We start from the raw sequence: 144179 nt of genomic DNA, 5'->3' as shown, positions 1-144179 counted from the left end.
CCTATTTGTGCAGTAAAATCTTCCAGCTTCACAGATATAGATCATAATACCATTTACTATAAGCACAGAAAACTTTGCAGTTTATACTAAGAATAATACCCACCTGAACCCCTCCAAATCCTTTGGGAGCTAAGTATCGCTCACATTCAAGAGCAATGTCAGCCCAGCGCCACTCAAACAGATGGACAATAGATGTCCGTCCAGGCTTGGTATTTGGGTTATACTGAGCCCAGCAGAACCCAATGACTGAAAGCAACAGAAAGAACTTCATTTTGCTTTGAAGTTGTCAGTGTTCTTTGCAGCAACTATTTATCTTCCTGTAAGAAAAATATTTTACTAGGTAAATATTAACATGAATAAATACATAGAGCATAAAGTGTTTAATCATGATCTGAAAAGAATTATCAACAATGATAATATTAACAGGTGAAGAATATCTGTAAACAATATACCAGGCAAACCATCTAAATGACCTTTTAGAACTTAATGCTTTGTTTACTGAGGGAATATTAACGTTTTTCAACATCTGGAATTTTATATAGAGAGAATCCTCAATCATAGATTATTTAATCAGAATTAGATTTTCTTTCTGAAGTCCTTCACAAATAGAAGGAAAATCACAATCAAAGCCAGTTGAATTTATAATCAAAACATTGCCTTAACTATCTATTTGCAAACATTATAATGTTTCAATTTCAAAAAGAAACAAGATATTTAATTCAGTTCTTTTCTTATACCACCAACCCTAATTTTTAGTTATTTAACTTTCTACATTAAGATTTAAGAAACTATTTGGAAGTTGAAATAAAGATAGAGACACTTTTCTCCACTCCATCAAATCATATGCTTAATGCAGTGGCTGTAGCAGCAGAGCGTTTTGTTTTTTTCCCCTTATAGCCAAATATTTCATACCTGATAGGACACTAAATTAATAAATTCACACCTCATTTTCTTCTTAACGTAAGTAAAAACCTATGAAAGAGAATAATAGTACAGGTGGAAAACACTTAATCCTTTAATCCAACAAGCATTAACTGAATATTGTTTTTTGTTTAAGCATGTGGATGATATTTGGGATATAGTAATAAATAAGATAGATAGGATTCTTGTTCTTGTTACATTCTAGTGTGGAAAGAAAATATATGAGTAAATGATGATGATGATACATTGAAGATATCAATAAGAACTAGTATGAATTAATAGTAATAAAATAGAAAGTGACTTTGCCATTAAGGTATTTTAAACTAAATATTCAGGAAAGATTTCTTTGTGGAAATGATTTTCAGCTAGTATTTGAAGGATTAGAAGCACCCAGTGATTTGAAGATCAGAGAAAGAGCAATCTAGAGGAAAGTACAACAGAAAAAACCCAAGGAAAGAAAAACTTCAAGCAATATTAAATAAGTAAATAAATAAATAAATAAATAAATAAATAAATAAAAGTCAGTGTAGCTAAACAATATGTAATAAAGGGAAGGGCAAAATGATATGAGGTCTGAGAATTAGGCCAGATCATGTAGGATCTTGTAGAATATAATGAAAGAGAGAGGCATTGTGTCTGTAAGAAAGGGAGCTAAGAAACTCTGGTGTACTTTAAAAGAAAATCACTCTTGTTACTCTGAAGAAATTGGATTATAGGAAAACAAGAGTAGGGGTAAGGAGATCTGTTAGACTTTTTTAGTGGTTTAAGAAAGAGGTGAGTGGCTCAGACTAAGGGCATTAACAGGATATATTTCATAGGCAGAGAGGTAATAGGTTTATGGATAGATTAGAGCTGAAGAATGAGGGAAAGAGAGGGGCGCCTGAGTGGCTCTGTAGGTTAAACGGCCAACTTTGGCTCAGGTCATGATCTCTCAGTTCATGAGTTTGGCTCAGGTCATGGTCTCTCAGTTCATGAGTTTGAGCCCCACGTTGGGCTCTGTTCCAACAGCTTAGAGCCTGGAGCCTGCTTAGGATTCTGTGTCTCTCTCTGTCTCTGCCCCTCCCCTGCTTGCACTCTGTCTCTGTCTCTCAAAAATAAATAAGCATTAAAAAATTTTTTTTTTTTTTTTTTTAAAGAATGAGGGAAAGAGAAAAACTAAAGAACTAGGTATCTGGTAATGATACCATTCATTAAGATAAGGAAAAATAAGGAAGTACCAGCTTTGGGGAAGGGTTACATAGAGCACTATGGTCCATAATTATTTCTCTAGCAACCCTAATGCTCTCCTTTGGTCCTTCTTCCAACTCACCATGTAAACACTATGTGTCCTACTTTCTTAGTCAGTTCAAGTTACTATAACAAGATTATCACAGACTGGGTGATAATCAACAAATATTTATTTCTCATAGTTCTGGAGGCTAGGAAGCCTGAAATCAAAATGTCAGTAGGTTCAGTGTCTGGTGAGAGCCCCCTTCCAGGTTCATAGATGGCCATCTTCTCCCTGTATCTTTACATGATGGAGAACAGAGTAGAGCTCTAGTCTCTTTTCTTACAAGGACACTAATGCCATCATGGGGCTCACTCTCATGACTTCATCTAAACCTAATTACTTCCCAAAGACCCCACAACCTTATACCACCCATGGGGAGCTAGGGTTTCAATATGTAAAGTTGGTGGGGGGGAGACGCAAACGTTTAGTCCCTAATGCTTACCCATTGCAAAACTAAAATTTCCTCATATTTCACAAGTAATTTCACTGCTCCATAATTTTTGAAGTGTTTTCCTTTCTATAATCACCTTCCATCATCCTTGTATACTTCATAAGCAACATCTTTTAAAGCCTTTCCTGTTATTCCCAGGCATAGTTAATAACTGATCTATATGATAGCTTTTTAACATATATCACAATATTAAGCTGTATTTGATTTATATTGTAAATATATTATAAATAATTAAGTACTTATGTGTCCATCATTCTGGACAAAACTTCTTAAAGGTAGACTTCCTATCTAATATTCCTAGAAACTAGCAAAACAAATAGCTAGTAATGGCTTATGTAATCAACAAATTGTAACATAAGATTCTAAATTCTAGGCACTGTGCAAGGCATTGGCATAACTTGGGTTATGTCTTCAATGATTTTTAAAAATAAACAAACACTGTCAGAAATTATGTGATACAATTTAATCTTTGCAAAAACTTTTTACACATAAAGGAACTATAGCCCAGATAAACAGTAAATTGTCCAGGCTCAGACAGTATATAACAAGCCAGAATTTGATAATAGGTCCTACCACAAATCAACATTCTCTGTATTATACCAATATTCCTCATAGTATTCTAGAGGTGTGATATCCAACATGGTAGCTACAACATTTGGTTACTGATAACTTAAAATATTAGTCTGTACAGAAATGTGCTATAAGTGTAAAATATACTCCACATTTTGAAGAAATAGTGTGAAAAATTAATGTAAAAAATTAATAATTTTATGTCATTTATATGTTGAAATGATATTTTGTGATGCATTAGGTTAAATAAAATTTATTATTAACCTTAATTTCCCCAGCTTCTTTTGGCATCTTTTAATATTTGGCTATCAAAAATTGTTAAATTATATATGTAGTTTTCATTAAATTTCTAATGGGCAGTACCATTCTAGAGATAATGTTAAATCAGAGAAAGGACACAACTGTACACAAACATAAGTAACAATAATAAAATAAAGAATATGATTACTACTTTAAGAAAGATACAAGTAAAGTGTTTCATGATTTCATTGATAGAAAAAATAATTTGTGCTGGATGAGAACAGAGGAAGATACAGTCAATTCAAAGAACAGGTTTGACTTTAACCTTTAAATAAAACAGAGAAGGTGAAATAGCTCTGACTAAAAAAAATAAATAAAAACAAAAACAAAAATGAAAACAAATTTAGGAAATGAGAAAGAAGAATATCAAGAAACCAATATAGTTTTGTAGAACACTAAGTAAGGTGCAGGGGAGCCATAGGAATTAAGGTAGGAGAGTCATATTGAGATCTCTTAAAGTCAAGGAGGAGAAAGTAGAATTTCTTCCTAAAGCTATAAGAAGCTACATAGAAGGGTGTTGTTCATTTGTTTGTTTGTTTGTTTGTTTTGAAAAACAACAGTAACATGATTAGAGCTTTTAAAGTATATCAGATGGATTGGGAAGCAAAGAGAACTGAGATAGAAACAATTGAAAATAGCAGTAGGAGTGAAATTGAGTGTATAATAAATTGTTACAATCAGTGTCACCCAGTGAATGACACTTGCTTGTATCCAATTTGGGGTCTCTTCCTTCATAGGCTATGGAATTGGCTTATAAATCGTTTTGCCCAGTGGGATGTCAGCAAATAAGACACAAACAAAAGTTTGACTATCATTTACCCAATGGATCTTGATCTCTTGAAAAATCTAAGACCATTGTGTTGTTTGGATAACTAGGATAAATTACCACATGAAGAGATCTAATTGTTTCTACCCATTCCAACCATCTGAGTTGATCTACCAACTAACTGTAGTCGAATGGTTATTCCAGGGCAAAAGCAGCAGAAGAACCACCTAGCCACCCATAAAATTGTGAGGCATAATACATTATTATTGTTATTCGGCAATAATTCACTAATACAGAAAGGAAAGATAAAATAGATTTGGTGGAGACCAAGTCTACATGAAATGGTAAGTAACTGGATGTAGGAAAATAAAGAAAAGGAAGAGTCAAAGGGGACTCTGATTTAAAGGTTAATGAATCGAAGAATGACAATGCAATTACCATTCTTGAGCAATCTAGAAGCAGACTTGGTTAGGGAAACTGAAGAACTAATACTGGGATATACTGAGATTGAAGTATAAAAAAGTATTAGATATGAAGAAAGAAGCAGATAGATTTGGGAACTTTCAACAAAGCAATGATAGTTTCAGAAATGGCATACAAAATATTTAACAACTGGATTTGGTCACAGACACTGACCAATCAGAATAGATACCATCTATAAACAACTAGTATATATAAGTCAATGAACATGGATGAATTATCAGGCCTGGAGAGCTGGACCCTTGAGAGTAGACAAAGAGAGTTGACAAGACAGCTGTTGAGTCCAAATTTACAACTTTGTTTGGGTAAAGCCCAGCAGTGTATATGATAAGGGAGATTGGTGGGAGCATATAAAGAGGTGCCTTCATAATAGGGAAAGGACTTTTATTACCAGAGAAAGGCTTTCAAAAACAAATAGGAAGGAAAATTTGCAAGGAGGACAAGAGACCAACTGGATGTAGATGAGTATTAGAATAAGAATAGGAGAGAAGACTGATGAGACTGTGGATGATATAGGGCTGATGGTGATAAAGAGGCGGGAATTAGATAAGAGGAGCATGGTTTGAACTTTATACATGACTTAAGGTTCCAAATGTTAAAATGTAATGGTTAAGAACATGACCTTAGGAGTTAGACAAACTACAGTTTAAATTCTGACCCTGTCATTTATCATCTGTGTGACCGTGGAAAATAATCTCTTTAAGTTTATCTATGAACTAGAAAAAGCAATATGTACCTCATAAAGCTGTCATGATGATTAAGTGAATTAACACCAATAAAGCTGTTATCCTGGTGTATAAATACAATAAAAACTCAATATATTTGGCTGCTGTAATGTTATTATTGTTTTGTTATTTTTACTGCTGGTACTGTTCAAACTGCTCTAAACTCGGGCTCTCTTTCTACTTCTACTTATTATCACTTGGACATTCTCTCTTTCCATTCCACTCTTGCCAAATTCTAATAATACTTTCTATTTCTCAGAACTATTTGCACACACACCCCCCACACACACACACACAAACACACGGAAGAATAGATAGTGATAAGAAGGAACTGGCAATGTTTTCTACCTATTTTTTCCACTCTTCTTTTTCTCTCTTTTAGTTTTAACCTCTTTAGAACTTCTAGCAGACACACATTGATTTTGAGATAACTTCTCATCACTGCCTCATTAGTTAACTCTGAACTGTTCTTTTAATAGCAAGTGTTTTTCACATGTATGTTAAGATGTTATTAAAATAAGGGATAACATATTAAAATTATGCAGACATAATTCGGGAAATTTTACCGGCACCCCAGCATAGGTGGATATATACAATCATACAATAATCTTTATCAAGGGTCAGTCACTGTCCTATATTTTCTCATTTAATCTTAATTTTCCTCTCAATCTAAAGAGCTATAAACTCCATAAACATTAAAACAACTAAAGCATATTTTTATATCTTGTGAAGTAAAATCTGCAAACAAATCCTTGACATCTTTGACATCAATAACAAATTAAAAAAATAAGAACTTGAGATAGTTATTATGGCTACTTCTCATTATAGATTTCCTAAAATTGTTCCCCTCAGAGAAGCTATTCACAGTTATTAATACTAATATCAATGCTCTGCTGCCCACATCTCATATTTCTTCTTTAAAAGAAGAAATTTCCTTTTCAAGTTTTAAGGGTTACTATAATAAGTCATATGAGATGTCTTGGGAGTTCCTTAAAAATATGAGCTAGAACATTTGATAATATCCTACCGATAAAGCAATACTCCTTAAGAAGTATTTATATTTGAAGTGCCAATAAAACATATCCGATGTTAAAAAGAAAAAAAAAATTCTATTAACTCAGACTCCTCCATAAGTTTTCTAGTTTCTGATGTTCTCAAGTATTTTTTTTCTCAATCAGTATTATATAAAAGATACTTGTTATTTTATTTAATGTCTACAATATAAATGACATCATAAGGGAAAGGCTCTAGAAAAAATTCAGGACTTGTCTTAACACATGAAATACCATAAATTTGGTCATTTAGCTTAAGTCTACCTAAATCATACCATGGCTTAAATAGCATAAAGGAGCTCTATTAAAATGTTAAGCAAAAAGTAATAGTCAAAAAACCACTATTTCTATAGCTTCCTTTCTACCTATATAAATGTCAGTTACCTATATAAGTATTAGTTATTTATAATGTTCTTTTCCCCTTTCCAAAACAACCTCTCATCTCAGGCATATACTAATATATTTTTTAACATGTAGATAAATTAACATTAACCTAAAATAAACAAGTTATCTACTCTTGTCATTTGTAGTTATTAGCCTAGATACTTCATATCTATATAAATATCTTTAGAGTAAGTTGTTTAAAGTATTATTAAAAATTTTAACAGAAATACCTTAAATGTCACATCTATGCTTGTTATTTTGTCACTTTTATTTATCTCCAAATGTTTTCTTTTTCTATTTTTCTAGTTTTCAATATTCTAGAACTTTAATTAGTATTATCAATACAGTAGTTGTTCAAGTTAGTGGTTTCTCTTACTGAAAAAAAGTCTTAATTCCTCTAAATTTTACACTGAATCATGTACAATTTTCTCAAAACAGTATCCTGTCTCCTATGAGCTACCTACCTCCATAAAACAAAAAGAAAAACAAAAACAAAAAACTTAAAGGAAAAACAGGAAAATGAACCCTGAGCTCAGGATAATAAATCACCTATGAAGTTAAAGAAGGCAAATATAATCAAGTTTACCTACCAGATTCTTTAAATGAGAGAAACGTTTTGAGCCAAGACTCAGACACACTTCAAACAGAAACAGTACATTTTGTGCTGCTGGAAACTGAAACTTGAGTTGTCAACAAACCTAAAATAGCTTGTAAAACTTTGACCCGTATCAAATCATATGACAGAAACCACTTATTTCAAGACAAAAAACGGGGGGTAGGGACTACAATACTCACAAAACATTAAGATAACTTACCACATCAACTTCTTTACATCAGCAAACTCTCAAATTGACAGGTCAGTCTTTTCAATCATACAATAACAAAAATCATATAGTTCTTGTTTTGCTTTCTCTTCAATGAGGAAAAAAATGCTGAATTTAAAGCTTTATAGATTTCCTATAATCCTCTTCTTCTCCATAGGTGCTCTTACAATGCTGTTCCAACTCTCCAAACCAAATCTGTGAAAAAAAGTCTAATGTGAGCTCCACAGTGATACTTGATTAGCTACTATCACTCCCAATTCCCAGGAAAACCAACTGTCTTCCCTCGGCTCAATTTGCCTCCCTGACACTTCTAATTACACTGTACCTTTTCAGTTGTTTGCTTTCTCTTTTGGTCTTCCTTTCTCTTTCTCAGTATTATCTCCCAATCTCAATTAGTCTTTTTATTTCCTAAATCATTTATATCAATCTATGAATTTTTTTAAATAAAATAACCTTTAAAGACACAGATTAAAATGATTGTGTTACATTATATAAAAAAGTGTGAGTAGGATGTAAACAAAGTCTCTAAACCAAAATCTAATTTTGCATCTGAGCTTTGCGACCTACTTTGTGAACCTTAGGGAAAAGAGAAGCCTATAGATTGCATTTAGATCTTAGTTGGAAAATGGGGATAATAGTATTGTTGATAAATATGATAAAAATACAAAAATAAGTAAAACCAACTAACAATATACATTGAATGTTACTATTACCACTTTGATTCCTTACACAAACATAAATGCAAGCTAGAACTATGATTATACCCAGTTTTAAAAAAGGAAACTGAAGCACTAATATTAAGTAAGACAACTATTCCATGGTCAAATTTCCATAAACACTGCAACTGAAATTCAAAACCAAGCAGTTTAACTCCATAGTGAGCTCTTAGCCATTACTCAGTCTTATCAGTCCCCATCACTGAGTCAAGTGATAAAAGTCAAGTAAAATACTTTATGTGAAGATATTTTAGAATCTGGAAATTTCTGTTTAGCTAACATTAATAAGTTTATAAAATTGCAAAAGTAGTAAGGGTTATTAGTCTCATATTTCCTGTTTTTCAAATTTTCACACTGAACAAAATTAATCTTTCTCTGTTACAGTTTTTATACCTGATTTCATACCCACAGAAGGTATTACTATTCATAAATATTCAGTGCTCCTCCCTGCAGGTTACATATACCTTGTCCTGTTGAATTTGGGAATTTTCATGTCATTTGCTTTGGCAATAAAATACAAGCAGAAGTAATATGTTTTGTTCTGGGGCCTCTGTATTAAAATAAAGTTTCAGTGGCAGATTGTAAAGTGACTAATATGAAGAGTCCCCTTGTTGATCTAAGATAAACACAAGAAATAAATTTGGCTACATAAGCTACTGAGTATTCAGCTTTTTGTTACTGCAGCATAACCTAGTCTATCCTGATTGACACAACCATTAAGTTCCTGTAAGCTCTTTGATTCCTAAGACATTCTATATGCCATTTCAGTTTTCTTGGGATGTAGGAAGAAAAAATAAATAAGATCAGAGAATATTTATATTGAAAGAGACTACTGGAATAGTCCAATGGTTTCTAGATTTTGAGCTCTAAATAATAGAATTTTAAAAGAAATTGTATAAAAAATATATTTTCAGACAAAAGTCATGAAATTCAGTTTTACAAAAATATCTACCATTAATATATTGTTCTTATCTTTCTCTTCTTAAATTTGAAACCACTTATCTAAATCTAATATTATTTTATTGATATAAAAAACAAGACCTAGGATTAAGACAAGTAGCATTTATATTAAACCAATAACAATTTAAAAAAATTGACATGTGATGTCAGCATCATGGTGGTATGAGTCATTCCTCTTTCATCTCCTCTTTGATTACAATTAATTAGTCACCTATACATGAATAAAAGTGCCTCTGTACATTACAACAGGACACCTGTGAAATTTCTATCTACTCGTGCACCCGAGAGAAAGTGGATAGATCTCAGAGTGAACTGTGGATTCAGCGGAATTGGTGAACCTGCTCCACCCACATTGCCATGATTAGATAAGGGGAAGCTGGAGGGTATACCACTGGACAGATACACATGGAAGCATCAGCCTGATAGGAGAGCCTGGCACACCATCAGACTGGTACAGAGGTGAGTTTAGAGGCAGAGGTAAGAGAGGAACCCACTGAGGCAGGCTCCCTCTCCAGGACATCAGTGCAACACTCTGGGCTTTTGGCAACAGAAGGAGTTACCTCTCTGGCAGAGGATGTGAAAAGCACAAGAAGTGACAGACTGCCCAGCTGCACGTGGGCTGCAGCTGGAGAGCTTGTTTCTCTCCTGCAGCACCAGAGTTCTAAGGAATGACCTCCCTGACTTGGAGGAGGGAAGGGAAATGGAAGGAGGCAGACAAGGAATATCAAATGGCGTTTAAGGAACTCATTTCCTTCTGTATGCTTCAGGGTTTCAGCTGTAGATCCACTCATGGACCTTTTGAAGTTCCCTACACTAAGATTCACCTAATGGGCTGTAGGCACGCCCAAAGTCCCAGGTGCTAAACCCACATCTCTCCCAAATCTGCTGCCAGCTCTTTTTGCACACTTCATCCTAACAGCCATCTCCCACAGGAAAAACCAAAAACTTGAGGTATAGTGCCATCTTCTGGACTACAAAAGAAAATTTTCTAACTGCTAACCTGTTGAACTACTGTAACAAGCCAAATTACACAAATCCTTAAGTAGGAAAAGTGTTTGCTGCTTCAAATGTAAAATCAGAGGCATATATTGTTAAACACAATGAAAATCAAGATAATATTATATAATGGAAATAAGATAATTCTCCATATACTGAACTCAAAGGCACAAAATATTGAGACACAACTGTTAAAGAATTCAAAATAAATTTTATGAAGAAATTCAGTGAGCTACAAGAAAACTGAGAAAGGCAATTCAATGAACCTGGGAATAAAATTAATGAACAGAAGGAGTTCCCTACCAAAGAGACTGAAATTTTTAAAAAAGAACCAAACAAGCACCTGGGTGGCTCATCAGTAGACTCTTGCTTTCTGCTCAGGTCATTATCCCAGGGTCACAGAATCAAGCCCTGCATCAGGCTCCATGCAGAACACACAGCCTGCTTAAGATTCTCTTTCTCTCTCCCTCTGCCCCTCTCCCTAGCTTGTGCTCTCTCTCTCTCTAAAATAAATAAAGTGAAAAAAGTAAAAATAAACAAATTCTAGAGCTGAAGAAGTAAAACAATGAAATGAAGAATGCATTAAAAAACTTAACAGAAGACCATGGGGGAGGGGAAGGAAAAAAACAGAGAGGGAGGGAGCCAAACCATAAGAGACTCTTGAAAACTGAGAATAAACTGAGGGTTGATGAGGGGGGGGAGGGAGGGGAAGGTGGGTGATGGGCATTGAGGAGGGCACCTGTTGGGATAAGCATTGGGTGTTGTATGGAAACTAATTTGACAATAAATTTCATATTAAAAAAAAAGCACAGATAACAGGGCAGATAGAATGGAAGAAAGGATAAGTGACTTGAAGGACAGGAATTTAGAAATGAATCAGTGAGAAGGGAGAGAAAATTAAGATTTTATATTAAAAGCAAAGAGGGGTGCCTGGGTGGCTCAGTTGATTAAGCATCCGACTTCAGCTCAGATCATGATCTCATGGTTTACAAGCTGGAGCCCCATGTCAGACTCTGTGCTGACAGATAAGAGCCTGGAGCCTGCTTTGGATTCTGTGTCTCTCTCTCTCTCTCTCTGCCATCCCCTCCTTGCACTGTGTCTCTTACTCTCTCAAAATAAATGAACATTGGGGCGCCTGGGTGGCGCAGTCGGTTAAGCGTCCGACTTCAGCCAGGTCACGATCTCGCGGTCCGGGAGTTCGAGCCCCGCGTCAGGCTCTGGGCTGATGGCTCAGAGCCTGGAGCCTGTTTCCGATTCTGTGTCTCCCTCTCTCTCTGCCCCTCGCCCGTTCACGCTCTGTCTCTCTCTGTCCCAAAAATAAATAAACGTTGAAAAAAAAATTAAAAAAAAAAAAATGAACATTTAAACAGTAAAAAAACCCTATGAGTACTATAAGATTCTATCAGAAAAGCAAATAGAATAATTAATTTACCAGAAAAAGAGAAAGGGAAGGGGCAAAGAGTTATTTAAAAATACAATAGGGGCACCTGGGTGGCTTAGCTGGTTAAGCTTCTGACTTCAGTTCAGGTAACGATCTCATGGTTCACGAATTCAAGCCCTGCATTGGGCTCTGCGCTGAAAGTGTGGAGCCTGCTTGGGGTTCATTCTCTCTACCTCACTCTCTGCAAACCATCCCCCGCCCTCCCGACTCATGCTTTATCTCTCTCTCAAAAATAAATAAATAAAACTTTATCTCTCTCTCTCAAAAATATAGCTGAGAACTGCCCAAACCTGAGGAAGAAACCGAATGTACAAGTCCACAAAACTAGAACACTCTATTATTTCAATGGAAAAAGACCATGTCCAAGACACTTTATTAAAAGCTGTTAAAAATCAGTTATAAAGAATCTTAAAGGCAGCCAGGGATATCAAAGAAAGCAATCTACAAAAATACTCCCATTAAACTATCTGTGGACTTTTAACTTGAAACTCTATAGGGCAGGTGAGAATGTAATGAAATATTCAAAACGTTAAAAGATAAAAACTGACATCATTTGTTTAATGAAAAAACAATCTAATTTAAAAATGGGCATAACTAAATAGATATTTTCCCAAAGAAGACATCCAAAATGTCAACAGGCACATGAAAAGATGGTCAAAATCACGAACCAACATGGAAATGTAAATCAAAACCACAATGAGATGTTACCTCACAATTGTTAGAATAGTTATCATCAAGAAGGCAAAAGATACTAAGTGATGGCAAAAATGTGCAGAAAAGGGTACCCTTGATTCAACCACTGTGGAAAACAATATGGAGCTTTCTCAAAGTTAAAAATAGATCTACAATATGACCCATCAATTCCATTTCTGGGTATATACCCAAAGGAAACAAAACCAGGATTTCCAAGATACATATCTGTACTCCCATGTTTACTGTAAGCATTATTCACAATAGCCAAAATATGGAAATGAGCTAAGAGTCCCTCAATGAATGAATGGAGAAGGTGTTGTATAAATGTTATGGAGTATTAGTCAGCCAAAATGTCTTTGTTTTATCTTTATTCCTCAAAACTACTTTCTCTGGGTAAAATTATAGAAGCTATTTTCTTTCACTACTTTGAGTATATTCTACAGACATCTGGCTTCCTTTGATGCTATAGAGAAGTCAGATGTCAGTCTAATTGATATTCCATGGAGGAAATCCTTTTTTTCTCCTTCTTAAAAATTTTTCTGCTTTAAAAATATTGTCTCTGTGTTATGTCTAAATATGGGTTTTAAAAAATTTATCCTGTATTCTTGGAAATGTGTGTGTGTGTGTGTGTGTGTGTGTGTGTGTGTGTGTGTATCTTACCAGATCTAGAAAATTCTAAGGGCATACTTTATATAGCCATGCTCTCCACAATCCATTTATTTATTTTGCTTCTTTTGGACTACAAGTGAATATATGATAGTTTTCACTCTATCCATTCTGTCTCTTAGTCTCCTATATTGTTCATATCTTATAATTAGCAGCCCCTCAAAATGAAATACTTAGGTAAAAACCTAACAAGATATATGCAATATCTATATGAAGAAAATTACAAAACTCTGATGAACAAAATCAAGGAAGAACTACATAAATGAAGAGATATTCCATATCCATAGGTAAAAAGACTCAATATTGTCAAGATACTAGTTCTTCCCAATTTTATTATAGAATCAATACAATCCCACTAAAAATACTAACAAGTGATTTTGTGGATATCTACAGATTCTAACATTTATATGGAGATTAAAGAGACAGAAAAACACAATATTTAAGAACAACAGTCAGAAGATTGACATTACCTGACTTTAAGACACTATAAATCTATAGTATTCAGAATGGTATTGGCAAAAAAAAAAAACAAAACAGACAAATCAATGGAACAGAATAAAGATCCTAAAAATAGAGCCACAGCTATAGTCAACTGATCTTTAACAAAATAGGAAAGGCAATACAATGGACAAAAGACCATCTTTTCAACAATAAAGGGGGCAGGGGCGGGTTTCTGGACACAGACTTTACATACTTCTACAAAAATTAACTCAAAATTAACTATAGACATACATTTAAAATGCATACTATAAAACTTCCAAAAGATAATATAGGAGAAAATCTAGATAGTCTTGGATTTGATGATCACTTTTTAGATACAACACCAAAGGCACAATGCATGGATGAAATAATTGATAAGCTTGATTTCATTAAAATTTAAAACTTCTATGTCAAGAGGATCAGAAGAAAAGCCACAGACTGGGAGAAAATATATACATGAGACATATCTGATAAGGATTATTACACAAAATATACAAAGAACTTTCAAAAATCAACAAAAAAATGAACAATGCAATTGAAGAATGAGCAAAATATCTAAACAAACACCAAAGAAGATATACAGATGGCAGGTAAGCATATGAAAAGATGCTCAATATCATATGTCATTAGGGAATTGCATATTAAAACAATAAGATATCATTACACACTGATTAGAGTGACAAAAATCCAGAACACCTACAACAACAAATGTGAAGGAGGATGTGCAGCAACAGGAATTCTCATTCATTGCTGGAGCAAATGCAAAATGGTACAAACACCTTGGGAGGCAATTTGGCAGATTCTTACAAAACTAAACACACTCTCACCATATAATCCAGCAATCATGCTCCTTGATATTTACCCAAATGAGTGGAAAACTTATATCCACAAAAAAACATACATACAGATGCTTATAGCAGCTTTATTTATAATTGTCAAAACTTCAAAGCAACAACATGTCCTTCAGTAGGTGAGTGGATAAATAAACCATGTTACATCCAGACAAGGCAAATTTATTCTGTGCTAAAAAGAAATGAGCTATCAAGCCATGAAAAGATATGGAGGAGCCTGTATGCATATTACAAAGTGAAAAAAAAAACAATATGAAAAAGCTACATTTGACAAATATAACTTGACATTCTGGAAAAGGCAACAGTTTGGAAACAGTAAAAAGATTAGTAGTTGTCAGAAGTTAGGGGGAAGGAGGAATAAATAGGTGGAACTCAAGAGAATTTTCAGAGCAGTGGATTTATTCTGTATAATGGCGGATATATATTATGCATTTGTAAAACCACATAAAATGTACAATGCCAAGAATAACCCTTAATGTAAACTTTGAGTGATAATAATGCGTCAATGTAGGTACATTAATTATAATTAATGTACCATTCTAATGCAGGATGTTGATAGTAGGGGAAGTTTTACATGTGTGAGGGCAGGGATTATATGTGAACTCTGTAGTTTCTCTCAATTTTGCTTTGAAGCTAAAACTGCTTTTAAAAAAATAAAGACTATTGAAACTTTTTAAATAAATAAACACTTTTTAAAAAAGGTACCAGGCCCTATTCCCTAGAACCTGTAAATGTTTCCTTGTTTGGAAAAAGTCTTTGCAGATGTAATTAAGTTAAGGATCTTGAGATGAATAGAGTAACCTGAATTATCCCAGTGGGTTCTGAAAACCATATGTATCTTATAAGAAAGAGGAAGAAAGAGAGTCAATACCATGGAGGCGTAGATTGGAGTGATGCAGTCACAAGTCAGGGAATGCTGGCAGCCACCAAAGCTGGAAGAAAGAAGGCTCGCTTTTTCCTTAGAGCCTCTAGAGGTTGCATGGCCCCCTGCCAACACCTTGATCAGTGAAAAGATTTTGGATTTCTGGCCCCCGGAACTGTAAAAGTGTAAATTTCTGTTGTTTTAAGCCATGAAGATTATGGTAATTTGTTATAATAGCCATAGGAAACGAATACAAGTATGTGCTCTTTTGTGTATCAGTAGTTGTTTATATCATATTATTGTGGATTTGGTATAGTGAGGTCTGACTCAGATCAAGAGAGAGAAACCAGGAGGTTTTACAGTTTGTTATGCTCACAGTACCCTGAGGAGAAACAGGACATCACACAGGGCCACTCAGGGGAAGTACCAGAGTTGGTCACCAAGCAGAAGGAAAGGAAACTATGAGCAAGTTCCTTTTTTATGGTTTCTACAGGAAGAAATGGGTGAAGGAGGGTAGGCAAGCTTAGGATGTCTACTTTTAATAATTTCAGTGGGTTCCAGGGTAGAAAGATACTCCTGGTTGTCTAGTACCTGGCCCTTGGGTGATTAGGGAAGGTATACAGTGACGTGACCCAGAGTGTGAAAGTCTGATAAGGAAGTTGTTTGGGATGTGGACTTAATCAGATGCCCAAGAAAGTCTGATTGACCTGTAGTCAGGGCCTCAAAATTGGATCAGACAGCATTTATAAAAAATATATTACAGTAGTCCATTTCTTTATATTGCTGGGTGGTAGTCTATTATATACATGTACCATCATTTGTTTATCTAATGTGTTGATGGCCATTTAGATTTACATGTTTTGGCAATGATGTATAAAGCTGCTGTGAACAAGGATAAACAAGACTTTTTATAGACATGTATTTTCATATCACATGGATTAATACCTAGATGTAAAAGTGTTCATTCTTATTATAAGTATGTGTAAAGTGGGGGCACCTGCGTGGCTCAGTCAGTTGAGCATCCGGCTTCAGTTCAGGTCATGATCTCACAGTTTGTGGGTTCGAGCCCCACATTGGGCTCTGTGCTGACAGCTCAGAGCCTGGAGCCTGCTTCGAATTCTGTGTCTCCCTCTCTCCCTGCTCCTCCCCCACTCATGCTCTGTCTCTCTCTCTCTCTCTCCTTCAAAAATAAAAACATCTAAAAAAATTTAAAAACTAAGTATATGTAAAGTTTATAAAGATAGTCAAATTATTTCCAAAATGATTGTATCACTTTATACTCCCACTAGCAACCTATAAGTAATCCAGTAAAGTTCTTTTTTTCTAATGTATAAATCTGAGTTTTAATAAATGTGTACATATACCCATCTCAACCACAATATGCAATATTCCATCATACCCCAAAATACCTTCATCCCTTTGTAGTCAATTCATCCACCCACACCTAGCCTCTGGCTCATCAGGTCTCTGTACTATAGTTTTATCTTTATATGATTTCATGAAAATGGAGCCACACACTGTGTGACTTTCTGAGTCTGGCTTCTTTTACTGAACATGATGCACTTGAGATATATCCATACCGTCACATGTATCAGTCATTAGTATTTCATATAGAGGTACGATACTTGAAGAACATTTTGGGTTGTTTTCACTTTGGAGAATGATGAATAAGGCCACTCTAAATGTTCACATACAGGTTATTTTTTTTTATTAAAATTTTTATATTGTGGTAAAATACATATAAAAAGTTTACCATCTTAATTTTTGTTAAATGTACAGTTCAGTGTAGTATATTCACAATGTTGTGCAACCATCACCACCATCAATCTCTATAGCTCTTTTCATTTTGAAGAACTGAAACCCTTTACCCATTAAACAGAAACTTGAGGGGCACTTGGGTGGCTCAGGCTGTTAAAGGTCCACCTCTTGATTTTAGCTCAGGTCATGATCTCATGCTTTGTGAGATCAAGCCCTGCATTGTCTTTCTCTGCCCCTCCTTGGCTCATGCTCTCTCAAAATAAATAAACACTTGAAACACACAAACAAACAAAAAAACAAACAAGCTGCTAGAAACTCTCCATTGCTCCTTCTCTCCGGCCCCTGGCAACTTCTATTCAGCTTTCTCTCTGTGATTTTGACTACTCCAAGTACCCCATATTGTGAAACCATACAACATTTGTCTTTTTGTGAGTGGCTTAGTTTATTTATTATAATTTCACCAAAGTTTATCTCCACTATAGCATATGGCAAAATTTCATTCTTATTAAAGACTGAATAATATTCCTTTGTATGGATAGACCACATGCAACTTATCATCTACTGATGTACTCTTGTGTTGCTTCCACCTTTTTGGCTATTATAAATAATGCTGTTATGAACATGGGTGCACAAATATCACTTTGAGAACTTGCTTTCAATTCTCTTGGGTATATATTCCAGAAGTGGAACGGCTGAATCATATGGTAATTCTATTTTAAATTTACTAAAAACTGCCACACCATTTTCCACAGCAGCTATACCATTTTACATTCCCACCAACAATGCACAGGGTTCAATTTTGCCACATCCTCATAAACATTTGTTTCCTGTTTTTGTTTTGATAGACATCCTGAATGTGAGGTGGTACCTATGTGCATATTAAACATTTATACATATTCTTTGGAGAAAACTCTACTCAAATTATTTGTCCATTTTTTTAATAATTTTTTAAATGTGTTTATTTAATTTTTGAGAGAGAGACAGAGCATGAGTAGGGGAAGAACACAGAGAGAGGGAGACACAGAATCTGAAGTAGGCTCCAGGCTCTGAGCTGTCAGCACAGAGCCTGACGCGGGGCTCTAAGTCATGAACCACAAGATCATGACCTGAGCTGTAGTCAGATGCTTAACCGACTGAGCCACCCAGGCACCCCAAATTCTTTGCCCATTTTAAAATTAGGTTGACTTTTTTGTTGTTGAATTTTGGGTGTTCTCTATGTTTTCTGGATATGAATCCTATATCAGATTTATGATTTGCAAATATTTTCTCTCATTGTGTACATCTTTTGATATACACATTTTTAAAAATTTTGTGAAGTCCAATTTTCTATTTTTTCTTGTTACCTATGCCTTTGGCATTGTATCTAATGCATCACTGTCAAATCAAATGTTGTGAGCATTTGCTTTATTTTAGGAGGTTTTTTAGTTCTTAAATTTATGTATTTTGATCCATTTTGATTTAATTTTTATATACAGTCTTAGGTAAAGGTCCATATTCAATCTTTTGCATGTGGGTACCCAGTTCTCTCACCACCATTTGTTGAAAAGACAGACCTTTCCCACTGAATGGTCTTGGCATCACCCTTGTCAAGACCATTTGAACATGTATGTAAGGATACATGGATTTTTCCTATTTCTGGATTTTATTCTATTCCATGGGTTTATATGTCTGCCTTTATGCCAGTACCACAATGTTTTGATTACTATAGGCTTGTAGTAGCTTTTTAAAAAATGTTTATTTATTTTGAGAGAGAGAGAGCATGAACACACAAGTGAGGAGGCACAGAGAGACAGACAGAATCCCAAGGAGGCCCCGTGCTGTCAGCACAGAGCCTGATGTGGGCTCAATCCCATGAACTGTAAGATCATGACCTGAGCCGAAATCAAGAGTTGGAAACTTAACTGACTGAGCCACTCAGGTACTCCTTGTTGTAGGTTTTGAAACCAGAAGTGAGTCCTCCAGTTTTGTTCTACTTTCTCAAGATTGTTTTGGCTACTCAGGGTCCCTTAAGATATGAATTTTAGGATAGGATTTTCTATGAAAAATGAAAAGCCAGTGGGATTTTTATAGAGATTGTATTGAATCTGTAGATCACATTTGGATGTATTGACATTTTAATACTATTAAGTATTCCATTCCATGAAAATAGGAAGTGTTTCAATTTATGTCTTCTTTAACTTTTTTCAGCAATGTTTTATAGTTTCCATCATATGAGTTTTCACCTCTTTGGTTAATTCCTAAGTATTTTATTCTTTTTCATGCTATTACAAATGTAATTTTTTCCATAATTTCCTTTTCAGATTGTTCATTAGTATACAGAAATGCAACTGATTTTTTTTAAGTTTAGTTGTTTATTTGCCTATTTATTTATTTGTTTACCTATTATTTATTTATTTATTTATTTATTTATTTATTTATTTAGAGAACATGTGGGAGGGATGGCGGTGGGGGGGGGCAGGAGAGAGAAAAAATCCCAAGCAGGGCTTGGATTGGGCTTGGAAAAAATCCCAATACAGGGCTCAAACTAATGAACTGTGGGATCATGACATGAGTTAAAATTAAGAGTCAGATGTTTGACTGAGCCATCCAGGCACCCCAAAATGCAACTGATTTTTGCATGTTGATTGTGTATCCTACTACTTTACTGAATTTATTAATTCTGACAAGTTTTGTAATGGAATCTTTATGATTTTCTAATATAAGATATTTACAACTTGATAAAACTCAATAAAAAAAAAAAGTGGAAATAGGGCCTAAATAGACATTTTTCCAAAAAAGACATACAAAAAGGAAACTGGTACATGAAAAGATGCTCAACATCATTAATCATCAGGAAAATGCAAATCAAAACCACAGAGAACTAATACCTCACACCTGTTAGAATGATTATCATAAAAAAGATAAGAGATAATAAATGCTGGCAAGGATGTGAAAAAAAGAGAACCCCTCTACATTGTAGATGACAGTGTAAAGGAGTACAACCACTATGGAAAACAGTGTGGAGGTTCCTCAAAAAACTAAAAATAGAATTACTATATGATCCACCAATCCCAGTCATTTGTGACAACATGGATGAACGTGAAGGGCATTATGCTAAGTGAAATAAGCCAGACACAGAAAGAAAAATACGGCACAGTATCACTTGTAAGTGGAATCTAAAAAAAAGGGGAAAAAAAAAGTCAAAACTATAGTCAGAGAGTAGAAAAGTGGTTAACAGGAACTGGAGGATGGCAGAAATACAAAAACGGTCGGTAGAGTATAAACTTGCAGTTATAAAATGAACAAATAAAGTCTGAGGACCTAATGTATAACATGGTGACTATACTTGGTAACACACTCTGTAATTGAAATTTGTGGACAGAACTTAAAGGTAAATATGTCAGATGATGGATGTATTAATTAACTCAATGGGGGGGGTAGATTTTTTTCCACAACGTATATTAAATCATCACACTGTACACTTTAACTATCTTAAAAATTTATTTCTCAATTATAACTCAGTCATGCTGAAGACCATATCAACTGTGAACAGAGATAATTTCACTTCTTCCTTTTCAATTTGAATGCTTTCCCCGCCTCCATCCCCACGCCCCTGGCTAGAATTTCCAGCACTATGTTGAAGAGAAATGGTGAAAGTGAGAATCCTTAACTTGTTCCTGATTGTAGAGGAAAATTTTTCCCTGCTTTTCAGCATGGAGTATGATGTTCACTGTGGGTTTTTCATATATGGCTTTCATTACACTGAGGCAGTTTCCTTCTATTCCCAGTTTGTTGAATGTTTTTATCATGAGAAAGTATTAAAGTTTGTGAAATGCTTTTTCTATATAATTTGAGATGACCATGTGGTTTGTCCTTTATTGATTGATTGATTGATTGATTGGGAGAGTACACACATGCCTGCAAGCAGGGGAGGGGCAGAAAGAAAGGGTGAGAGAGAATCCCAAAAAGGCTCCACCCTGACTGCATGGAGCCTGACGTGGGGCTTGAACTCATGAACTACGAGATCATGGCCTGAGCAGAAATCAAGAGTTAAATGCTTAGACTAGTGAACCACTCAGGCACCCTAGTCCTTCATTTTTTTAATGAGCTGTATTTAATGAACATTGATACATTTTCATATGTGGAACCATCCTTGCACTCCAGGAAAGATCCCACTTGGTCATGATGTGTAATTCTTTTAATATGCTGCTGAATTTAGTTTGCTAGTATTTTGATGAAAAAAAATTTTTTTTCACATCAATGTACTCACTTTTGAAGAATGGTTTTGCTAGATATAGGATATCTGTTGATATTTGTTGAGCTCTTGGATCTCTATATTCATAATTTTCATCGGATTTAGGAAGTTTTCAGCCATTATTTTTCAAATATTCTGTCATTTTCTCTTCTTTTCTGGGACTCCCATAGCGTATATACATCTGTTTGCTGGTGTTCCACAGATCCCTTATGCTCCGTTCATTTTTCTTCAATCTTTTTTGCTTCTGTTCTTCAGACTTAATCATTGTCCTCTCATCTGGGTTGTTGATTCTTCCTTCTGCCTACTCACATCTTCCTTGGAATTCCTCTAGAGACTTTTTCATTTCATTTATTGTCCTTTTCAGTCAGGTTTGTTTGTTTTTTTCCTAGCTTTCTGTGCATCTTCCTTTAATCTTTTGAGCATCCTTATAGGTTGTTTTAAAGTCTTTCTCTTGTAAATGCCATCAGGTCTACTTCAGGGACAGTTTCTGTTTTTTGTTTCCCTTTTGAATAGGTCATACTTTCCTGATTTTTATTCTGTCTTCTGGTTTTCTGTTGAAAATGACATTTTAACCTAACAATCTTAATTCTGAAAATCAGATTCTTTTCTTTCCCTAGGATTTACTGAGGGGTTTTTTGGTTGTTGTTGTTGTTGTTGTTACTGTTTTAGTTTTTTGTTTTTTGCTGTCTCTGTGCTAAGGATCAGCCTGAGGTATAAAACCTAAGGTCTTCTCAGATCTTGTTTGAGTCTTCCCTTGGGTATTTGTGGTCAATTTCTAATTTTTCCCATATATGCATTTTTTTCTTAATTTTTTTTTAACATTTATTCATTTTTGAGAGACAGAGACAGAGTGTCAGCAGGGGAGGGGCAGAGAGAGAGGGAGACACAGAATCCAAAGCAGGCTACAGGCTCTGAGCTGTTAGCACAGAGCCTGAGGCGGGCTCAAACTCACAAACCACAAGATCATGACCTGAAGTCAGACACTTAACCGACTGAGTCATTCAGGCGCCCCGATATATGCGGTTTTTGAATATCTAGTCTTTAATGTCTAGCTCTCTAAAGGGGAAAAAAAAAAAAGACAAACAGAAAGAAAAAGAAAAAAGAAAGGAAAAGAAACAGGAACAGAAAGGAAAACAAAGAAAAACAGGGGGAATATAGGAGGATCAGTCCTTTTATACCCTTGGAAGTCACTTCATAAGGGGTTGGGGGGTTGCTTACAATGGAAAGAGGTAGAACAAACATGGTTTCTCAATTCTTTATCTCCATGATCAAAAACAGAAATCAGCCATCAGCACTGATACCCAATATTTGGAGGTGAAGGTTCTTTTTGTCTTCTCTGGCTCCCACTAGCTGTGCACAAGCTGCTCCAGGAATACACGCAGAGCTGCCGGCTGTATGGCTGGGGTTGGTTAATAGGTAACTGCTACTCTGTTAAGAGCTAAATTTGAATGAAATTAACTTGTTATTTACTGTGAGAGCTTTCCCTTGTTAAGTTGCAAGGCTTCAATAGACTGGAGTTCCAAAATAGTTACATCAAATAAATACTACCAGTGCAATTGTCATCTAGTTGGGGAGATGGATTCCTGGTGCTTCCTACTCTACCATGTTTCCAGAATCCTTTCACATACAAGTTTTTTGTGTGAGAACGCAGTTTTTTGTTCCTTTTAAGTACTCTGAAGTGTGAAAGCTAGATCACATATAAGTGTACATTTAACTTTATAACAAACTTCTTCAAAATATGGCAAAGCAGCTGTACCATCTTGTACTTCCATCAGCAATGTATGAAAGCTATAGTGCTCCATTCTTGGCAATTGTTGCTACTGTTGGAATTCGTTTTAAGCCATTCTAATAGGTGTACAGTGCTATATTACTGCAGCTGTTTTACATTTATCTAAGGACTAATGATGTGCATCTTTTCACGTGCTTATTTGCCATCTATCTTTGGTAAAGGATCTTCAGATTTATTATCCTTTGGGGGGGGCTATTTTTTTCTTAGTTTTGAAAGTCCTTTATATATTCTGGATAAAACTCAAATATATGTTTTGCAAAACTTTTTCAGTCTGTGGCTTGCCTTTTCATTTTCTTAGCAGTGTCTTCTGAAAAATACAAGATTTTTATTTAACAAAAACCAATTCTTTCTTCCTTTCCTTCCTTCCTTCTTAGCATGTTGTACTTAAGAACTTGTCTAAGCAAGGTCATACAGACTTCATCCTATTGTTTTCCCCCTAGGAGTTCTATAGTTTTACACTTTATGTTTAGGGCTATGATTCATTTTTGAAGAGATTTTTGTGTAAAGTGAAAGGAACGTACAGAGGTTTTTATTTTTTAGCTTATGGATGTGCAATTATTCTAGCATCATGTTGAAATGACCATACTTTCTCCACTGAATTGTTTTCTCACCTTTGTAAAAAATTACTGTACATGTGAGTCTATTTCTGGACTTTTCTGTTCCAATGATATGTGTGTCCATCTTTTTGCCAATACCACACTAACTTGTTTGTAGTAAGTCTTAGAATTAGGTAGTCTAAGTTATGCAATTTAAAAGAATTTTTTTTTTTTTTCAAAATTGCACTGGCTATTCTAGTTCTATTCCTTTTCTAAAGAAATTTAAATCAGGTTGGAAATATCACAAAATATACTGCTAGGATTTTTGAGTAGTAATAAATCAACTGGGGAAGAGTTGATACTCTTAAGAATCATGAGTCTTTTGACTCATGTACACAGTATCTATCTCTCCCCATTTATTTAGATAGTCACTTTTCATTATCAAAGTTGGTGAAGGGTTGTAGGTTTAGTACATATTATGTAGACTGATTATTTGATACTATTGCAAATGGTATTTTTAGAAAAAAATTCAATATCCAGTTGTTCATTGACTTTTAACCTTGCAAACTTGCTTACCTCACGTATTAGTTGTAGGCTTTTTAAGTCTTTGGGATTTTCTACAATCAAGTCATCTCTGAATGGGGACTTTATAGATTTCCAATTTGTATGGTTTTTGTTTTATGCACTGGCTATCAGTAGATATTGAAGTGGGGAGATTAGTGTGCACTTTCTCATTTTGTTCTCAATCTTGGGGGGAAAAATTAGTTTTTTTTTTAAAAAAAATTTTTTTTTCAACGTTTATTTATTTTTGGGACAGAGAGAGACAGAGCATGAACGGGGGAGGGGCAGAGAGAGAGGGAGACACAGAATCGGAAACGGGCTCCAGGCTCCGAGCCATCAGCCCAGAGCCCGACGCGGGGCTCGAACTCACGGACCGCGAGATCGTGACCTGGCTGAAGTCGGACGCTTAACCGACTGCGCCACCCAGGCGCCCCGAAAAAATTAGTTTTTAACTACCATCAGGACATCTGTAGGTTTTGTAAACACTATTTACCAGATTTAGGAAGCTCTTTTCTAGTCCTATTATTACTGAGATTTTATTAAGAATGAATGTCTATCAAATGCTTTCCTTTCATTTATTAAGATAATCATGTTTTTTTTTTTTTTCCCCCTTAGCCTCTTGATATGGATTACTTTTACTGATTTTCAAAGGTTGGGCTAGCCTGTATTTCCCAAGAAAAACTGCATTTGGTCATGATTTATAAAACTCTTTACACATTACTTGATTCAACTTAATATTTTGCATCTACACTCATGTGAAATATTGATATGTAGTTTTCTTGTATCCTGTCTTGTTTTAGCATCAGGGTAATACAGGACTCATAAAACGAATTTGGAAGTATTCTCTTGTATAGAATTGTTGGTTTCCTCATTAATATTTAGCAAATTTCACCAGTGAAGCTACCTATCTAGGCCTTTAGTTTTCTTTGCAGAAAGATTTTTAACTACAAAGTAAATTTATTAAGTAGCTATAGGATTGTTCAGGTTACCTACTTCTTGAACAGGCTTTGATATTTTGTCACTTTTATGACGTTGGCCTATTTCATCAAAGTTGTAAATTTATGGAAACACATTTTCAAAATATTCTAAATATTTTCTTACAACTTTGGGGGTATTTTTTCTTTGCAATTTGGCTAGAACTTTCTCAGTGTTATTGATATTTTAGGCATTAGTTTTGTTTACAATACTTTCCACTGTTCTGCTTACAATTTCACTGATTTATTTATTATTTCCTCTTTCTGATTGTTCTGGGTTTTACTTGCTCTTCTTTTTCTAGTTACTTAAGGTGGAAAACTGAATCATAAATCTGATTTTTCTTCTTTTCTAATATAAGCAAATTCTCACTAAACACTCTTTTGGCATATTCCACAATTTTTTTTATGAATTTTCACTTTCATTCAGTTCAAATACTTTTTAATTTCCATTAAGAATTGTCTTGATCCACGTTATTTAGAAATATTAATATCCAGAAATTTGAACATTTTTCACATTTTTTCTGTTACTGATACCTAATTTAGTTCAACTAAGGTCAGACAATATACTTTATATGATCTGTTAAGGTTTTGAACTTAGTGTTTTATCAGTACCAAATCATGTGTCTTCCAAATGAATCACTGTTGTTTAGTTCTTGGGATGGAAAGGAAGAAAAATCTTACTATTTATCCATAACAGATAAACATACAGTTCAAAAACAAAAAGTATACTGTGATATTAAAATTTCATGTAGAGTGATTAGTGAAAAAAATTCTAAAAATGTTCCTTTGGGGAGGGCATATGAAAACATAGCTGCAAAACACTGGATTAGAGGTGTTCCACTATTTTATTTTAAGTTGTGATATAGGTCATACAGAAAGATGCAAAACAACAACAACAAAAAATTACAGACCCCATGTCCCAAGACCCAGATTTAACAGATGTTAATATTTTACCAAAATATTCTTCAAATAACTTTTTAAAAGAAATGTACAATATATAGAGCTATCCAAACCCCAATCTTTCCTTCCATCCTTTTCTCCCACAGCAAGATATTAAATGCCTCCATAAATATTATTTAATGGTATTTTATGCATCTTTTTCTAAGCTCTGAAGTTTCATACAATAAATTACCTCTTGCTCAGACTTGCTTCTTGAATTCTTAAGATTTTCAAATATCCTAGTGTATCAGTACTATATCATAATTTAAAAAAATTAACATTTCTTGTATAGTCAAATACCCCTTTTCTCATTTTCAGTTGATATAGTTTCTAATAGATGTAACCCCTTTTAATCACAGATGTTCTAACATGTTGATTCATCTCCTAATTTCACCCCAAGGCATTAAAGCTTATGCTTGTTGCATACAGGTTCTCCCTTTCCCAGTATTTTTTCAATATTTAGTGAGTTTGAGCCGTTTACTTTAGATTTCTTACTGGCCTTTATGTGAATCCAATACCTCTATAACAGCTTCCTTTCAGAAAATGTCAGAGTAGGATATATAGTAACTTCAGTTCTTGGAAAGAACTGAATAGAGTGAGAACACTATTCCTCCTGAGATCATCAGTTCTCTTATGTACCTAACATATGTGGTTGGCTATCACCTCTCCTGAGCAATCATATTGAGGTCAATATTCTTTGTTTTATATGTATTAGTGAGTTATAAATAAAACAAATATCTTATTAACTTACAGCTAAAGTTTGTTAAAAAAAAAAAAAAAAAACAAAACTCCTCCATTGCTCACAATGGGAAATGTTCTCTTCTTATAGGGTGATGAAGATCAAATAATTACTGTAAGTACAGGTGCTCAATAAATATTATTTTCCCTTACTTCTTTTAAAAGCCTTGATATAGGGGCGCCTGGGTGGCGCAGTCGGTTAAGCGTCCGACTTCAGCCAGGTCACGATCTCGCGGTCCGTGAGTTCGAGCCCCGCGTCGGGCTCTGGGCTGATGGCTCAGAGCCTGGAGCCTGTTTCCGATTCTGTGTCTCCCTCTCTCTCTGCCCCTCCCCCGTTCATGCTCTGTCTCTCTCTGTCCCAAAAATAAATAAACGTTGAAAAAAAAAATTTAAAAAAAAATAAAAGCCTTGATATATCTTGATATTGATTTTAAAGGAGTCTTATTTGTATAGCATATACTTTCCAAATCATCTAAAGCAGAAACCTGAATGCTACTGCCTTTTGATTTACCTAATCAGGATTATGCTGATTCCATTTATGTTACTATAGTAGGAGGCAGAGCCATGCTAGGTTGGGATGAGGAGCACCTGCATTATTCTGTGCCTGACTACTTAAATTTTATACCCTATAGGTCTCACTTCCCTCCTACTAATCCCAGCCTTTGTAGAAGGCATAAATGGAAAATCACATGGAAATAAAAGTATATATTGTAGTAAAACATTTGATTTTGGCTGTCAAGTACCTACTTTCTTAATTTCATAGCACTGTGCTTTTCCTCTGAAGAACAAACCCTTTCTAACTCTCACTTTATGTGGTTTATATGAAACTTCACTCCTTATGCTTTAAGGGTAACATATATGACCCATAGTCAGCCCATAAGGGTGCCAAATCCCTCCAGCAAAAGGAAAAAGTACTTATTTAAAGTTTGCTTTGTTTATAGTAACTAAAAAATTCAATGACAGACTAGCTGTTAGGGTTTTTAGTATAGGCTTAAATTATTAGTACTTCTCCATGATGATTTTTTTTAAAAACTCACTGATAACAAACAATTATCACAATTACCAGGATAATGCTTAGCAGCTCCAGGTATAGCTCTATCCAGTTGAAAGAAAAGAAAGAAAAGAAAGAAAGAAAGAAAGAAAGAAAAGGAAGGAAGGAAGGAAGGAAGGAAGGAAGGAAGGAAGGAAGGAAGGAAGGAAAGAAAAGAAAAAAAGAAAGAAAAGAAAGAAAGAAAAGAAAGAAAAAGATAGCAAGCAAGCAAGAAAGAAGGAAAGAAAGAAAGAAAATTAAGAAGGAAAGGAAGGAAGGAAGGAAGGAAGGAAGGTCTGTACAAGCCCTGGAAATCCTTCTAATTGGACCTATTCGGGTCATATGCTCAATTTATGAAATAGACACAGTGGTGGGATGGTTGTGCATTATCCATAAACAGGTTAATAATTCCTGGACACCAAAGTTCTTAAACTTGCCAAGAAGTCTCATCATCCAAGTGTGGCAAGGAAGTGTGAAGGCCAAGGACAGGCTGTCCCCAAAATGTGCCACCTTGGCATACTAATTATTAAGAATGCTCTCCCCCTCCCCACCTTGTCTCCAGAAAGCAGGAAATAAATGAAAGGCACTCTCCCTGAGGTATCTTTATCACCAGAGATAGGAAATTCAGAGCTATGAAGGTTGTGTGAACATGTCTTGTTAGTTTTAGTAATTTACAACCATAGCCTAAATTCTGTTTAGAATCCTTCACTATTTGAAGCTCCCAAATTAAGTTTTCTTTATCTTGTCAATTCCTCATTGATTTATGTCTGTGTTGGAGTAAGCAGTTAGGTTCTAACAGGATACCTGGAGGCCAGCAACAAGGAAGTCATGGCCAGCTATCAGAAATGTCAGAGAGAGGCCTGTCCTGGTAGCAGTCCACAAGAATCTGGATCAAACCAGACAGGCCCAAGATGGCAGATGCCATGACAGGAAACCCCTGACCAAATTAGTAAGAAAAAGTATGAAAGCCTGCTTCCTGCCCCAAGTAATAAATATTCCACCCCCTAGTTAACAACTGTCAATAAAAGTTAGAAACCCAACCCCTAAGGCACACAGCTCTCTCTTGAGCTCACTTGCTCTCATATCTCCAGAGTATACTTTTCAGTTTAATAAACTTTCCTGCTTATGTCGCTCATCCACTGTGTTGTGTGCCTGTCCTTGAGTTTTTTCAAGACAAGACAGAGAGCTCTTGACAACTCCTTCAGCTAAGTTGAGGCCCCCTGGCCTGGAATCTCCCTGGGTCTCCCCAGTTCACCTGGCAACATCCGCATAAAATGTACAGAAGCATATAACTTGAATATTTAAGACTTCATGTTATTATTGGGCCTCCATTAATTAAAATGTTTTTTTCCTACTATGAATTTGTTTCATGTCAGCTTAATTCTTAGACCAGTTAGAAGAATCTTGAAGGAAATTTTTTCCTCCCCAACAGTTGGCTAGTTGGCAGGATAAACTTTAACTGGCTAAATATTGCTCACCCTGAGATTGTTGTAGTTGAGAAATCCTGGCACATCTGAGACAGCTGGCAAAAGGTAAGATTTCTTACCATGTCAACCTCCTGCAATCTGTCTGCAAGGTCTGGTGGAACAAGCAGCATGAGTCCTTTTTCTTTCTAAATTTAGAGGAGCGAGAGAAAATATTTTTGGAAATAGTTGCTTGGGCTTAGCAATTCGAATTAATTTGGTAGAGAGTACTCTTGGTTTTTACTGACTGATTTCCTCCCAGAGATCGTCACTCCATTGTTATAAAAAGGAATTACTACAGGTTAAGAATATCAGCAAAGGCCCTTACAAGTCTGCTGTTCAAACTAGTATTACAGACTTCTGAGTTCACAATTCTCATCAGACTGGCATATGTTTTGACAAACTTTGCTGTGTGGGTCTCCCACGTAAAAACTGGATGAGGTTTTTCCTTTTGTCTTGCTTTATGTCTTGAGAACTTGGATTTGTGATCTGTGAATATATTCTCTCTGGTCTCCACCACTCTGGAGGGTGTACTTACTGGGGTGCACCTTGGTAGCCACAGAGAGTGGGGTTGTGAGATACGAAGTTGAAAGCAGCACTCTCTTTGTCCAGCCAAGCCAGCTCTCAGAAAGGTAAGTCATAAAAGGTCCCAGTCTAGAAGGGACTTTTGTGGTTTGCTGATTACTGCCGAAAAGTCCCATTCCAGTAGCATCTGCCTGGTATCACAGATTAGTGGGTCTATGACTGGAGGTATCTCAGGTTTCTGTGTGCTATCAAAGACACCGTTTTCACTAAACTCATCCACACTGCCTATGTAACAAAGGTTTTTGCTTCCTTAGACTATTTCTGGGAGTTAACTTTGGGATCATGAGAACTGTATCTATCATCCATGCCCTCTAGATATGCCTCTCACATTCATGGCCTAAGCCTAGAAAGTCACCTAGGAGTCTTTCCATAAAAAGGCTTATCGGTTTGAGTTGCTATTAAAATCAGTAAGATCTTGGGGTGCCTGGGTGGCTCAGCGGTTATGCATCTGACTTTGGCTCAGGTCATCATTTTTCAGTTCATGAGTTCGAGTCCTGCATTGGGCTCAGTGCCGACAGTTTGGAGCCTGGAGCTTGCTTCAGATTCTACATCTCCTGCCCTTTCTGCCCCTCACCCACCCATGCTCTGTCTCTATCTCTCTCAAAAAATAAACATTAAAAAATAAGTTTTTTTAAATAAATAAATAAAGTTAATAAAATCTTACTCATCAATGGTGAGACAATAAATCCTTCACATTGGCTGTTTAAAAGAAATTTCTTTATATAGAGCTCTCAATTGTCTTAATAGTATAATAATTGCGAGCCTTAGGGATTTCCTTGACAAAATGAAAGAGAAATTAGACCTAAGACAAATACTGATGTCTACATTCAAAGTAAATTCCCCTTCTTAAAATCTGGCCCCATCTGCCTATTTTAACTTCCCTTTCCCTACAAAAAGTACTCCAGCCTAAACTCTAGATTCAAAGTATATAAGTTACTTATGTCAATGCTAAATAAAACCCATGAAGTGGAATTTAACAAAAGCACTGAAGCAAGTGATACGGCTCACTTTCCTGTTTCATAACAACTCCTACTTTCCAGAGCTCTGTAATCAGGCTCTGCCAGCTGTAGGCATTCCTATGCAATATCATTTGTAGATATATCCTGAACCACCCCACCCAGGGGGAAAAAAATTTCATGTCCCTAGGAGAGCAGTAAATCTTAAAAATTACAAAGCCCGTTTTTACCTCCACTTTCAGAAGATCCCACCAAATTTAGAAAGAAATTAGAAGATTGGTAGCCACTCACAACCTCCCCACTACAGAATAAACAGATGACCATAATTTCTTCTGGCCTTCCTACAAATGAACAGCAGAAGGCTGATATTCAGGGGCTAACAGAAGCCAACATTGAATTGTGAAGGCTTCTGTTAAAATAATTTTTACAGAATTTTTTACAAAGATATAAATCTTCTGATTCCCACTTTAGTTGAAATCTCCCTGATCTAAAGAGGCAAGTTTTAGATGGCTGATCAATCCTGATATTCTAGCTGTAATTCAGTTCTTTGTGGGAATTAGAAACAAGTTTGCCTGCCAAATTTCTACAAAACGAAAAATGCAACTCTAGAAGCAAATCAACCCCCCCCCCCCGCCCCGCCGCAGTCTCTACCAATTCCAAAACCTCACCTATTCCTCTTGACACGTTTATAGATACTATAAAGATCAGGATATTGAAGCAAAATTGTGCTGTATTTTAAAAAAGGTAAATTCTAAACAGCAATTATCCTGTAACTCCTAGAAAACACACACACACACACAATTTACATTCTTTTTCTGTCCCTTAAAGTCATAAATCTTGTATCTCTGAAGTGTAAATACAGCCCACAACTACCAAGGCAAAGGAAAAAAAGAAGGAAGCAGGTATTTTTTTTTTTTTTTTTTAATTCTTATTTATTTTCGAGAGAAAGAAACAGAGCACAAGTTGGGGAGATGCAGAGAGGGAGACAAAGAATCCGAAGCAGGCTCCAGGCTCTGAGCTGTCAGTACAGAGCCCTATGTGGAACTTGAACTCATGAATCAGGAGATCATGACCTGAGTCAAAGTTGGACGGTCAACCAAATGAGCCACCTGGGCACCCCCTGAAAGCAGCTCTTTTTAAAAAGTACACTGCAAAAGGGCTCTCTTGCCCCTTTTTCTCTTCAAATATTGCTAACTGTAAGGCTTCTGCCTTTGTCAGTATATGTATCTATTGTAGATATATGGCTTTTTCTACCTCCAGTTGGTATTGCTAAAATTAATTTGTAAAAGACCTCTGTTCAATTTGCTTAAAGAAAATTAAGCACATAATAATTTTGAATTCCTAAAATTTCTCAAAATAAAAAAGAAAATCCAAATGAATTTCAACTTCATGTGATCTGGGAAAGTATTTGGTATTAAAACTAACTGAAGGTTTTGGTTTAATTAAAATAGACATGTCTTTAGAGTTATCAGCATTAAAATAATACTTTTATTCCACCTGGGTTTACTGAAAGTCAAATAAGTTCATGTAATCTCTACTGCAAAACTTGTCAGCCCAAAACAATATAAACTGAGAATAATGCCAGATTCTGCAGACAGAGTTGTTTTTGTGGGCAACCTACACATAATTGTTAAGAACAAGTAAGTTAGATAGATATAGGTAAGATAAAAAGGTTTTAGGTAAACTTTTAAAATATTGTCCCCAAATCTTTTTGGTAATCTGAAACCTAAAAGTTTTGCTAACTGAGGAGTTAAGGTAAATTTAAGGAATATCTAATAAATCATTTCCAAATATGATAAAATAATGAAACAATTACTGAACATAGATTTATCTACTTTTGGCTTCCTTATTACAGAGAAACTAAAGATAAGCTTGAGTCTGATACTGAACATTTTCTTATGTTTTACTGAAAGATTATATTTTGAAGAAGCACATTTCTTGAAATTATGAATTATGTCTCATGTCAATTTAATTCTTAGATCAGCTAGAAGAAACTTGAATAATAGAGGAAATTTTCCTGCTGAACAGAGGCAATAGAAGTTCTGGTCATCACAGTGGAGAAATGACTGTCTGTCTAAGATCTCAGAATGTTTATGTCACCTTTGGAATCGGTGTGAGTTGAGAACCACCACAACTACTACTACAAGAGTTAATATTTATGGAGAATTTGAATATTATATAGATATACATATATCAGACTCGTTAAGTATTTTATATTCATCACACATCTTTACAACAACCCTAAGTATTATGATTATGCCCAGGGAAACTGATAGAGAAGGTAATAACTTGACCAAGGCCATAAAGCAATTAAGCCTTAGAAACAAGATGTGATGTTAGAATATACATCTATAAAACCACTGCAGTATACCACTTTTCAGTAAATTAACCTGAACTTCCTGTCACTGTAGAAAAGTTTTATGATTAATTTTTAAAAACTGTTTTTTGCATACCTAATACAATTACATGTTCTAAGGAATAATTTTATTTAGCTCTTAGCTCACTGCTCCTGTCATAAATCTTAATAATCTCAAAATCCACTTATATATTTCTTTTAATACCCAAGTTTCTCAATATCTTTAATTAATCTCTTTCCATGACTCTGCTTTCACTCAACTACCATGTCCACATCCTGGAACTTGCAGTCACTAATTACCGTCTTCTCTCTACCATTGTCAATTGCCGTCACTTTATTCTCTTATTTCAACCTCCCAAATTTGTACTTCTTACTCTAGTATATAACTCCAACATATCTTTAATCATACTGCAATCTGTAATTGATCATACCATTTCTCCATTGTGTCTTAACCTTCATTTTCTCACTTTGCTCTTTACCCAGATCTCTTTCTACACCACTTCTTTATACTCATTCCCTTGAGTGTATCAACACTTTTTCATTTCTCCCACTTGGCTGTATTCACCTAGGAATATTTCAATTCTAATTAAATTCAATTCTGTCTACTTAGTGATAGCACCAATTCTAGAATACTTGGAAATGAACACAGAACTATTTGACTAGTGTCACTTAAATTAACAACAGACTTCAAAACACCACTTAAGTACCTTCTAGCCATCCTTCTAAGTCTATTCACTCTGCCATTCAAGTGTCTATTTTACACCTTCCTTTTTGCCCCTGGATCCAACACTCTTTTCCTCTTTATGATCTTGCTTCCTTCCTATTTCACTGAAAAAAATAGAACACAACTTCTACATGCTCCTACTATGTATCTACCAAACTATAACCATTTAGACTTACACAATCTGTCCCTTCTGTTGCTATTAGTGAGATGTTTCATGCCCATCTTTAAAACTAACTCTTCTATTTGTACACCATATCTGTACCTCCAGCAATATCCCTTTCCCTCCTATATCATACTTGGTTTTGCTTTTTCCTCTACTGAATTAGTCCATACAAACATGCTATATCCTCAATCTTTCTAAAACAAAACAAAATCAAAAACCTTTTTAATACTGTATCTCCCTAGATTAAGAGTACATTTTTCTATTCAACTTGAGAGCAAGACTCTTCTAACAGTCATCTTCATTTCTCACTATATTAAATTTACCTCCTCTCATTTCTTCCATCCATCAAATCAGTTTGTCAGGAGAGAGGTGTGTTAAGAACAGGTATGATGTAGTTGACCACCCCTTCCTACTTGAAGATACCTTCTTCATTTGGCTTCTGCCTATTCCTTAGTCTTCTTTACATATTTGACATCTAAACACGAGCATGTTCCCGGATTCACTTCACCATACTTCTAATGCTTACCTTTAAAATTTCTATTTTCTTTATTTCACAATGCTGTGAAGAATAAACTGTGATTCACAACAGCTTTCTAACAAAGACCCAAGTCTTTGGGCAGTGATTCTAAGATGAAGCTACTATTACATATTCACAGGACACTTTTAATAAACAAATTAAATATATCAAAGTTTTATATTAACACATAGCTGAAACTAATTTCACTAAGACAACAGGATACTTTTGTATGGGAAACATTTACACCTTTAAGGTTTGGGGGCACCAAAATAAAAGACAATTAAGAACAAGAATACAAATCCCCTGAAGTGGGAAAAATCTTCCACTACTAAAACAAAACAAGCAACAACAAAAAACAGCAAAACTCATAGCCAAACAAACCACTCCTAAAATAATTACAAGAAATAAGCAGTAACATTATTAAAAAAAAAAAAAAAAAAAAAAAAGTATGTGAGTGCAGTGGTATCCAGGTAAGAATGAAAAAAGAGCTGTATCCATAATCATAAAAGAAAATTTCTATTTAGTATTTGTAAAATTACCTGAAAAAAAATTTTTTTTACCTGGAAAATTTTTTATGTGATTATCAAATTACACTTTCCAAATGTATTAAACATAAAGAAAAATAAAGAACATTTATTGGAAAGAAAATAATTTATTATATATGAGGAAGATGATTAAAATACATGTAATATATCCCCAATAAACAGATTTAAATGCATATAGATTTAATTTTTAAATATACTTTAAAAGCTGTTACGCACAGTTCCATAGTCCAGGTGTCAATTTCTTCTCCTCAAAGTTGGAAAGCAGTTGGAAGACATGGAAGCAAAAGGAACCTAAAACACCGTAAGAATTCATTAAAAATAATGATTATAAAACATTTCAATTGTTTTAAAATAACTAAAAGCTAAAACATTTATATTTAGAAAATTAGTGAATCATGTCAGTACTACAAATTTTTGATTGTCAACATAAACAGCTTATATGGAAACGGATTTATAACATTAGAAAATAAAACATTTTAACTGTCTCTATTAAAAAATAGCAATTTCAACATCTGCAAATTTTCGTACTCTTAGAGTGATAATTTATTAACAGAATTTTGAATTATTTTCATAGTACTAGTAATAGAATTTGCAAGAAATGTAGAGGCTCTAATTCTTGATTTTCCTACTTGTAGAAGGTTGGATGGCTAGGCATCTAACTATTTTAATCTAAGTAGTATCTAAACTGGTCAGCCCTTGTAACTACTGAAGGAAACTTTTCGAATTAGATTCTTGGTCTCATTCACAGAAATTCTGATTTATTGGTTTTAGGAGAAAGCCCAGGAATCTTTATATGTAAAAATCCTTCCTCAGTGGTTCTCAACCTTGGTCACACATTAGGAGGGTTGAAAAATTCCAGTATCTATGTTGTACGCCAGACCAATTAAATCAAAACGGAGAGAAACCTAAGCAATAGTGTTATTTTTCAGGGTTTTTTTTCTTTTTTCTTTATCAGTATTTTTGAAGTTTCTCAGGTGATTCCAAAATGTGGCCAGGATTAAAAACCACTGTTTTGGGTAATACCGGTCATCAACTAGTCTGGAAACCATTGTTATTATGTATACCTACCAGTATTGTTTCTTTTCACTTAATGTGCTACCCTGAGTCAACATTATGTCTTCTCCTCTCTGTTCCTCTTTTCTTATTCCTTTTGTTTTGTTTAGAAAAAGAAAGAGGAAAAAAGATACTTCTGCTTGCTATCTATGTCAAAAGACATATCAATATTAAAACCTGAGATGTGAGATCAAGATTAAAACCTGCTCCTCTTATTTGGAACTGACAAGGAAATCCAGTTATTTTAATTTTCATTATGTGTACTTTTTTAAATGAAAAAAATCCTTTCCCCAAACAAAATTTACAACACATTATATAGAACACCTAAACCAGATACATCATAAAACAGAAGGCATGTTACTGAATTAGGTTTAGGAAATACATAAATATAAGAAACAAGACTAATTTCTGTGTTAAAGCAAATGCATACATTCTCCAAGTAAATACGTTGACCTGATTCACTAACTTTCCCTGGAAAAATTACATAACCTCAAGAACGGCATAGAAAATTCAGCAACAAAGCAAAAAAACCAAAAAAACAAAAACAACAAAAAAAACCCAAAACAACAAAAAAACAAACAACAAAAAAACTTCCCAAAAAACAAAAAAAAACACCACATAAATGATTTGTCCAATCAATGTTGATAATTTTAAAAATAACTCATTTGAATAAAATTATAAAAAACTATTGCTTATTCTGAATCCATGAGTGGGAAAGTGACAAAACATTTCTAGGAAGAACAAAAAACACTGCCCCAAAAAGGATACAACAAGAAAGGATACACTTTGTATGACAGTATTACAGCAGTATTTACGCAGGAATGCTTCTAAAGAAGAACAGCAGAATGCAGTTTAATTTTTTTCTCAGTTTTCACATTATATTTACAAATAAATTACTTTTTTAAACACACACTGAAAATTGTTTATTTTTAACTGGTCCATTAAGGTATTTGTAAGAATTCTGACTACATCAGGATATATACTTCACAAAATTCAAATTATCATGGCATTTCACAAAAGAAATAAACATTTTGCAAAATTTTCCCTAATTATATTTTTTTCAGCTTAACACCAGTGAAGTTGACCAAGTTATTTCATGTTCCTCCAGTTTATAAAGGCAGGAAGATTTAAAATAAAACAAAATGAATGTATTTCTACTCATTTGATTTCCTAAAATCAAACAATGTAACACAAACTTTGAAGCTTAAAATGGTTAATTCTACCACTTCTAATCATTAAATTACTTAAGTACGCATTAAAATTACTTATTGGAAAGGCAAAAAATTTCTTGCCTCAAAAAATATGTAAATAGTTCTGTGACATATATAATTAGTAATGCAAATTCTTAGGCCCATTAAGAGTGACCAATTTGTCTTGGCTTGGTAGACACTTTCCCAGTCTCAGCACAGGAAAACTGGGATGACTGACTACCCAAGACCCCTACTCCAGACCTACTGAGTTAGGAAATGGGTGAGGGTGAGGGGAAGCCTAGCAAACTGTTTTATCAGACCTTCAGAATACCATAGTACATATTAAAGTTTAAGAAGCATTGCTTTCCTCTAGCTAGAAAAAAGATTTAACAAAGACTCATTTCTCTCATAAATTCATTCTCCAAACTAAATTTTTACATACATATGGGCTTTATTCTTAAGGTAGTTATAATTTTGAAATTCACTGAGAATTAACTGCACAGTGACACAGAGAGATAGAGACATGGGTGGATCGATCAATTGATTCACATCCTTTAAAAACCTTAGGAGATACCTGAATTTATCACTATCAGGCTTTTATCTTTCCTTAATTTTATCTCAAGACAGTTTGTTCTTTTATTATGTTATATCCACACTTACCTTTATTAATTTTTAACACTTTCTTTTTCCTTCTTTAGAATCTTGTTTTGGTCTAGCAGATCGAGCAAATTGCTAATATTTAAAAATTAAGGTTTCCTTCACAAACATGACAGTAATCCTCTCTAAATAATTATTAAGAACATTCTAATATAGGGTAGAAGTACAGTTTTTAAATTTTTTTAATGTTTATTTATTTTTGAGAGATGCAGAGCGTGAGCAGGGGAGGAGCAGATAGGAGACACAGAATCCGAAGCAGGTTCCAGGCTCTGAGCTGTCAGCACAGAGCCTGATGTGGGGCTTGAACCCACGAACCTTAAGATCATGATCTGAGCCGAAGTCGGATGTTCAACCGACTGAGCTACCCAGGCGCTCCAGAAGTACAGTTTTTAAAATGTATCTCTTATACTTGTCTTCCTACTCTCAGACATTTGTCAAATATTTTTTTGAGTGCCTATCTGCTGCTCATGATTTGCAAAAGTAAAAAATTCACCTTTTCTTTATAGTCATTTTTTTTACACCTGGACCTTCACTACATATATCCCTCTGATTTCTATCTTGCAAACTGCATTAACTACTAAAAGCAGAATGTTTAATCAATAATATATTTTGGTAAATTTTCAAATAGAAATATGAATTACAAAATAAAACAGTAAAACTGCAGTGAATCATATCTTTTTTAAATGACTCCTAGTGGATTTGTGAATACGACAGTCTTTTAAGCTTAGCATAAAAATGTACTACTGAGCTGTAGAAATGAAATGTTTAAACATGGCTAAATTTTAATAACCCCATGCTGCTGAGGTTCCTCTATTCTCCAATAAAAATCTAAACAACCACCTGATTCAGCTAAGTATGTTTGTAACTGAGCATCTGGAGCTAGAATGCCAAGTGTTGAGACTTTTTAACAATAACATAAAAATTAGTTGCAAGTATACCCTTCTGCTTAAAAGACACATTGTCTTTGGAAAAGACTGTTTAAAGGATACAACCACCATAGGTTTTCCAAAAAGAACATATCCATTAGCTTCCTTTAAGGCTTTTGCTGCTGCTTTTTCATTTGGAAGTCCAATGAAAGCTTGTCCTTTCATGCGACCTTCTGTCATCAAACGTATATCAAACCTAGAAGTCAAGGAAGAAAAAGAGGTTTTGATTTAAAGAATGTCAAACAATTTTGATGAGGGGAATAGAAATGTGTCAAACATCTAAAATTTTTTCTATTTCAGAGTATAAATGACTACAGTGTCTGATTAGAACATTACTCAAGACTTCTTAAAATTATGTTTTGTATTCTGTTCTAAAATTGATTCTACATAATATAAGTTTGATAATCTAGCTTTTTAAAGCTATGTTAAATGTATTTAGGTAGTTTATTTTTATTTATTTTTTGGGGGTACAAAATTACTTTGTTTGAAGGAATGTTACAAATGAAGGAAGTTAAGTAGATGTTTTGGTACAACTTATAGAAAAGGGAAAATGTCACCCCAACATACATGCACTGCCTCGGTGACCAGGGAAGTCACCCATGTGGCGATGGGAAGACAGCCTAAGGCTTAGCTCTCATTATCACTGTTTCCCAACATGTGCTTGTCAAAGAGATACTCTGCCATGCTGTATTTACATAGTTTAAAAATTATATTGCTAGAAACTATGAAAGCAAATTTAAATTTTTATTTTGTAGCTCTATTTTTAAAAAATTTCATACAGCCAACTCAATACTAACTACCCAAGTGACAAAAAAAAAACTACATAACCAAGAACAGAAAGGCTGAGAGGTACCACAGAAAAGTAACATAGAATTTCAAAGTAGAAACAGACTTTATTATCTAGTCAAAATCATTTTTACAAGTGACACCTACAGAGAATGAGTGACTTCTTCAAGGTCATACAGATAAAGTTAGAGTGAAACAGATACCAGATTTTTTTTATTCTAAGTGTAGTGTTCTATTATTTTATAGCATATTCATTTTTCAACATTTTTTGGAAAACTATATTAGAAAATCGGAAAAACCAAACTGTAATTTACAACTAAAGTACTGCCTACAACTGTGATAGTCCATACAAAGCATTTTAAACATGCAGTGATTTTTTTTTAATTCACATGACGAGTCCCATGGAAAACAATTAATTGATCATTTTGACGTATACAGCTTTCTCCATATAGAATTATCTTTCCTCTCAAATTCTAAATGCAGCAATACAAAAAAACAGAGGAAATGGATAGACACACACACACATATGTATTTATGTACACTAAACATTTCATACATATATTCTTCTGTTTCTTATAATGATTCAAAAGTAGAAACAAGAAAAAGGACCAGTATTTTGCATGCCTAGCAACAGAAACTATTGGTATAGTATAAGAAGAGATATTTGCCACTGACAAGTATAAACAAGCCAGACAGACTTTAAAAGATTAAAACAAGACTAACTAGTTCCAGTTACTCTTTTATCTCCACTCTTTTACCTCTACTCAAGTCTCTCTCTTTTCCTTTTCTACTTTTCCCTACTTCTAATTTATGTGGTTGAGGGTCTTAAATACTTGAGTTAACTAATGATGGCATTTTAAAGAATGATATTCTAACTCTAAACATTAGCTTTTAACTCATTTACAAATCACATCCATTTCTTTTGCTCTCACAAAAAGTGGGAGACTTGCTTAACGCAGACTAATTAAAAGAAGGGAAGTTACTACCAATGTTAAGAATCTGAAAATTAGGCCTGACTGCTATATATTCCTGCATGAGTTATTAAAGCAGTAGTTTCCAAAGTGTAGTCTTTGGACCAGCAGCTTTGGCATCATCCATGAGCTTTTTAGAAATACAAATTCATGGGTCTTACCTCAACCCAGATGGACTGAAGAAACTGTTTTTACCAAGCTCTCCAGGTGATTTTCACTCAGGGTAAAGTTTGAGAACCACTGCTTTACAACTGGGGACTAACACTGGAATTTATGCTACTTGTATAAATAAAGTTTTATTGGAACTCAGCCATAAATAATAGTTTATGTATTGTTTATGCCTGCTTTCATACTACAAAAGTAGAACTGAGTAGCTCCAACAGACACTTTATGGCCTGTAATAAATTAAAAATAGAAAATGTCTGCTACCTGCCCATTTACAAAGAAGTTTGCTGACTACTGCTTTAGATATCTAAAACTTATGCAACAGGGAAAATGCTAGGATAAAAAGGGGTTAATTTGTAACAGATAAAATAAAAAAATTTAAGAATATGCTTCCACTTACATTATCCGTTGTGTTTCTGAAGAAAAGTCAACGTATCTCCCAAAAATAAACTTAAGGTCCTAGAATTTTAATAAGAAAAAGAAAAATAAGAAGGTTCAGGGGAAAAAAAAGGTAAAATAAAAAGCCAATTTATAAATTTCAACTTACCTTTTCTTGAACATGTTTAGCTAAATTCTTTACGTAAATTCTACAGTTTGGTTCACCAGGTTCGTAACTTCTGAAAACTGAAAGTGTTTCCATTTCTTATTTAAAAGGAAAACAAAACAATATAAAATTAGTATTTTTTCATTAATTATTTTCAAAGAAAAACCATAATAACAAATACAAATGTTAAATAGATGAAAAAAGCATATGAAATTGTCAAAACTACAGCCATTAATAGCAGTATTATTAACAAAAATACCCACTAAAAATATGAGTTGATAATATGAAAATAAATTTAAGAACTTAAGGCATCTAGGGGCACTGGGTGGCTCAGTCAGTTAAGCATGTGACTTTGGCTCAGGTCATGATCTCACAGTTTGTGAGTTCGAGCCCCATGTGGGGCTCTATGCTGACAGCTTTGAGCCTGGAGCCTGCTTCAGATTCTGGGTCTTCCTCCCTCTCTGCCCCTCCCCCCACTCATGCTCTATCTCTCTCTGTCTCTCAAAAATAAATCAACATTAAAAAAAAAAAAAAAAAGAATTTCAGGCATCTAGAATAACCAAAACTTATCCAATAAAATATCTATTATTGAGGCTCCTTTATGATGTTACTTTATTAAAAAGACTGAAGCAATTTAATGTTATCAACCATTTGTGTCACTGTTTTGCTTAAAGTCAATTTCCCAAACCACCAGGCACAAACACAGTCAAATGTAAGTATTAATTTAGTCAAACCTGATAATCAAGTATTTCATACAAACTGTGGCTTCTGAATCCCTATACAGTTACTCCTATTAAGTGTCAATTATCAGTTCCTAACAACTGACATTCTATGCAAAAATGCTAGTTGGAGGGTTATTTCCCATTATTATGGAAAAAATTATAACATGCTACATGTCAATTAAAACCCCTAATTTCCTAAAATGTAGTAAAACAGGAAAAATTCTTTAGAAATAAAAAACTATCATGTTAGGAAATAAAATCCATAAACATTGACTTTAATCACTACAAAATTGAAACTTTTTTTTTAAAACAAACAACTGCTTTGCATGCATCTCAGACACAATATTGTGATGATGTATCTACTGCATTTGGAATATAGAACTACAAATTATGGGCCACTTGATTTTTTTAAATGTCATATGAAAGTTTTAGGAATGAAAACAAAAATTTTTTCCAATTATATATAGACTGAAAACACTGTATTGAGAGACACTTTCCTCCCTACCGAATATGGGTATTAAAAATAAAAAAAAAAAGTGATTAAAAACATTAACTGGAAAGATGTTTTGAAGGATATGCCTTAAATATGGTAAAGAACATGACAAGTTTTGTTGTTTCTGAAGCATCAAAGAGATGGAATGAGCACTGGTTTATTTCACAAAATTACCTTCTCTAGAAATTCTGCCTTTTTCCAACTCCCTTCTAGAAATACACTCTGATGGCATTTCATCACAGTCTTCTTTAATCTCCTCTGTGATGTTCAAATTAGGTTTGGGGAAGATTTTTCCAAATCCTACATTGGGTGCATCACCTTCAGTAGCAGGTAAATCTAAAAGTTAATGTTAACATCAGCAATTAAAAATTCCCTCCCTTCAAAACAGGTTTTGTTTTCCATTTTAAGGTATCTTCTGGCACTAAAACTCTGTAGTGTTTTTCTCAATGCTTTAGAACTTTTCTGTAGGCAAACTTTTTCTGTAAATGTTCAAATAGCAAATATTTTAGGCTTTGCAGACCATATGGTTTTTATCATGGCTATTAAACTCTGTCACTGTAACATGAAACAGACACAGACAAAAGCTAAACAGCCAAATGGTTGCTTTGTGTTGCTACCTGTAAGAGCCTGCAAAGTGGAAAGAAAATGAATTTATTTTCAAGGAATTTAGTTCGAGGTGCCAGAGGGGATATCTGATTAAATGTGGTGAGCAAGATAAGCAGAAATGTGTGTTGGAGGGGAGGGGGTGTCAACAGTATTTTGTTTAACCCACCCACTCTGAACTATGAATAATTACATGAAAGAAATCTGCAATTCATTAAATAAATTACATAACTATCAAAGGCATTCTGTAATGGCATGTGGTCATTCAAGATTATACAATGCATTTGATGACTTCATAATGCTACATCAGAATATTAGAAAACAACCATCAAAGATTATTAAAAGATTAAGATCAGAACATTTGCTGAAATCATAAGACACTTTCATTCGAAGTTACCAAAAAAACTTCATTAAACCTCTCCCCACTCTCCCACCAAAAAAAAAGTCAATCCTACTCTTGGATCCTACAAGAAGTACAGAAAAACAAGTACTCATACTTAAGAGATTACTGACTAGGAAAATTCAAAAACACTGCAATTTTTAAAAATTTTTTGAATGTTTATTTATTTTTGAGAGAGAAAGAACAAACAAGCAGGGAGGGGCAGAGAGAGAGGGAGACACGAAATCTGAAGCAGGCTCCAGGCTCTAAGCTATCAGCACAAAGCCCAATGTGGGGCTTGGACTCACAAACTGCAAGGTCATGACCTGAACTGTTGAAGTCTAACACTTAACAAACTGACCTATCCAGGTGCCCCAACATGGCAAATTTTAAATTTTATATAGCAACATTAAAGATTTCATTTACAAAACATGAATTTTACCTTCAGCAAAAATTAAACTGGTATGGGAAGGATAGGTTTAGGGTTAAACATTCACTAGAAAAATTCTAGTCATACTACCAAAAAACTAAAAAGCTATGAAAATAGTGCAAAGAATATGCCATATTTAGAATTACAAAAGTTTGTACGTAATGTTGAAAAATTGTTGTACAAACAGATCTCCTGTGGCCTGAAAGCATCAATAAGAAAAAAAACTTTAAGACTGCTTCTACTATTACTTCAACATTACTACTTGCACTGATGTAGAATGGGAAGACTATTACCCTCTCATACAGGTCTAAACCTTTGAGAAAAATTAAACTTAAAAACTAAAAATATTGCATGTAAGGGTGACTAACATGAAACAAGAAAGAAAAATATACAAAAAGAAAAATATAGGGGTGTCTGGGTGGCTCAGTCAGTTAAGCACTGGGCTCTTGATCTTGGTTCAGATCATGATCTCAGTTTGTGGGTTTGAGTCTTGAATCGGGCTCTACGTTGATGGCATAAGAACCTGCTTGGGATTCTCTTTCTCCCTCTCTCTCTGTGTCCCTCCCCTGGTTGGGCTCACTCTCTAAATAAATAAATAAACATATATATGTATATATATATATATGTATATATGTGTATATATATATGTGTGTATATATATGTGTGTATATATATATATATATAAACAAAAAAGGAGCTATCTGTGCTCTACCTACTGTTCATTTATTAAACAACAATAGCTAATATTTAGACATTTAGACCAGGCCAAGCAGTTTACTTGGATCATCTTGGTTGTTTCTCACGATATTTATGATCTCCTCTTCTGTGATGGGCACTGTGCCCTGGGGCCGGGGTACTGCACATGCTGCCTCTCTGGTGGAGATTATGGTCACATGGCTGACACAAGCCCAACCCTAATGCCAGCAGGGCCAGGAAAAGAGTACAGATGGAGGCATCATACCATTTTCTTAAAAAAAAAAAAAAAAAAAAAAAAAAAAAAAGGTAATGCCTTCTCACTAACCATGAGAAAGGACTTAAAAGCAGTTTTTCCACTCACTTTCTAACAGTTATTGGAACTCTGATCATATATTCACATAAGTGCTCAAAAACACATGTGCAAAAATTTATGTTCCAGTGGTTTCTCAAATAGTAAACAGAAACAACCTCAACTTCTACCAACAGAGCATGGTTAAATAAAGATTGATGAAGGGCACTTGGGTGGCTCGGTCAGTTGAGCATCCAACTTTGGCTCAGGTCATGATCTCACAGTTCGTGGGCTCAAGCCCTGCATCAGGCTCTGTGCTGACAGCTCAGAGCCTGGAGCCTGCTTCGGATTCTATGTGTGTCTCTCTCTGCCCCTCCCTCACTCATGCTATCTCTCTCTCTCTCTCCCTGTCTCAAAAATATATAAACATTAAAAAAAAATAAAAATAAAGATTAATGCAACTAGACTATGTAGTATTATGCAACCATAAAACAAAATAAGGTTTATATTTTATGTTCTAATACAGTAAGCCACTCCCACTAGATTTTAAACTCCAAGAGGTCAGAGACGATGCCTAACTTGTCTTTTAGTGCCGAGCACAAAGTCTGCTATGCTCTACACTTTCAATAAGTCAATATTAAGTGAATGGCAAACACATAAAACATGATGCCCATTTAAAAAAAAAAGAAAACGTGTTTACACATGTGTAGGATAAGGTCTGAAGAATAACTATATTCTACATTATTAACAATGGCTGTCTCTATGGAGTAAGATAGGGCACAGTGGGGTTTGAGGTGTTAACTCTTAAAATGTTACTTTATATGTTTATTTTCTATAAGCTCGTATTATTTCCAAAATTAAAAAACAAGATTAAAAATAAAAGGAATGTTATTATAATATCAAATTAATGCCTAAAGTAAGCAGAAAAAGTATCTGTAATGTTAATAATCTTTACACTTAACACCATCTTAGTAAATAATCTTCCATGTCTTTTGGATAAAAAAAAAAAAAAAAATTTACATGAAATCTACAACAGACACAATAGTCACATAGCTTGTTTCCTAATCAATAATACAACATCACATCTAACAATGAAAACATAAGTCAACAGAAGAAACTTTTCTATTGTATTTTTAGTGTAAACATCAGCAAAAACCAGACTAAATTTCACCCCATAGTTCGTTACTAGCAAAAGGCAACAGTGATGGTCTCATCATTAAGCACTAATTTTGATTACAGGAAAAAGTTCAAAATGGATAGTATTTCATGATATTAAGGAAGTCTGCATATTTCAAATATTTAATTCTAACACAAAAAGCAGATTAAGAATTTTTACATAGCATATTAAATAAAGAACTAGAATATGCTTACCATAATTTTGTTCTTCACAATTTTGTTCTTTTTCTAGATCTTTCTTAAATGCAGATGGCATGTCAGTAGATATATGAAATTCAATTTTCTTATTACCTACAGGTTGTGGTTGGTCAAATACATCCGAAGGTAACAGCACTGGATGTAAACTGCTGTTTATAAACAGTGACAGCATTACTTTGTAATTGCAAATAAAATCCTGAGTAAAACTTCATTTCATATTTACCATAACAATGATAAAGTGCTCATAATACTATAAGCATTACACAAAGTAACTTCCATTTAATACTTCAATAAATCCTAACAAATTTTCTAATATGAGTATTATTAAATTCCTAGTTAGACAAGGAGATTGAGATTAAGGGATATCACTCATTAGATGACAGAGACAGTACTTGGGAACTACTGATTCCAAACTTGAGGATATTTACCAATACACAAAGAAGTTCATTCTATGTTTAATATATGCATGTTTATGTACTGTATTCTATATGCTGTATAATAAAGCTGTACTGTCCAACAGAATTGCCACTAGCCAAACATGTGGCTAATGAGCACTTGAAATATTGCTTTCCAAATTAAAATATAAGCATATAAAATACACACAAGAATATAACAACTTTGTACAAAAAAATGTTGAATGTCAATAATTGTTTATATTAATTATAAGCTAAAATAATATTTTGGATATTATGGGATAAATAAAATATACTATCAAAATTAATTTCATCTGCATCTTTTTACTCCTTTAATGTGGCTACTGGAAAACTGAATTTGGTTCACATGACTTATCTTTAGTTATTTGTGCTGCTATAGAGATTAAAAGCATGGGACTGTGGTATCAAGACATACATAGGTAAGAAACATACATCATATTTATACTTAATATGAAACTTTAAAAAAATAAGACTCATTCCTTTCAAATGGAAAAAAGATTTTTAGCAAACTCTCTATGAAGTTACTTACAAGTTCAAGGGAAATTATATTGTAGAATAGCTAAAAAAAACAAAACAAAACTAAAATTGCAATTAATGATAATTTTATCTAAGATATTAAAATGCATAGAATTCCATGGCAAACAGGCAAGTAAAATATCTGCCATAATTGTTTTTAAATGACATGAGTTAAGCAAGTAGACAAAGTACACAGAAAATGCTTATTTCATAACCCAAAACAAAATTACCTGTGTGCAGTAGATGGTGTTTTCAACATATCCTTTATTTTTCGCTTTTTTCTAACATGGTGCTGCTTTATTGTTTTTGGCCTTTTGGGCTGAAGATTTGCTAGTTCCATTAGTTTGGTCATTCTACATTAGGGAAAGAAAAATAAAAACAAAAAATTCCTCATGTAGGCGCATATAATATAAATTAAGCTATAAGTATAAATGACATATTCTAGTAAATTAGGATTTATGTAGCATAAGTATAGTCTGTTTTTTTAAATTTTTTTAATGTTTATTTTTGAAAGAGACAGAGTGCGAGTGGGGGAAGGGCAGAGAGAGAGCGACACAGAATCTGAAGCAGGCTCCAGGCTCCATGCTGTCAGCACAGAACTCAATGTGGGGCTCAAACTCATGAACCGCGAGATCATGACCTGAGCTGAAGTCGGACGCTCAACAAACTGAGCCACCCAGGGCTCCATTAAGTATAGTTTCTAAGCCATCAATTAAGATAATAATTTAAAATAAGCTCATATTCTAAATTTCCTTGGTCAACTTTCATCTTACTTTAAAGGAATTGGAAATCTACTTAGTTTCAATTTATCTCTAAAAGATATGTTTTAGTATAAAAATTATTAGTTGTTCAAATAAAATGACTACACCTGATGCCAAAAAGTTAAAACAGGATACAGTAATACAACAACTTATGTAACTTTTCTCTTTCATTGACTGACTTTTCTTCTAATTAAAGATAGCCTAAACTGAAGTATTTTTATTTTAAAGCATTTTGTGTATAATTGTTGCACATGAATCATTACACAAACAAGATAAGTTACTTGACAACAATGTTTTCAAATACAGTACTATACTTTGAAGTAGTTTATAAATAACTATCAAGGTGTAACAATTGATACATTGTATCTAGTTTATCTTCATTGTGAGTGTGAATAATATTTAGAAAAGATCTTGTCTAGGCTTTTTTGTATCTTCCACAGGATCGGACATGGTGTTTCCACAGAGCACAAGCTCAAAAACCACTAGTCATAGATAGCTCTATATCTATAGTTACATTTGTGAAATTTGGAAGCAAAATAAACATGCACACAAAATTCAAGAAAAGAGAATTAAGTCGTTAACATAAGCTTTAAATCTAAGTGAGGAAAAATGTAAGCTTATGCTATGTAAACATAAAGCCTCTTAACAATCATAGTTTACCCAAAATTTTATGAATAAATCTAGTAATACAAAAACATGCCTCTGTTCACAAACTGCTCAAAGTACACTAAGCCTCTACAACACTGCCAGGCATAAGTTAGGCAGGTAATCAACAAATATTTGCTGAATGAACAGTACAGGTTTTTGTTTTTCCTTTTTTTTTTTTTTTAATTTCCAGAAGATACTGGAAAAGCAGAAACCAGAGACTGTTTCATGCAAAGACTTTATTCTCATTACTCAAGATGAATTAGAGAATTCCTCACTATATCCCTAAATGAAAACCTAAGTAAAACAACAGAGTTTTCACCAGTTTGCATAATTTTTACAAAGAAAGAAAAATTTACAGAGGTTATAGAATTAACACAAGGCAACACTCTATGCTGTTCTTTATTCAGTAACAAGTTAAAGTTATAGTCTATCAAGAGCTGTCAGCTTTCCTAAAATGTCTCTATTGAAGACACTCTGGTCACCCCATTTATGTAGTTTTGGCTCCACCTACACTTTGATTTTAACTATTTCTCTTGAAAGAATATATATATTGAGCCACTACTTAAGTGAACACTGACTCAATTAATAGTGAAATTCTTACTGATTATTTGTAACTATTGCCTAGATTCTCTGCTTGGGTTTTGACTCCTGTCAACCATTCCTGTATCTGACTTCTGTACAGTTACCTAAGATTCCCAACCTATGGGGTACCTGGCTGGCTCAGTTGGTGTGCTCCACGTTTGGTGTAGAGATTACTTAAATATAAAAAATCTTAGGGGCGCCTGAATGGTTCAGTTGATTGACCATCCAACTCTTGATTTTGGCTCAAGTCATGATCTCACGGTTCCTGAGTTCAAGCCCCGTGTCAGGATCCACACTCAAGTGTGGAGCATGCCTGGGATTCTCTCTTTCCCTCTCTCTCTCTCTCTGCCCCTCCCACACTTGGTCTTTCTCTCTCAAAACAATTAAACTTTAAAAATAAATAAATAATCTTAAAAAACAAGAAAAAAAAAAAAGATTCCCATCATGTGCACATACTAGTCTGCTGGAGGAGGGATTGGCCAATTAACAGCCTTAGGACCAAATTCAGCCAGCTACCTGTTTTTGTAAACAGAAAGTTGTGCTGGAACACAACCAAATCTGCTCATTTAGGTTTGTCTACGGCTACTTTCCTACTATAACAGAACTCTCTGGCCCTATACAGAAAATGTTTAGCAATTCCTATTCTAGGCTATGCTATGGATTATACACCTGGACATTATTAACAACTTACTGCTTTTCACCAGAATCTTTAAATAAAATATATGCAGGCTGTCAAGAACAACCAATAAATTCACCTGCATTAGTAACTATGAATGGCTTTGCATAAAATCCCTCAGAAATGCTCTGGAAATAGTCAGAGGTGAATAAAATTCATGGAATAAGCTGAAAAAATATGAATACAATCTATTCTTATTCTTGTTATTCGAGAGAGTTATGTTTTATAAAGTGTCCCCTCCGCCAAAAAAAGTGTCCACAAAGAATTAGTGAATAATGAATGAATCAATGCCCCTAGGGGAAAGTCAGGATTAGTTTCCTGCAAGCCTATTCTCTAACATTTCACCAACTGATCTATAAACACCTTGTTTTATGTGTTTCTGGTTTAAGGGCACCTTATTTTAAATATGGTTAATTCATTAACACTGAACTCACAGTCAACAGCACTACAGCTCCAACCTGAACAAGGTTTATCTAATGTGTTTTCTCCATCAGGCACATCACAGCCTCCTTGATCTTGTAAACATTAGACAGAACTACAACACTATGGTTGGAAACTGCTTTAAACAGCAAAATCACCAAAAAACAACATAAAAATGTGAAAAGATTAGTATTAAATAGACCACGAAAAGGATACCTGTCAACAGTATGGGAGCAGAATGTCACCCTGTTATACCTCATCTGGGAATACACACGTCAAGCAACTCAAATTTTTCATCATTGCACCATGCCCACATTGGCAAAAGACCATAAAAGCCCTATCTATAAGTAATGATTTTGGGGTTACAAATAAATTTTAGCGGATAGGCACATTCACAAATAAGCAATCCACAAATAATGAGGATCAATTGTACTTTATAGTATCATAATCGTCAATCTAAAAAAATCACTCATAATCCAAAAATTTTTCCTTAGGTCTTAATATATAGTCCCAGGTCTTAATCTGTACCTAATATGCATGGTCAAGAGTTGGAGGGTTGGGGACAAATTCTAATCACCCCAAATTACGAACAATTACAGGCAAAATTTAATAAGAGCAAGTGAATCATTCTGTTTCTTCAAATCTAAACAAATCTTACTTGATATTACAAACCTCTGTCGGTCTTCATCATCACTGCTTTCATATTCTGATTCTTTACTTGATAATTCCTCCTCCTCATCTGGCAAAGGAGGTTCCTCTGGTGGCTGAGGAGATGCAGGTGGAAGAGGTGCATGTAATGGCATATAGTCTTCATACTAATTAAAAGAAAAAACAAAAAGACTACAGCAATCTATGATATTTATAGAACAGAAAAACTATTTCCATCCAGACACATTATTCTCAGATCTCTTTCCCTCACGATATTCTTTTACACATGCAACATTGAGTAACACCTGCTACAGAAGATGGCTAATTGATCACAAAACTTGTTTCTTCCTCCTTCGCACCTAGCTGGACTAAATTTCCAAACCTCCTACAGTTAGATTTCACCATACAACAGTTTTAGCCAACAAAATGCTAGCATAAAAAAAAAAAAAAAAAAAAATCTACCCATAATCCTCTCTTCCTTCTTGATCTGCAAGATGTATGGTAATACCCTCACTGATATGGGAATGCACGTAATGAAGTTATGTCTTTTGAATGATTCAGTAGAGTACACCACCATTCTGTCCATTTTGGGATGGACTTAACATGCATAAGAAATAAATTACACTGTGTTAACATAAAACTCAAATCTTAGTCACTTAACAGTAGTTAGCCTAATCTTTTTTTGTTTATTTTTTATTTTGAGAGAGAGAAAGAGTGTGCATGTGAGCTTGTGGGGCTGAGAGGCAGAGGGAGAGAGAGAATCCCAAGCAGGCTCCACGCTCTCAGCACAGAGCCTGATACAGGGCTCAATCCCACAAACAACGAGATCATGACCTGAGCCAAAATCAAGAGTTGGACACCTAACCAACTGACCTGAGCCCCCAAGCACCCAACAGTTAGCCTAATCTTAACTAATAATCCTGTAATGTGCCAGGCATTGAGATGTTGGGATTACAAAATATTATCAAGGTTAATAGTATAGACATTAGAAAAGTAGCCAATATGCAATACATAGTAGAAAAGCAAATGTTCTACTTAAATGTTAGGACTCAAAATAATTTCTCTATGCTACTGTGTAAACAAATACTAAGAGTACAACACCAAAATAGAAACTAGAATTATTCAACAGCAGATGATCTAAATTACTGATAGGTTTGCACAATAAATTCTAATAAAAATTATTAGCAACATTTCTTGTCTTTTGCAAATGAAGTTCTATATGCAGTAAAACCAGAAACAATGGAAATTTTCATAATTGTTGAATGTAATTATTTTATAAAATGGCAGAACGTTCTGGATCAGAGGACTGAACAACAACACTGGCAGCAGACGATGGCCTCTAGGGAGCCAATGGCTGGCTCAGTAGGTAAGGCATGCCACTCTTTTTGTTTTTTTGTTTTTTTCGTTAGTAGGCTTCACTCCTAGCATGGGGCCCAACACAGGACTTACACTCATGGTCTTAGAGATCAAGACCTGAGCTGAGATGAAGAGTCAGACACTTAACTAAGACACCCAAGCACCCCAAGCATGCGACTAGATCTCAAGGGCATGAGTCCAAGCCCCACGATGTAGAGCTTACTTAATTTAAAAAAATGTTAAAAAAAAAAAAAAAAAAAGATATCACAGAAATGATGGCCTCTATTACCAAATGCATCTCTTTCATGTTCTGGCTTTTTTCCACTTTTAATTGTTCATTTGACTAATGTTCTATTAACTTTGTATTTGTCCCTTATTTTCAATGCACATTAGAGGTTACTGGCACAATATTTGTGAACTTTATCCTAAATAATCCCACCTCAGAAGAGATGTTGTAAATCTTTAAAATTCTAAGAGATTTCTTACCATGGGAGGTCGCGCAGTAATTGGTCCAAAAGGTGTGGGCAAATTCATTTTATTCATAAGATGAAGAACCTTAAAGCAGAAACACATTTAAAATCATATAATAAAATGACGATTCAACTCACATCTTTTTTTTTTTTTTTTACATTTATTTATTTTTGATAGAGAGAGACAGAGCACAAGTGGGGGAGAGGCAGAGAGAGAAGGAGACACAGAATCCAAAGCAGGCTCCAGGCTCTGAGCTGTCAGCACAGAGCCTGACGCGGGGCTTGAACCCACAAACCATGAGATCATGACCTGAGCCAAAGGTGGATGCTTAACCAACTGGGCCACCTAGGCACCCGATTCAACTCACATCTTATATTTTATGTAATTTAAAACTTTGCAATAACATTCCTGATTTAGTGCAAAGGCTGGCCACCTCTTGCCTTATCCCAGAACAGGGATAATACCAGGTGCTGGTATATCTCAGAAGATTAGCCTTCCTGAAATGTTTGCCAATTCTACAAATACTATTATTCTCATTATTAAAAATGTCATGTTCTTGCAATGTGAATGCTATCAAAATGTTATGTCTCTCCCCTTAATTATTGTAGAATTATGAAACAGAAGGTACAATAAAGAAAATAAATATCGTGTACATTTTGTACCTCAAAGTATCTTACTACTATCAATACTTTCAAGCATTTGCTTAAGGGTCTACTATGCCTTTTTCTTTAAGAAAGAATCTCTATGTTAAAGGTGTATGCTTAAGTAACAAAAATTACCAGAAATTATATTTCCCAAATTACATTGTGTTTATTAGTATTATTAATAGTAAGCATATTACTATGTTTATACCACAGTTTAGAAAAACTTCTACTTGAGGGGCGCCTGGGTGGCGCAGTCGGTTAAGCGTCCGACTTCAGCCAGGTCACGATCTCGCGGTCCGTGAGTTCAAGCCCCGCGTCAGGCTCTGGGCTGATGGCTCGGAGCCTGGAGCCTGTTTCCGATTCTGTGTCTCCCTCTCTCTCTGCCCCTCCCCCGTTCATGCTCTGTCTCTCTCTGTCCCAAAAATAAATAAAAAAAAAAACAAAACAAAACAAAAAAAAACTTCTACTTGAATCCAGTAACACTTCATTACCTTTTGCAACGGACTGAACCTCCACCCATATACATATACTGAATCCTAACACTCAGTGTGATGGATGGTCTTAGAAGGTAGGGCCTTTGGGAAGTAATTAGGTCATAAGGGTAGACTCCCATGAATGGGATTAGTATCCCTCATAAAACGGACCCGAGAGAGCTCTCTCACCTTTTTCAGCAAGGTGAGGATCCAAAGAGAAAACGGCCACCTGCATCCCAGGAAAGGGCCCTTACCAGAACTCAACCTTGCGGGCACCCTAATCTCAGAGTTCGAATCCCCATCACTGTGAGAAATAATTTTCTGTTTATAAGCCAGTGAGTCTATAGTACTTAGTTATAGCAACCCAAACTAAGACACCTTTAATTACTATAATATCATTGCATGTTGGAATTAGTCTGATTAACACTATTATGAAAAGTATAAAAATTAGCATGGTGAATAACTTATCAAGTCATTTAAGCATTTACTTTGAGGAAAGTTACGTTTCATTCTACTTACCTGTACATAGAACTTAGGCACACTTGCCAAAGCATTTACTATGTTTGCTAGGATTGTGCTTGAAGGTGGTGGGTACATATACTTGAGACATGAATTCAGAGGAAAAGTCAGCCTAAAAAAATATTTAAAATGTTTATCATGTTTTAGTAAATTTCGTATCAATAACTCACTTTTAGGTAACATACAAAATTGCTCACATAATTCAGTACTTTTAGATTTACCTTGTTCCTAATAATCCCAAATAAGTACATTTAAAAAGAAACTTGCTTTCTGACTGCACTAAAAAAAAGGTATTTCTTACCAGAGCTTATCTTGTAGCTCTGAACATTTTTTTTTTATGTTCATTTATTTTTAAGAGAGAGAGAAAGAGTGTGAGAAGGGGATGGGCAGAGAGAAAGAGAGGGAGACACAGAATCTGAAGAACGCTCCAGGCTCTGAGCTATCAGCACAGAGCCTGACGCGAGGCTCTAACTCACGAGCTGTGAGATCATGACCTAAGCCAAAGTCGGATGCTTAACTGAGCCACCCAGGTGCCCTTATAGCTCTTAACATTTTAATGGTCCCAAATTCAGTGACAAACTCTAACTGCTGAAAATGTTCAATCAACATGTTAAAAATATACATGACAGATAATAAAATATCCTGTGGAACATCTTATTTGCAATACAGGCACGCACACGTGTGCACACACACACACACTCTGAATGACAAAACTGAAAAAAACAACAAGACACTAACAAAAAATACTAACCCATGGTTTGGTGCAATCCCATTTTCTATGGTTAAACAACCAAGTTCTTTCTTTTCTTTATCATCTTCCACAGGATCATCAGATCTAAAAAATACAGAATCAAAGTTGATCTTATCTTTAGAAATAGAGTAAAAAAACTGCATACAGAAAAGACATATTACCTTTTCAAACATGGTACTGTATTACGAAAATAGTTCCATAATAAATAAAACTTCCAACCATTTCTCAAATAGCAAAAGAAAGGTAAATAGTAATCAACATTAGTAAACGTCCTTCTCTATCCTAGACATTATACAAGGCACACATTTTCATTTAGTCTTTTTACTCTTCAATGAAACCCTATGAAGATGGTATGACAAATCTCATTGACAAAACAGACAAAAAAACAACAACAAAAAGCAAAAAAAATTCCCCTGGAGTTCACACGGTATACAATAGTGGTACTCAAATTTCTTAACATGTATCAGTATCACTTAAAGAGTTTGTTACAATTCAGACTGCTGGGCTTTATCTTCCCCTTCCTACCCTTCCCCCCACCAAATTTCAAATTCAGTAGGACTAGGGTAAGGCCCAAGAATCTGTATTTCTTTTTTCATTCATGTTTATTTATTTATTTTGAGAGAGAGAGAGAGAGAGCGAGAGTGAGCAGAGGAGTGGCAGAGAGAGGGAGACAGAGAATCCCAGCCAGGCTCTGTGTTGACAGATAATAAACACAGGGCTCAATTTCAGGAATAGTGAGATCATGACCTGATCTGAAATCAAGAGCTGGATGGATGCTTAACCAACTGAGCCACCCAGGCACCCCAAGAATCTGGGCTGCAGATGATGCAGCCGGTCCAGGGAGTACTCTGAGAACCACTAGTGCAAAGCAAATTTATAAGTTTTATAACTACAAAGAGTTACAGTTGGGAACTAAATACAAGTCTTTGATTTCAAAGGCCATGCCTTTTCATGACACCCTGCTATCTGTAATACAAGGACTTATACTAGTTATATTCCTCCACTTAAAATTGAAGTCTAGTTATATTCCTCCACTTAAAATTGATTACTTTTCCTCCACTTAAAATTGATTACTTTTCACCCTACCCTCTTCTCACTTCACACTGATTAAATTCTTAATATTAAATCAACACTCAAGATTCCTAATGCACAATTAAGAACAAACATAAATATAATACACTAGATTCAAGAGATGTATCATTTATTATCTGAAATCATTTACTTGCTGGTCTGAAGACAACCCAATAGAAACACAATTGATTAAAAACACTTTAAAATTTTAGGAAAACCTATCTACATACCTTTTCTTTTTTTCAGTGTCTGAAGAGGGACATGGGGAATGAACTCGATCTTGTTCTTTTGCAAATTCAACAACTAAAGTATGACCCAAAAGTTTCAGCTGATGAAGTCTTGTCAATGCCTTCAGTTGGAAAAGCAAGAGTAAAATATTTTATAATTCCACCAAAAATTATTTGTTAGAGAACATCTATATAATAACTTACACATGTTCTTTGTTAATGCTGTTAATATTTCCTTGGCTATTTCTTACCCATTTCTAATGTCAGGCTGGTTGGCCTTTGTCGTTTATTAAGGGACTGCTTCCTATCACTTACCAAAACTAAAATCTGCTGAAATCCAAATCTGCCTATACCTAGGCAACTGAAAAGGTTAAAAAAACAAACACAATCAGCCTGGACTCACTTTAAATTCATGACCACAACCACAAATCTGGAGTGGAACTTAATGATGCCATACATATCTCATTTTTAGTTCATTTTTTCTACTAATTTCTAAGACTATTTTGTACTTTCTCCTGGCTCCTCAACCCTCACAACATTCCTTTCCCATTCTTTACCCTAGGACTTTGCTTCCTACTTTGGGAAAACTGAAACAACTATATGAGAACTTCAGATTCCCACTATAACTCCCCTCTACCAGCATATGCATCTACATATTCTATCTTCTGCTATAATGTATTAACTAGTCATGTTTTTAATCTCAATCCAGTTGCTGGACTTGTATACTAAATCCCACCCTCTCATCTACTCAAGTCTCTCTTCTGCTTCCTGAAACTGTATGGGAAGTGTTCTTTAATTTTCTGTCCTCTACTAAATCGTCCATATTAGCACACAAATATGCTTCTATTTCTCCCATCCTAATTTGTTTTCCTTCATCCATTGATCCCACTTTGCTCTTCTCCCCTCCTTTAATTACTGTTGCAGTAAAACTCCTTAAGAATTACCTAAGCCCTTTACCTAGAATTCCTTTGCTCCCATCCAGTCGCCAACTCAGTCCACTGGCACTGCTTAGCAAAGACAACAAATTCTGTACTGCTAAGCCAATGGTCTACTTTCAATCATCATCTTATTGCATTTAACACAGTTGATCACTCCCTCCTTGATACATGTTCTTCACTTGGTGTCAAAACATCATACTTTCCTGCTGTTTGCTTCCTAGCTCACTGGTTTCTACTGCTTAATCTCTTGGCTTGTGCCTTCTCAAATTCTAAACATTGGCATACGCCAGAATTCTATTATGGGCCCTCTTTCCAGCTACTATCTTGGTGATCTAATCAGCATCCTAAATTTAAATTCCATCACTATGCTTAAAATTCCCCAATTCATAACCTCAGTGCAAACCTGTCCTGAAGTCTAAGAAAACATATCCAAACTACAGGATGGCTCCTGTTAGGTGTCAAACAAACATCTCAAACTTCTCACACTTCAGAAACTGAGCCACTAATGCTCTCTCCTCATCCCCTCAAATATTTTCTATCTGGAACTTTTCACATTTCAGTTGCTGGTATAACTCCATTCTTCTACTCACTTATGTCAAAAATATTGGAATCAACTGTAAGACTTCTTCCCACATCAAGAAATTGTTTGTTTCCATCTTCAAAATATATCCAGCATCTAACCACTTCTATCACCTCATTCCAAACAGCTATCATCTCTGAGCTGCCACCATAACCTTTTTACAGATTCCCTTGTTTCTACTCTTCCCTGCTTTACATCTCTTCTCAACACAACACCCAAGGTGATCCTTTTAAAGATATGTTAGATTATGTTACTGCTTTGCTCAAAATATTCCAATTGCTCCCCATTTACTCAGAGTAAAATCTAGGATCCTTAGAATACCTAAATGAGGGTCGCCTAGGTGGTTTAGTTGGTTAGGTGTCCAACTCTTGATTTCAGCTCAGGTCATGATCTCAGGGTTCGTGAGTTTTGTCAGCACAGAGTCTGCTTGGGATTCTGTCTCCCTCTCACTCTGTACCTCCCTGCTTATTCTTGCTCACTCTTTAAAAAAAAAAAAAAAAAAAAAAAAAAAAAAGAATACCTACATGATATGGCCTCTATTACTTCTCTAACCTCAAATCCAATTATTTCTCCCTCATTTTGTCTGCTTCAGCCACTTTGGCTTACTTAAACATGACGTTCTCCCATACTACAGCCCTCATTCCAGCCATTATTCTGACTGGAATGTACTTTCCCCAGGTACTCTCTTAGCTAACGTCCTTCACCTCCTTCAAATCGTTACTCAAATATGACCCTTATCACCTCAACAGCAACTTAACCATTCCCATCTAGCACTCTTGATCCTATTTCCTTTTCCTTTGTATTCCATAGCATTTATCATTTTCTAAAATATTAAACAATTATGTTTATTATTTATAATCTGCCTCCCCTTTAGAGAATGTGAGCCTCAATGAGAACATAAATCTTTATTATTATTTTCTTCCTCGCAAAATGGATGTCATACATATTCTCTTTAAGGATATATGGTTTTTCATTTTTAATGTTAGCTAATTTCCCCCACCTCTCTCAGCTACTTACTTTGTAGTTCTACTTCCTTTTCAACTTTTTCTTCTCATTCTCCTTTGCTGGTCTGTCTTCCTTGGGCAACCATACCCATTCACCTGATTCAAAAAACTCCATTTTGAGCTTGTCTCAGCTCTAAAGCCATATTTTTAACTGTATTAAAAATATTTCCACAGAAGTAGCTCACTGACTCCTCAAAGTTAACAGATAGCATTTGAATTCATTATCTACCTTTGCAAGTATCTTTTAAATCCTGCCCTTAATGTCAGCTAATGTAATAACCTAATACCTCAGCCCAAAAATCTCAAACCTAATTATGTATAGGAATCACAAGACCTACAAACTCAATCTCTACCAAGTGTATACCTACTTCTTCCTTTGTCTTCTTATTGATTTACTCAGACCTTTTATCTTGCCTTGCCCATTATAACACTTCTCTTGTCTTGGCTTTCCATTTGGTCTTCCTACCTTTAGTTTTTCCCCATCTAATCCATTACATGAACTCTACCAGATATTTTCACAGATCTGACTATATTATTGGCCAGCTCAAAACTATCAGTGCCTTAATATCTACTAAACAAAATTCAGTCCCTCCCTCCCACCCAAATTTAGATCTCAACCTATTTTCCAAGTCCTATTTCCATTTCAACCCTTAATTCTTGCTCTACTTACAACTTTCCATGTTTGACAGCTTCACTTAGTGTTCACCCAACCTGAAAGGGCCCATCTCCCTTTGTTTTCTTCTCAAAATCCAACTAATCATTTAAAGGTCTACCTCAAAGGTCAACTTCTTTGTGAATGAATCCCTAGGATTTTTAAAATACATGTGTTTTCCCTTTAATACTTAAAACATCTTACCTTGCAGTTAAAGAGAGTTATCAATCTTTGCATCCTTTAGAATTTATTTTTAATTACATATGAAATTACAATTCAATCTTAATTTGCTTTCCAGTTAATCTATGTTTGTTTGTTTGTTTATTTATTTATTTATTTACTTATTGTGAGAGAGAGAGGGAGACACAAAATCTGAAGCAGACTCCCGGCTCCAAGCTGTCAGCCTGACAGGGCTCAAACCCCCGAACTGCAAGATCATGACCTGAGTCCAATGCTTAACTGACTCAGGCGCCCCTCCAGTGAATCTATTCTAATTTCCAAATACCTAAACATTGGAGAAGATTTGCCAACTGATAAACCAAATGCAGTCTATGAGGAAAACTCTTGAAATACAGACCCTTTTGCTTTTGAAAACTGTGGTTTAACATCACATTTCATTTTTGAACAAAGATAAGTTAATAGGAAATTGCTGACAACTTTAATAGTAAAAAAAAAATAAATAAAAAAGTCATACCTTTATAGCTGCTTTTTCACTAGGAAAAGTAGCAAAAGCTGTATGTTTCTGAAAAATAATTAAGGTACAAATTATTTGTAACATAATTTCAGTCTTCCATAAGGAAGTCTGATACTTCACCAGTTGACAGTGATTTCAAAAATTAATAAAGTCATGGAAAAGGATAGAAAATCAAGATTGTTTTAACTGATAATTAATTTCAGTACAGTGGTTCTGAATCTTTTTTGCTTCAGAGTTCCTTGAGATGACAACTATGTAGCCTTTTAAATACGAAGGTGTACACACATATACAGTATGTTTTACACATGCTTTTAAATAGTTCAATAGACCAGAAGTTTAAAAACCCCTACTATACACAGGACAACTCTTAAACTATCTCAATATACAAATATCTGCAATTTATAATATACATGAAGATCTTAAAAACTTTCCTCTATAAGATAAATGCGAAGTTTAAAAATGTTTACCAACAGAAAATCATTAAGTGCATGTTTCCTTTGTAATTTATCCTTGTAATAAGGGTTCAATGGGAGAAGTCTATTTTTCAATATAAACTGTAAATAGTTTAAAAACCATCAGAAAAAAACATAAGTCAAAAGTAAATGAATCCTTATGCTGTGAAAGAGTTGTTGTCAAGAGTTGCTTATATTATATCACATTCTAATTTTGTCAGATCTGATCCAACATGACCTAATCAGAGTGTATTTAAACTAAATAACACAGAATACTTGTACTTGCTGGTATACATGACACTTTGATCAAAACTGGTCGTTCTTCTCAGTACTTCTTAACCCTGGCTGCATATTAGAATCACCAGAGGAGACTAAAACCACTGATTTCGCTGCATCATAGACCATCTTGCAGAAACTTAACATCACCGTACTATTTTAATGGAGAGAAACCCATCTAAAACATCTTCACGCATAAAAGCAAATGAAGTTATTGAGTAAATTCCTGCAGTCTCAAAATATTGTTCCCCAAAGATTCCGTCAGAAATAAATTTTTATTTTATTTTTATTTTATTTTAGAGAGAGAGAGAGAGAGAGAGCGAGCAAGCGAGCATGAGCGGGGCAGAGGGGCGAGGGAGAGAGAGAGAATCCTAAGCGGGGTCCAAGCTCTGCGGGTAGCCGGAGAGGAACTCCATCTCACCTCCCACGGAACACGATCTGACCGAAATCAAGAAATGAAGGCTCAACCACTGACCCACCCAGGTGCCCCTTTTTATTTTTTTCACTTTACTTTAGAAAAAGATTTTATGAATAATTTCTTCGTAAAAAACCTAGTAGAAATTCTGTAACTGGCTTACTGAAGTTACTATTGTAGTCTCTCCTCTATTTTAATGAATATCTTCACAGTGGCATATACGTGAACCAACATTTTTGCAAAGTCCTTTGTACTTTATATTTGAGTACTGAGTCTAAAAGAAATGCTGTCAAATTCAGAGGAGTTTTGAGATTCCCCGGATGGATCAGAAAAGGGAACATAAGCCACTCTTCTGCCTTGCCCTTCTCGGCGGCGCTGTGACTAATGCAGGCTCAAGCCAACTAAAACTTCACATGGTACGCAAGACGTCTGGACATTAAAGAGGAAAGATAGACACGCCCTCACTACACAAGCGCATTTTCCCACTCTTTTCTGTCTTCCTTCTGTCAAAGCTTCCCCCTCCCCGAGTCAAGGGCCTTCCCCGGCGGCTTGGGACAGGAGCGCCCTTACCAGTCGTCCCTTATCTGACAGGACGCGCACCGACTGCGCCCCGAAATATTTCAGCAAATCCTCTTTCTCTTCAGCAGTCAGCTCGGCTGGCAGGTGCCTCACAAGAAGGGTTCGGTCGCCCCGTGACGGAGAGAGTGAAGCAGAGTTCTGACATCCTCTTGCCATCGGCGGTAGAGGCTGCTCGGGAGCCGCCATTTCCCTCAGAGAAACTGCAATACGGAAAGCGAAGAGAAGAGGCCGCAGTGAAAATGAGCTAATCAACAGAAGCTGGGGATAAATGAGTATTTTTCCGCCTCGCGCTAAGGATTCTGGAAACAGAGAAATACCGCGATAGAGGGTCACTTTCTCGCGAGACTTGCATCCGCGACGGATGTCTCTTCGGAAACCGGTTTCTAAAAATGAAGAACTAGGTTCCAAACGAAGGGAAAGCAAAGTGGTTTTAAATTACAGGTAGCTGCTGAAGGTATTAAAAAAAAAAAACTTTGCCCTAGAGAAGCGTGAGGATTTAAAAATGTATCAAATAAGGAATGAGGGCCCCAGTCGCGTGAAGGGGAAAGAACGTAAACCCAGGGAATGAAAGAGCCACCACCGCGACAGCGCAGGCGGGGAGCAAGACGGGACGCGGCGCTGGCCTGGGCGGGAGCTGAGCTCACTGGATTCCTGTTTCCTGGCCAATCGCGAAAGCGTATTGACTGGCTGGCGGCGGGGGGGTGGGGGTGGGGGTTGCTTACAGTCTTGGAAGAGTAAAACCTAAAGATAGCATGTTCTTCCTTCAGTAAGTGCATTTAGAACTCAGTTTAAGGAACAAAAAGTTAACAAAGAAATGTGTTTTGTTTTCTTGAATCATCGTGCATATAGCAGCCTTATAGGCTCTGGCCACTGTTTATTTCACGGAATTGGTGGCCTCTAGGGAGATATACTCTAATAAATGTAAATAAATGATTATATAGATAAAGCGATATATCTTCACGTTTAATCCTCATAACAACCCTAGGTACTCATTTCGATTTTATAAGTGAGGACGTTGATGTACAGGGGGCATTGATATACAATGAGGGCATTGATGTTTAAGTTGCACAGCTAGTAAATGGCAAAGCTGAGATTCGAACCTGTTAGCGTGACTGGCGTTACACTTTGATCCACTATCCTGCCAGGTTTCTGAATGTAGTGAGGGAAAGATCATCCCAAGAAGTCAATCAGAAATCTTCCTCACTGATTTTTCTAGTAGGGGTGTGTGTGTCTGTGTATAATGATTAAATTTTGGATATGAAAATTTCTAGAATCCCTTGAGGATTCTAGAGAGAGGTATTGGTTACAGTCGGCTACATTCTGTACAGATGCTGCTATAGTCTAGGGGCCTATGGAGCCTACTTTTTATTTCCTACTTAATTAGGTATTAAAGATATAACAGCAAGCAATATACTAAACTTCTGCTTTCGTGGAGCATTGTTGGAGAAGCAGGGAAGGGACCTTTTTTTTTTTTTTTTTTAACATGAAATCCCTGATGTTTATTATCATAAGAAAGCTTGGACGTCTAAATTCTATAGTTGTATTAAGCACTATGAGCAATTCAGGAGGCTCTAATTTAGTATTAGTATTTGGTAGTACTCGACGATTTTCTGATTTTTTTAAACATAATTTATTGTCAAACTGGCTTACATACAACACCCAGTGCTCATCCCAACAAAGGCCCCCCCTCAAGGCCCATCACCCACTTTCACCTCTCCTCCACCCCCCCATCCACCCTCAGTTTGTTCTCTGTATTTAAGAGTTTCTTATGGTTTGTCTCCATCCCTCTCTGTTTGTAAATATTTTTTCCCAGGAAGGGACAGATTTTTTTTTTTAATTTTTTTTTCAATGTTTATTTATTTTTGGGACAGAGAGAGACAGAGCATGAACGGGGGAGGGGCAGAGAGAGAGGGAGACACAGAATCGGAAACAGGCTCCAGGCTCCGAGCCATCCGCCCAGAGCCTGACGTGGGGCTCGAACTCACGGACCGCGAGATCGTGACCTGGCTGAAGTCGGACGCTTAACCGACTGCGCCACCCAGGCGCCCAGGAAGGGACAGATTTTAATAAAAACTAGAAAAACATGGGAAAACCCCCAAATGTCAGTTATGTAGAGTCAGACCTTGATGCTCCAGTATGTTTCTTTGGAGTCTTGATTATATGGAGACTAATTGTAAACTGACTGATTTTTCTAGTATGGGTGTGTGTGTCTATGTATAATGATTAAATTTTGGATATGAAAATTTCTCTTTGGTTGCAGTGTGAAAAATATAGTAGAAGCCAGTAGAAGCTACTATAATAGCCCAGGCACAAGACATTGCTTGAAATAGTTTGGTAACAGTAGATATAGAGAGAAGAAATTGGAATTGAGACATATTTTGGAAGTAGAATTGATAGACTTTTAGATGAAGAAGAGTGATTAAGGATAGTTCTGAGTTTTCAGCTTGAGCGCTAAACTGTTCACCATCTAGGTGGATGATGGTGCCATTTACTGAGCATGAGAAGAGCGACTAAAATGTTAACTAGATTAGGGACTGCAGGGAAGGGTGGGAAATGGAGGAATACATGTTAAATTTCAAGTACCTATTCAGTATCCATGTTTCAAGTAGGAAATTGGATGTGTAAATATGGTATTCTAGAGAAATATCAACTGGGGATGCACATATAGCATCAACACACATAATATTTCTATCCAAGGGATGAGAGATAGTGTAGGCCAGGGGAAGGGGGCCCAGTATTGATCTATGGAGTGTGACAATGTTGGGAAATGGAGGAGAGGAGAAAGAACAAGATAATTCTTTTTCTTTTGGCACTTATATTCTAGTAGTAAAGATAGACCACAACATGTAGATAAGTAAATAAGTTCCTTTGGAGAGTTATATGTGCTTTGGAGAAAAAAAAAAAAAAATAGAGACAGGGTAGAGGGATAAACTTATTAGAGAAGGCATGCTGCTTTAAACACTGTCTTTTGCAAACTTTTGCTGTGTCTCTTACCATTAGTTAAATGATGAGCATATAATGTATAAATATCTGTTCAAGGAATGAATTCAGGAATGGATTAACCTTAATATTTATAACTGTTTCTTATGGTCAAAAATTGCTCCATCGGCCATCAACATAAATTTAATGGTCCTTATATATTATAATTGAGTATCACAACTCATTGGGATAGTTTACCATTTAATTTAATTACTTTTATCTGCACTCACTTAAATCTGTCTTATCCTTCTCTTGCCAATAGCTCAGACAGATTTCATAATTTCTTAGTCACTTTCAGTTAATAGTCCCAGTGGTCTTGAAATGTCAACTCTAAATTACATTCAGGCCTCACTTTTTACCCTCTTTTCATATTAGCCTTAACCTGAGAGATAGGAGGAAGATATAATTTGCTTTTATTTCTCCCATGTTTGAGTAGAAGTGGATGTGCTCTGTTCTGAGTTGCACATTTCTCATTTTCTTTTCTTGTTATACTGCAGAGGTTCCCAAATTTTCTCAACTCCTGTTGCTTTTATTGTCTCAATAATTTTTTCATAACATCCTTTGGTGCCTCCTTACTTCCTGTTCCACCTTGACTTTCAAGAGGCACTTGTTTTTTCTCAAAGCAACAGGGGTAAAAAAAACCAAAAACCCAGCTTTGCAAAGATTTTTTATTCATTTATTTGTTTGTTTGTTTGTTTATTCATTTATTTATTTATTTATTTATTTATTTATTTATTTATTTTTAAGTAGGCTCCACACCCAACATGGGGCTTGAATTGACTGACTGAGACAATGGGCACCCCACCAAACATTCTTAAATTCAAAAATATTTCAAGCTGGTGATTCATGTAGTGTCTGGCAGATATTGAGTGTTGCTGTTTCCCTCAAATATTTAAAATATTCCATAGCAGGGGCATCTGGCTGGCTCAGTCTTGATTTGGGGTCATTAGTTCAAACCCCACGTTGCATGTGGAGATTGCTTAAAACAATAATTAATTAATTAATTAATTAAAAATCAAAATAAATTATTCCATAGCACTCCTGTGAGGTGGCTGGGGCACCTGGGGCACCTCAGCGTACAGTTTGAGAATTGTGGCTCTAACTTCTTTTTGGTTTTGATTTTCTTCATTGCAAGGCAGGAGGGAATGTTAGAGGTTGGGAGTATCTTACTTCATTGACCAAATGTTGGTTCTTTTTCTCACTCTTATTCTCTCTGGTTCTATCTTTCTGTGGATGGAAGCCTCTGCTAATGTGGTTTTTAGGGGCTCATATTCATCAATTCCCCCTCTATCACTGAGTACCTTCTGAGATAAGAATAGCTTTCTCTGCTCCTTGGCCCTTACTTTGGATTCCGTCCCTAGTTTATCTGCATTCCTTTCCATTTTCAAGCTCCCTATTTTTTCCCATGAAGCTAGGAGCACTGCTGGGCCTATTTCTGCTATTTTTGGAAGGCTGTGGAGAACTAACCTGAGAAAGGAATTTATTCTTTTTTTTCAGACTTTTTTTTTTAATTAAAATATAATTGACATAGAATATTATATTAGTTTTAGGTATACAACATAATGATATGATGTCTGTATACATTACAAAATGGTCACCACAGTAAGTCTAGTTTACATCCATCATCTTACATAGTTACAAATATTTTTTTCTTATGATCAAGAACTTTTGAGATCTACTCTTAGCAACTTTCAAATATACAATACAATATTATTAACTCTAGTTACCATGCTGTACATTACATCTCCAGTATTTATTTTATAACTAGAACTTTATATCTTTTGACATCCTTCACCCATTTCTCCCATCTCCCCCCCCCCCCCCCGCCGCCCCCCGGTCTATGACAACCACTTTTTGTATCTCTGAGCTTGGTTTTGTTTTGTCTTGTTTTTGAGTCCCATGTAAGTGAGATCAGATGTCATTTTTCTTTATCTGACTTATTCCACTTAGCAAAATGACCTTGAGATCCATCCACTTCGCCACAAAAGTCAAGATTTCCTTCATTTTTATTTCTGAAAAATATTTCATAATATTTCATTACATATCACATTTTCTTCATCCATTCACTCATTAAGGGATGTGTAGGTTGTTTAGTCTATATCTTGACTATTGTAAATAATGCTGTAGTAAATGTGGGGATACATATATCTTTTTGAGTTAGTTTTATTCAGCTAAGACCCACAAGTGGAATTGCTGGATCATATGGTAGTTCTACTTTTATTTTTTGAGGAGGCCCCAATACTGTTTTACATAATGGCTATACCAGTTTACATTTCTGCCTATAGTGCACAGGGATTCCCTTTTTCTCCACATCCTTGCCAACACTTGTTCTTTCTTTCTTTCTTTCTTTCTTTCTTTCTTTCTTTCTTTCTTTCTTTTGATAATAGCCATTCTAATAGGCATGAGTTGGTATTTCGTTGTGGTTTTGATTTGCATTTCCCTGAGGATTACTGATGTTGAGCATCCATTTGTGTATCCATTAGCCATCAGTATGTCTTCTTTGGAGATATGTCTACTTAGATTTTCTGCTCATGTTTAATTGAATTATTGTATATTCTTTTGCTATTGAGTTTCATGAATTCTTTCCCAAATTTTTTGTTAAAAACAGTCTCCTCTTCCTTCATAGCCAAACATCTAGAGAGAAACATAAATTATCCTTATTCATTTACCTTCTACTCACTCAAAAATGCATTTCTTTTTTTAATTTTTTTTTTCAACGTTTATTTATTTTTGGGACAGAGAGAGACAGAGCATGAACAGGGGAGGGGCAGAGAGAGAGGGAGACACAGAATCGGAAACAGGCTCCAGGCTCTGAGCCATCAGCCCAGAGCCTGACGCGGGGCTCGAACTCACAGACCGCGAGATCATGACCTGGCTGAAGTCGGACGCTTAACCGACTGCGCCACCCAGGCGCCCCCAAAAATGCATTTCTATCTGACTTCTGATTCCATTAGTCCTTAGAGTAATTCTCACTAGGGTCAACAGATACCTCCAAATCTCTAAATCTAGTGGACTTTTTCAGTGTCATTTTAACTTTTCACAGCACTTGAAACATTTGACAACTTTCTTTTTGAAGCATCAGCTTCCCTTGGTTTTCAAAACATACCATTTCTCTTATTGTTCTAGCTCACTTTTTCTCTAACCTGATTCTAATAAATTTTCAATTCCTTATTTTTCCCTCTGTCACCTAACTTTGAACTTTCTTTCCACTTTTACCGTTATATTACAACCTTGTTTGTTAATCTCATTGAAAAAAATTGAGGACTCCCATACCCATCAATCATACTTATATTTGTTCTCTTTGGTTAAGCCAAACTCTCACCTCAGAAGTGGATCCCCTGCCTTCTTGGGTACTCTGAACCAGTCTCATTCAGTATGTATGCTATTATCATTTTGCTTTTTGAAAAAGCAAAGCAGGGGCACCTGGGTGGTTGAGTCAGTTGAGCATCCAACTTCAACTCAGGTTGTGATCACATGGTTCATGGGTTCAAGCCCCACATCAGGCTCTGTGCTTATATCTCAGAGCCTGTAGCCTGCTTTGGATTCTGTGTCTCCCTCTTTCTCTGCCCCTCTTCTGCTCATGCTCTGTTTCTCTTTGTCTCTCAAAAAATAAAATAAAAAAAAATTAAAAAAAAAGCAAAGTAAATGATTTGGAGAACAAAGGCTAAAGAAATATAGAAAAAAAATTAAAATTTCTTACAACTTACAGCCCATTAACAAGTACTTGGGACAGGTAGGGTGATCTTTCTTTAGTAACTCAAGTGCCTTACCTTTAATACTTTGCCAGAGGCAAAAAGCAAAAGCAACATTAGCTTGACATTAGCTTGACCTCCAGGATCCTATAAGTCTTCTTTAACATATAAAAATCCCTTTGGAAACTTCCTTTATCTCTTACCCTCACCTCCTCCTCCTGCAGAGGATATATGTTAGCAATAGCCCTCCAAACATATGGCCCACTGAAATACATCTGAAGGATCTCATGACTAAGGTTTTACTAGACAGTAGTAAACGACCCCTCAAGGTCCTAGAAACCTTGCTTGCAAATTCCTCGGAGACTTATGCTATCCCTAACCCCCTCCCAACTTGAAAGTGTATAATTAGTCACTCCTCACAATTGTAGTGCAACTCTTTCAGGAATCTGTCCCTGTGCTTTAATAAAACCATCTTTATTTTTGTACCAAAGACATTTCAAGAATTCTTTCTTGAACATTCACTACTGAACCCCAACATTTCATATCAGCAAATATACAAATTAAAAAAAAAACAACTTTTGTTTCCACTTCCCTCTCCAGCTGCCATCTCTTTCTGTTTATAGCAAAACTTCTAGAAATGGGATTTATATTTGTTGTCTCCACTTTTTTTCTCCTATATTTTCTTCAGTTTTGTTAACAAAGAAAACTGCAGGCCCAAAATGGCATCACTTAGGCCAAGTCATTGAAATAAGGATTAATATATAACGTAATTATAGTTTCAACCTCCCCAAGAAATATAATCTTAACTGGTCCATCAGGAGTTTTCTGTTAAGCATCTGTCAAATGGGCCCTCTCCAGCCCCCAAAGGAAGATGAGGTGGTCTACTTAGTAAAGACTTTCTACCATTCCCTATAAGGGAAAGCAACCTTTCCTGGAACAGTTCTTTCTTTTCTTTTGCTAATAATTTCTTGTTCCATCCTCCTTCCTATAAAAACCTTTTATTTTGTGCAATTCCTTGGAGCTCCCCTCCACCTTCTAGATGGGATGCTGTCTGATTCATGAATTACTAAAGCCAATTAGATCTTCAAATTTATTCAGTTGAATTTTGTTCTTTAACAGATTTGGTGGCAGCAGTGGGATCCGAAGCAAACCTCCATCAAAATTCAGGGACAATGAGAAACAGAAGCATGGTGCTCTATGAACCTTGTTGAATTCACTGTCTTTCTCGCTGTTTCCAAATGCCGTTGGTGAGTTCCTCTCAGTTTGAGCTCTGCTCTCTTTACGTTTGAACTCTGACCTAATTGGCCTTTTTTTTGTCCAGAGTTAATAAGTCATTCTAGACTTAAAAGTAGCTGTAACAGATCGTCAGTCAACCCTTGGTTCAGTCCACAATGCGATATATGAATCCCTTCCCCAGTTCCAGTCTGTAGTCCCTGTTTACTGGAGTTTTCTAGTTTGGTCTGTATTGGGAATTATTGGTAGTTACCAGCTAGAGTTGGACTGGGTTGGACTTAAGAACCAGACTGAGTTCAGAATCAGGGTCTGATTTAAGAACTAGAATGAGTCTGGGATTGGACTGGGTCTGATTTAAGCTGGATTGCATTTAGTGTGAGACTTGGTGTTTTAAATAGAAATTAGTAGCTAATGGGAATATTGGAAGCCAAAAATAAAGCTGCAAACATTGATAGACATGGGTTGAGCATTTTAGGCTTTTGGAGCATTTGCCATCTCGAGAAGACTCCCATGGTAGGATAACTTGGTTATGGAATAAGTTAGACTGACACTCGGTTACTTGCCAGCTTCAAGAAAATATCTGTACAATGAAGTACACTGTAAAATACCTCCCCAAAACCAACCCCATGGCACATCCCTCTTAGGTGTGCGTTTGCCTCCAAGAATCCTAACTAAAAGGCCTAGCTTAAAGAAATAGGATTCTTTAGATTAGAGAGTTGAGCACACACCTGCTTATTCTATATCTAAGAGCTATAGTCCTGAAAGTTGCAGATATCTAGCAAGATGAAGAGTTTTACTAAAAACAACCTAAAATTACAATGGCCATTATGGGAAACATTATAATTAGATAAGATCACTTAAGAAGAATACTTGAAATTAACAGTCCCCAAATTAAATAGAATGGGATACTTATTTTAATTTGCTTGCAGAAGTCTCCAAAAGTTTTCAAACTTCTAAAATAGTTTCAATGGAAGATTCATTGCAAATGTCTAATAAAAAAATAGAGAAAATGTACCTAAAACAAAGATTATAAGACTTATATCTACTCTGAAGAGGCTATTAAACAGCTATCTCTCTTTTAAAAGTTTATTTATTTATTTTGAGAGAGAATGTGAACAGGGGAGGGGGAGAGAGAGAGAGAGAGAGAGAGAAAGAAAGAGAGAAAGAGAAAATCCCAAGGTGATCCCATGCTGTTTGCTCAGAGTCTAACATGGGGCTCGAACCCACAAACCATGAAATCATGACCTGAGTCTAAATCAAGAGTTGGATGCTTAATGGACTGAGCCACCATGCACACCTCATGGAAGTAATTTTAAAACGGAAGCTATAAGGTCTCTGTATATCTGAACATACAGTTCATATGTGTCTATATCTGTCTTGTAGATGTGTGATATTTTCTACCTCCAGATGGTATTGCCAAAATTAATTTGCTAAAGCTCTGTTTAACTGGCTTAAACAAACTAGCACTTACGTAAATTAGTGTACATAAAAGTTCTCAGAAATGTAATAGAAACTAACCCAAATGTTTTTCAGGTTCTTGTTGGTATGGTTTGAACTAGGGTCCATGAGTCAATGGCCAAGAAAGAATTCTTGAAACGTGCAAAAGGGTGTTTTTATTGTAACACTGGGACAAGACCCCTGGGCAGAAAGAGCTGCACTGGACTTGTGAGAAATGGCTGATTTTATACTTTGGAGTTGGGGGAAGTACAGACAAAGGAAGTTTCCAAAAGGATTTTCATTTGTTAAAGAAGACTTACAGGATCTTGGAGGTCTGGTTAATATTGTTAATATTAAGATTAGGTTGTCTTTTGCCTCTAGCAAAGTTTTATCATCATTGAGGCAGCTAAGCTCCTTGAGGAAGGTCACTCTGGCTGTCCCAAGTACTTGTCAATGGGCTATAAGTCCTAAGGAGATTTAATTTTATCTATATTTCTTTTACCTTTATTCTCTACATCATTGTATTATGGGATAATCTTCAGTAAATTAAAGTTAGCTCAATAAATTCACTGGTTTAATTAAAAGAGGCATGTCTTTAGAGTTATCAACATTGAATATAATTCTGATAAACAAATTTTATTCTACTAGTTAAATTTATTTACTAGTTAAATTCATGTAATATCATTTGCAATTTGTTAGCAAAAATAATTTAGAATTATAGTTGATTTTATCTGGTGTCTTATGAAGTTTTTATACATAATCTAAACATAATTGTTAAAAACGAGTAGATTGAACAGATAACGTTTTGGGTAGACTTTAAAAATTATTTCCCCAAATCTTCTTGGTAACTCGAAACGTTAAAGTTTTGCTACGGGATGAATTAAATTTGTTGAATATTGGGATCATTTTCTAATAAAATAATAAAACGTTAATTACTAAACATAGATTTCTCTACTTTTGGCTTTTTATAACAGAGAAACTAAGATATTCGGATGTGTTAATGCTACATTGGAAAAGGCACATGCTTCTGGAAATTATGAAATGTATTCATAAATTTGCCAATGTAAAGAATGCTGGTATAAAGGTTCACAATTGCCTACTTCTAGTTTTCACTAGAAATTAAGGTTTCTAAGAGTTAAGAATTCTAATTAATATGTGATTAAAACAACTAGAAATAATAAGGGAAATATCTCCTTATGTTGTAGGATTTTTTACCTCATTACCTGGGATTCGTTGTTTCACTGCTTTGAAAACTGAAGAGGTGGGCACAGAATGAGCAGCAGGCAGAGGTTTATTAGAATATAAGATTAGAAAGGAAGAATAGTAGGAAAGCTCTCTTTACAGAGAGGGGCATTCGAAGGTGAATACTTGATGAAGTTTTGGGATGATGGGGGGTTTTTGCGGTCTGGAGCCGATGGCCAAGAAAGAATTCTTTAAGATGTCTTTGGTGCAAAAGAGTGATTTTATTAAAGCATGGGGACAGGATCCATGAGCAGGAAGAGCTGCACTGGAGTCATGATGGGTAACTCATTATATACCCTCAGGTTGGGAGGAGATCAGGGATAGAGTAAGTCTCTAAAGAATTTTGGAAACAAGGTTTCCAGGACCTTGAGGGGCTAGCTGTTGCTAGCGAAACACCATTCATCACCATTTTAATAAAACCTCAGTCATAAGACCCTTCAGATGCATATTGGGGGGCTATAAGTTTGGAGTATGATTGCCAGCATATATCTTGGGGCAGTTGAGATAAAGGAGGTAGACTTACAGGATCCGTGAGGTTGGGACAATGTTAAGCCAAGGTTCTCTTTTGCCCCCAGCAAGTGTCATCACTGAGCTTCTAGAGGGAGGTCACTCTGCTGGTTTCAAGAACTTGTTAATGGGCTGTAGGCAGTAAGGGAATTTAATTTCTCACTTGCCTTAGTTTCCCACATTATCATGGCAAGCACTTAAACCCCTTTCCTTTGTTCTTGGGTAGCCAGGAGTGTCCAAGGAGTATCACACATGTCCCACCTTGAGGGAAGGTTGGTTCTGGCTTGTGTTTTGCCCTCAGCCTGCCTCATGCTCAGTCATCATACCTATGGACAATAGGCAGGGGTCCTTGTTTTATAAGGTTCTGGTCACCCCCCACCCCCACACCCTTCCTCCTTATTCCTTCTCAGGTTCTACTCTTATTGACTGGATAGCTAGGTGTTGGGTTGTCCATTCCTGATTGACTCATTTCCATTGTATAAGGGGTGGTCTAAGGCCATACCTGTTCCTTGTGAATCATAGGTTTTATGATCTACTTATTTTTAGTGAGGTCTTTTGTCAAATTCCTGAGAAAAACCTATGGGGGTGGTGTCTGTTACATTCTTAAGAGGAACCTTATGCCCCAGGGCATACTGTGGTCAGATACTCCCAGCATTGTTCCAAAATACGTGTTTTTCCCCACCAAGGGACCTCAGGAAGTTTCCCTCTCTGCTTATTTTATCCTATCTTTTCCTAACATACCAAGAAAGTAGGATGTATTTTCAATATTAAAAGATATAAGAAATTGAGATGCAATTTTTGTTGAGGAAAAAGAAAGTAATTTTGTCCTAAAATGAGACTGGTTGTTTAAAGAGAAAATAGACAAAATCTGAATATAAAAGAGAAAATTGTAGAAAGTTTGTGAAAAAGGAAACTTTGGAAAATAATTTTATATGTGGTCAGTGATAAGGGACCATAAGGCAAGCTGACACCCTATAGCCACCCCCACCCATGGTATATGTGTGATATTCCTCAGGTACTCCTGGCTGCCCAAGAACAAAGGAAAGGAAAGAAAACAAACAGTTAACTGATAGAGATCACAGTCATACAGGACAATTTTCAAATATCTTAGTAAATTACAAGAAAAAGGCAATCTTATCAATAGCCTAATGTCTAGAAATGTGTACCCCCAATATCACCCTCCCCTCCATAGTGATGTGGGGAACAAAGGCAAGAAGGAAATGGCAGGTAAAGTTAAATCTCTTTATAACCTGCAGCCCATTGACAAATAAATACTTGAGGCAAATAGAGTATAACATTTCTCCAGGAACCCCCTACTGTCATAATGTTAATCCCTTATTAGGGGAAAAACAACCTTAGCCTCACAAAAGCAAGGACTCAGGTATCTTATGAGTCCTCTTTAGCATATATTTTTTTTCTCTTTAACATATGAAAGTCCTTCTGGAGGCCTCCCTCTTGCCTTTACTTCCCCCAAATTACATAGTATATAACCAGTCACTCTTCATAACCCCAGTGCAGCTCTTTCTGCCCAGGAGCCTGTCCTCTGTCCTTGTGCTTTAATAAAATCACCTTTTTTTGCACCAAAGATGTCTCGAGAATTCGTTCCTGGCCATGGGCTACAGACCCCCACCATTCTAAAACCCCATCAGTCAGGAGGTTGGAATGAGTAAGTTTTAATATCAAAAGTAAACTTACAAAATTGGAATTTGGTTTTCTCCATTAAAAGGACAAAGTTGCTGGATTTTTGGTCTGCTTTTGTTAATAGATTATGAACATTTCTTTACCTTTTGAGTGATTTGCCTAGAAAACAAATATTCTGTGTTTTATAAAAAATAATTTCCTGTGTCTACTGTCTTTATCAGGTCTTTGATTACCTAGGAAAACTGAGTTTTCCATATATGTGTGTGTGTGTGTCTGTGTGTGTGTGTGTGTGTGTGTGTGTGTATGTACGTATATATCTTTTTTCTTTTTAAAGTAATCTCTGTCCCCAATATGAGGCTCAAACTCATGACCCCAAGATCAATAGTTGCATGCACTACCAACTGATACAGCCAGGTACCCCTGAGTCTTCTTAATATTAAAAGAGCTAAATTGGGGGGATCTTGGGTGGCTCAGTTGGTTGAGCATCCAACTTCACCTCAGGTCATGATCTCACAGTTCATGAGTTCATGCCCTGTGTCGGGCTCTGTGCTGATGGCTCAGAGCCTGGAGCCTGCTTGGGATTCTGTGTCTCCCTCTCTCTTTGCCCCTCTCCCGCTTGTGCTCTGTCTCTCTCTCTCTTTTAAAAATAAATGGATATTAAAAAAAAAACAAACTAAATTTTGCTAATAGGTAATTAAGTTTTATAATGATCTGTGATACTACTCAGGTCAGCACCTAAAAAAGTTTTTTGTGTGCTATTTTTACAAACTTCCCCAAATCAAATTCTAAGTGAAGTCTTTTAGTCCTAGAAGAAACTGGAATTTTTCTAGAAATTTCCCTGGAACATTCCAAGGGATTTGTTAATAAACTAGGCTTATTTCATATGTTAAACTATATGGGAAGTATTGTCAAATAAGAACTAATACTATTCTTTTTTTATGTTGTTTTTGTATAAATATATAAGAGTTCTAGAAATTATGTGAAATTCCTAGAAATACGTGTCCTGGTATGTTACCACTTGAAAATATTCTTTTACCTTCTGAAGTGTCTCATCAAAAATGAGACTGATATTAAAAGGACTAAACTTGAGTATCAAGGAAATGCTTTAGCTGACTTTCATGCAGAGGCAGCAGCAACAGAATCTATAAAGATTGTGGCATATGTGGATGAAGTCTATTCTGCCTGTGCAGAAAATGACCCTTTGATGCCAGACTTTTACCATCCTGATGTCCTTGCCCATGGCAACAGCCTACTTCTAAAATAAAGAAATTAAGATGGGTAAACAATAGTTGTAAATTAAATGAACAATTAAGGCTATGGGGGGTTGGGGTGCCTGGGTGGCTCAGTTGGTTGGGCGTCTGACTTCAGCTCAGGTCATGATCTTGCGGTCCATGAGTTTGAACCCTGTGTCAGGTTGTATACTGACAGCTCAGAGCCTGAAGCTTGCTTCAGATCTTGTGTCTCCCTCTCTCTCACTGCCCCTCCACTGCTCACATTGTCTCTCTCTCTCTCTCAAAAATAAACATAGCAAAATTAAATTAAGGCTATGGGAAACCCAAGATGACTGCACAGTTCTTTCTGGCTCCCTGGCATGCCCCATTTTTTTGGTGTTTACATTTTTTTAACCACTCTCATGCATTCAAGATGTCTCAAATTATTAATAGACATTGAAGGGAAGACTTTTATAAAATTGCAAAAATAGTCTACCAATGATGTCTGACCTGTCATGTTCATAATCCTGGAGAAACTGGTTTTTTTCCAAGAGGATTCACACTTCCTCCCTTTGGACACTTAGGATACCTGAAGCTGGACTTCATTCAATTCAACTGTCTCTTAGTATAGTTTACCAATATGCTCCTGTTCTTTTTTGTGTGTTTTCCACATAGATTGAAGCTTTCTTTTCCTATAAGGCTGATATCCTCATGGTAGCTAAAAAAACTGCTAGAAAATGTGTTTCCTACTTAATATACCTTCCATGATCTCTGATGACCAAGGCACCTACTTCACGGAGAAAAATCACATGAGCCTTAATGGAAATCTTGAAAACTTTTTGGAATTATCACTGTTCATATCATTTCCATCATCAGACAAGGTTGAGAGAACTAATGGGATCCTCAAACTGAACATTTCTAAACTTGCCAAAACTACTGGACTTCTCTGTCCTAAGGTATTGATTGCCCTTGGTCTTACTATTAGAAGCTTTCCTTTGGGAAGCATAAACTCATACCACATTATATAGTCACAGGCAGACCAATGTCTGTTGGCATACAGCCTTCTGTAGATCCCTTGTTTTCTCATGCTAGTATGACCAACTACAGTAAATCTTCCATGTCTTATGCTGAAACCTGTCAACAGGTTATAGAAGACTTTCTGGATCCCAACTCAGAGGAACCTGTTGGGCACAGTCTAAAGCCTGGTGACTGGGTATTCTGGAAACATTATCAAAGGAAGACAGTTCTTGAGCTCAGCTAAAAGGGACCTTACCAAGTTCTCCTAACTACTGATACTGTTGTGAAACTATAAGACACTGGAGACCTCTGAATCACATTGACAAGGAGGAGAAGTAGGTGACATCAAGGTAAACTGATTCTGCCCATGACAATGAATCAATTGCAGACTTTAAAGATGAAACCCTTTCTCCTTGTTTTCTTTTCCTGTACTTTGGCATTTGCCTGGAAAGATAATGCCATCATCTATATCTCCCAGTCCATTGCTGAGAGGGGGTAATCTAGAATTTATTTCAGGCTAGGAGAAAATCTAATTGTGCCCTAACTTTTCACAAGCAAAATAAGATCTCTCATTGGTCGACTCCCCTGAATTTACATTGTTGAGTTAGAAAGGACCTCTTAAGGAGGTTTTCATGATTTAGGATTCTTTCTGTTTGTCAGGTCTCTATTTCCCTGGTTAGGGCTAAATGTAAAGGAGGCTATGACCAACAACCTCTCCTTAATTCTTAATTATTGTAGAACCATCTGCTGAAGTAATGGTGGCCCCAAAAAGGTCTTTAGACTCTCTGGCCAAAGTTCTTGATAATAGGATAGCCCATAATTATCTTTCCGCTGAGCAAGGAGGTGTTTGAGCTGTGGCCAACACCACTTGCTGTATCTGGATTAACACTTCTTGGGAAGTTAAAACTTCATTATATTAAATCATGGAGCAAGCCACTTGGCTTAAAAAGTTCACTTCTTCAAGGAAGTCTTTCTTTTACTTTTGATTTAGGTTTATGAATTCATGATTATATTTATGTCTTGGGAACTATGGCTTTGAAGTGCACTCTGAACATTGGGAACTATTCTTATAATCTCCTTGGCATATTGTATCCTCTCAAAAACTTGAAATGCATGTTTGTAACTGCTAACTACCAAGCAGATGATCTTCCTGAGAGTGAAACCTTGGAGGAGAAGCCAAGAAAATGACTGACTTAAATGAAACCATGACTTGTGTATATCATGGAGGTTACGCATGACATATGGCTACCACGCTGAAGGAAAAACACAAATTGCAAGAATTTTAGAGCAGTAGCTAAGAGCGGTGCTAATGCCTTACATTTTTATCACATCTCTTAGTTAAACTGAGTCTGATCAATGGTGGGGGGAGGGGGGGAGAATTGTTAAAAAGAAAACCACAGGCCCAAAATGGTTTCACTTAGGCTGTCACCAAATCAAAGCTTAATGTATAACCTACTTGGAGTTTTAACCTCCCCCAGAAATTTAGTCTTAAGTAATCAAGAGTTTTCTCTTAAGCATCAATTAGGTAGTCTGTCACATGCACCCTCTCAGCCCCGGAAAAGAAGATGAGGTAATCTGCCTAAGCTCCCCTAAGGGAAGGTAAACTTGTCTGGAACAATCCTTTCTTTTCTTTTGCTAATAACTTCTTGCTCCAGCCCCCTACCTATAAAAACCTGCTTGTTAGATCGGATGCTGCCTGATTATTAAGTGATTCATGAATCACTTCATAAAGCCAATTAGATCTTCAAATTTACTCAGTTGAATTTTTTCATTAGCAGTTTATTCTAATCAAGTGAGCAACCCCACTATTCTACTGAAATTGCCCTTTTCAAGGTCACTAATGACCAACACATTGCTAAATCCAATGGTAATTTCTCAGATCTTATGCTACTTGATCTATCAATATCACTCAACACAATTATTTACTCTCTGCTGTAAAAACAACCAAAACAAAGCACAACTCCCAAACTAAGCTCCCTTCATTTGACTTACTGAGTACCACACTTGCAATGTTTTCCCTCAGTCATTCTGATCACTCTCTTTGTTTCTTTTGCTGGTTCCTCCTTATCTCCCTGACCTCCAAATGTTGGAGTTTCTTTTTACTCTACCCATCCTACATGTAATTTATCAAGTTTCATGGCTTTTAAAACCATCCATATATTGATGCCTCCTAATTTAATATCTCCAGCCTATACCTCTTTCCTATATCTAACCACTTGCTTTGATACCTCCTCCATGTTATATAATAATCATCAAAAACATAACTTGTTTAAAACTGAGCTCTTGGTGCTCCTGGGTGACTCAGTCGGTTAAATGTCTGACTCTTGATTCCAGCTTAGGTCATGATCTCACAGTTCATGGGTTCAAGCTCCACATCGGGCTCCATGTTGAGAGCACTGAGCCTGCTTGGGATTCTCTCTCTCCCTCTCTCTGCCCCTCCCATACTTGCTCACTCTCTCTCTCTCTCTCTCAAAAATAAGTAAAATAAATAAATAAATAAAACTGAGCTCTTGATATTCTTTAAAACTCTCAAGTTTTTTCCATCTCAGTTACTTTTGATTTCTCTTTATCTTTTATACCCTATGACTTTCCATTCAACAAACCCTTATTGTACCTTCAAAATGTATCAAAAATTGGACCATTTTTCTCCATCCCCACTGTTACCACCCTTGTTAAAGCCACCATGAACTTTCTGAAATTGCAGTGGCCTTATGGCCATTCTACTTTTGTCCTTGCCCCTTCAGCAGACACAAAAAGGTTCAACAATTATTCCATGTGTTCTTCATTTCCCAACTCCCTTGTTCTTAGGTATGACTATGCAGTTCATTCTGGTCAATGGGCTGTTAGTGAAAGCAACATGTGTCAATTCCAGACCATAGCATGGAAGAGTAGATGTGAAAGCAGTGATCATGGGGACCACATATTGAGATTATAGAGATAAGGTAAACATAAGTAGACAGGTAAACATAACAGAATACACAGTCACCATTTAAATGACAACTGCCTTACAAAATTACTTGACTCCCACCAAACTTTCCATAATTAAGAAATATCTTTTATTATGTTAATGCACTGATAGTTTAGGGTTATTATTTTTTTAACCATAGCAAAGCAAATTCTATTATGAATAAAATACACTCTGATGGTTGATTTTATGAGTCAACTTGACTGGCCACAGGATGCCCAGGTTAAACATTATTTCTTGGTTTGTCTCTGAGGGTGGTTTTAGATGTGATTAGCATTAGATGTGGTGGACTCAGTAAAGTGGTTTGCCTAGTCTAATATTGGTGAGCATCATACAATCCCTTGAGAGCTTGAATGGAACATGAAGTATATGGTGAAAGAGTCTGTCCCTTTTTTTCCTGCCTTACTATTGAGCTGGAATATCTCACCTCTGGCCTTTACTGAGAATTATACCATTACCTCCCCTGGTTCTCAGACACTCAAATTTGGAGTGATTTATATACCCAGCGTTCCTGGATCTCTAGCTGACAGAAGGAAAATCATGGGACTTTACATCCTCCATACTCACATGAGCCAATTCCTCAAAATAAGTATTTTCTCTATGTGAATATATAGCTTTTATTTATAAGATTTTAAATTTGCTTTATATACATATTGAAGAATATATGTTATATTATATATTAGTCTTATAATAAGAGTATATTTGGGGAGGGGAAGATAGCAGAGGAATAGGAGGACCTTAGGTTGGCCTCATCCCACAAATGCAATTATGTAACCATCAAAGCATACTATCTATCCCAGAAATTGATCTGAAGACTGGAAGAACAAACACCACAATTACAGGTAGAAAAGAGGCCACACTGAAGAAGGTAGGAAGTGCAGAGATGTGGCTTGGGAGAGAAATGGATTGTGGTCACTGTGGTGAGGAGGGATCCATGGTTATGGAGAAGCTTGAGAGATAGACTAACACACAAGAGAGTGCATGGGGAAAATGACTCTCCATAGCAAATTGGCTTGGAAAGTGTGAGACCCTGAATTTTATAAGTTCCTGCAACCTGCAGGGCTTAAAGCCTGGAGTTTTAAAGGTCAGTGTGCTTGGCTCTAAGAGAGCTTGGAGGACATTGGGACTGCTCTTAGAAAGAAGGCAGGCAAACAGCACATAGACATACAACATAGAAACAGTCATCTGTTCTATGTTCTATGCTTGGGGCACAGAGTGGCCCATCTTGCTCATCTTGGAGTGTTTCCCAGAGAGGCAGCATTCACAGAGAGAACACTCCAGGAATAAAGGAATTGACAGGCCTTTTCCCTCTATCTGCCCTTCAGCATAAACACAGAATCACCTGCAGGAACCAGTGCGGTGCTGGCTCTCCCTACCTAACTTGCATACACCCCCACCCCACACCATGTTCTGTAAGAAACACCATTCTTAGTCATGCATGCCTCAGTCCCTTTACTGTGGACCCCCATCCCCAGAAGATTGGCCCATACCCCTGCCAACACTACATATCCTGACCTTAGAGTTTTTCAGGATCTTGGTTCCAGCAGCAGGTCTCATTTCACAAGCAGACCAGGGCCCACCTAGTTAAAATATGCCACATTTAGGCCAGGGACCAAATACTGCCCACAACAGTCAAAGAACCTCTGTTGGTGACTGACCTGAAGGATAAAGCAGCCATGACACAACAGCAGAGTGCACACAGCACAACTGGATATACTTCTGGAAGCACCAGTCCTTGGGGAACAAGGAACACTATACTGCAGGGCACTCTAAGACCTCTTCTTCATAAATCCATTACCCTCAAGAACAGGAGGTATAGCTGACTTCTCTAACACACAGAAACAGGCACAGTGACTTAGACAAAATGAGAAGACAGAGGAATTTGTCCCAAATGAAATAACAAAATAAGGCCATGGCTGGAGATCTAACCAAAGGATATCAGATATAAGTAACATGCCTGATGGGGAATTTAAAGTACATGATCCTAAATGTCCTCACTGGACTTTAAAAAACAGTGGAGGACATTAGTGAGACCATTAACACAAAGATAAGGAAGGAAATAGAAATAAAGGACTCAATAAACTAAATGAGAAACACACTTGATGGAGGGAACAGCAGACTGGAAGAAGCAGAGGAATGAATTAATGATTGGAAGACAGTAATAGAAAGTAATGAAGCTGAACAAAAGAGAGAAAAATAATTTTGCAAAATGAGAATAGTTAGGGAATTCAATGACTCAATCGAATGTCCAGAAGAAGAAGAGAAAGAAAAGAGGACCAGAGAGTTTATTTGAAGAAATAAAACTTCCCTAATCTGAGGAAGGAAACAGATATCCAGATCCAAGTGACACAGAGAACCCCCAACAAAAGCAGACCCACACCAAGACATATTGTGAGTAAAATCGAAAAGTATAGTGATAAAGAAAGAAATATTAAAAGAAGCAAGACACGGGCACCTGGGTGGTTCAGTTGGTTAAGCGTCCAAGTTCACAGTTCATGAATTTGAGCCCTACATCAGGCTTTCTGCTATCAGCACAAAGCCCACTTTAGACCTCTGTCTCCCTCTCTCTGCCCTTCCCCCCTCCCCCCAAAAAATAAACATTAAAAAAAAGAAGAAGACAAAAGAAGACAGTTACACACAAAGGAAATCCCATAAGGCTATCAGCAGATTTTTCAGCAGAAACTTTGCAAGCCAGAAAGGAGCAACAAGATGTATTCAAAGTACTGAATGGGAAAAACCTGCAGCCAAGAGTACTTTATGCAGCAAGGCTATCATTCAGAAGAGAAGGAGAGATAAAGAGTTTCTCAAACAAAAGTTAAAAGAATTCTTGATCATTAAACCAGCCCTGCAAGAAATATTAAAGAGGACTGTTAGAGTGGAAAGGAAAGAACAAAAATGACAGTATGAAGGTAGGAAACACAAAGGAGTGAAAAATGAGTATTTCGGTTAAAAACTCCATCATGGAACTCACAAAACAAAAGGATGCAAATCTGACACCATATACCTAAAATATGGGGAGGAGAGGAGTAAAGAATGGGTTCAAACTTAAGCAACTATCAACATAATATAGACTACTATGGGGCACCTGGGTGGCTGAGTTGGTCAAGTGTCTGACTTTGGCTCAGGTCATGTTCTCTGGGTTTTGGGTGCGGGCTTTCCATCAGGCTCTGTGCTGACAGCTGGGAGCTTGGAGCCTACTTTGGGTTTTTTGTCTCCCTCTCTCTCTGCCCCTACGTGACTCATGCTCCCCAAAATGAATAAACATTAAGAAAATTTAAAAAATGTATAGACTGCTATATGTGGAAGATGTTATTACAAACCTAATTGTAACCACAAGACAAAAACCACTAACAAATACACAAAAATAAAGAGAAAAAAATTCAAATATATTACTGAAGGGAACCAACAAACTATGAAAGAGAAAAGGACAAGAAAGGACCAGAGAAAATCTTTGGAAACAACCACAAACAAGTAATAAAATGACAGGCAATAAATATATATCTATCAATAGTTACTTTGAATGTAAATGGACTAAATGTTTCAATCAAAGACATAGGGGTGACAGAATGGATAAAATAACAACACCCATCTATTGCTCCCTACGAGAAACTCATTTTCTACCTAAACACACATGCAGATTGAAAGTAAGGGGATAAAGGGGCACCTGGGTGGCTCAGTCAGTTAAGTGGCTGACTTAGGCTCAGGGCATGATCTCACGGTCTGTGAGTTCAAGCCCTGCATCGGGCTCTGTGCTCATAGCTCGGAGCCTAGAGCCTGCTTCTGTTTCTGTGTCTCCCTCTCTCTCTGTCCCTCCCCCATTCATGCTCTGTCTCTCTCTGTCTTTCAAAAATGAATAAATGTTAAAAAAATTAAAATAATAAAAAAAGAAAGGGGATGGAAAAACATTTGTCATGCAAATGGATGTCAAAAGAAAAAGTAGCAATACATATATTGAACAAAATAAACTTTGACACAAAGACTGTAGAGATACAGAGGATACTATATAATAAAAGGGACAATCCAACAAGAAGATAACAATTGTAAATATTTATACACCTAACAGGGGAATTAACATAAAGGAATTAATCAACAATAATATAATAGTAGGGGACCTTAACCCCACTTATATCAATGGACAGATTCTCTAAACCGAAAATCAACAAGGAAATAATGGCTTTATATAACACACTGGACCATATGAATTTAACAGGTATATTCAGAACTTTCCATCCTAAAACAGTGGAATACACATTCTTTTCAAGTGCACATGGAATATTCTCCAGAATATATCACATATTAGGCCTCAAAAGATGCCTCAACAAATTTTAAAAGATGAAAGTCATACATGCATCTTTTCTGACCACCACAGTATGAAACCAAAAGTAGAATACAAGAAAAAATCTGAAAAGACCACAAATATATGGAGGTTAAATAACATGCTATTAAACAATGAATGGATTAACCAGGAAGTAAAAGAAGAAATAAAAAAGTACCTGGAAAAAAATGAAAATGAAAACACAGTGGTTCAAAATCTTTGGGAGGCTCTAAGAGGGAAGTTTATAGTATTACAGTTCTACTTCAATCAGCAGGAAAAGTCTCAAACAACCTAACCTTACACCTACAGGAGCCAGAAAAAGAACAATAAATAAAACCTAAAAACAACAGAAGGAAGGAAATAATGAAGATTACAGCAGAAATAAGTGATACAGAAACTAAAAAAAATAGTAGAACAGATCTATGAAACTAGGAGCTGGTTCTTTGAAAAAAATCAAGAAAATTGGTAAACATCTTGCCAGACTCATCAAGAAAAAAAAGAGGAATAACCAAAATAAATAAAATCACAAATGAAAAAGGAGAAATAACAACAAACACCATTGAAATACTAACAATATTAAGAGAATATTATGAAAAAATATATGCCAACAAATTGGACAACCTGGAAGAAATGGATAAATTTCTAGAAACATATAAACGACCAAACCTGAAACAAGAGATTTTCAAATATAAATTTTTAACAGACTATTTCCCAGCAAAGAAATTGAATCAGTAATCAAAAAACTCCCAACAAACAAAAGTCCAGGATCAAATGGCTTCACAGGCGAATTTTACCAAATATTTGAAGAGTCGATACCTGTTCTTCTCAACTACTCCAAAAAATAGACACAGAAGGAAAACTTCCAAATTCATTCTATGATGCCAGCATTGTCCTGATACCAAAACCAGATAATGATACCCCCCCCCCCACACACACACACACAAAGAGAGAGAGAGAGAGAGAGAGAGAGAGAGAGAGAACTACAGGGCAATATCTCTGATGAACATGCATGCAAAAATCCTCAACAAAATAATAGCAAACCAAATCCAACAATACATTAAAAAAAAACATTCACCATGATCAAATGGGATTTATTTCTGTGTTGTGAGAGTGTTTTAATATTTGTAAATCAATCAATGTGATACATCACATCAATAAGAGAAAATATAAGAATGATATGATAATTTCAAAAGAAGCATAAAAGCATTTGACAAAGTACAGCAGCCATTCATGATAAAAATTTTCAACAAAGTAGGTTTAGAGGGAACATACCTCAATATAATAAAATCCATATATGAAAACCCCCTAGCTAACATCATCCTCAATGGGGAAAAACCGAGAGCCTTTCCCCTTAGGCCAGGAGCAAGACAAGGATGTCCACTCTTACCACTTTTATTCAATGTGATACTAAAGGTCCTAGCCATAGCAATCAGACAACAAAAAGAAATGAAAGGTATCCAAATAGGTAAGGAAGTAGTGAATAGTATCCAATAGTATCCAATAGTAAGGAATAGTGAAACCAAACTTTTACTATTTGCAGATGACATGATACTCTATATAGAAAACCCAAAAGACTCCACACACACACACACACACACACACACACACACAACTACTGGAACTAATACATGAATTTAGTAAAGTCATAGGATATAAAATCAATCTATAGAAATCTGTCACATTTCTATACATCAATAATGAAGCAGCAGAAAGAGAAATTAAGGAATCAATCCCATTTACAATTGCACCAAAGACAATAAGATACCTAGTAATAAACCTAACCAAAGAGGTAAAAGACCTACAGTCTGAGAACTATAAAATACTGAAGAAAAAAATTGAAGGCAGCATAAAGAAATGGAAAGAGTTCATGCTCATGGATTAGAAGAACAAATATTGTTAAAATGTCTATACTGCCCAAAGCAATCTACACACTTAATCCAATCCCTATCAAAATACCACCAGCATTTTTCACAGAACTAGAACAAACAATCCTAAAGTTTGTATGGAACCACAAAAGACCCCAAATAGCCCAAGAAATCTTGAGAAAGACAAGCAAAACTGGAGGCATCACAATTCCAGACTTCTCATTGTATTATAAAGTGGTCAAAATATTATGGTACTGGCACAAAAAAAAAAAAGATACATAGATCAATGGAACAGAATAGTGAACCTAGAAATCAACCCATGAACCAATGGTCAATTAGTTTTCAACAAAGCAGGCAAGAATATGCAATGGGAAAAAGTCTCTTCAACAAATGGTGTTAGGAAAACTGGACAAGTACATGCAAAAGACTGAAACTGGACCACTTTCTTCCACTGTGAACAAAAATAAATTCAAAATGGAAGAAAGACATAAATGTGAGAGGTGAAACCATAAAAATCCTAGAAGAGAGGTGGTAATTTCCCTGACACTGGCCATAGAAACATGTTTCCGGATAATGTCTCCTGAGACAATGGAAACAAAGCAAAAATAAACTATTGGGACTGCATCAAAATAAAAAGCTTCTGCACAGTGAAGGAAACAATCAACAAAACTAAAAGACAACCTACTGAATGGGAGAAGATATTTGCAAATGACCTATCTGATAATGGCTAATCCAAAATATATAAAAAAAACTTCCATAACTCAACACCCAAAAAGCACAAATAATCCAATTTAAAAATAGGCAGAAGAGAATAACAGATATTTTTCCAAAGAAGACATCCACGTGGCCAGTAGACACATGAAAAGATGCTCAATATCACTAATCATCAGGGAATGCAAATCAAAACCACAGTGAGATATTACCCCACACCGGTCCAAATGGCTAAAATAAAAAACACAAGAAACAACAGGTATCAACAAGAATATGCCAAAAAAGGAACCCCTGTACACTGTTGGTGGGAATGCAAACTGGTGCAACCACTCTGGAAAATGGTATGGAGGTTCCTCAAAAAATTAAAAATAAAACTGCCCTACAATTCAGTAATCACACTACTGGGCATTTACCCAAAGAATATAAAAACACCAAGGTGAAAAGATATAGGCACCCATATGTTTATTGCAGCATTTTTTATAATGGTCAAAAATATGGGAAGAATCCAAGTTTCCATCAGTAGATTAATGGATAAAGATGAGGTGTTTTATATATATGCAATGGACTATTAATCATTAAAAATGAAATCTTCCATTTGCAACAGTGTGGGTGGATCTATAAGGTATAATGATAAGTTAAACGTCAGAGAAAGACAAATATCATATGATTTCATTCGTACTTAGAATTTAAGAAACAAAACAAATGAAGAAAGGAAAAAAGACACACACACACAAAAACAGATTCTTAAGTATAGAGAACAAACTGATGGTTACCAAAGGGAAGGTAAGTAGGGGGATGGGTAAAAGAGATGAAGACGATTAAGAGTATACTTATGGTGTTGAGCACAGAGTAATGTACAGAATTGTTGAAGCCACTACATTGTACACCTGAAACTAATATAACAGTGTGTGTTAATTACACTGGAATTAAAATAAATGAAAAAGTAAATTTTAGTTAAACTCTACCTTAACCCCAAATTGATAAGACCACTGGCTCTACCTTTGTTTTGGTGAAATCCTCGCATTTCTTGCTAATGTATAATTTCTTGGCAGCAAATACACCTACGTTTGTCAGACGAGAGATGTGGTACAGTTTGGTGGTCTTTGAACAGATTTATTAACCATTTTTGAACAACATTTTCTCTCCCCAACAGTCTCAAGGACATTTAAAAAGACATAGACTGGGGCGCCTGGGTGGCTCAGTTGGCTAAGCGTCCGACTTTGGCTCAGGTCACGATCTCACAGCCCGTGAGTTCGAGCCCCGCGTCGGCTCTGGGCTGATGGCTCAGAGCCTGGAGCCTGCTTCCAATTCTGTGTCTCCCTCTCTCTCTGCCCCTCCCCCGTTCATGCTCTGTCTCTCTGTGTCTCAAAAATAAGTAAACATTAAAAAAATTAAAAAAATTTAAAATAAAAAGACATAGACCAACCACAATAACAGATGGAAATTAGCATGTAACTGAGTTGTTACAGGAAGCTGTGTAAGAAAGCAGAGAAGAAAAAAATAGACTAATTTTAATGTCCCTAGTCCTTTTAGTTGCTCCATTATTTGACTCTAATTTATGTTTCACCCTTCCATGCACCTTATTACATAGTAAAGTGTATTTACTCTTTCTTGAACACATTCACGTATTCTCTGTGTACTTAAGTATGCTTGTGTATGCTGGCCCCTAGTGATGAGTTTCTTGGTCTTCATACAAATACAAACTTTGATGCCCTATATACTTTGTAACTTCTACTATGACACCTATAGTTTCCTTTGTATTACAGTTATTTGTAAGTTTGATTATTAGATTAAAAAATTTTTTTAAAGATTTTTATTTTTAAGTAATCTCTACACCCAACGTAGGGCTTGAACTCAGAACCCTGAGACCAAGAGTTGCATCCTTTCCCTGCTGAGCCAGCCAGCACACCTGATTTTTAGATTCATAATTGTGACTTACCTGGAAAGTTGCAATAACCTTCTGTTCAATTTCTTTTGTTTTCACTCTATACATCCTACAAGCTACTCTGTTCACAGTAATTAGTGTGATCTTTAAAAGACATAAATTTGAGGGGCACCTGGGTGGCTCAGTCAGTTAAGCATCTGACTTCAGCTCAGGCCATGATCTTCCGGTTCCTGAGTTCGAGCCCCGTGTCAGGCTCTGTGCTAACAGTACAGAACCCGGAGCCTACTTTGGATTCTGTTTCCCTGTCTTTCTGACCCTCCCCTACTCTCTCTCTCTCTCTGCCTCTCTCTCAAAAATAAATAAATGTTAAAAAAAAGACATAAATTTGATTATGTTATTTCCCTGTTGGAACCTTTCAATTGGCTTCCCATCACACTTGGAATATAAAGTCCTTACCATGTCCTCTAAAGCTTTTTAAGGTACTTCTGTAATCTCATATAATCCTACTATGTTTCTTATGCACTCCCCTTTAGTCATCCTTGTTTCATATGGGGAGGGGAGTGGGAGGGTGGAGACAAAGAATGAAAAATAGAATCCTTCCTAATGGCGTTTGTGTTTTCTACCTCTCTAGCATTCTTCTAGATGCTCATATCCCTCACATTTATTCAATGTCTATTCAGATGTCCTTTCCTCAGAGAGGATTTTCCTGGAAATAGTGTACCTCCTCACCTTCCCATCACTAATCACTTATCCTGATGTATTATATTTTGGGCATATAACAGCCTATGCATTATACATTAGTGCTTATGTATATGAGTGTGTTCATGCGTGTGTGTGTTTATGATATAAGTTTTAAGAAGTTATGTGTGTTTGTCTTGTCTTTTTTATATTTGCTTCTTCACAGGCCAAAAATAATGAATTTTTAAAAATGTTTACTTATTTTTGAGAAAGAAAGAGCATGCAGGGCAGGAGCAGAGAGAGAGGGGGACAGAGGATCCAAAGCAGGCTTTGTGCTTAGAGCAGAGAGCCCAATGTGGGGCTCAAACTCATGTATACTGTGAGATCATGACCTGAGCCAAAGCCAGACACTTAACCGACTGAGCCCCCAGATGCCCCCAAAATAGTGAATTAATGAGTGCTTTCCAATCATATATTTGTCTTTCTTGCATATATCAAAGTTTCAGTTTTAACCACCACGTTCAGAAGTGTTTAAAAACACAGATTTGAGAGTGAAACAGTCTGGGTTTATATTCCCGTTCTGTGTGACCTAGGGGAAGTAATGTGACTTTCTGCTTCAGTTTTCTGATCAGTAAAATGTAGAAAATATCTTCCCCATAGGCTTTTTATGAGTATTATATGAATTAATCTGGCACAGAGTCAGTGCTTCATTGTTATATTTGTTGCATTTTTTTACGTTAATTGGTGATTGAGTAACATCTGTCTTCCTCATGAGACTTTTAGGAACCATATTGTCTTTTTTTTTTCTCACTGCCGTATCCCAAGATTCCAGTTCATAATAGAAACTCTATAAATTCTGTTGAAAAAAGAAAAAGCAATGGTATAAGTTTTGAGGTAATGAATGCATATTTGTATGCACTGAATGCATTCTCATGTTCTGTAGTTACTAGTAATTGACAGCAGATGGCAAACTTGTTTTAGGCAAGGCAAATGTTGCTGGCATCAGGCCTCATGAAACCGAGTGAAAAGTGCAAGAGAGGGGGAAATGTCATATGTATGTTTTTTAGGTTGGCAGGATGATAGGAAGATGAAAGTTTAATAATAAAATAAGAAGAGTCGCCTATATTTTATTCTGCTTTATTCCATTGTATGTTCTACCCTTCTGACCAGCTTCTTTTGCAGTGATGATTTTTAGCATTTCTGTCATTCTACTAGCTCCTTGTTGCATTATTCATAATTTTCTATTAAAAAACAGTGTTTAGAAAGTTTTATTATACTATTTATTATTAACAAAAGTTTCCTTTCAAACCTATGCCTGCTGGTTCTAAAAATCCATTATGATTTTGGCTGAGACACGAGTTACTCTATATCTTACACCCTCCATTTCTCATTCTTATACAAGAACTTTAACTTTTATTTTGATTATTGGTCACTCACACTGATGTGAACCATGTGTCATTGTTGTTATCTTCTAGCTACTAATGTATCATCTTGGGAAAAGAAATTGTGGGGTTCAATGCCATTGTGTTTGTTCAACTTTACTTTTGTTTAACAAAATTATTAACAGGCACCTGGTATAAAAGAAAGAAAAGAAAGTGTTGAAGAGCCTACAAATAAATGATCAAATTTTTTGATTCTGAAAATTAATTTTATAAATATCCATTAATTAAAATTGGTTAAATATATGCAGATGCTCTGGTAAAATAAATTTACTAAAATATATTCAAAATGTGGACATGTAACATGAATAATAGTACTTTAAGAGAATGGTCTTATTATTTTTCCCTTTGTAATGTGATGTGAAATGTTGTTAGCTATAAGAAAGAAACTTGATTAACTTTCTTTCAACTGCTGAAGAAATGTTTTTTTTTCTTCCTTTTCTATGCTTAGTAAGAAGGGTGATTATTACTCAACTGTCTCAATTACAGTGGCTTAGAATGAAAGGAATATAAATTATTTAATTATTAATATTAATTTTTTACACCTTGCTACCATTAGCAATGCTGGAAGGAATTCAGACATATTAAAAGTCTTTCTCAGTTTAAACGATTCAAAGTGGAAAAACACATTCAGTACAGTGATTTCTTACATCATGGGAAGACTTGTAGCATGAATTCTGAGTCTTGCATTGATTTCTGCCTCTCTCTAATCTCTCTAGTCTATTGTCTTTCAAACCTGACTCATAAAATTATTTTATATTCAACTTGAGAGAGGATTTATGAGTTGAGCTATTATACTAAGAAGGCTTCCCCCAAGTGAATTTTTCAAATATATGACTGTCCCACAAATATCCCAGATTAAGTCACCTTAACAACTCACATATTTAAAAAACAACTATACCATCCTGGAAATTAATAAGTTAATATTTTCTAAAAGTAATATATATTTATATTGAACTGTGCTGATTAGCAAATGAAAGAATGATAAAATATAACCCCATCAACTAATGATAAAGTCTGTTAACAGTTTGTATATTCCTTTTACTTGTTTACCTATTTTATATACATGTATTTGTAAAAATTGAAGTTTATCATTCATATTACTTTGTAATTCTTAGTAATGTATTACAAACATATAATTATATACTGTTCTTCAAATCATGTTTTATAGTATCCCAATGCATGAATTCAACCAATCCCTTTATTATTTTCCCTTAATATATATCGAATATACTATTAGATAGATATAAAATAACGTATCTAATATAAATGTTATAGAGCCTAGTAATAATAAAAAGGACATCCATGAATCTGCTACCTCACTTCTAAATTAAAACATTGCCTAACAACGATTACTATACATTGACAAATTCCTCAGTGTATATAATACCATGTGAGCAAGTACAGCTGAACAATGTAGGTTGGGTTCCAGCACTCACAGTTCTGCCTCTGTAGAATTTTTTCCATCTACTTGAGGTCAGTTTTTTCCTTCTTGCCTTTATCTAGTGTCTTGTTTTGATCTGTAACACTTACGAGTAACAATTTGGATAAGGATAGGCAGGCATGTAGGTATCACATCTCCCCCAAATAAATAGTTTTCAAAAACATCATCTTCATCCAAATTTAGCAAAGATTCATTTTCATAACGGAGACCACCTATATCAATGCAGCTCCTTTCACAGTAAAGAAAGCACTTACAATATTATATGAAACAACTACCTTGTTATATTTTTAAAAATTTATTTATTTTGAGAGAGAAAAAGCATGAGCAGGGGCAAAGCAGAGAGGGACAGAGAAAATCCCAAACTCATGCTGTCGGCACAGAGCTCAACACACACGGGGCTCTCTGAGCTGAAACCAAGAATCCAATGCTTAACCTAATGAGCTACCCAGGCACCCCTAACTTGTATCTTTTTAAACTTTTCATTCCAGAATAGGATCTTTGCTTTACCTTTTCTTAATCAAAAGCCTCATTTAAAGTAAATTTTCTCTACTTCTAGAAAAAAGGATTTTTTTTTTTTTTTGCTTAAAGGGTTTTTTTGCTTCTATCATGTTTTAAACAGTTTTAACTATTTTTAGATAATTTTAGATAAACCAAGTTTATAAAGTCAGAGAAAATAGCTATTTCTTAAGATTAAAAATGATATCTTATTCTCTTCTGGGTAATTTTTATAGTATAGCTAACCAATCAAAGCGTGGCAGTCAATAGTTGCTAAATAAATGATTTTGGTGAGAATTGCTCAAATTCTAGAAAATACTCTAATTTTCTAGAATTAAGCAGCCTGGCAACCTATTCTATGTAAAATAAAGCATAGCCCCCATCAGAAAAATACTTGCAAGAGTCTCTTGATAGTTATCTGGGGAACTTGCTCTCCGCTCAGCCATTCCTCAGACTTCATGTTTGAATTGAGTTACCCCTAGGTACTTCAGGGCTAGACTCATTGACTTGAAGCAGTTGCCATCTGGCCACTGAGTTTATTTCATGCATGAGTAGAAGAGCCAGTCCAACTGAAGTAAACTTCAGGACTGTTGCTGTGAATACCAGGGCAGATCTTCTCTTCAACACTGGACTTGATGTGAGTGGCTTGGATTCTGTTAATTGGAGGACCATGGCCTGAGATCAGAGCCTCAAGGGGAGTAGAGACTGAAAATTGATCCTGGTGCAGTTTTGTTTCTGAACTAGAGATAGATTTACCCCTACAGTGTTCCTTTATGTTAGCCAGTATCCCTCCTTTTTTGTAACATCTAGCTTTGTTGCATTTTCTGTCACTTGCAACCAAAAGAATTCTAACTTATTGATTTAGTTTATTTGGGCTATGTCTTTAGTTTCTTATTCAGATACATATCTTTAGTTTATGAATGATTCTAAAAACCTCCATTTTGTGGTTTTCAAGCAAACAGTTGACAAAAATTTGAAGGAGAAAAATGGGTAGGCTCACTGCCATCAGTCAGCCATTCAATCAGTCAGTGAATATTTATTAAACCATCATCAGACTAAGAAACTCATGAAGGTAGTGGACCATATCTTCCTTTTTAAGTCTCTGTCAACAATTTCTAGGCAATTTCTTACACATTGTAATTGTTCAATTATTACCTAAGGGAAAAATGAACAAAATAATTAAGAGCACTATAACTTAGTAGAAAAAAAAATCTGGGTTATTTGGCCTGAAATATTTGATGATTGAAGAAAAGCATATTTATGTTTATACTATTAAGCCATAGATAGACATAAATAGGTAAGGAAAAACTCATATTATTAATTGTATAATCATGAGAAAGTACTTTTCTGAACCTCATCTGTAAAATAATTATAATATCAAGCTTAAGAATTTCTTTGAGGATTTAATGAAATAAAGTATGTAAAGTGCCTATAAGAGCTCAATAACTGTTAGCTACTCTTATTGTAATGAATGAATGATGAACTTTGGCATAATTTAATAATGTTTGGTTTTTACTGCATTGTTATAACTTTCAAATTTTGTTGAAAGCTAAATTTTGTAGTTAAATTTGACACTAAGCATATCCAGTCAAGGTTGGATTTATATATTCCATTAAGTAATCACTTACCAGATTCTCACATCAGATGTCTCAATTTAAGAATATTGGTGGCATTCATTTGTATAGAATGTTGACAGCAAGGAAGCTGAAAATCCTGCCTGGCTTATCCAACTATACTAATTCTTATAGCAGATTAGATATATTAGAAAATAATATGAATTAGGGCTATCAGTCATGAGACTTGAGGACATCTTAATAACAGAGCAAGAAAGCAAATTATTCAAAGTCTTTACTTCTAATTAATAATCAAGGAGAGTCTGAAAAGCATCTTATTATGACTTTTACAGTTAGGCAATTCTACTAAATATCCACAGATTCATTGCAAATACTAATGATATACAAAATAGCATGCATCTTCATTTACCAGTTCCAGTGTGCTTTAAACATACTCATCTAGTGCATGTCTTTTATTTATTTATTTATTTATTTATTTATTTATTTATTTATTGTTAAATTTACATCCAAGTTAGTTAGGCTATGGTGCAATAATGATTCCAGGAGTTACTGCATTTCTTATTTTATGTTCAAAGTACATATCAGAAAAAATAAATAACCAAGAATTGAGAACTATTTTTGTCCACTATTATCTGTCTTCATATCTTTTCTCCAGAGTTCCTAAACCCAAAACCTGTTCCCAAAGGGGATTCTAGGACTACCTGTATCAACTGACTGCTTTTTTATAGCATGTATTAAATGATTTAATCAATTTCTATTAGGTGTTTTTGAATCCATAAAAAAGCCTACACCACCAGACTCTCTTGAATGACACCTGAGAAACTACTTTGTTAAACTCCCCTTGTAATGCAGAGGCAAAGTCCTGTTTTCCATGGAACTTAAAACACACATACATAAACCTGTTAGTTACTGTTAATGTCCTATTAATGGCCACTGGTTTTAACTTTACTAAAGTCAGTCTACAAAATTAAGTCCTATATTATTATGTTTAATAACAACAGCAAAAAAACACCAAAATTGGTACTGAGAATTTAATAAAGGGCTTAATTAATGTATCTGTGTAGTTATGTCACAAATTAATTCTGTGAAAATATAGAAAAGTGGCATAAAAAGTATAAGGGGCATCTGAGTGGCTCAATTGGTTAAGCATCCAACTCTTGATTTTGGCTCAGGTCCTGACCTCACAGTCGTGAGATGGAGCCAAGCCCCACATCAGGCTCTGCGCCGAATGTGGAGCCAGCTTGGGATTCTCTCTCCCTCTCTCTCTGCCCCTTCCACTTTCATGCTTTCTCTCTCTCTCTCAAAATAAATAAATAAACATTTATGTAAAGAATGGATAACTAAATACTATATAAATGTTATCATTGTGGACCATGGTATCAGGGAGCATTCCCAATGCTGTAGGAATTAGTATGGTGTATATTTATTAACATATCCAAACACATACCATAGTGCCCAACATTTGATATGGACTAAATCACATCTAATATGAACTAATCACAATATAAACTGAGTATGTATTTTTAATTGCATTTATTCATTTTATGTATTTGTTTTATTATAATATTAGACATATATGAATATATATTAATGTAGACAGATCAGTGTTTGTAGGAAATGGGGTTTTTGGAGGTTTGTTTTACTTCTATGGTAGACTGAGTTATTTGCTTCAGTTCTTTTGCCTGCTCCCTGTAATCATTTGCCCTGTAACTTTACAACTTTACCCTCCTTCCCAAACATGAAAGAGTATACTTTCTTCCCTACCTTTTAATGTTTTACTCAGTCATATGACTTGCTTTGGCCAGTGGGATTTTAAAAGATATAGCACAATGTATTTGTATATTCAGGCTTTCCATCCAGCTTCTTACCATGAGGAGAATACCCTGGCTAGCTACTGGCTCCAGGCGGGGAATGAACATCATTGAAGTAGAGCCACTCCAGCAAACCCAAAGACATGTGAATAAAACTTCTGAGAGGTTTTCTGGGCAGTTTTAATGCATCAAAAGATAACTGATAGAATTTAATTCTCTTTTACATAGCTTTTCAAGACATTTCTTCTAGGAAATCTTCCCAATATTCTTCCTTTTTCTTAGGCTGGAACAGATGCCTTTGTGTCTGTGAATTGCCCTCTCCATATCTTTATCACTGAATTTACCACATTATACTATAATTGTTTTTTAGTTTGTTGTAATCTTCCACCAGGCTAATTTTCTTTAGAGTAGGAAGTGTATTTTTTTTTTCAAAAAAAAATGTACCTTGCACATAATTGGAGCCAAGTAAGTATCGGATCAATAAAGTAATTTAAAGGAATAAGTCTGATATGCCATGTGAAATTACATGTAGTCATCCAAATTTTCACTTCCTTATAATAGTAATATATATCCACACCATTGCCATGTCTCCAGGTAGGCAGGAAGTACTTCATCAGCCTTTAATTCAAGGCTTGCACATTTGACTAGCAGTGGGGTATGAACTGTTAGCAGCCATGACAGAACTTATATAAAGTAGTTGAGTCTGCCCTGTTGTGCTTCTGTTATTGTCATGTGAAGAACATGTCCTAGGTAACCCACTAGTTGCACTGATCCAAGAAAGATAGAGCAGACTTGAACCTAACCTATAGTTTGGAACCAAGGTCAGCCTAAATCATCTGACCTCTATGGGACACAAATGTGTAAGCAAGAATAAATGTTGTTTTATGCCTCAGAGTCATAGGGTAGTTTGTTACAAGCACAGTTGTGGCAATAGCTGAAACTTATCTACGAAGAGATTTTTTTCATATGACTAATTCATGAATAAACCACACAGTTTATTTTATATCCACAGAAAAATTTTCTAGTGCATACATATTTTCATAATCAATCAAAATGAATCTAGTATGCCTTATGACATAAAGCAAATCCTATTGACAGAGTTGAATTATATTACCATCATAGCAGATGGATAGTTACAATTTTAGTTAATTTCAAGCTATGAATCACACTATTCACTTCCTTCCCCACTTCTCTCTCTTCCCCTCTCTCCCTACACACACACACACACACACACATGCACACACACACACGTACATACAAATACATATCCATCTAATTATTAAGCTAAAGCTTACATATGTGGTCAACTCTGCTGGTTATTTATTCCCTGTCATCCATTTCCCCTCTTCTTATAATACTAGGCACTAGATCATGCAGACTAAATATTCCCAGTCTCCCTTCAAGCTAGATGTGCTTGTGTACTGGACAATGGCATATGAGCAGACATAATCTCTGCCACCCACAAGTAATACCCTTAAAAGAAAGGAAAATACCTTTCCTTCCTTCTTTCCTTTTTACTGCTAGCTAGAATTTGTACAAGTGGCAATGAGCCGTCTGAGACTCCAGAGATGGACAAACCACAAGACAGAAGGAAGTTAACCTTCTGATTACTTCATATAGTACAACTGCCATACCTGCAAGGGCCTTTAACTTGTGTGAAAATAGACTTCATTCTTGTTTATGCAGTTGGTAATACTATATTTGAAATGTATACAATAAAAATGCATGGTCTATATAGTATTCATCAGAGCTACTCTGATTAGATGGCCTACTTTTAAAATGAATTTTTTTAATATGAAATATTTATTTGTTAATACACATATACATTGATTAGAAACTAGAAATTTTAACCTCTGCACTTCTGTATAGGAATGATCATTTTAACAGTTTGGTGTTATTGCTTTTGCATGACTGGGCCAGTTGTCATGTCTGCATTACCTCCTGTGCAAAATATTAGATGACAAACAGTCCTCGCCAGAGCCAATGATTAAAAGTAATTTAAAGGTGTATTACCCACTCAGGCATAGGCTAAATGAGGGGAGTCCCTGGGTTTGGAGACCTCCGAAGAGAAAGGGGGAAAGGAGGGAAGCAGAGGAGAGAAGTAGAGTGAGAGAAGAGAAATACAGTACGGGATACTGTCTGCCTATATTTTTGAGTAAGGCCAAAGGCAGACAAATATTGGTGGCTCCTCCAGATAGGGGTAATGATTAGAGAGTGGTAGTGGAGATCCAAGACAGGAAGGGTGGCATGTATTGCACGCAGCCTATTTACCAGCATAACAGAAGTGACTGAGGTGAGGAAAGACACTGACAGTTTTCTCTCTGGTATTCACTTATTGTACCAACTCTATCTCTCACAGGTATGTATCCTTCTAGCCTAATTTTAAAAGTTGCATTAAACTTGATTACAATTAAGGAAGTGTATGATGGCTAATTTTATGCATTAACTTGGCTGGGCTATGGTGCCCAGATATGTGGTCAAACATTATTCTCCATGTTTCTGAGACTTTTTTTTTGGGGGGGGGGTGAGATTAATGTTTAAACAGGTAAACTTTCAGTAAAGTGGATTACCTTCTGCAAGGTGGTTGTGCCTCATCCAATCAGTTGAAGACCTGAATAGAACAAAAGATTGAGTTCCTCTGAGTAAGAGAGAATTCACAGGAAAAGGCTTTCAGACTTGAACTATAGCAGTGGATCTCCAACCTGCCAGCCTACCTTGTGGATTTTGAATTTGCCAGCCTCCATAATCCAGTAAGCCAGTTTCTCAAAATAAATCTCTTTATATACATACATACTATTGGTTCTATTTTTCTCGATAATCCTAATTCAAGGGCACAACCAAAACAGTTACTAAATATGAAGTATGTTCGTATTCATTTTGCAGGGGAAACTTCTATTTCAAATGAAAATAAAATGATGATGATAATTGGAATATAGCTATACAGATTATATTATGATCCACTTTATTTAAACCTCAGTGTTATATGGTCCTCAACATATTACCAACCATCTATATTGGCCCCATATGTTATTTCTTAATTTCTTTATCAAACAAAACTATTGTGTATAGTGAACTAATTCAACCATAAATCAAATAATTTACCATGACAGGTAAACAGAAATGTTTACCCAGTAAGTTTTACCTTAGGTTTGGTCTGCAACCAGTGGAAAATGCTCCCTTGTACTAATGAATAGATTCAGTGAAGCTAGCCAAAGCACCTGCCAAAAATACCTTAAAAATGTTCCTTTTCCAGAGCCCAAAAAGTGAAAAGTGTTCAAAATGTTAATTCAAAGTACTAAGGGAACAAACGCATACCTTGTGTTAACCAGTGTTTATATGGAGTGGGAATTCACATTACTGAGGCTTAATTGTATAAAGATATCTAGGGCCTAGCAATAATTTTTGGGTAAGGTGTTTGGATAAGGCACTACTCAAGTAAGTAAGTGTCTTTCTCTCAATGTTTTTTATCTTAATTCAGTAAAATACCTTTCAAAGTTTCTCCCCCCCCCTTTTTTTTTGTGAGGGAAGGGATGCTTTTTTAATACATGAAGGAAGACAAAAAATGATGATAATAATAGTAATAATAATAATAATAGCTGCTTTCAAACTTGTGGGTCAAAAATGAATATTCCCCAAGCTTCAGGGAGAAGCCCACTCAAGGTGGGACATACCAAGAAAATAATTTCCTAAAGATTTCCTAAAGATATTGATACCTGTTCTTACCTTCTGGCTCACAGGAAAGATGACTAAAATAAATGCCTCTCCTATGCTGTAGACCCCACCTACCTGCCTTTCTTCAAGGATATTTTTTCACAGATTAATCCATTTCTTTCTTCAAAGCTTCATTTTTATCTCTCTTTAACTATTTCCTTTCTCCAGAAAATACATGTGTATAATTGATTTCTCTTGTCCTCAAAATGCTCTCCCTTACTCCTGTGTACTCCAATCACACTTATTCCTTTATTTCACAGCCAAGCTTCTTGCAAAGGCTTTTTAAAAGATTCCTCTTTCCACTCCTTTATTTAGTAATTAGAGACATTTCTGAGCCAGCATGTAAAGCTCGAGTGTTACACAGACTGTCAAATTTAATTCTTAACTGTCTGACAAAATATATGTAGATATCTCCTACTCCCTATTTACTGATGAGGAAACTGAGGTTGAGACAGGTTAAAGCACTTGCTGAACATAATCTAAACCCAAAGTCTGTACACTAGAATATAGATATTTTCATCCTCCCTAAAATTAACTGCTGTTCACTAAATGATTGCCTACTCTGTTAATATGTATCAGGCATTGGTTAAGCTCTTAAGCCACATCCTGTTGGTTTGTTCTCATGACATCTCTGTGAAGTGGATGCCCCCATTCATTCCTCAACCTCCATGGAGCTTCCAAATTCAGATGAAATGTCTTTTCTCAAATTGTGAATAATCTATTGAATGTCAGATTAAGTTAGCATTTTTTTCCTTTTTAATTATTTGTGGCATTTAGTATTTCTGAGCACTCTTTTTAGAGAAAGATGTCTTCTTTAATGTTAGTGAAAAAATCCTGACTTACACATGTTGGTAATAAGAAAATTGGAAAACACTAATAAAGAAAAAAATCAAGAGTAATCCTACCATTCAGAGGTGATTAACATTACTATTTCACTGTATATACTTTCAGAATAACTCTGATTCACATACTTTCATATTTATGAATATTCATAGATATTCATACATATTTTTTAAATGCAAAGTCTATGAAATTGTGTAATCTACTTTTTTTCACTGGTCAGTGAAAGTTTACTATCTTATATGTCAATAAACACTTTCTAACAAAATAATTTTTAATGGTTTGATGGTTGCACAAAATGGCCGTCTCATTTATTTAACCAATAATTTATTGTCAGATGTTTCAGTTGTTTTTGAATTTTTCCTTAGCTATTAAAATAATGCTGTGATTTTCTTTAGGATAATTGGCCAAAAGCATAACTCTAAATCAAAATATACACATATTTTTAAAGTCCGGAAGACAGATGGTAAAATTTCTCACACACACCTTTCTGAACACCCCTGCCAACCTTGATTGTTGATTTACTTGAATCGCTCTTTCCTGGCTCAGCCTATCTTCTCAAACACTGCTTGTCAATCTCCTTTACTAATAGCTTCTTTCTTTCTGGACCCCTTACATGTTTCTGCTTCCCAAGGATTTGACTGTGCTCTTCTCACTATACATATCTTACTGGAATATAATATCTAGGCGCATGGTTTCTAGGTTAGCTTCCTATGGCAATTTCATCACCATTTTTTTTCTGCCTCACTAAGCATTTCCTCTCTACTTTACAAGGCTCTACCTTTGACCTAATCTTACAGTCAATACCATTGGCTTTCAAATTTGAATACAGCAGACTCTAGTTCTCAGTACATATTTCTGTATTGGTTATTTATTACTGCCTAACAAATCACCCCAAAATTTGGTGGCTTAAGACATCAAACAGCTCTCTGGATCAGCATTTGGTCTAGACTCAGCTGGTATCATATGTGACTGTAGTCATCTCAACACTCAACAAGGGGTTGATGGTCTAAAGTGGTATATTAGTTTCCTGTTGCTGCCATAATAAATTACCACAGACTTAGTGGCTTAAAACAGTGCAAATTTATTATCTCATAACTCCATAAGTCAGAAGGCTGTATTGGTTTAGCTGGTTTCTATGATCCAGATTTCACAAGGTCAATATCAAAGTGTTGGCTAATTGAGCACTTATGAGAAGGCTCTAGGAAGAATCCACTTCCATGCTTATTTGGGTTGTTGGCAGAGTCTAGTTCCTTATGGTTGTAGGGCAGAGGTCCTCCTTCCTTGTTGGCTCTCAGCTAGGGATTGCCCCTGGCTTTGAAAGAAATCTTTCTTCTTCATCTCAGAGCCAGTGTCAGTGTGTTGAGTGCTTTTCATGCTTGGATTCTGTCAGACTTCTCCTTTTGCCAATCTCTCTGACTCATTCTTCTGCTTTTAAGTAAAACTTCGACTAGTCACATAAAAGAAAACATGTTAACTTCAGAACTCAAAATGAAAAAAATTGTAGGGACACAATTGAAACTTGTGCTTTTCTAGCTCAGATTCCTATTCCATTTTTTTTCATAAGAATGGGAGTATATTAAGTTGTTCTGGCATATTTCCTTTCATTTATTCTGTAAAATTCTTTTGTTTTCAGGGATGGGAACCAACTTAAACTGGGTCAAGTAAAAAGTTGTTTATTATAAAGCCATGGATGTCTCATACTTTTAAAGAATGGAAATGAATAATGTTGGACCTCATGGGACCTGGATTTGGGATGTCAGGAACAGAGACCAGTCTTTGTTACATTCTCAGGAGCCCTATGGACTCTAAATCCTGCTTTTATAGCTTTCTCTTTGATGCTGAACTATTCTGTGTCTTTCTCTGTTACCACCTTGTAACCTATTTAGTATGATGCCAATTAGAATCACCAGTAACAGCTATAAATTATGAATACTTGGTATCTGTTCTTATTTTTGAGACAGAGAGAGACAGAGCATGAACGCGGGAGGGTCAGAGAGAGAGGGAGAGGTATCTGTTCTTATTAGTAATTGATTACTATCTCTCTGTCTCATTTCAATTCTTGAAAGACTCAGATTTATCATTGGACTGCCAGTATCTTGACGGGCTTTGGGCTAGATGATTATTCATGATTGAACATGAGGAGATGGGTGAAAGGGTCATAAAAATCTGTCTCTCTAGGGTCTGTGGTTATAGTAGATTCTAGAAAATGAGTGTCTAGGAGAGGAAATGACAGGCATGTCTACTATACTTGTTAAAAATTTTAAAAGTCAAGTTTTAAGGAATATTTAAATAATATATCATTACTGCTCTTAAATATTCAATATTAAAAGTACACTATATTTCTCTTCAGTCTTTTAATATGCGTTTTTATAGTTATGATCATGTATGCATTTATATACTTTTATTTTGCTTTCTTGTTATTTCTTGATACAGCATAGTTTCCTTACATCATTAAAAATGCTAAAAGACAAGTTATAAATGGCCACCTCACGTTAAATTATTTGAGTGTATAACTCACTTAGCTATTCCCCTAATATTGCAAATTTGGCTTGTTTCCAACATTATAAAACTTAGGTTGATTAAATTCTTTGTTCATAAATTTTTGTCTGCATTTTGGAGATAGATTTCTGGTGAGTAATAAGGAAGCAGGGTATGAAAATTTTAAGATTTTTCAATTGCCAAGTTATTGGCAAATTTCTGGAAGGATCATATCATTTTACAACATTGCTTTTGTTAATCCTTTTTACTTATCATCTAGTGATGACCTAGGGGAAGATAGCAGTCCTGAGAATATGAGTCTTAAATTAAAATTTAATTCCAAATGTAAAGAGAGAAATCTAGATTTGTGCTTTCATTTAAAAATTTTTTTTTCAACGTTTATTTTTTTTTGGGGACAGAGAGAGACAGAGCATGAACGGGGGAGGGGCAGAGAGAGAGGGAGACACAGAATCGGAAACAGGCTCCAGGCTCTGAGCCATCAGCCCAGAGCCTGACGCGGGGCTCGAACTCACGGACCGCGAGATCGTGACCTGGCTGAAGTCGGAGGCTTAACCGACTGCGCCACCCAGGCGCCCCTGTGCTTTCATTTTAACTAAAAAGTTTTATTTAGCAAAATAGAGGCACATTATGAAAAGTACTCACCCCCCTTTTATTCTGAAAGATCTAGCAAAATAGAGACAGATTATGAAAAGTACTCACCCCCCTTTTATTCTGAAAGATCTATTCATTGAAGCCATATTTTTATTTTTATTTTTTTTTATTTTATTGAAATCCAAGTTAGTGAACAATGTAATAATGGTTACATTATTGTAATAATGTAATAATGGTTACAATGGTTACATTGTAGTGTAATAATGGTTTCAGGTGTAGAATTTAGTGATTCAGCACTTACATATAACACCCAGTGCTCATTCCAACAAGTGCCCTCCTTAATGCCCATCACCCATGTATCCCATCCACCCACCCAACACCCCTCCAGAAACCCTCAGTTTGTTCTCTCTTTAAGAGTCTCTTATGGTTTGCCTCCCTCCTTGTTTTTATCTTATTTTTGCTTCCCTTCCCCTATGTTCATCTGTTTTGTTTCTTTAAATCCACATATGAGTGAAATCATATGATATTTATCTTTTCTGACTTATTTTGCTTAGCATAATATATATATATATATATATATATATTGCTTAGCATAATAGTAATATATATGCTATATATTAACACAGGTATGTTCCTGTGTTAATCTTCTTTATCCATTCATCAGTTGATGGACATTTTGGTCTCTTTCTATACTTTGGCTATTGTTGATAGTGCTGCTCTAAACATTGGGGTGCATGTGCCTCTTCAAATCAGCATTTCTGTATCCTTTGGACAAATACCTAGAAGTGCAATTACTGGGTCATAGGGTAGCTCTGTTTTTAACTTTTTGAGGAACCTCCATGCTTTTTTCCAGAGTGACTGCATCACGTTGCATTCCCACCAGCAGTTCAAAAGTGTTCCACTTTCTCTGCATCCTCACCAACATCTGTTATTTTCTGAGTTGTTAATTTTAGCCATTCTGACAGATGTGTAGTGGTATCTCATTGTGGTTTTGATTGGTATTTCCCTTATGATGAGTGATATTGAGCATCTTTTCATATGTCTGCTAGCCATCTGGATGTCTTCTTTGGAAAAGTGTCTGTTCATGTCTTTTGCCCATTTCTTTACTGGATTATCTATTTTGGGGTTAAAGCCATAATTTAAAAATTACATTTGTTTCAGGGCACCTGGATGACTCAGTCGGTGGAGCATGAACTCGAAGTTGTGATTTAAAGCCCCATGTTGGGTGTAGAGATTGCTTAAAAAGTAAATTCCAAAAAAAAAAAATCATTAGAAATTACATTTGTTTTGAACAATTATCTTCATTTCATTGCCTCAACATAGCCTGAACATAATGTGATAAATCATTTCAAATTCGTGACTCTATTGATATGTTCTTGTGTTTTTCACAGTAGAAAACTATTTATGAGCTTTCCCATACTTTATACTAATATTTTGTTGTATTATTTGGCTAAACTAATTTCATCGTCAATAATTGGCATCATATTATCTCTGTCATACTGAATGGGAACTCTGATGTCTCATAATCTTAACCCCTATAACTAATGATTTTCCTAGAAGAACCTCCTTAGAAGGTAAAGCAATAGCATAAAAATTGAGGACATGGCTCTAAATTCAGACAGACATGATTTCATATATATGTCTATTATATATTAGCCTAAGTTAGGCAAGTTGTATAATACATTTTCCTCATCTGTGAAATAGGGATAATGCTAGAATTTGTTTCATGTCATTGTTGCAAGGAGTAAATGAGTTAATGCATGTCAGTTACTTAGTCCATAGTAAACACTCAAAATGTCAGTTAATATTATCGATTTAATAAGTTAATAAATGTTAACCATTAGCTATTTGTACTCTATTTACTTTATTATTTTTACTTTATCTAAATTTGATTCTCTAAAATAAATTAAAAACCCAGTTCCTATTTCAGCTTTATTTTCTCTATATATACTCCACTACATGCCACAGAACTGGCTTCTCCATATATATTTTTTCAAATCCTACTGGATTATTAGTTTTGATGGAAAATTTTTCTCTATGTGACCCATAATGTAAATTGGAAGCCCATCAAATATTATTAAAACTTATATTTTTTGAAGATCACATCATAGTTATAATAAAAAATTAAACTTAGGAAAATTAATGCTGAATTCACTCCAGCCATATCACTTATTCAGCAGCACATCTATGTCAATACACATGATGGTATAGTGCAGCAGAATTTAGTAAAAACAAAGCCACATATTTATTGAGTTCAAAGCAATTACTTGTTTATATAAAAGAATGCTAAGGAGGTTCCTCTCTGGCTCAGTCAGTAGAGCACGTGACTCTTGATTTTGACATTTAAGTTCGAGCCCCACATTGGGTGTAGGGATAACCTAAAAATAAAATCAATCAATCAATCAATCGATACTAAGAAAGAGAAAGGAAAAATTTGTGGGTGGCCTGATACTATCAATCAGACTTTGGTGGTCCTGTCAGCCAGCCTTTTACAGCTAAGTGTTGGTGTTCTTGAGCATGGAATAATTTTGTAGATGGCAAAGGTCATGAGAGACCATAAGAGAACAAGACAAACACAAGCTTACCTTGTAATCCTGTCTGAACACAAAACATTAATAATTATGGAAGCCACAAGAAAGCAAACACCTCCCTTTCCTAGTTAATATGAATGGCTGTTGCTTCTTAACCAATTATTGCTTTAGCCTCACTCTAGTATACCTTTCCTATATAAATGAGATTTATTGAGAAACCCAATTATAAAATTGTCCTGCTTTCTGAAAGAACTCAATTCAGGGCATTCTTTGTTGTACCCTCACCCAAATCAATCATAACTCAAATCCTACAATAAGTCTTTTCTAACTGCTCCTACCTGAAAAGTCCCACAGTTCTTCTTAGTATGCATTTTCTCTTAATGGTAGCAAGTAATAAACTTAATTTAATTCTAGGTATGTTCCTGGCGGTCTTTAACTGGAAGGCATTGACAGAATATAAAAGTTGTCAACCTACCCAGAAATTCTTTACTTTTACTCAACATCAGTTACCCATTTTGTTGAATATTGAGGTTACTTTTAAATTGTCACAGATGGGCTTTTAATATTAAAATCTTCTAAATTTTATATAGTTATATATAGTTGTATACCTTCAAAAATCAGTTCTGCAGATTGATGGTTGCCAGAGGAGGGAGTGGGCATAAGTGAAAAGGAATAAACTGGTAAAAAGTTATAAAATAAATAAGTTCTGGATTGTAATGTATAACATGGTGACTATAGTTAAAAACACTGTATTGTATATTTCAAAGTTGCCAAGAGAATAGATTTTAAAATTTCTCATTACAAGAAAAATAACTATGTGTAGCAATGTGTGTTAATTAGACTTGTGTGACTTTTTCACACTACATACATAAATCATTATGTTGTGCACCTGAAACTAATGTTAAATGTCAGTTATATTTTAATACAAAAAGTTTTTAAATTCAGTCTGTTTCTTCACTTAGTGATTGCCACACATGTTCTTTTTTTATTTAATAATATCTCTCAAATAATGTGTTTTTCAAACAAATACTGTTAGATACTATTTACTTTATTTAAGATAAGCTAATTAAGAAGCTCATTAGAACCACATTCTGAATTGGAATGCACCATTTAGTAGCATGCTGAGACAGTTAATGACTTGTGATTTCAGAGTACAATGTGAAAACTTTATAATGCTGTACTTTTTAGTAGGATAAAGTAAGATGTAGTTAGTTACACTAATTTCCATATTGAACCACTGCCTGGAATAATTGTTTAATCACTAGTTCCAAGGACAGTAATATTTAACAGGATACACATTTAAGTAAATGGAGTCTTCTAGTGCTCTTTATCAGCTATAAATTTAATTTACTAGGGAAAAGTTTCTCATTAATTCCTTTTTCACCATTTTACCTACACTAATTAAACTAGTTTAGGGAATTTTTTTCCAAATTCTTATACTGAATGTCAGGGAGCAGAAGAAAAAGTATTACTCCTATCACACTTGTTACAAATGCACTGTTTAATCTACCAAAGATCAGTTTATGTTTATCTCCTACTTTGTCGTAAAATTTATATGTAACATCAATATGAGGCAATCTATTTTATGTTTAAAATAAGTAGTAGTTTATATGGACAATAATATGTTCAATGAAAGTGTGGAAGTTTCATACAAAATTAAATTTATATTTAAGTCAACTAGATCTTTTAAATTAACCACTATAGGTCAACAGTACTAGACTCTATTTGGCAGAAACATAAAGAAATAGAATAAATATTCTTTTTTTTTTTAAAGATGCTTTTGGTAAGACTTAGTTATTCTGAGTTAAAGGACAAAAATTTGTTTGTGGGAAAAGAATTGAAAATAATAAGAGTGGACATTTATTGAGCACTTACCACGAATTAGGAATTGTTAAAGTAATCCATATGTATTAATTCATTTAATGGTCACACACATACCAAAAAAAAAAAGCCTCTGAGGAGAAGTGACACAACTTCTAAGTGCTCACCCAAACCATAGCCTCCTCTTCTTTTTCAGCTGGAGTTCTTTCCCAGTTTCTTTTGTAGTTAGAAGTGGTCATGTGGTTGAGTTCTAACCAGTGGAATACAAAAGTGATCTGTAGTCCTTCCAGGGCTGACCCACAAAATTCCCACGGGTGATCCTCCATGTTCTTTTTGTTTTTTCTGTTAATAGGAATAAAGACATTTCCTACGATGTCCTCAGCAGATGCATGTTAAAAATAGAACATTTCTGTCTTGGATCACTGAAATTAAATCTCTCTTATATAAGTCAAACCTAATTATAACTAGTTATGAATAGTTATAACTCAATAGATGTATAAGGTCTTTTAGTTCTTAAAGGAATACAGTGTTCTTAAAATGACACCTAATCACATTTTGTACCCATATGATTCAACTTTCCATTTTTTCGTCTTTTCTTGTTGCATATTTTTAGAATTATATATATTTTCAATCTCATATTCCATAGCAGAATGCTCTGCACAGAAATATATTTGGATATGTCAATAAATAAACTGGAATTTGCTGCATACATTTCCTCTGATTTATAAAAAACTTGGAAGAGTCTTATGTCTGAGAAAACAAAGCTTCACTAAAAAAATTATATTTATAAATATAATTATAGACCAAATCCTAAGAGATTTTTCTCTTCTAATTTATTTAAGAATAGTGAATTACTTAGGTTGTTATGAAAGATTGTTAAATTTCAATTTGAGATTTAAGTTTTAATCAGAAAGTTTTGTTCTTTAATCTCTAGCCTCTATTATCTGTAAGTTGTTTCTCTGCTTAAAAAATTATATTGCCTTTTGGTTATTTCAGAGAACAAATAGTATTAAAGTAGAACTTTAAAACTTGGAGCAGAAAAAATATAAAGGTATATATTTAAAAAGGATAAATGTCAAGATCTTAATGGTCACTCTCCAGAAGAATAGGGTTAATGCCTTTTACACTGGAGATGCAAAGGTTTGTTTACATTCTAATTCTAAACTTTGTGTAAGCTTTTTCAGAAGCTTTGGACAGAAAAGAGCAAATAATTGGTGACAAAATTATCACAGCTCTGTAGATTTGTAATATACTCTTGAACCTCTGCAATGAGTCTAACTGGGCCTTACAGGTCTAAAAAGAGCTGAGCACATTCTTGTAGTACATTCTATTCCTTCAAAACGTAAGGTAATTAACTCTTACAACGGGTGTAAATTGTAGGGAGGAAGTGTGAACACAAACATTTGGAAGAATAGGTTGACTTTTGATTAACTACAACTTACAAGCTTTTATCTTGGTTTTCATAGACTAGTTAGTAGACAATATTTCTCCTGGTAGCCCTGTGCCAGAGGGCTTGTTATCGCTATTCTAAACTGAAGTTTGGGAGAAGTTAAAAATTTTCCTGTTTGGATATGCAAAGAAAGAAAGGATGAAAAAGCTATGCATAGGGGAATTCGTGACACTGGAGGCATGACAGATACATTTATGTAATCAGATGAACAATGTAGTAAATCATGGCATTTCACCAAATTGAAGACGTATATTTTTTTTCCAAATAACTAACATATTTAAAATTGGTATGCATTTTACAACTGCTATCAACTAAGTGTCGATCATGATGTACTAGTTAATGCCTGCACATATGCAAATTTGGCATAGCTATTCATATTTTACTCACCTCCTTGAGTTATGTATGTTGTTGGAACTACATGTATTGTTACTACACACTACATAGTGTAACTGTAGAGATTACGAAGTCTTGAAATAGATAAAACAAATCTTACAGAGGATGGAATGACCAGCTTCACAAATCATGCAAGATTATTGTTAGAGTATTGAAACACATGTTTGTTTAAAAGCTTTCTGTTTGAACAAAAGGTGCCTAAGTTTCAGAAAAATGTAATTTGAATGAGGAAAAAAGTAAAACTATGAGCTTATTCAGATAGAATAGCACTAGCATCACAACTTTCAGAGTGTATATCAGCAACTTAAAAGAAAAATCATGTAGACAAGAATCTTTTAAGAAATGCTGCATCACCAGCAATTTTGATGGCACAGAGAACAATACTGTGTTGAAAAAATAAGGAAAGAAATGACTCCAAGTTAAAAACAGATATAGTAGAGTCAGGCTTTATGATGAAGTTTCTAGGAACAAACAAATTTCTTTTTCTAGCATTTTTCTTCATGTGATATATGTTAAAAATATATGTTTAGGGGTGTCTGGGTGGCTCAGTCAGTTGAGTGTCTGATTTTTGATTTTGGCTCAGGTCATGATCATAGGGTCATGGGATTGAGCCCTGTGTCAAGTTTCATGCTAGCATGGAACCTACTTGGAATTTTCTCTTTCTCTTTGCCCCTCTCCCCTGCTTGCACTCTCTTTCTCTCTCTTTAAAATAAAATTTAAAAATATTTAAAAATCTATGTTTGAATAAATATAAAATATGTTCAATAAAATTATAGGTGAAAAACAATTTATCTCCATGTAACTGGGAGCATTTTGCTAATATTGTGTCATAAAAGATTGTGGGACATAATCAATAGCATCTTAAATAAAATATCATAATTTATTATATGTTCCATGACCTAATATTATTTTCAAGCATATTAAAAATATAAGCACAAAGTTAAGGATATGTAATATTTATATGTTAAACTACCCATATATTGGTTGATCCCTTTTGCCCATCAGGCCAAAGTTTGAGGCTATTCCTCAATGAATCTACATCACTCTACTTACATAATAGGAAAAGAAAGAATGGCTTCATTATCATAATTGGTTCATAAAGATTGAATGCCTCCAATTATTGAGCACGAGACCGAGTGCTATTTGTGGACTACCTCATACAATCCTGACAAAGATTTACATCAGGTATTCCAGTGTGCAAATGAGGAAACTGAGGCTGAGAGAAATTATGCTGAGAGTCACATATTCAGTATGTAATGGAGCTGTAATTTTATTTTAGGCAATCTGGCCGCAGCATTTATGCTCCACCACTGTACTCTATAGAAAAGCTATGCTGCATAGTGATTAAAACATAGACACAGAAGCCTGATCAGTTGGGTTCAAATTCCACTCTGCCATTAACCAGTTGTGTGGACCTAGAGAAGTGATTTAATTTCTCTGTCTCAATGGTCCCCTCTGCAAAATGGTGATAGGAATAATAGAGATAGTATCTTCTCCATTAGGACATTATAAGGATTAAATGAGTTAATATATGTAGAACATTAGAATAGTGTCAAGTGTATGATTAACATTATATAAATGTTAGACTTTTGTTATACCATCTCCTTTGTATTATGACTGACCAGAAAGAGGATTATCTGCCCTGAAAGAAACAACCTGGTGATCACAGAAAATTCCATCAGGCATTTTTTTTATTTCTCTGCTGCATACATTTATTTTTTACCAGAAAACAAAGTATGATGGCTCCTTTCCAATTGTTCTATTTAATTGAACAATTATGATTAAAGATCAGCATTATCTTTAATGAGTTTTCCTACAGCCACATTAACTCTTCTCTTTAAATTGGGTGTTCGGTGGATCTTTTGAATTTCTTGTTGATGATAGCAAATTCAAATTTAAAGTCATTGTTATATTCCCTTATTACAGGACTAGAAATGGATACTCTAAAGTTTGCTTCATGTTGTTAAAGACTTGTTTTCCCTAAAGATGAAAATTCAAAGAACATTTAAAAGGACACCTGAGGGGTGCCTAGGTGGCTCAGTCGGTTGAGCGTTCGACTTGGGCTCACGTCATGATCTCTCAATTTGTGAGTCAGAGCCCCACGTCGGGCTCTGTGCTGACAGCTTGGAGCCTGGAGCTTGCTTCGGATTCTGTGTCTCCTTCTCTCTCTGCCCCTCCCCCACTTGTGCTCTGTCTCTCTGTGTCTATAAAAAATAAATAAAATATAAAAAAATTTTAAAGGACACCTGAAAAATCACAAGGACAGATTTAATATAGTCATATAGATTGTTAAAATGTATTTATGTTGTATTATTTTTCCAAGAAATATCACATTGAAATAAACTCTTGTTGATAGAACTAAGTTATTTGTTTTGGTTCTAAAAATTACCCAATATAGGGGCACCTGGGTGGCTCAGTCAGTTGAGCATCCAACTCTTGATTTTGGCTCAGGTCATGATCTTAACCGTTTGTGAGATTTAGCCCTGCATTGGGGTCTGTGCTGACAGCACTGAGCCTGCTTGGGATTCTCTCTCTCTGTCTCTCTCTGCTCCTCCCCTGTGCGTGTTTGTGCTTACGCTCTCTCTCTCTCAAAATAAATAAATAAATAAATAAATAAATAAATAAATAAACAAACTTAAAAAAAAAAAGATGTATTCTTAAAAAAAAAATTACCCAATATAGGGGCAGCTGTGTGGTTCAATCAGTTACATCTGACTCTTGGTTTTGGTTCAGGTCATGATCTCAAGGTTTGTGAGATCCAGCCTGAGATCTCGACCTTCATGCTAATAGCATGGAGCCTGCTTGGGACTCTCTTGCTACACCTCTCTCTGCTTGTGCCCTCTCTCTCTCTCAAAATAAGTAAACTTTTAGAAAGCACTTCATAAATATCTATTTTATAGGCCAATTGTGAAGATTAAATGTCTAATTAATGTAAAACATCTAATACAAAGACTCAAAATTAGTTGACTCTACTATTCTCCTACTCCTTTACACCCATCCTCTGCCCCAGCCTTTTTCAAAAAGTAGGATCACTCCTAGGATAAATGAGACACCAAGAAAATATTTTTGGTATAACTTACTATAGAAATAAGTAATCTGACTTTAAGAACTAGAAAATTTCTGGGCCCATAGGAGGTATTATGATTTGTTGATGAAGACTGAAAACAGTGGATAGAAAAAATACACAATCATATTTGTTTATTGTCAATAGTATGAATAAAAATTCTTTATGGTGCTCAAGCATTATGCATTCCTTTTTAATTCAGGAGCTATTTCTTTTCATTCTTTATTGTCAAAGGTGTGATCCCTGTCCAGTGTCATATTTCCACTACAAGACAAAGATAGCAACTTATTTTTTACAATGCTATGGTCTTTGGAACATATTTTTATTGAAACAATCCAGGTCTTTTTGCCTTTCTATTTCCAATGCCATTTATTTGTCACTACTTAATGATGTTGCTCTCTCATCCATAATGTTGCTCTAAATAGTGACTTCCAATTCTTCTCTCAAACTGTGTTTTATTTGATGACATTCATGCAAGTCTTATTCAGAGCATGCAGGAAATATAATGATAATTTATTTTTTGGTTTTGTTAAGCTTACCATGTGGAATTTTATAGCATAAATATAGAGCAACCCATTTATAACAATGTCTTCTCTTAAACTCTAGGACATAATAATTGCAGTCCTAAAAATGTGATCTCATTTAATGTAGACTGCACCAGTACCTACATATACTGGCAGTGATGAGAGGAAAGATGAGGAACATTAGGAGCAGTGCAAGAAAAGTGGTCCTAGTTGTACAATGATTGATTGTCTGTTCTTCACCTAGAAAGGCTTAAAACTTATCTGGAAGGGCATGAAATCACATCCATTAAAGGCAAGAGAGGACGTTGATTGAAAGAACCCATTGGGGGCACCTGGATGAGTCAGTCGGTTAATCGTCCACGTTCAGCTCAGATCATGATCTCCCAGTTTGAGTGTGAGCCCTGCGTCAGGATCTGTGCTGACAGCTGAGAGCCTGGAGCCTGTTTTGGATTCTGTGTCTCCCTCTCTCTACCCCTCCTCAGCTTCTGTGCTATCTCTCTCTGTCTCTCTCTCAAAAATAAATAAACATTAAAAAAAAAAAAAGAAGAAAGAACCTATTGGTATTACAGAGCAATAGTGTTGAAAGCCCTCAAAGAAGATATGCATAGCCACCCCTGGAGGATAAGATGGCTTAACACGTGGGTGGAGTCGGCAAAGAGAGTAAACACCCAGGATGTCGGGGGCAGGATATTCAGAGTAAAAAATGTCTGCTGCCAGTCCCACCTCCCTTGGGTGTTGTTGACCAAAGATGGCACAGCAGTTAAACTATATACAATTGATATCCATGCACGAGGCCATAAATAAAGCTCAAGACCAATGTTCTGTGAAAGACTAATATATCTCATAGCCTTGAACTTGGCCTGTATTTGAAATCCCCTCAAAAATTATATCAATAGGATTCTGGAGGCCAATCTTACATTAAAGAAATACTACCCCAGCCAGTAGAAATGATTGGTTTGCTAAGCCACCTTCCAGGAAACAGAGACCAACTATGGTTCCTATAAGTATAAACCCAAAACTACTCATGCCATCTAATCAAGACAACACTTAGGGTAGAGAGTTGGAGGGGTGCCTGGGTGGTTCAGCCAGTTGAGTGTACAACTCTTGATTTAGGTTCAGGTCATGATCTCACAGTTCATGGGTTCAAGCCCTATGTCAGGCTCTGTGCTGACACTACAGAGCCTGCTTAGGATTCTCTCTCTTCTCTCTCTGTCTCTCCTCCTCCTCCTCCTCCTCTCTTTCTCTCTCTCAGTAAATAAATAAACTTAAAACAAAACAAAACAAAAACAAGGATAGAGAGTTGGAGAGTTCTCCAAAGGGGAAAAGTAGGGATCAACTTCTTTGTGGGTGCTGGGCTGGGCTTGAGAGGCCCTGCCCAAATGGCCTTGAAAAATAAGATACTCTAAATTATGGAGTGCTTCAGTTATGGGGACTCAAACAATGGCCCTACTATCCCATGTATGGGACTGATTCTTCAGAAGACTTTTAGTCTCTCTGAGATCCTTGAGTTGTATAGCAGGGATCACTACTTAGTCTGACTTCTGAATCTTCTGTAAACTTATTGACATAAGCCATTCCCTAAGACATAATCAAATTAGTCATTAAAGGATATCTTATGCCAAGTTACAAGTCAATTTTCTTAAAAATTTAAAATCCTGTCTATATCTAGCATGTTTCCCAGATCCCCTCCAATTTTAGCCTTCCCCCATTAATCATAATGGTATCAGTGTACTCAGAAGACTTGAAAGAGTGGGCCTACAAATGGAAGCTTTGCCCTATATTCAAAGGTGTTTTTCCTCAGGGTTTTATCAACTGATATTGTTTTTCTTTCTAATATATTTTTAGCATTTTATGACCTACAGCACACAATTGTTAACAGATATATTCTTGGCTCTCGACAAACATCTTGTCACCAAGGATAGTGTCTCTGATGTTAGACAAATGTAAATATTACATACCAAGCCTTATCTCATTCATCATGTCACTACAATCAATTCTAAAAGAGAACTGAAAGAATCAAAGATTTTAAAAATAAACATAATATAATATATTGAAGAGTGACCATATAGTATCCAATGCATTTGCTGATTACTCACCTCTAATTAAGTTGAGTATACACTATAGTTCTTCCAATTCTGTTTCATGATCCCCACCTTTAAACCCTCAGTAACTAACCATGTTAGCTACTTTTCAGACTTTTGTTTTAATTCCTCCCATAGCTTTTAGATATTCCTCTTTGTACCTGTTTCTTTTTCCTAAGTGCCCTACAGATTACAATATGCATCTTTAATTTATCACAGCATATTTCAAGTTAATATTTTGTCACCTCACAAAAAGTGAAATGATCTTAGTAATAGTAATCTTTTGTTTTAATATATGAAATTTATTGTCAAATTGGTTTCCATACAACACCCAGCGCTCATCCCAAAAGATGCCCTCTTCAATACCCATCACCTACCCTCCCCTCCCTCCCACCCCCCATCAACCCTCAGTTTGCTCTCAGTTTTTAAGAGTCTCTTATGCTTTGGCTCTCTCCCACTCTAACCTCTTTTTTTTTTTTCCTTCCCCTCCCCCATGGGTTTCTGTTAAGTTTCTCAGGATCCACATAAGAGTGAAAACATATGGTATCTGTCTTTCTCTGTATGACTTATTTCACTTAGCATCACACTCTCCAGTTCCAACCACGTTGTTACAAAGGGCCATATTTCGTTCTTTCTCATTGCCACGTAGGACTCCATTGTGTATATAAACCACAATTTCTTTATCCATTCATCAGTTGATGGACATTTAGGCTTTTTCCACAATTTGGCTATTGTTGAGAGTGCTGCTATAAACATTGGGGTACAAGTGCCCCTGTGCATCAGTACTCCTGTATCCCTTGGGTAAATTCCTAGCAGTGCTATTGCTGGGTCATAGGGTAGGTCTATTTTTAATATTTTGAGGAACTTCCACACTGTTTTCCAGAGTGGCTGCACCAATTTGCATTCCCACCAACATTGCAAGAGGGTTCCCGTTTCTTCACATCCTCTCCAGCATCTATAGTCTCCTGATTTGTTCATTTTGGCCACTCTGACTGGTGTGAGGTGATACCTGAGTGTGGTTTTGATTTGTATTTCCCTGATGAGGAGCGACGTTGAGCATCTTTTCATGTGCCTGTTGGCCATCCGGATGTCTTCTTTAGAGAAGTGTCTATTCATGTTTTCTGCCCATTTTTTCACTGGGTTATTTGTTTTTCAGGTGTGGAGTTTGGTGAGCTCTTTATAGATTTTGGATACTAGCCCTTTGTCCGATATGTCATTTGCAAACATCTTTTCCCACTCTGTTCGTTGCCTTTTAGTTTTGTTGATTGTTTCCTTTGCTATGCAGAGACATTTTATCTTCATGAGGTCCCAATAGTTCATTTTTGCTTTTAATTCGCTTGCCTTTGGGGATGTGTCAAGTAAGAAATTGCTACGGCTGAGCTCAGAGAGGTCTTTTCCTGTTTTCTCCTCTAGGGTTTTGATGGTTTCCTATCTCACATTCAGGTCCTTTATCCATTTTGAGTTTATTTTTTTGAATGGTGTAAGAAAGTGATCTAGTTTCATCTTCTGCATGTTGCTGTCCAGTTCTCCCAGCACCATTTGTTAAAGAGACTGTCTTTTTTCTATTGGATATTCTTTCCTGCTTTGTCAAAGATGAGTTGGCCATACTTTTGTGGGTCTAGTTCTGGGGTTTCTATTCTATTCCATTGGTCTATGTGTCTGTTTTTGTGCCAATATCATGCTGTCTTGATGATTACAGCTTTGTAGTAGAGGCAAAAGTCTGGGATTGTGATGCCTCCTGCTTTGGTCATCTTCTTCAAAATTACTTTGGCTATTCGGGGCCTTTTGTGGTTCCATATGAATTTTAGGATTGCTTGTTCTAGTTTCGAGAAGAATGCTGGTGCAATTTTGATTGGGATTGCATTGAATGTGTAGATAGCTTTGGGTAGTATTGACATTTTAACAATATTTATTCTTCCAACCCATGAGCATGGAATGTTTTTCCATTTCTTTATATCTTCTTCAATTTCCTTCATAAGCTTTCTATAGTTTTCAGCATACAGATCTTTTACATCTTTGGTTAGATTTATTCCTAGGTATTTTATGCTTCTTGGTGCAATTGTGAATGGGATCAGTTTCTTTATTTGTCTTTCTGTTGCTTCATTATTAGTGTATAAGAATGCAACTGATTTCTGTACATTGATTTTGTATCCAGCAACTTTGCTGAATTCATGTATCAGTTCTAGCAGACTTTTGGTGGAGTCTATCGGATTTTCCATGTATAATATCATGTCATCTGCAAAAAGTGAAAGCTTGACTTCATCTTTGCCAATTTTTATGCCTTTGATTTCCTTTTGTTGTCTGATTGCTGATGCTACTAGAATTTCCAACATTATGTTAAACAACAGCGGTGAGAGTGGACATCCCTGTCGTGTTCCTGATCTCAGGGAAAAAGCTCTCATTTTTTCCCCCATTGAGGATGATGTTAGCTGTGGGCTTTTCAAAAATGGCTTTTATGATGTTTAAGTATGTTCCTTCTATCCCGACTTTCTCGAGGGTTTTTATTAAGAAAGGATGCTGGGGGCGCCTGGGTGGCGCAGTCGGTTAAGCGTCCGACTTCAGCCAGGTCACGATCTCGCGGTCCGTGAGTTCGAGCCCCGCGTCGGGCTCTGTGCTGACAGCTCAGAGCCTGGAGCCTGCTTCCGATTCTGTGTCTCCTTCTCTCACTGACCCTCCCCCGTTCATGCTCTGTCTCTCTCTGTCCCAAAAATAAAAAAATAAACGTTGAAAAAAAAAATTAAAAAAAAAAAAAAAAAGAAAGGATGCTGAATTTTGTCAAATGCTTTTTCTGCATTGATCGACAGGATCATATGGTTCTTATCTTTTCTTTTATTAATGTGATGTATCACGTTGAATGATTTAGGAATGTTGAAGCAGCCCTGAATCCCAGGAATGAATCCCACTTGATCATGGTGAATAATTCTTTTTATAAGCTGTTGAATTCTATTTGCTAGTATCTTATTGAGAATTTTTGCATCCATATTCATCAGGGATATTGGCCTGTAGTTCTCTTTTGTTACTAGGTCTCTGTCTAGTTTAGGAATCAAAGTAATACTGGCTTCATAGAATGAGTCTGGAAGTTTTCCTTCCCTTTCTATTTTTTGGGATAGCTTGAGAAGGATAGGTATTATCTCTGCTTTAAATGTCTGGTAGAATTCCCCAGGGAAGCCATCTGGTCCTGGACTCATTTGTTGGGAGATTTTTGATAACTGATTCAATTTCTCCCCTGGCTATGGGTCTGTTCAAGCTTTCTATTTCCTCCAGTTTGAGTTTTGGAGGTGTGTGGGTGTTTAGGAATTTGTCCATTTCTTCCAGGTTGTCCAGTTTGTTGGTATATAATTTTTCATATTATTCCCTGATAATTGCTTGTATCTCTGAGGGATTGGTTGTAATAATTCCATTTTCATTCATGATTTTATCTATTTGGGTCATCTCCCTTTTCTTTTTGAGAAGCCTGGCTAGAGGTTTATCAATTTTGTTTATTTTTTCAAAAAACCAACTCTTGGCTTCATTGATCTGCTCTACAGTTTTTTTTAGATTGTATATTGTTTATTTCTGCTCTGATCTTTAATGTTTCTTTTCTTCTGCTGGGTTGGGGTGTCTTTGCTGCTCTGCTTCTATTTCCTTTAGGTGTGCTGTTAGATTTTGTATTTGGGGTTTTTCTTGTTTCTTGAGATAGGCCTTGGATTGCAATGTATTTTCCTCTCAGGACTGCCTTCGCTGCATCCCAAAGCATTTGGATTGTTGTATTTTCATTTTCGTTTGTTTCCCTATATTTTTAAATTTCTTCTCTAATTGCCTGGTTAACCCATTCATTCTTTAGTAGGGTGTTCTTTAACCTCCATGCTTTTGGAGGTTTTCCAGATTTTTTCCTGTGGTTGATTTCAAGCTTCATAGCGTTGTGGTCTGAAAGTATGCATGGTAAGATCTCAATTCTTCTCTACTTATGAAGGGCTGTTTTGTGACCCAGTATGTGATCTATCTTGGAGAATGTTCCATGTGCACTTGAGAAGAAAGTATATTCTGTTGCTTTGGGATGTAGAGTTCTAAATATATCCGTCAAGTCCATCTGATCCAATGTATCATTCAGGGCCCTTGTTTCTTTATTGACCGTGTGTCTAGATGATCTATCCATTGTTGTAAGTGGGGTATTAAAGTCCCCTGCAATTACCACATTCTTGTCAATAAGGTTGCTTATGTTTGTGAGTAATTGTTTTATATATTTGGGGGCTCCTGTATTCAGCACATAGACATTTGGAATTGTTAGTTCTTCTTGATGGATAGACCCTGTGATTATTATATAATGCCCTTCTTCATCTCTTGTTACAGCTTTTAATTTAAAGTCTAGTTTGTCTGATATAAGTATGGCTACCCCAGCTTTCTTGTGACTTCCAGTAGCATGATAAGTAGTTCTCCATCCCCTCACTTTCAATCTGAAAGTGTCCTCAGGTCTAAAATGAGTCTCTTGTAGACAAAAAATAGATGGGTCTTGTTTTTTTATCCATTCTGATACCCTATGTCTTTTGGTTGGTGCATTTAGTCCATTTACATTCAGTGTTATTATAGAAAGATATGGGTTTAGAGTCATTGTGATGTCTGTAGGTTTCATGTTTGTAGCGATGTCTCTGGTACTTTGTCTCCCAGGATCCCCCTTAGGATCTCTTGTAGGGCTGGTTCAGTGGTGATGAATTCCTTCAGTTTTGTTTGTTTGGGAAGACCTTTATCTCTCCTTCTGTTCTAAATGACAGATTTGCTGGATAGAGGATTCTTGGCTGCATATTTTTTCTGTTCATCACATTGAAGATTTCCTGCCATTCCTTTCTGGCTTGCCAAGTTTCAGTAGAGAGATCGGTCACGAGTCTTATAGTTCTCCCTTTATATGTTAGAGCACGTTTATCCCTAGGTGCCTTCAGAATTTTCTCTTTATCCTTGTATTTTGCCAGTTTCACTATGATATGTCGTGCAGAAGATCAATTCGAGTTACGTCTGAAGGGAGTTCTCTGTGCCTCTTGGATTTCAATGCCTTTTTCCTTCCCCAGATCGGGGAAGTTCTCAGCTATTATTTCTTCAAGTACAACTTCAGCACCTTTCCCTCTCTCTTCCTCCTCTGGAATACCAATTATGCATAGATTATTTCTCTTTAGTGCATCACTTAGTTCTCTAATTTTCCCCTCATACTCCTGAATTTTTTTATCTCTCTTTTTCTCTCTTCTTCTTTTTCCATAATTTTATCTTCTAGTTCACCTATTCTCTCCTCTGCCTCTTCAATCTGAGCCGTGGTCGTCTCCATTTTATTTTGCAGCTCATTGATAGCATTTTTTAGCTCCTCCTGGCTGTTCCTTAGTCCTTGATCTCTGTAGCAATAGATTCTCTGCTGTCCTCTATACTGTTTCAACCCCAGTGAGTAATTTTATGACTATTATTCTAAATTCACTTTCTGCTATATTGTTTAAATCCTTTTTGATCAGTTCGTTAGCTGTCGTTATTTCCTGGAGGTTTTTTGTTTTGTTTTGTTTTTAATGTTTATTTATTTTTGAGACAGAGAGAGACAGAGCATGAATGGGGGAGGGTCAGAGAGAGGGAGACACAGAATCTGAAACGGGCTCCAGGCTCTGAGCTGTCAGCACAGAGCCCGACGCGGGGCTCGAACTCACAGACCGCGAGATCATGACTTGAGCCGAAGTCGGCCGCTCAACTGACTGAGCCACCCAGGCGCCCCTCCTGGAGGTTTTTTTGAGGGGAATTCTTCCGTTTCATCGTTTTGGATAGTCCCTGGAGTGGTGCGGAACTGCAGGGCACTTCACCTGTGCTGTCTTGAATAGCTTGCATTGGTAGGCGGGGCCACAGTCAGACTGATGTCTGCCCCCAGCCCACCGCTGGGGCAACAGTCAGACTGGTGGGTACCTTCTCTTCCCGTCTCCTAGGGACAGGATTCACTGTGGGGTGGTGTGGCCCATCTGGGCTGCTTGCACACTGCCAGACTTGTGGTGCTTGGGATCTGGTGTATTAGCTGGGGTGGATCAGCAAGGTGCAAGGGGGCAGGAGCGGCAGGCTCTGCTCGCTTTTCCGTTGGTGATCTGCTTCAGGAGGGGCCCTGCGGCACTGGGAGGGAGTCAGACCTGCCGCTGGAGGGATAGATCTGCAGAAGCACAGTGTTGGCTGTTTGTGCAGTGCAAGCAAATTCCCTGACAGGAACTGTTCCCTTCGGGATTTGGCTGGGGGATGAGTGAGGGAGATGGTGCTGGTGAGCACCTTTGTTCCCTGCCAAGCTGAGCTCTGTGGTCCCGGGCTCAACAACTCTCCCTCCTGTTGTCCTCCAGCCCTCCCGTTCTCCAAGCAGAGCTGTTAACCAATAACCTTCCAGATGTTAAGTCCTGTTTGCTCTCAGAACACACTCTGTCTGGCCCCTCCACTTTTGCAAGCCAGACGGGTGCTCTGCTTTGCCGGTGGGCTGCCCCTCCACCCCGGCTCCCTCCCGCCAGCTCCGGAGAATTGGTTCTGCTAGTCTTCTGGTGGTTTTCTGGGTTATACAGGCAGGTGTGGGTGGAATCTAAGTGATCCGCAAGACACAGTGAGCCCAGTGTCCTCCTACACTGCCATCTTCCGACCAAGCCAGTAATAATCTTTATTATCCTGATAAACATTTGTTGCTAGTACCATTATATTTTCAGAAAATTGTTTTCCAGCTTAAAAACTTGAGTGTGACGATCTTTCTGAAACTTTTAGTCCTAATTTTAAAACTACCCTGTGCTTCTAGAATAAACTTAACCGATCACAATTACTTTAATTTAACTTAATTTAATTTAATTTAATTTAATTTAAATTGTTTTTTATATAGAGAGAACATGATCAGGGAAAAGATGCAGAGGGTCAGAGAGAGGAGAGGGAGAATCTGAAGCATGCTCCACGCTCAGTGCAGAGTCTATTGTGGGGCTCAATCCCACTACCCTGGGATCATGAACTGAACCAAAATCAAAATCAGACATTCAACTGACTGAGCCACCCAAGCACCCTACAATATTTTATTTTTAAAATTCATTGTAGGAGTCAGTTTGGATATATTTTGTTTATAATTTTGGAATGCATGTTTGTGAGTTCAATAAGCCACAGTTTACTTCCTAGAACTGTCTTTGTAATGTTTGTTATCAAGTTTTTATTAGCTTCATAAAGGAAAATGGGGGTGCTTCTTTTCTCTATACCTAAAATTATATTTGTGAAAGACTATAATTATTTATTATTTTTTTAAAAAAATTTTTAAATGCTTCTTATTTATTTTGAGACAGAGAGAGACAGAGCATGAGCAGGGGAGGGGCAGGGAGAGGGAGACACAGAATCTGAAGCAGGCTCCAGGCTCTGAGCTGTCAGCACAATGCCTGATGCAGGGCTCAAACCCACAGACTGTGAGATCATGACCTGAGCTGAAGTCGGATGCTTAACTGACTGAGCCACTCAGGCACCCCTATTTATTCTTTTTTTAAACATTTATTTATTTTTGAGAAAGAGAGAGAGAGAGAGAACACAAGCTGGGGAGGGGCAGAGAAAAAGAGAGACACAGAATGGGAAACAGGCTCCAGGCTCTGAGCTGTCAGTGCAGAGCCCCATGCGGAGCCCAGATTCACGGACCGTGAGATCATGACTTGAGCCAAAGTCAGATGCTTAACTGATTGAGCCATCCAGGTGCCCCTATAATTATTTGTTTCTTAAATGTTTGATAGAACTTGCTGGCCTAATTATTTGTGCTTAAAGTTTTCTTTATTGAAAGATTTAATTGTGATCTAATTTTTAAAATAATCGTAGCACTTTTCTATTTTCATTCACTTTTTTGATTCAGATTCAGTAGGATGTTTTTAGGAATTTTTCTAGTCCACCTATTTTCAAAGTTGTTGTAAAAATAATTGTTATATCTTTTATTATAATTTTAATGCCAGCAGCAAGTGCAACTAGTTATGTCCCCATTTCATTTCCAATCCTCTTTATTTGGGCCTTCCCTCTTTTTACTTGATCAATTTTATGACTTTTCTTGATTTTATAAATTTTTGCAAGACCAACTTTTTTTTTATTGAACATAATCTGTTTTTGTTTTTAATCTTATTATTTCCTTTCTTTTTTTGACAGAATCCCTTTTTTATTTTGTTTTTTCATTTTTTATTTTTATTTTTTTAATAGTGACTACAAGACACTTTATGTTTTTGAACTTTCACAAAAATTTTAATATGACCCAAACTTGATATGAAAAGTACATGATAATTATTGAGTTATAATATTTTATCTTTTTGTAGTCACATGGTTCATTTTATTTGTTTTTATTATTTAAATTCCAGTTAGTTAACAGTGTAATATTAGTTTCATGTGTACAATATAGTTATTCATCACTTCAGTACTACACCTGGTGATTATCACACACATGCACACACACACAGATTTCTAAAATGAGCTCAAATGTGTGTCTTCTTTGTGGTTAAGTAATATCCATTATATATATATTATAGATATAATATATATGTCACTTCTTATTCATTTTTCAGTTGGTGAAAACTTGGGCTGTTTCATAATTTGGCTATTGTTGATTATGCTGCTATAAACATCAGGATGCTTGTATCCCTTTGAATTAGTATTTTTGTATTCTTTGGGAAATTACCTAATAGTGCAATTGCTGGATCATAGGGTAGTTCTATTTTTAACTTTTTGAGGAATCTCCATACTGTTTTCCAGAGTGGCTGTACCAGTTTGCATTCCCACCAACAGAGCAAGAGCGTTCCCCTTTCCCCACATCCTTGCCAACATCTGTTGTTTCTTGTGTGTTTTTTTTATTAAGTTTATTTATTTATTTCGAGAGAGAGAGAATACATGTACATGCATGTGCATGTGTGAGCAGGGGAGGAGCAGAGAGAGATGTAGGGAGAGAATCCCAAACAGGCTCTACACTTTCAGCACAGAGCCTGATGTGGGGCTTGATCTTACCAACTGTGAGATCATGACCTGAGCCAAAATCAAGAATTGGATGCTTAACTGACTGAGCCACCCAGGCACAACTGTGTTGTTGATTTTAGACATTATGACAGGCGTGAGGTAATATCTCATTGTAGTTTTGATGGGTATTTAACTGATGATGAGTGATGTTGAGCATCTTTTCATGTGTCTGTTGGCCATGTGTATGTTTTCTCTGGGAAAATCTATATTCATGTCTTCTGCCCATTTTTAAATTGAATTATCCATTTTTTGAGTGTTGAGTTTTATAAGTTCTTTATATATTTTAAATACTAAACCTTTATCAGATATGTCATCTGTGAAGATCTTCTCCCATTCTGTCAATTGCCTTTTAGTTTTGCGGATTGATTCCTTTTTTTGTGAACAAGCTTTTTATTTTATTGAAATCCCAATAGTTTATTTTTGCTTTTGTTTCCCTTGCCTCAGGAAACATATCTAGAAAGAAGCTGCTATGGCCGATGTCAGTGAGTTTACTACCTACGTTCTCTTCTAGGATTTTAATAGTTACCTATCTCACATTTAGGTTTTTCATCCATTTTGAATTTATTTTTTTGTGTATGAGGTAAGAAAGTGATCCAGTTTTATTCTCTTGCATGACTTGTCCAGTTTTCCCAACACCATTTGTTGAAGAGATGGTCTTTTTTCCATTGGATATCCTTTTCTGCTTTACCGAAGATGAGTTGACCATATAGTTGTGGGCCCATTTCTGGGTTTTCCGTTCTGTTCCATTGATCTGTGTGTCTGTGTTTGTGCCAGTACCATACTCTCTTGATGACTACAGCTTTGTAATATAGCTTGAAGTCTGGAATCATGATGCCTCCAGCTTTGCTTGTCTTTTTCAAGGTTACTTTGGCTATTTGAGGTCTTTTGTGGTTCCATAGAAATTGTAGGTTTGTTTGTTCTACCTCTTTGAAAAATGTTTGTGGTATTTTGACAGAGATTATGTTAAATGTGTATATTGCTTTGGGTAGTATAGACATTTTAACAATGTTTATTCTTCCAATCCATGAGCATGGAATGTCTTTCCATTTCTTTGTGTGATCTTCATTTTCTTTCATCAGTGTTTTATATTTTTCAGAGTACAGATCTTTTACCTCTTCAGTTAGGTTTATTCCTAGATCTCTTTTAGTTTTTGGCGCAATTTGGTGCCTTGATTTCTCTTTCTGCTGCTTCATTATTGGTTATAGAAATGCAAGATTTCTCTACATTGATTTTGTATCCCTCGACTTACTGAATTTGTGTTATCAGTTCTAGCAGTTTTTTGTGGAGTTTTTCAGGTTTTCTATATAGAGTATCATGTTATCTGCAAATACTGGAAGTTCGACTTCTTCTTGCTCATTTGGCTACCTTTTGTTTCTTTTTGTTGCCTGATTGCTGTGGCTAGGACTTCTGGTACTATGTAAAATAAGACATCCCTGAGATGAGAATGGACATCCATGTCTTATCAATTTTATGATTTCTTGATAAATTGATAAATTGTCTTTATCAGTTTTATGATGGTAGAGAAAAAGCTCTGTTTTTCCCTATTGGGGACGATGTTAGCTGTGGGTTTTTGTATATTGTCTTTATTATGTTGCGGTATATTCTAGCTAAACCTACTTTTTTGAGGGTTTTTATCATGAGTGGATTATGAACTTTGTTAAATGCTTTCTCTGCATCTATTGGAAGGATCATATGGTTCTTTTTCTTTATTAATGTGGTGTGTCACATTGATTGATTTGAATTATTGAACCATTCTTAAAACCCAGGAATAAATCCCACTTGATCATGGTGCTCATGTGAATGAGTTTTTTAATATTAGATTCAATTTGCTAATATTTTATTAAGAATTTTTGCATCCTTGTTCAGTGATATTGTGGTTCTCTTTTTTAGTGGATTCTGTATCTCATTTTGGTGTCAGGGTATTCCTGGCCTCAAAGAATAAATTTGGAAGTTTTTCTTCCTTTTCTGTTTTTTGGAATAGTTTGAGAATAAAATTAAAAAAAATGATAATAGTAAAATAAAAATAAAAAGGAAGCTGTATACTATTTCCCCTAGAGCTAAAGCTTTTGCAGTGCTCTATGATCCGAAGACTTGGTGCATACAGAGGGTTTGTGTTGGTCTTCCGGGGAAGAGGCTGTTGCACTGATTCTCAGAGGGACTTGCCCCAGTGTAGACACGCCTGCAGGGTGCAGGGGGATTGGTGTAGGTAGCTCCTGCCTCCACTAGGCGGCACTGTTTTGTCCCTGACTTTGATCAGTGCTATGGACAGGGTGAAAATGGCGTTGCCCTGCTTGCTTGACCCCTGAGTGGGGAGCTCATGCCCACCACCCTTCAGGAAGCCTTCACGGAAGAGCAGACTTTCACTTTTCCGTGTGTCCCTGGCCTCACCCTGCCTTCACCCTGCCTGCGTCTGAACTGTCCGCCTGCCAGGCAGCACAGCACTCCTGTGCTTTATGTCAAGTCTGTGGCTAGGCTCCATAACTCCAAATTTTAGGGATCCAAGGGTTTGGTCCTTCACTGATCCCCTGGGGGAGGGTCTCCCTGCACTACTGCCACCTGCAGGTTTGTTACTGGGGACATTATAGCTCAAACATATTCTATAATTGCCAAGCTCCTCTGAGAATAGGCCTACGTAAATCAGACAGAAAGGTATCATTGAAGTTAGGATTATGTTAGCCTACTGGTATGTAATGGAAAAGTGCCAAGGAGTGTAAGATGTTGACAAGAAAGTGTTTGAAGTATTAGGCCATAGCAAGGGGAAAATAAAGATATATCAATAATCTTGAGCACTCAGTGAGTTAAAAGATAAGTGAATGAATGGAAAGATAAGAGGTTGGCGTCAGAAAGTTACAATATATTAATTTATACTTTTCAAGTGTTCATTAGAATGTCTAGTTTAAATAGAGGAAAATAACTAAAACTAAGAAGTTGGATTGAAAACTAGTCATTGGATTGATTAATTTTTTTGGCTGACTTGAGTCAGAAAGTTTTACCTTGAATATCCATAATGGTAACTGTAACTTAATCAATATTGAAATATTTCCCAGTTTACTTGTGTATAATTACAAAATTTAATACTGCAAACAATGAAATTTTATCTTTTATGGATTTATCAAAGTATATTGTCATTTAAAATCAATGAATTAATACTGTGTTAATAAAATAAACGTATACAATCTATTAAAAATAAGAAAGTTTTACAAGTACTCATTTGTGCTTTTAGCTTGGAAAGAAGTCCATGGCGAATGAGGAAGAATATGCTGTTAATGCTCTAAGGTAAGACAGATTTATTCTTTTATATCAACTCATGTTCACACGTTTTTTAGAAAAAGAAGTCATACCCATAATATAATGTTTTTTTCCTTAATTTTACATAACAAAAATATTGCCATTAACATACATTTTAGGTTTTTCTTCTTTGGAGTTATCAAAATTTATTAATCTTTTTGAATAAATCAGCTAAGACCTTGTCAGATATCACTTTGTTTTTAAATTGGAATACACAGATATTTATGGAACCCATTGATTTGTGTGGGGTTTAAAGATTTAAAATATAAACTGGCACAGTGCGTCTAATATTTTAAACTTAATATTACAATTATACCACTGTTCTTCATTGGATAAACCTTTGACTCAGAGCAGCTACCTACAGATACTATGTTGTTGTTATAGTAGACCTGTAGAGGTCACTATTAACAGACAAATGAAAAGCATATTGGAATTACAGGTTAATATAGCTAAATCTCAAATTGTGTGTGCCCCAAATTACTAGAAAGACCATAGTACTCCCTTGCATAAAGACATTATAAAAATGTAACAAAAATTTAAATCAGAAATTTTTAGATAATTAAATGATGAAAGTAAATCTTACTACTTGGGTGAGAGAGTCACATCATATGATTTAAAATTTCCCATCTCTGCAGTTTCTTAAACAAATTGAAAGAAGAAAGACCCATTAAATTTAGTTTTAAGAATTTTCTGTTGTTTATTTTGTCTAATATTTTGTATAATATTTATAAGAATATACAGCAAAAAGATAGATGAAAGCAGGACCTTGTTTGGATTCTCTAAACACAAGCTATATCTTATAAAGTTTAAATTTTACTTTATTAAAAACAAAAACCTGAGGAGATATTTCTAATAAAAAGTGGTATAAAGTAATCATTTTTAATGTTCATTCATATGGGTAGTTATCAGGTGGGTATATGTGGGGAAAGAGCAGGACTAGTCAATAGAGAAACCACCCTTACCACGCGAATGCCAGTAAAACCCCCTTAAAATGAAGGGAATCTGTCATCTTGTGTAAATTCTCTTCTGCTTCCATAAACACAGCCGTAATCAATTAAAGACCCACTTGTGAAGGAGCCATTGTTTGCAGTTCCATTCAGTTGCTGAGTTGTCTTTTAGGCTGCCCATGCGGAAACCCTGGTAAGGTGATGAGAAAGTTCAAAGCACCTAACTTTGCAATGTGGATTTTGTTATTGAAACTTCTCTTTATCTTTTTATTCATTTAAAAAAATGTAGTATATGTAGTGTATATGTTCACTGGTTATTTCAAGAAAGAGAAGGGACTTAACATAACAAAGGATGAAAATGATCTCATGACATAATTCTGTGCAACTATTAGATTACAATGCCTTATGAATTAGTTCAAGAGGAATCAATGTTGAAAATGTTTGCTAAGAAAATAGATAATATTACTTCTTCATAAGTCTGTTGATAGAAAGTGAGAGTGCTTTCTTCAACATTCAGTCATTATTTTTGGCATGACTGCCATTTTGTTTTTGTTCTCAACTCTCCCTACTTCTCTAATTTCAACTAGACAGTAGTATTACCACTGAAGTGTAGTCAGTATTTAGTCTTGATTGCCAGATTTGGGAGACTGTTGGAACTTTGCTAAAGAGGCAGATATAAAAATATTTCAGATAGAATTTGGCATAAATGATTTAAAGACTTAACAAGATAAAAATGAATTAATATTAAATATTTAATGCTATTGATATATATAGAACTAGAGGGAGTAAACAAATAATATAGTAATAAAAGTTACTTAATGCATGAAAGTAAATCCTCATAGAGCAAGCCTAAGGACTAAAAAAGAAATTACATAATGTTATTCTTAGAACCTCACCTTGTCAGAGTAGGAATCTGACTTTTGGGTCACCCTTAATCTTTTGCTTTCTAGGCAAAAATGGGCCAAATTTCTTCCCTGACTACCTAAAAAATAACTTGTCATAGGCCTAGGGGAAGTCACATTCAACTATAGTCATATTCAAGTCAAATATAAAAGATTTTGGAATGGAAATATAGGAATGAAGTGATCCAACAAGAATGTTTTCTTTCCTAAGATTTCCTTTGCTTTTCTAGATCAAATAAAGAAAATAAGCATTTTAGGAATACAATTCAATAAAACTGCCGAGTCTGTCACTGTTATACAAACTCCTAGGCCTCTCTCTTTTCCTTGAGTGACATGTCTGGGGAGTTTATAAGGAAGAGCCTCAGTGTCCAGACCAGCCACTCTACAGATGACTCAGGACACCTTCGCTAAATCCATTCATTACCCTGGCCCCTAGTGGGAGTTACAAGCGAAGCCTGCCAATTAGATGTTGGTAATGTGGACTCTGCTTTAGGGAATTGGGTAAGACTGCCAGAATTCATTCCTGAACTTTAGCAGCCACAAAAGAGTATTTTTCTGTCGTCTGTAACCGATTCAAAACCAGGTCTCAAAAGGACAAGCTTCCTTTTGTGCCCCATCTTTCCTAAAGTCCAATGACTAATAATGTTACAACATCAGGTTTTTCACAAGATCACAGGAAACATCTGACGAAGGAGAAGCAAAGAAAAAAATGTCATTGTTTGACTTGATTAGCCTTTGTTTAACTCTGTTTTCTAATATTAGAACATTCTTTTTCGAAATAATTACATGGTAATTTATCACAAACTAATGGTACTTTATTGTTAAATGAGAGATTAAACCTGGGTTGTGTCAAGAATCATAAAATAAAAATAAAATAAAAAGCTTTCCATAATGAAGGTTGTGAATGAAGAAATTAATGTAAGTTCATATTTAACACTGCTTGCCCTTGTCTTGAAAAAACATTTCCAAAGTCCTATCCTGAGGCTGTATTGGCATCACTACTTCCTTCTCTGCTAATAAACACACATAAGGGTGAGTGTTTTGCTTTCAAGTTCATTGACATTATTATTGTTTTTAATTTTTTTTTTACATTTTAGTCTATTTGAATGCCTGGGTGATGTTTTGAAATTATTGAGGGGCAGCAGTAGATTTTCTTAATAAGGATTCTGTGAACTTAAATATCTGATTAGTAGAATGAACAAATCTTGGAAAATGTCCAAGTCATTTTGTAGAAAATGTCAGAGAACTCTAAACAGTAGGAATTTTAGGTAGTAAATTCATAGTCAGCCCCTGTAGACTGTAATAAGAAAGATGTGACTCTGTATCTCTGTACGAGATGTTTTGTTTTTGTTGTTGTTTGTTTGTTTGCTTGTTTTAAAACAATGTATTATTTTTGGCTTCTGGTCCTAATTTTACTTTAGAAATTATTTTTGATATGCTTCAGACAGGAGCTTTCTGTCCAGGTCTTGAATGCAAGTATTATATCTTTGTTTTGTATTCTTGTGCAAATATATTTTATTGGGAACTTATTTCAAAATGCTTGTTAAACATATGAGCTTAGTCACATTAATGTAGTCAAGTGCTGTAACTGTAGGGGCAGAAATTGGAACAGAGGAACCTATGTCTCATACTCATGGCTGCAGCTCACTGATGAGAGAGGTTTCCTTCATCAGCTCACTGCCTATGCGCATGCTACACTGCGTACACACTTATTTCTTTCTGCTGTCTCACACACACACACACACACACACACACACACACACACACATGCACGCACCTATAATTTAGGGGGAAAAACCCACATTTGTCATAAAGCTTAGGAGTTAAGAGTAAGAGAGTAAGGCCAGGATAGTAACTGTTCAGAACTTGAATGAATTGCTGGTTTTCACCAAGTAAACTGGCTGGCCTTCTCAGGCAGGCTCCAAATTCCTGTTGAAATGAAGACTTTCTTTCCTGGACTAGGCCTGGCATTCCTGGGAAACAATGGCCCTTTTCAAATAGGCTCTGAAATTTCACAGGTGAAGGGAGAGGGGCAGTCATTTGATCCCACCCACAAGAAGCCTGTTAGTATTTTAAAAAGTGAAGACAGAGCCTATCATGGAAATGCAGGCAAAGCTGGCTAGTGGCTAAGAGCTGCAATCTAGATCCACAGTTTTGCAGATCTCTGTGAAATATGAATCAATTTCAGTGTTCTGTCTTTGACTCACATTGCAACTCTTTTTCTAGATTTTCTTAAGAGCAGACTACAGAATCACTGAAATGGGGTTTTATTTTGTAGCATGTGTTAAGGAAGAGCAGTATTCAAATTTTTCCTTAATTAGGAACTAACATTAGAATTTATTTAAAAAAAAGATTAAATTGCTGGGGCGTCTGTGTGATTTTGGAAAACATGCAGGGTAAAAATATTACATAGAGTTACAGAAATATATATAATTACATATATATGTAATAATTTTACCTTGTATCCTTTCCAAAATGGTTTTCAATTAGGCCTAATTATATTATAATTGAATAATTTAAAAATTCAGAAATGTTCAGATAATTTTGGAATCCCATATGAAAGTATATACAACATCCAATTTGGAAGAATTTGGGCATATTGATCACCACACTTAACAAGTACAATTAACATCAGATGTATTTCATAGGTTTTATGGAAACTTATTTGACTAGACCTTTCAGTGATTGAGTGAGATAAACTGAGGGTTAAAAAAAATCTTTTTTTAATGTTTACTTATTTGTGAGAGAGAGAGTGCAAGAGTGCAAGGGGCAGAGAGAGAAGGAGACACCATCAGAAGTGGGCTCCAGGCTCTGAGCTGTCAGCACAGAGCACAACATGGGGCTGGAACCCATGAACCATGGGATCATGACCTGAGCTGAAGTCCAACGCTTAACTGACTGAGCCACCCAGGCGCCCCAAATTGATGGTTTTAGTATTCAGTTACATGGGTGAGAAAATAATAAAAGTTCAGATTGTGATATTTATCATTAATAAAATACATTTTATTAGGCACTCCTTTATGCAAGAAACTGAATTTTTCCATTTGTATTTGTTTTAATAATCCTTAATAACTGCCTCAAGATTGATAATGCACCCAGTATTTAACAGAAGACTTATTTTAGACATAAATTACTTAAGACTCAGAAAATAATTGATTTTTACTTAAGAATAAATAATAGAACATTTTATGAAATTGTCACTCTAAATTATATAGTTCTTTTCTAATAAACCCAATTAACCTGGTCATTATGTAACAATATAATATTTTGAAACATTTTTCCTGATATTTTGGTTATTATATGGTGTATTCTCCCCCACCCTACGCTCCCCTCTCAACCCTGTCCCCAATTCTAGCAGCAACCAGGGTGTTCTGAGCTTATATCCTAGAAAAGGGATGAAACAATAGAATAACAACAATAAAATGAAAGTATTGGTGTTTGACTTTCAAATGCAAAAATAAAAAGGAATTTTTAAAACACACACACAAAGCAAATAGGAGAAAAAAGCCAAGGTGCAAAAATAAACTAACTATACCAATCAAAACTAGTTTTCCCAACCCACCAAGAAAAATTTTTTGTTGGAGAAGAGGACAAGAAGCAGAGGATAAAGAGCATTTTGATATTGGTGGATCACTTGATAAGAGAGTCTATGTACCTTGTTTCCCCAACTATTGGGTTAATGGGAATTAACAATAGATCAATCTCAAAAATTTGGGATTCTAAGAGACCTGATATTTTTCAAGTGGAGTTTAGAGACGTGTCAAGCTGTATACTTTGTATCTACCCTACTCTTCCTCTACCCTCATCTATACACTCTCCCCCTTGCATGGAGAGGAACAAAAGAGTACAGATGGATGGGGTATTCAAGACACAGCTCTAAGATAGCTTCTTAGAATCTCTTGCTCCTTTAATATAGCCTAGAGAGCAAAAGTATGTTTTTCCATTAAGTTGAGAGCAGCACAGGGAGGGAGCAAGGAACCAACAGATGGTAGGAGGGGTTATTTTGAGGAAGAGGAAGATGCAGCTGTCATACACAAGGGCAAATGACAGAAAATATAGAAGAGAAAAAAAAGTACCCTATGATGGAAATTAGTGTGAAGTGACCATTAAGAACCATATAAAACTTTCTAAGTATGTGATACTAAGAGCTTTGCAACTTAGATATAACCTCGGTGAAGGGTTTGTAGGTACAAAGGTAAGTAACTAAAATGATTGAGATTACTCTAAATTGACCAAGATTATTTTTACTACCCAGCAAAACAGGGGGGAGGGGGGCACAGAATAGAAATTGTTTATGTATAGAAAAATAAAGTTAGTACTTTTGCACACTTGAATTTTAAGGATTAGAAGTCAGACCCTCTGTACTTATTATAAAGAACAAAATTCAAAGAAAGACATCTAAGTTCACTGCTTTTATTTTTCATTGCTTCATTTATCCTTATTGTCCTACAACCTTATTTGAACTCACATTAGAACGTCCAGCTATCTAGTGGTGCCCCAAGCCTGGAGGCAGATGCTCACCTCATCTATCTAGAGGATGAAAAAAGGCTGACTGGCTGCTTGGTGTAGAGGCAGGAGATTATTGCTATTGCTTTGAGACTAGCATATTCTCCTAGAACCTGCTATGACAAAGGATATGTGAATGGACCAGACATGGGCCCTTAGGAAAGAGAGCTGGGTCGAAGCCATTTAAGGGCTGCTGAAGAGGACCAGCCTGGATTGTTGAAAGGACTCCAATAGTGTGAGATTGTGGGAGGGAGTCTCCAGGGAAATTAGAGACTGGATAAAGAGTATTCAGCCAGGAGAATGAAACACCACAGCTATGGAAACCTCCAAAGTATCCATGCAATCATCCCATCAGAAATTAGGGCTTTAACTACATATCAAGCACAGAGAATATGGCACAATCAGCCAAGGAAAAAACATTTGTTCTTCTATATTTCCTGCTTTATTTGACCCTGGAAGAATCTGAAAAAGCTGCTAGCTAGTGAGGAAGGAGGAAGGCATATGAGGAAAAAGAGCAAAGGACAATCAAGCATTCTAATTATTTTGAGGCAGCCAACTATAGACCTTGGCCTTGGGAAGGAGAAGAAGTCTCAGTTTGAATAGCTATTGAAACATTGATTAATAATCTGGATTGTATATATTATGATTTTTGAAGTGAGACAATGTTTTGGGTCTTAAGGGATCATAGGACTGCTTACTACCTAAGAGTAAGCTGGAAAGTAATGAGACCTAGCCAATTTTACATCCAAGGGCGGGGAAGATTTCCCACATTGAATAAATTTTAAGGAAGTATTGAAGATAAAACAGAATTGTTACTTTAATTTATTCTATAAGTCTTATCTTCAGTATACTAATTATATATCTTACAAATAATGCACAAAATACTGTGCAATCACAAATAGTGGGTAAATTACTCCTGTACTTGGATAGGGAGCATTGTCCGGCAGTATAAACAAGGACTTGCTGGAGCGTTGTTTTATATTTAGCTCTATTACCTTTATTTACTGGGTCACCTTACATCACAATGTTTCTTAATTTCAGTTTTTTTCATGTAAGAATAAATAAAAATGTAATAATGCTACGTAAAATGGCTTTTGCTTCAAATGAGCTAATATCAATCAAATGTGATAATGTAATCAATACATTTTGAACACTTAAGTGCAATACATATATAGTATTATATTGTTAAAAATAATAATGGCCACTCTCTTAGGGCATTTTATGAACTCAAACTATTTTGTTAAAGGAAAGATTTTTTGGTTTTTTAGTTTTTTTGTTTTTTTTTTTTTAATTTGAATGTTTGGAGCACCTGGGTGGCTCAGTCGGTTGAGCATCTGACTTCAGCTCAGGTCATGATCTCACAGTTTGTGGGCTCGAGCCCCACATCAGGCTCTGTGCTGCCGCTTGCTCAGAGCCTGGAGCCTGCTTCAGATTCTGTGTCTCCTTCTCTCTCTGCCCCTCCCCCACTCACACTTGGTCTCACTCTGTTTCTCAAAAATAAATGTAAAAAAATAAATAAATAAAATAAATAAATAAATTTGAATGTTTATGTTCATATGCATTTCAGACATTTTTGCAACACTGTGAAACACTTTGAAACAATGTGTGTAGTAGACACACATCCTTTACTTGTGATTTATCATGAAAATTTATCATTTTATTTCTTCCTGTTTTTTGACATTCTCAAAATGAGATTTTTTGTCTCAATTTTAAGGCCTACAAAGATTGACAATAAAATAATAGGTGATAAGCACGTCTAATATTTATTAGTGAATATAAATACATATATATACTTGTACATAAATACTGGTATAAAATATATACAAGTATATGCTGATAAATAATATATACAAACATATATATGTATCTATGTGCATATATATGTATATATATGTATCTATGTGTATATATATATATATGTATGTGTATATATATATATACACACACACACAAGCATATACATGCTCAGCTGTGTGTATATTTGTGTGTAAATGTGTTTACATAGCTGGATATGTATATGACTGTATATAAGCCTGTGTATATAGTTACTTTAATTTTCTTAATAACCCTGTGAGATTTATGCTATTATATTCTGTATTTTTCAGATGAAGGAACTAAGGCACAGAAAGTTTAAGTAACTTAACCAGGGTCACATTTATGGTGAATAATAAGGCCAGGAGCTACACCCCAGCATAATAGTACCAGTGTATGTTCTGTTAAGTATATTCCTATTGCCAGCATCTAAAGAGAACTACAGAACAACCCATATTAGAATTACAAAGCACATCATTAAAAATCAGCTTTGGAAAGGTCAGTGTTTATATAAGTGAAGATCAGTAATTAAGCGGAAAGTAGGAAATTGAAAATAATTGTAAGAGTGTTAGTCTCTCATGAATGGTAGTGGATTGCTTCTCATTTACCTCAAGTCAAGTGAGAGGGGCATTAAGAAGAATAGAATACAAGTAGAACTGCATAAATGCCCTTTGCAACTTGGGACAGAGACGCAAGAAATCTAAATAACAAAATCTGGTTTAAGCAGCTTGTGGCAACATATTAAAGGATGCAGGTAGGAAGTAACTCCATTCCTACCAAGAGTGTATTAGGATTGCATGTTTCCTCTGCTCCAGATGTGGGACATTTATAAAGAGCCTTGGAGCTGCCTTAGACTCACTCTAAGAGTCCTGTCTAAAAGGGAACTACTGTAAGAGAAAAAGATAATAAGGAGAGGTATCAAAATCAACCACCCAATGGGAATGTATTTACTCTCATCAAGGGAGATATTGGTGTAAGACCGCAGTGATCAAAGATTTCCAAAGAACCCACAAAGCACCCCCGTGTAACCAGCAGTTTAAACACAGACAGAGGAAACCAATGCTAAATTACATTGGTACAAGTTACATATTATCTTTCCTGACACTTATTTTTCCTAGAAGAGTCAGAAACTATGGTTACCTTACTTCCTTCCCACTGCAAGTGGTCTGTCCTACTACCCTTCTTTCAGTTCCTCAAACATGTCAAGTTTATCTCTGCCTCAGGATTTCTGGATTAACCACCTTCTCTGCCAGACATATTCTTTCCTGTGATGGTCACAAGGCTCTCTCCATTAGTCAGTCATTTAAATGTTAAATAGAATCCCCTCAAACAAGCCTTCACATAGGGCCTAGTAGGCCTTGTTTAGGATTCTGACTTTTAGTCAAAATGGGAAATGAAGTCAAAGAAGGATAACATGGTGTGATTAATTTTTTTTTCTTCACAGTCTGCACAATTTATACACAGACACAGGCCCATCCTGGGCCTTTCATCTCTATAAATTTAGAGTTTTCTCTATAAAATATAGGTAATTTAGCCCACAAAATGGAGGAGGGGGTTAAAGGTTAGGAGGACACAATAGGAGAGTTAAGATCCACTCTTCTGGAGAAGGATCAGGCTGGGAGAGGGCTTGAAGGCAACATCAGCACAGAGAGAGGAGGAGTATTTTTTAATAAAAGTCATTCCAGGGCTCCTGGGTGGCCCAGTTGGTTGAGTGACTGACTTCAGCTCAGGTCATGGTCTCAGGCTTCATGACAATGAGCCCCGGTGTCAGGCTCTGTGCTGACAGCTGGGAGCCTGGAACCTGCTTCAGATTCTGTGTTTCTGTCTCTGTCTGTCTCTCCCCCACTCACACTCTGTCCCTCTCTCTCAAAACTAAATAAACATTAAAATTTTTTTTTTTATTTAAAAAATAGGGGCTCCTGAGTGGCTCAGTCAGTTAGGTGTCCAACTTCGGCTCAGGTCATGATCTCACAGTTTGTGAGTTCGAGCCCCACATCAGGCTCTATGCGAACATCTCAGAGCCTGGAGCCTGCCTTGGATTCTGTGTCTCCCTCTTTCTCTGCCCCTCATCTGCTTGATCTGTCTCTCTCTATCAAAAATAAGTAAACATTAAAAAAAATAAAAAATAAAGTTTAAAAAATATTTAAAGTTTAAAAAAATGTTTAAAAATAATAAAATTTAAAAATTTAAAAAGTAAAATTTAAAAGTCATTCCACTTTTCATGGAGAAAAGATTATAGAGGAAATTAATGGAGAGAAGGAGTCAAACATATGCTTTGGAGGTAGAGCTCACAGAATTTCATGATATCTTGATTATAGGTTGTTAGGGAAAGAAGGATTAAATAAGACTCTTAGACTTTTGGCTAGAACAGTTTAGTCATTGGAAGAAGACCTGCATAAGAGAAGTTTGGATGTAAGTTGGTATGGTGAGCAGAATACTAAGATGGCTCCCAAGATCCCTGCTTTCTTGTATACATGTCTTGTGTAAACTCTTTTCCTTGAGAGTGAGCAGGGATCATAAATATGATAGAATATCCCTCCCATAACTAAGTTACAAATCAGTTCATATTCCATTAATAAAAAGGGATATTATTGCATGTGGGCCTAACTTAACCAGGTGAGCCCTTTAAAGGAAAGTGAAATGTCAGAGAGATGCTTTTCTGCTGACCTCAAAGAAGCAGCAAACTGAGATAACTGAGAGAGGAAAAGATCTCATAGCAAAGACCTGAGGGAGCCTCTAGGCTGAACAACTAGCTGATAGTTGTTCCTGGATGATACCAAGAAAATAGGGACCTCAGTAATAATACATCTACAAGGAACTGAATCTGTCAACAATATAAATGAGCTTGGATGGGTACCCCAAGATTTATGTGAGACCATAGCTCCAGCCAACACCTTGATTTTGGCCCTACATGATCCTGAACAGAGAATTCAGCTACTCCTGAGAAGTTTAAGCTTCTAGCCTATAGAAACTGTGAGAAGGTAAATGGGTATTGTTTTTTTATTTTATTTTAATTTTATTTTTTTATTTACTTTAGAGAGAGAGTCATGCAGGTAGGGAAGAAGGGTGGGCAGGGGGGGAGAGAGAGATTGAATTTCAAGCAGGCTTCACACTCAGCATGGAGCCCTGCCCTGGGCTCGATCTCACAACCCTGGAATCATGACTTGAGCCAGAATCAAGAGTCAGATGCTTAACCAACTGAGCAACTCAGGAGCCCCAAATGGGTGTTGTTTTAAGTAACTAAGTTTATTGTGATTTGTTACATAGCAACAAAAAACTAATGAAGTTGGCAAGCAAGGTTTCCAATTGGGGCATATTAGATTCAAAATGCCTATTAGACATTCGAGTTATCAAGCAGGGAACTTGTTACACTTTTTTAGGTTTCAGGGGAGAATGACATGGTGGCTTTGTGCTTGTGCCAATATTTCAGAGTAAATGGTGAGAAACAGACTGACGACAACCTTATACCATGAAGTTGACTTGGATGATAAAAACGAAAAGAAGAGAAAATGTACCTGTCCTCTAGGAACTTATAGTTTAGACTAGAGAAACAAGAATTTTCTTAAAAAAAAATTTAATGTTTTATTTATTGAGAGAGAGAGAGAGAGAGAAAGAGACCAAGCTTGAGTTCCAGAGAGAGAGGGAGGAGGGCCAAAGAGAGAGAGGGAGACACAGAATCTGAAGCAGGTTCCAGGCTCTGAGCTGTCAGCACAGAGCCCCATATGGGGCTCGAACTCATGAACCATGAGAGCATGACCTGAGCCAAGTTGGACACAACTGACTGAGGCATCTAGGCACCTGTAAACAAGAATTTTCTTAACTAAATATACACTATCCTAGAAAAACTGCCTTATTAGTAAAAATTTCAAGTTTTTGAAATTTGCTGATTTATTCTTTTCTATTTACTGATTTTTTTTCCTTATAATATTAACAAAAGAAGTACAGCATTTTTTCTTATCTTGCCTTTGATGACTTTTTTTTAGAAATTCTTTTAGCCTACTTAGGAGTTACATTTACTATGATCTTTCTACTCCATTGAAAACTCCAGAACTATTGGACATTTACTTTATTTTTATTTTTTTTAAAAAAACCCACTGGTATAGAAAGTTTTAATGTTTATTCATTTAAAAAATAATGTTTATTTATTTTTGAGGGAGAAAGAGACAGAGACAGAGTGTGAGCAGGGGAGGGGCAGAAAGAGGGGGCCGGCTCCAGGCTCTGCGCTGTCAGCATGGAGACCACGGGGCTTGAACTCACAAACTGTAAGGTCATGACCTGGTCCAAAGTCAGAAGCTTAACCGACTGAGCTTAACAAACAGGCACCCCGTTTGTTTATTCATTTTTGAGAGACAGAGAGAGAGAGAGAGAGAGAGAGAGAGAGAATGAATGCACACGTGGGGGAGGGTCATAGAGGGCAACAGAGGATCCCAAGCAGGCTCTGCACTAACAGCAGTGAGCCAGAATGCAGGGTTTGAACTAACAAACTGTGAGATCGTGACCTGAACCACCAAGGTGACCCTATTGGACATTTTAGAAGTCATTTAGCACAGTACCTTTATTTTAAATATAAGTATACTGAGGAACACAGAGATTAAGTAATTAGCAAGCACGGGTAAAAAAGCCATGGCTGGAGTCAAATTCTGTCATTACCCAGACCAACCCTTGTTATTCGATGTACCATGCAATATCATATTGCTTCTCTGCCATTATGACAAATTCTGTTTTGGCGAAGAATAAGGAAAGATGTAGATCTATGTAACTTTAAACACAAAGTTGGGGGGCGCCTGGGTGGCGCAGTCGGTTAAGCGTCCGACTTCAGCCAGGTCACGATCTCGCGGTCCGTGAGTTCGAGCCCCGCGTCAGGCTCTGGGCTGATGGCTCAGAGCCTGGAGCCTGTTTCTGATTCTGTGTCTCCCTCTCTCTCTGCCCCTCCCCCGTTCATGCTCTGTCTCTCTCTGTCCCAAAAATAAATAAACGTTGAAAAAAAAAAATTTAATAAACACAAAGTTGGATTTACGTTGTTTCAATGCCTTCATTTGACAAATGACAATAAATATTTCTTTTCAACATTATACAAACAATTAATAGGGACACTAAAATAGGTTTGGGCCTTGTTAAAAATATTTGAAGGCAACAGCTCAGATAAAAATAGCCACATGGAATTTGTACTTATATGTGCCTTAGAAAGACCCTGAGACCCTGTGGATCATCGGTGTTTGTTATTTGTACTACTGATTTTTCCTACTATCCCATTGGTCCTGATAGTTAATAATTGTGAAATAGTTTTGAAAATTTGATCCATTTACAAATTATTTTTCTTATTTTTTAGGGGCATGGCAATGACTCTAGAGAAATATAGAGAGATTAGAACTGTTGATAACTGAAAGAGAAATTATCTCAGCCTCTCTCTGTGGATGACAGCATATTAAAACCTCATTTAACCTTGGGTCAAATTGTTTTCTGAAAGAAAGAGGAAGTAGTTGGTCCCCAGTTATTTGATTAGGTTATTTTGAACACAACTGGGGCCATTTAGAGAATGACCACCACAGTTCAGGAAGGGATTTTCATTGTCGTTTCTGGTTATTACATTAGTGCAGATTTTGAGTTCCAGCAAGTTTAATAGATTTGTGTCTTCACATGGATTATAATCTAAAAAGAGAGATTACATTTTATTTTATTTTATTTTATTTTATTTTAACATTTATTTTAACATAGTATAATAAAGTGAGCAGGAGAAATTTGAAATTTGCAACTGTATTTGTAAAGTGGGTCAGTCTGGGTTAATGGGTCAGTCAGATTTTTCATGCTTATTAAGAATCAAATAAGGTATTTTGAGCATATTTATTCTTAGAAGAATAAAGTTGAAATCTTAATTAAATTTCTCTACTGAACAGTTTTAGGTTTTGTTTTACAGCCTCTGCCCCTAATTAGTAGTTGTATAAAGAGAAAAATAAGGCTTAGAATCTTACCAGACCCCTTTCATTTGTAGAACTGGTTCTTGTTCATTTGCTGGAACTCAACTTTACCAAACTAATGTTTTACTTGGCTTGGTAGCATTTTATTTAAATAAGTACAGAAATTTAGAAAACATAAAATACAAGGTACACTGTATTCTATACAGTTCAGGGAAAAAATATTAAATATCTAGCCATATCTACTCCAAATATTAGCTAAAAGCTAAATAGCTCTTTATATCAGTAAAATCAGTAAAATAATATTACAGATTATTCTTGAGCTTCTATATAATACATATTTTTAAAAAATGTTTAATTTAAAAAATTATTTCTACCAATCTATGCATTATAAAGTATATACAAAAAACAGTGAATAATTTCATTCGAATATAATAAACAAATTATTTCTTTATTAAAAAGAAGTGCAAACTTATTTCTTAATCTTGAAAAGAGTAAGTAAAGGCTATTGAACTTCATAAATATTATGCTCAAATGTGACACAACGGAATAGATACTATCAATTTTGGCATGTAAAATATTATGCTATATTCATCAAGAAGAAATTACTCTCTTTGAATACATGTCTTGATAGTTTTTCTTTTCTTTTCTTCTCTTTTCTTTTTTTTCTTTTCTTCTTTCTTTTCCTTTTCTTTCTTCTTTCTTTCTTTCTTTCTTTCTTCTTTCTTCTTTTCTTTCTTTCTTTTCTTTCTTCTTTCTTTCTTTTTCTTTTCTTGTTCTTCCATTCTTTAACCACATGTGTATGGCTTGGGGAAGAGGTATGATAGGATAGTTTAAAATACACAATTTAGAGTCAGAGGTACCTGGATTTGGGTCTTACTCATATATACCACTTACTATCTATGTTAGTCTCTATAAAAGGGGTATAATAATGCTACTTATATTATAGTGCGATTGTGGGGATAGTTTGTTTTCATTAAAGTATTATAAATACTCTTTTGTCTTATTCTAAGGAAACAATGATGATAGATGGGCTAAAGTGACAATAAATGTCAACCACAACATGCTTACATATAAGTTAACCCCCTTAAAATATTATTTTAAAATGTAATAATATAAATGCATATTAATACAGTTTATTTGCTTTTTTAAGATTTTACTTTTAAGTAATATTATACCAAATGTGGGCTCAAACTCCTTCCTCTCTTGATCGTTGGGATCAAGAGGCTCATGGTTTACCAACTGAGTGAGCCCAGGTGCAAGAAGCTTTTACTTTAGAACAGTTTTAGATTTACAGAATTATTGCAAAGATAGTACAGAGAATTCCCATACAACCCTAAACCCATTTTTCCCTATTTCAGATTTTATATTACTATGGTACATTTATCATAATTAATTAATCAATAATGATAAATTACTATTACCCAAATTTCATACTTTATTCAGATTTCCTCACTTTTCCCCTAATGTTCTTTTTCTGATCCAGAGTCCTGTCTGGGATACTACATTACATTTAATTGCCATGTCTCCATAGGCTCCTCTTGGCTGTGATAGCTTCTCAAGCTTTATTTATTTATTTATTTATTTATTTATTTATTTAATGTTTGTTTATTTTTGAGAGAGAGAGAGAGACAGAGTGCAAGCAGGAGAGGGGCAGAGAGAGAGGGAAACAGAATTTGAAGCAGCCTCCAGGATCTGAGCTGTCAGCACAGAGCCTGACATGGGCTCAAACTCATGAACTGTGAGATCACGACCTGAGCCAAGTGGGAAGCTCAACGACTGAGCCACCCAGGCTCCCCTCTCAGACTTTTTTTCTTTAAATTTTTATTTTTTATGCACTTTTTAAAGTTTT

The 144179-nt window shown here is 35.7% G+C and overlaps 2 protein-coding genes and 1 long non-coding RNA gene across 10 annotated transcripts in view; 1 reads left to right on the top strand and 2 right to left on the bottom strand.

Moving 5' to 3' along the window:
* The window catches only part of AMY2B (amylase alpha 2B), a 15668-nt gene extending 7730 nt beyond the window's left edge, over window positions 1–7938 (bottom strand). The window contains exons 1-2 of one of the 2 annotated variants that reach the window (XM_030324277.2): window positions 7735–7938; window positions 104–317 (exon numbers count right to left, since the gene is read on the bottom strand). In XM_030324277.2, coding sequence (XP_030180137.1) covers window positions 104–271 — 168 coding nt within the window. In that variant the 5' untranslated portion in view covers window positions 272–317; window positions 7735–7938. Of the gene's footprint in view, window positions 1–103; window positions 318–7509; window positions 7590–7734 lie in introns of those variants that run through there. The other variant, XM_030324276.1, reaches the window with a different exon arrangement.
* Window positions 7939–29060: 21122 nt separating this feature from the next.
* RNPC3 (RNA binding region (RNP1, RRM) containing 3) lies at window positions 29061–62732 on the bottom strand. Of its 6 annotated transcripts, none has more exons than XM_030324271.1 (17): window positions 62333–62618; window positions 60620–60667; window positions 56755–56873; window positions 55454–55537; window positions 54703–54814; window positions 53082–53150; window positions 51264–51406; window positions 47735–47857; window positions 46552–46703; window positions 42958–43119; window positions 41572–41666; window positions 41425–41483; window positions 39166–39298; window positions 38180–38251; window positions 36345–37156; window positions 35493–35567; window positions 29061–29579 (listed from the first exon to the last, which is right to left on the bottom strand). In XM_030324271.1, exons 1-14 carry the CDS (start codon window positions 62525–62527, stop codon window positions 38192–38194), a joined length of 1554 nt encoding a protein of 517 aa, XP_030180131.1. In that variant the 5' UTR covers window positions 62528–62618; the 3' UTR covers window positions 29061–29579; window positions 35493–35567; window positions 36345–37156; window positions 38180–38191. The 6 variants fall into 6 exon arrangements, with proteins under 6 accessions (XP_030180131.1, XP_030180134.1, XP_030180130.1 ...); XM_030324270.1 differs by lacking the exon at window positions 29061–29579 and adding an exon at window positions 62659–62732 and having other exon boundaries at window positions 62333–62541; XM_030324273.1 differs by lacking the exon at window positions 29061–29579 and having other exon boundaries at window positions 36345–36423; window positions 37098–37156.
* Window positions 62733–62738: 6 nt separating this feature from the next.
* Window positions 62739–128236, top strand: LOC115520164. Of its 2 annotated transcripts, none has more exons than XR_003970712.1 (3): window positions 62739–62795; window positions 70132–70259; window positions 128184–128236. It is a non-coding gene; the product is annotated as an uncharacterized LOC115520164 (long non-coding RNA). The 2 variants fall into 2 exon arrangements; XR_003970711.1 differs by lacking the exon at window positions 128184–128236 and adding an exon at window positions 71779–72004.
* Window positions 128237–144179: the final 15943 nt, after the last annotated feature.

This window comes from Lynx canadensis, chromosome C1 (assembly GCF_007474595.2).
Source record: "Lynx canadensis isolate LIC74 chromosome C1, mLynCan4.pri.v2, whole genome shotgun sequence".
In the NCBI taxonomy this organism is placed as follows: domain Eukaryota; kingdom Metazoa; phylum Chordata; class Mammalia; order Carnivora; family Felidae; genus Lynx; species Lynx canadensis.
This window is presented reverse-complemented; position numbering and strand designations above follow the sequence as displayed.

Excerpts from the sequence above, each read along its gene's own strand:
- RNPC3 (XM_030324270.1), bottom strand. The coding sequence starts at position 62,527 with ATGGCGGCTCCCGAGCAGCCTCTACCGCCGATGGCAAGAGGATGTCAG. Across the intron at positions 51,407-53,081 it reads TTACTGCGCGACCTCCCATG|TATGAAGACTATATGCCATT; the intron begins GTAAGAAATCTC and ends TCTTTTAATTAG. Across the intron at positions 38,252-39,165 it reads TTGGAAAACCTATGGTGGTT|CAATTTGCTCGATCTGCTAG; the intron begins GTATCCTTTAAA and ends TTTAAATATTAG.